Here is a 142961-nt window from a genome sequence, read left to right on the forward strand (position 1 = left end):
ACCCACCTGGAAAAAAAATTTTTAAATCAGCTTTGGATAAGCTTCAATAGGTGCTTAAAGAGAAGTTTTAATATAAAAAATAAATTTAAAAAGCTACTGTGAAATTGAAAACTAAGAATAATAAGTGCAGGCTCTTAATAAAGAAATTATAAAGGTTAAACATAATAAGAAAGGCTTGAAGAAATAGAAATAGGTGAAAATATCAACTTTACTCAAATTAACTCAATAAAATTCTAATGATTGTGGGTAGATGGGGGTGGGGGAGGGATGACAACACTTTTTCTAACACTCAAATGGAGGAATATCTATGACAAAAGCTAAGATCTATATATTGCCAAATCTTAAAACATATTGCAAAGCTATAATTCAAACAGGGGTGTTGACACAAGAATGGATGGATAAGTATCAGTGGAATAATTGCAAGTTTAGAAACATATCCTACATACTTAAAAATTAATTGTGATAAATGTGGCATTTCACTTTTGAAGGGAAAAGGATAAATTCTTCAATAAGTTGGGCAGGGGAAATTAGTTAATTTGGGGGAAAAAAGTAAAACTAGGGATTTATTTAAAGCATCATCAAAATAAATATAAGAACTTGTCAAATGACAAAACTAAAACAATTTAGTAATGAGTTTGGTGTTCTTTATTTAAGGGAAAACAATTCATGAATTGGGAGAGTGCAGTGCCTCACAAGCTGTAGAACATTCTTCCCAAGGGATTTGGGGCAAAAGCGAGTTTTATAGAGCATTAGAAGAGGCAACGAGGAAACAGGGCATGATTGGCTAGGAGGTCCTGTTTTCTAGGGTAAGGTGAGCCAGCTTTAGCTGAGCTGGAGGACTGTGATTGGTGTAGTTCGGTTTCCTAGACAGCGAGGTGTTTCCCATAAATGCAGGCTGATTTAGGTTTAGATTTGTGATGTAGGCCAGGCCACTGGGGCAGCTTCCATTTGGTGGGTCCCAACATACAATTTAACTTTTTCAAACCCAAAGAACTACAAAGAAATATCAACACCCCACCAAAAAAAAAAAAAAAAAAAAAAAAAATCACAAGATAACTAAAAGAAAACACAGGTTATTTCAGAGGAGAAGGCCTAGAGCTTAAGGCATAGGAAGAAACAAAAGGCCAGGATGAGTATATATATTTTAATAAATATGCAAGACTTAGACATCAAATATCACCAAAAAGGGAAATGACAAATTGGAGAAAATGTTTTTAACAAATGTGGTAAAGGTTGATCTTACTATATAGACCTCTTGTAAATCAATACATATTATAAAACGCTATTACCTGAAATTCAGAAAAGTATGAACAGGCATGCATGATAGAAGAAATTCAGGGACTTCCCTGGTGGTCTAGTGGTAAGGAATCCACCTTCCAATGCAGGGGACGCAGGTTCGACCCCTGGTCCGGGAATTAAGATCTCACATGCCATGGGGCAACTAAGCCTATGTGCCACAACTACTGAGCCCGAGCACCTCAACTAGAGAGCCGGTGTGTCACAAATTACAGAGCCCATGCACTCTGGAGCCCCTGCACCACAACTAGAGAGAAGCCCACATGCCACAACTAAGATCCCACGTGCCTCAACTAAGACCCAATGCAGCCAAAAATAATAAATAAATATTTTTTAAAAAGAAAGAAGAGGGCTTCCCTGGTGGCACAGTGGTTGAGAGTCCGCCTGCTGATGCAGGGGACACGGGTTTGTGCCCCAGTCCGGGAGGATCCCACATGCCGCGGAGCGGCTGGGCCCGTGAGCCATGGCCGCTGAGCCTGCGCGTCCAGAGCCTGTACTCCACAACAGGAGAGGCCACAGCAGTGAGAGGCCCGCATACCGCAAAAAAGAAGAAATTCAAATGGACAATTATTTTTTAAATGCTCATAGGAGTAAAGACATTAAACATGTTTTAGAAACAAGGTATATGTTTGTCAAGAATTTTTAAGAACACAGTATCTTCTGAAAGAAGATACATCTTCTGAAAGACAATATCACTCAAAAACCTTAAAAACGTATCATTGTATCCAACTATTCCACTCTGGAAATTTATTCTAAAAAAATAAGCAGATGATTACAAAGATTTCTTTACAAGGTATTTCATCAACAAATGCTTTTTTATCATAGTGAACTATTAGAACTGGGACTGGTTACCACTTTTGTTTGTTTGTTTGTTTTGGTTTTGGTTTTTTTGTGTGTGGTACGTGGTCCTCTCACTGCTGTGGCCTCTCCCGTTGCAGAGCACAGGCTCCGGACACGCAGGCTCAGTGGCCATGGCTCACGGGCCCAGCCACTCCGTGGCATGTGGGATCTTCCCGGACCGGGGCACAAACCCGCGTCCCCTGCATCGGCAGGCGGATTCTCAACCACTGCGCCACCAGGGAAGCCCCTCTTACCACTTTTTAAGAGAGTGAATAATGACTTGAGAAAATGTTCACAAGACATTAAGTGAAAAAGGAGATTAGATTATGATCCCAATTGTATATTACATTCACACACAAACACAAAAGAAACAAAAAAAATCTGTAAAAATATTAACTGTGTAATCAGAGTGGTAGGATTATGGGTAATTCTAATTAACTTTTTATTCTAGTATATCTGAATTTTCTAAATTTTCTATAAGAAACATGCATTACTTTCACAAACAGGAAAAAAGAGTGAATGTTATTTTTAAGTAATCACAAGATATATTTACTAGAGTGGCCTTTCATTGAATAACAATTCACAATGTTGTTTTGTTTTTGGTTTTGTTTTGTTTTTTTCATAGCAGTATTATTTCTTTCTCAGGCTACACCAAAAGAGGACAGACCTTTATTATTCACTGATTTGGAGTCTTCTCTTCATAAACTTCAGCTCTCAGTTATCTGGAGTTCAGATAGGTGAGACGGAGACAGAATTTTGGGGCTTTTCTCCCAGGGTGTTTTAAGAAGATACTAAACATCATTCATATTCTGCGGTTCTTTTTGTATCATTCTCAGGAGTCTCTCGTTTTCCCAGTGTCTCTGAAAGATAAAAACATGTTGCACTGATGGTTTTGGTAGTGAGTCCTGTCCACAGGTAGAAATGATGTTGGTGCCCTTAGCAGAAGAAGCTTCCTCTGGTGCACGGCAGGGGAACAACACAACTGGAGTTACTTCTCCCACCCACTCCATCCCCAACTAAGCTAAGAAGTATCCATTCATTCATTCATTCACTCAAAAACTAAAACTGTATCAAGCGCTTACTATGAGCCGATTACCACCCTCCCACTTGCAATCTCTGAAGCTCACAGGTACGGAACCAAAGATTTAGAGCAAGGCCATCCTACCTCAAATTTTACCAGGTATAAAATGAGAAAATATTTTTTTTTCTCTGAACTTTCCAATCTTCCACAGAGGATAAATCAATCTAATATTATAAACTGCTCACTTTAACTTTCCTTTGTCTTTTTTTTCCCCCATAGGCTATAAGCTCTCACATTAAAAATATACATTTATGGTGAAATGAACGTGTTCTCATCCTGGTCCTAGGCCTTGTTCTCCTCCCCAAGGATAAGCAGCGCCTTGTGTTTCCTTCCAGAAGTGATCCATGCACTTACCAACACGAACACCCATGCCTTTCCCCCCTTTACACAAATGGCAGCATACGGAATGCATCCTTCGGCACCTTCTTTTTCCCTCTCGGTTCTTTCACGGCAGTGCCTGCAGAGCTGCATAGTTATGCCATAGTCCCATAGTATGGATCCATCATGATGTATGTAACCAGTCTTCTTTTGCTGGATACTTAGGTTGTTTCCAGTCTTTTGCTGCCATAACCACACTGCAGTGAATATCCTAGGTGGCAGGATGGTCAGTGACATAAATTCTTCGGGCACTCAGCTTTACAGGTCCTAAGCTGAGGCAAAGACTTTGAATAGTATTTCCTTAGGGTCTTAATGGTTTGCATTGCTCCATTTAGGACCAAAGGCATGAAGCCTGGCTCAGTTTATAGGGACAGGAGGAAGACATCTGGGCTATAAACTTTGAGACATAAGCCTTGTTTACCACTTTGGTCTTTAACCAAAAACCAAGCCAACCCCTTTAAACTCTTTCTAGCTCTGTGCTCTACGTAGTTTAAAGGACATTGGCCAAATCCTTTATGATCCTTGATTCGAAATTCATGAGATATATTTCTACAGATTAGGTCTGAGACCCCAGCAGGAAGAATTTTAAAAAGCAGCATTTTGCAAACAAAACTCAAAACCTAGGATATTTATAAAGCTGGTCCATACTACTTTTTTTCAATTAAAAAAATAGTATAAGGGAATTTCCCTGGTGGCTCAGTGGTTAATTTAAGAATCCACCTGCCAATGCAGAGGACACGGGTTCAAGCCCTGGTTCGGGAAGATCCCACATGCCTTGCAGCAACTAAGCCCATGCGACACAACTACTGAGCCTGCGCTCTAGAGCCTGTGAGCCACAACTACTGAGCCCACATGCCAAAAATACTGAAGCCTGTGCACCCTAGAGCCCAAGCGCCCCAACAAAAGAAGCCACTGCAATGAAAGCCCGCACACCACAACAAAGAGCAGCCTCCACTCGCCGCAACTAGAAAAAGCCTGCATGCAGCAGTGAAGACCCAATGCAGCCAAAAATAAATAAATACATACATTAATTTAAAAAATAGTATGAGATCAAAAAGGCACAAAAGGAATAAGAAAAAAATAAATTTCCCTCTCGTTGGGCCAGTTCCTGGGTTGAGTTGTACAGGCTCAAGCTCAGGAGGGCCTTGTGCTTGATTTTAATGTTCTACTGTCACCACCTTGAAATTCTTAAGAGTTTTGTCTTCGAACCCGTGTTCGTAAACGAAGTCCAGGAGGACAGAGGAGCATACATATGAGCAGATGACAACCATGACATAGGTGTCTGCTGTTCCTTGCTGCCCCATGAGCATGGAATTCTAGTGGACCTCCTAGGCCTGGGAGTTTAGTGAAATCCAAAGAAGTAGAAGGAACTGACAACCCCGAGAGGCTATACTTTCCACTGCACTAAAGTTGCTTTGAATGCAAAAAGAAGGTGTGACCGTTTCCTAAAGGCTGCTGTAAACAAAATACCACAAACTGGGTGGTTTAAAACAACAGAAATTTATTCTCTCACAATTCTGGAGGCTAGAACTCTGAAATCAAGGTGTCGGTGGGGCTATGCTCCCTCTGAGACTCGGGATAGAACCCTTCCTTGCCTCTTTGAGCTTCTGGTGGTGGCCGTCAATCCATGGCTTGTGGCTGCATCACTCCACTCTCTGCCCCTATCTTCACAACATTCTTATAAGGACAGTAGTCAGCCATCTAGGATTAAGGGCTCACCCCACTCCAGTCGGATCTCACCCTAACTAACTATATCTGGAAGGACCCTGTGTCCAAATAAAATATTAGGACTTCAACATATTTCGGGGGGAGGACAGTAACATTCTGAGAAATATGAATGACCCAGGAAGCCTATCATAGCCTTTCTTACTGGTGTTGCTTCCTTGTATTAAGCTACCATGTGTCATGACATAGAAGGAAAGGAAAAGGTGGGGCAACCTGTCATTCCTTTTCCTTTCCTCTCTTCCCAATTCATGAGTGAACCAGAGGTAGAGAGTATTGATAAGATGTGCACATCTCAAGAAGTTTATTGCAACAGTATTCACAATAGCCAAGATATGGTTAAGTGCCCATTGATGGATGAATGAATAAAGAAATTGTAGTATATATACACAATGGAATATTATTCAGCCTTAAAAATGAAGAGAATCCTGTCATGTATAACAACATGGATGAACCTGCAAGGCATTAAGCTAAGTGAAATAAGCCAAACACAAAAAGACAAGTACTGCATGGTATCACTTACACGTGGAAGCTAAAAGATTTGAATTCATAGAAGCAGATAGTAGAACAGTGGTTGTCAGGGGTGGGGAACTGGGGAAAATGGGAAGATGTTGGTCAAAGGGTACACAATTGCAGTCTTGTAAGATGGGTAGGTTCTGGGGATCTAATGCACAGCATAGTGTCTATAGATAGTAAAACTGCATTGTAGGGACTTCCCTGGTGGTCCAGTGGATAAGACTCCATGCTTCCAAGGCAGCGGGCACGGGTTCCATCCCTGGCCAGGGAACTAGGATTCCACAAGTGAGGCAGCCAAAACAACAACAATAACAAAAACAAAAAACAGGTAACTATGTACAATGATGGGGTGATGGATATGTTAATTAGCTCAACTGTAGTAATCATTTCTCTATGTATTTCAAAACACATGTTGTACACCTTAAATGTATACAATTTTTATTAGAAAACAAAAACAAAAAAAACCCAAAACAAAAGCAAAAAGGAGTGAAATAAAAAGTTGCATTAGGGCTTCCCCGGTGGCGCAGTGGTTGAGAGTCCGCCTGCTGATGCCGGGGACACGGGTTCGTGCCCCGGTCCGGGAAGATCCCACATGCCGCAGAGCCGCTGGGCCCGTGAGCCATGGCCACTGGGCCTGCGCGTCCGGAGCCTGTGCTCCGCAACGGGAGAGGCCACAACAGTGAGAGGCCCGCGTAACGCAAAAAAAAAAAAAAAAAAAAAAGTTGCATTAGTTGTGTGCAGCATTTCCACTGCTATTATATAAACTAAATACATATGAACATACAAACTGTGAAATATGAATTGTGTGATTTCAGGGATCCTGCATATGAGTTAAATACTTTTACTTTTGCATTGAAAAGTGGAAATGCACAATATAAAGATGAATGATAAAACTCACAGTAATATTTAATTTTTTTTTTTTTTTTTTTTTTTTTTTTAGTACGCGGGCGTCTCACTGTTGTGGCCTCTCCAGTTGCGGAGCACAGGCTTTGGACGTGCAGGCTCAGAGGCCAGCCGCTCCACGGCATGTGGGATCCTCCCGGACCGGAGCACGAACCTGTGTCCCCTGCATTAGCAGGTGGACTCTCAACCACTGCACCACCAGGGAAGCCCTCTTTTCTTTTTTTAAATGTTTGGTCATGCCATGTGGCTTGTGGGATCTTAGTTCCCCGACCAGGAACTGAACCCATGCCTTGGGCTTTGGCAGTGAAAGCACAGAGTGCTAATCACTGGCCTGCCAGAGAATTCCCAATTTTTCTTTCCTTAGAACATTAAATAGCAAATAAAACAATGACAAGTTGAGAGATGGCAGAAGAAAGGAAAAAAACTTTCTATTTTAATAACTTTAACAGCACTTTTCCCTGCTTTTTGAAAAAGGAGTGCCATGTTTTCATTGAGCACTGGGCCCTGCAAATGGAGCTAGCCCAGCTCCCACCTCTCCCTCTGAACTCTACCCCAGAGGAAGCCCATCGCTATGGCCTGAATGTTTGCGTCCCCACCATCTCCTAAATTCATATGTTGAAATCCTAACACCCCAATGTGATGCTATTAGGAGATGGGGGCCTTGGGAGACAATTAGGTCATGAGGGTGGTGCCTTATAAAAGAGACCCTGGAGGGACCCCTGGCCCCTTCCGCCATGTTGAGGGCACAGCGGGAAGGTGCTGGCTATGAACCAGGAGGAGCGCTTTCACTAGAATGTGACCATGCTGTCACCTTGTTCTTTGTGTTCCCAGCCTCCAGAACTTCTGAGAAATAAATTCCTCTTGTTTATAAGTGACCCAGTCTGTGGTATTTTGTTATAGTAGCCTGAATGGACTAAGACACTCCTTTATGTTTCCTCCCAAAGATATTCTATACATTATCATTCTTAATTTGAACTCACCCATCCCCCTCCATGGGCAATCCTTGGGGCAAAAATTTCCCCTTCTCCCCACCATTACAATTTACCCTCACACCATTTAGGCTCCTTGAAGACAAGGACAGTGCCTTATATAAAGGAGGTGGTCAATACAGTTTTCCTGCATTAATAGATAAATGAGGGACATATGGATAGCAGAGCTAATGGAGTCTGAAGGAATCAGCTGGCTCAGACTTCAGCTTGGTAAGGCATTATCCCCAGTTTTCAAATGAGACTCAGAAAGTTGTAAGACCCTGGACACTTATGCTGTCTGGTAGTAAAAAGGAGGAACTATTGTTTCCTTAAAAGAGTGTTGTGACTATGAAAAGAAGAAAGGTGCATGGAAGTACAAACTGCTCTCTAATATGTGTCACTCAAAACATGCCAGAACCTTCCTGGTACATTGCTTTTTTTAAAAAATATTAATTTATTTATTTGGCTGTTCCAGGTCTTAGTTGCCATGTGCCGGGTCTTCATTGCATCACACAGGATCTAGTTCCCCAACCAGGGATCGAAGCCGGGCCCCCTGCATTGGAAGGGTGGAGTCCTAACCACTGGACCGCCAGGGAAGTCCCAGGACATTGCTCTTTAGAGCCTAAAACAAGTGCTGTGTAAACTCACTGTGGGGAGTTGGCAAGCAGCTCTCCTTCCACAGGGCTCAGTTTCTCCTCTGTCAAAGGAGGGGATGGGATTAGATCCCCAGGGTGGGAAACAAACCCAGGGGGACCAAGGGGTCAGGAAGACAACGTGAGAGAATCTTTCTGGGTGGAAGAAAGCTCTCACAGTCCTCCTGTGTAACTTCCCTACCCCCACTCCCCACTCTGAAGGAGACACAGGGATAGAGAAGTACTCTTCTCTGTGAGGAAGACAACAGCACAAGTTTGATGTTCAAGGGCCATGCAGTCGAGGCACCGGGGGACAACAGGGAGTGGTGAGGATTGCGGTGAACTAGGCAGCTCATGGCGCATCCCAAGTGAGGCGGCGGCTGTTCCGCTATGATTGTTCCAGCTCCAGAGTTTGGGTCCATTATTCCCAGTTTGTTAGATTTCTCGAAGAAAGAGGAAACCAAGACATCTCCTGATTTTTAAGATACTGGCTTTTTTTCCTTTCCTTTCCTTTTTTTTTTTTTTTTTTTTAAATGCGTATGGCCACCCTCAGCATCAGACCCATTTTGTGAAGGCTGGACTAGGTGTGTGATAAGGAGCATTCCAGCCTGATTAGGAATCTGTGGGGAACAATGGAACAAGAGCCTAAGAACTCCCCAGACTCCAGGAGGAAATAAAAGCAGCCATTAACTTAAAAGCCCCTGAGCCTGCCAGACGCCCCTCCCCTGACAGACAATGAACAGGAAGGAAACTGAGACTGGACAGTAAAAAGCAACCAGACAGGCCTGCTGGGGCCTGCCGGTAGGACCCTCAAGCTGAGGAGGTCCTCACCTCCAGCAGCTGGCTGCTGATTTCCTCAGGCCATGGGATGCCAAGAGGTCACCTTCTATGAGGGGCTTCCAAAGCTTGCAGGTGCGCAGAGACCCAGGCTTGAAGAGCCAAGAATTAGGGCAGCAGCTGCTCAGCTTGGGGAGCCTGAGGCTGGGGGTTAGGGGAGGGCGCTGGGCAATCTTCTATTTTGACATTTTTGGATTACACAGGTATCACTCTCCTTGTAACACTATTAAAACTTGATTAAAATATGTTGAAGATCCTGAACAACCCCACTCCCCTACCACCATTAGGCAACCATGTGATATCAATCTGATGGTATCTGGGGCTGGGCACATGGAAGGTGGGGATCAAGAGAGATCAGGTCGGAGGCTTCTCTGGTGGCGCAGTGGTTGAGAACCCGCCTGCCGATGCAGGGGACGCGGGTTCGTGCCCCGGTCCGGGAAGATCCCACGTGCCGCGGAGCGGCTGGACCCGTGAGCCATGGCCGCTGAGCCTGCGCGTCCACAGCCTGTGTTCCGCAATGGGAGAGGCCACAACAGTGAGAGGCCCACGTACCACAAAAAAAAAAAAAAAGAGAGACCAGGTCGGAGGCTCTAGGTGGAAGCGGTGGAGGAGGTGAGAAGGGGCCAGACTCTGAGCATATTTGGAAGTTAGAGCCGACAGGATCTGCTGATGGAACAGATGTGGAGTGTGAAAGAGGGGAATCAAGATGACCCCAGGGTTTTAGGTCTGAGCACCTGAAGGTGGTAGTTCTCATTTCCTGAGACCTTAATCCCATAACCCAGGACATGTGTGATGTCTTGCCCTCCCCCGACCCTGACCTCTCTACCTCCTCCAGCTCAGTGGTTAAATCAGGGCTCTGAGAGAGACTGCCCAGACTGCAATCTTGACCTTGCTTCTTTCTAGTTGATGATCTCAGGCAACTTAACCCCAGATTCTTCATTTGTAAAATGGGGATAATAAGGGGTAGCTCCTTTATAGAGTTATATGAAGATCAAATCATAGGATGCCTGGTATGCAGAGGGCACTGAGTGTGAGTCCTAATTACTATATAATCATGGAGTTATAATCATCTGAATGCAGCTTTGTATCCTGCTGCTTCTAAGCCCCAAATTATCTCATGAGTATTTTTCATGAGATTTCTCAGAAATATCTTTCAAAAATATTTTCAGGGAGTTCTCTGGTGGCCTAATGGTTAGGATTCTGGGCTTTCACTGCAGTGGCCCGGGTTCAATCCCTGGTCAGGGAACTGAGATCCTGCAAGCCGTGCAGTGAGGTTAAAAAAAAAAAAAAAAAAAAAAAGTAGTATTTTCAGTGGCTGCATAATATTCTATCATGTTGCTGAATCATTTATTTAACCAGTCTTTTATTGTTGGATATTTTAAAATACGACTGAGAGTATTGGTAACACATTGTGTTTTTTCTGTGCATTATAAATAAAATCCTAAAAACATACTTTTTTTTTTTTTTCTTGCGGTACGCGGGCCTCTCACCGCTGTGGCCTCTCCCGCTGCGGAGCGCAGGCTCCGGACGCGCAGGCCCAGCGGCCACGGCCAACGGGCCCAGCCGCTCCGCGCCATGCGGGATCCCCCCGAACCGGGGCACGAACCCGCATCCCCCAAATCGGCAGCCAGACTCCCAACCACTGCGCCACCAGGGAAGCCCAAAAAACATACTTTTTAAAAAAATATTTATTGGGGTATAATTGATTTATAATGTTGTGTTAGTTTCAGGTGTACAGCAAATTTTAAGTGCTTTACATGTAATAAGTAATTTTTTCCTCATAACAATCCTATAAAGTACTATCATCAACATCCCCATTTTCAAGATGAGAGCATGGAGGAACAGCAAGGTCAAGATCACAAAATTAAGTGGAAGAATTAGAACAGAACCCAGGCAGTTTGGCTCCAAAATCCACATTCAGACCACTACACCAGCTTCTCAGGTCCACTAACTTCCTACGGCTGCTAATACCCAGCCATGATATCATATTGAAGTAGGCTGGACCTTCTCAGATCAGACCAGGCAGCAGATGCACCTGGAGGGCTTGTTAAGCAGATGGCTGGCCCCACTCCCTGGGTTTCTGAATCCCTGATAAAAAGGGGTGGGCCTGATCGTTTGCATTCCCAACAATGCCCAGATGACGCTGCCGTGCTGGCCTGGGGATCTGACCCGTGAGGACCAGTCCCAAGTCCATTCCCCCCTCTCTTTCATAAGCCACCACTTCATACCTTTTCTCAGCCTCCAACACTTTGTCCCCAGCCTCACTCTTGACTGATGACCTTCCTTCTACCTCACTGAGAAAACAGAAGCTGTCAGAAGGGAACTTCCACAAGCTGCTCCAGCATATTGCCTCACCTTCCTGCTCCCCTCCCTCCTGTTATTACAGATGAAATGTCTCTCTACTGGATCATTCCCATCAGTATACAAACATGCTATAACTTCTCCCAGCTTAAAAAAAAAAAACTACTTTAAATCCCACACTTAGCTACCTCTCTCTGCTTTACAACTGAGCTTCTCAAAACGGTGGTCTCTACTCACTGTCTCCAATTATTCACCTGGTGTCTCTTTTTATTTTCTAAGAAAATTTTGTGATAAAATACATAACGTAAAATGTGCCCTTTCAATCTTTTCAACCATTTTAAAGTGTATAATTCAGTGGCGTTAATTACTTTCACCCTGTTGTGCAACCATCACCACTGTTTTCAAATTTGTTCCTATATATAGGAAATGCCAAAGAATCCAGAAGAAAGCTACTAGAGCTAATAGCCAAGTTCATCAAGGTTGCAGCTGCCTATTTTCTCTCAAATGATCCCCAACCATGTTTTTCCTCTATTTCTCCTCCCAAACTTCTCTTTCCAAAATCTCCTCCGAGCTCCATCTTGCTAAAGCAATGGTCAACACTCGATCCTAATTTAATTTTTCCTACTGCATCATCTGATATGATTGATCGTTTCTTCCTTTCTGTAACAGTATCTTCACTTGGTGCTACAGACTGAAGTTGTGTCTCCCACCCCCAAATTCATATGTTGAAACCTGATCCCTGATAGTATGGTATTTGGAGGTGAGGCTCATGAATGGGATTAGTGTCCTTATAGAAGAGACCCCAGAGAGCATCGTTGCCCCTCTACCATGTGAGGACACAGCAAGAAGACGGCTATCTATGAACCAGGAAGTGGGCTCTTACCAGACACCAAATCTGCCAGCATCCTGATCCTAAAGTTTCCCGCCTCCAGAACTATGAAGTATAAATTTCTGTTGTTTATAAGATACCTGCTCTATGGCACCTTTTTTTTTTTTTTGCCCACGTGACATGAGGGATCTTAGCTCCCAGACTAGGGATGAACTCACGCCCCCTGCAGTGGAAGCGCAGAGTCCTAACTGCTATACCGTGTATGGCACTTGTTATAGCAGCCCAAATGGACAACCCAAATGGACTAAGACACTTGGCTTCCAGCCCCACGGTCCCTTGATTCTCTCCTACCTCTGTAGGAGAGAGGGAATGAGACCAGAGAGGCAGAGGTTGGGGCAATGCAGCCACAGGTCAGGAATTGCCATCAGCCCCCAGAAGCTAAAAGATGCAAAGAATAGATTCTTCCCTAGAGCCTTCAGAGGAAACATGGCCCTGCTGACACTTAGAGCTCAGACTTCTGGCTTCCAAAACTGTGAGAGAATCAATTTCTGTTGTTTTAAGCCACCAAGTATGTGGTAATCTGTTTCAGCAGCCCTAGGAAACTAATAGAGTTGTCTAGTAGACATCTCCAACTCAGCATGTCCAAAAACAAACTCTTCTTTTATTCACCTCCCACTCCCACCCATGAACCTGCCCCTCCCACAGTATTTCCCATCTCAGTAAGGGACAATTTCAGCCTTAAAGTCACTCAGGCAAAAACCTTGGTGTCCCTATTGAGCCTTCACTTTCTATCACATCCAAATCATTGGCAAACCTTGTTGGCTATACCTTCAAAAATAGCCAAAGTCAGCGCTTCCCTGGTGGCGCAGTGGTTGAGAATCCGCCTGCCGATGCAGGGGACACGGGTTCGTGCCCCGGTCCGGGAAGATTCCCACATGCTGTGGGGTGGCTGGGCCCGTGAGCCATGGCCGCTGAGCCTGCGCGTCTGGAGCCTGTGCTCTGCAACGGGAGAGGCCACAGAAGTGAGAGTCTCGCAAAAAAAAAAATAGCCAAAGTCAGATCACTTATAACCTCCTTCCTTGCAACCACCTGGGTCCAAGCCACCAGCATTTCTTGCTTGGATTATGACAATCATCTCCTGTCTCCCTGATTTTGTCCTTGCCCTTTAAACTCTTCTCAAAATACTAGCCAGAGTGATGCTGTTAGAATCTAAGTCAGACTTTGTTACTCCTTTGTTCAAAACCTTCCAATGGTTTCCCATCTCACTCAACACAAAAGCCAAGTCCTTACAATGCCCTACAAAGGCCCTTATGATCTGGGAACCTGCACCTCTGTGATGTCACCTCCTACTACTCTCTTCTCCTCCATCACTTGGCTCCTTGACCAACCATGTTGGTTCCCACCCAGGGAACTTTTCATTGAGAATGCTGGGGGTTTGGGAGGGGAGCTGATAGGATGACCAGGCTATATTTTGTGCCATTTGAGATTGTGGACATGAATTTAAAGTGAGATCAATTGACATAGTTGTTTGTTCTCTTTAACATTCAGTTGGGAATGAGTGAATGGAGAAAGAAGAGGGTTGGGTTTGGCCAGATTAAGGTTTTGCTAGGGAAGAATGTTGGAGAGAGAAGAGGGAGGACATTAAGGCCATTTGTATGAGGAAGTGATTATATCTTTTTTTTTTTTTTTTTTTGCGGTACACGGGCCTCTCACTATTGCGGCCTCTCCTGTTGCGTAGCACAGGCTCCGGACGCACAGGCTCAGCAGCCATGGCTCATGGGCCTAGCCGCTCTGCGGCATGTGGGATCTTTCCAGACCGGGGCATGAACCCATGTCTCCTGCATCAGCAGGCGGACTCTCAACCACTGCGCCACCAGGGAAGCCTGGAAGTGATTATAATATTGGACCATGAAATCTAAGCTGGATAAGAAGGAATTAAGTTAGGCAATGCATACAAAGCACTTACTACAGGGCTTGGCACATTGTTAAGGCTCAAGAAGCATGAGCTGTTACTATCACAAGCATTCATTTTAAGTACACTAAAAGAACTCTTAAACCTAAAAAGACCTGGCAAAATTAATAGCAGTACCACACTCTATCCCAGCACTTGTGATTAAATCTCAATCCCTATAAACAAGAGATGAGTTTTAAGATAGAGCAATAAAATTCAAGATAAAGATGATACTTGACAAATATGTATGTGTCTTGGGTATAAATAAATAAAAAGTATATTTTGGACTTCACTACCACCAGAGTGAAAAGTCATAACTGCTTTCTAACTCTAAGAATTTATAATGGGCAACATCCACACATATCGTTCAATTTAAATACATAAAGATTTGTTCACCCCTCCAAAGATTTCAGCCTGATGAAATGGTGGTTTTCTCTTAGAGGTATGCTTCATCTTACAAATTGTCACTGACTTGCTTTCAGTGATACATTAATGCTGACAGAAAGTACCTTTTCATCTGTTACCCATATCTGCCAAGAGGAAAGCTGTGGTTGACTAATTGGAAGCACACGATCAAATGGATCAACTTTATCAATGTGTTCTGGGTACCCAAGGCCATGGCCCATTTCCCGTCAAACTTAAATATTATTCAAAGATTTGGCTAAGAAAAACATACTGTTTCTGTGTTCACATAAATAGAGATGTTAATGAGTAGAATGTCAAAGTCACATATATTTTAAAGATTAAAACATATCAGCCAAATTCAGGAGCTGGGCCATGGAGCAAAAAATCAGCAGATGGGCCTGTGGTAGGAGGCTCCATCTGCCAAGGTCCTGCTAATTTAGGATTAAGACGAACCCTGTGTGTCGGCACTGTGATAGAGGGAATGTGGTAGAGGACATTTCTGAGCTAAGCACCTAGGTGGATGGGGTTGCCCGCTACTAAATGAGGGAACTGGGGTTGGAACCAAGGGTTGCATGTTCAAGTCTCTGGTTTTACATTTCTAACTGCAGGAGCCTCAATTTCATTATCTGAAATGGATGTGGTAACTCCAAATTGCCTCAATTCTATCATTCACATTTTGACATTTCTAGCATTGAGAATGTGTCTTAAAATTAACCCATTTGAAGGGGTAGTGTTTGTCTTTAAGTGGATAAAGAATAAAGCGGAAGGCAATTCTGGGTGTTGATTTAAAATGTAATGAAGCAGAGAGGTCCCAACTCATAAGGCTGTTGTGAGGATTAAGTCAGCGGAAATGAGATGCTGTAGGTAAAGCATTTAGGGGAGCGTCTGGACCTGGGGTGGAGGGGGGTGCGGAGGAGGGGCAGCTGCAGCCCTCCGATGTCCCCCTTCCCAGCCCAGAATGCTGCTAAGATTTCCATGTCACCTTATCTGCGCAAAGACCTGGCAGAGCAAGACAGAAAAAGAAGAGGGAAAACATCCCTACCCTGCTCGGCAGGGTTACTTCTTATCTATAATTTGTTCTAACTAGGTTCAAGGACTTGGATTTCTCTGATGCTGTTTCCTGCCCCCCTCCCTTTATTTTGTTAATCACTATGAATCCGATTTCAGAACACTGTCAGATTTGGCTCATCCGTTCAACACCTCTGCAGGGGGACCTGGAGCCTGCATTTATTTCCTGTTTACATGCACATCATTTATGTAAAACCATTGTTCAAAACACTCCAGGGGCTCCCCATCTGCATGTTAAGCCCACGTCGGGTCAATGGCCCTTAATGCCATCCCTGATCGCCCCGCCATTGTTTCTCTAGCCACGGGGGCCCCTTGGCTGTACGCACGCACCCTGCGAGCTGCTATCTCAGGCCTTTGCGTTTATTGTTCCCTCCACCTGAAATGCTCCCCCTCCCCCTCGGCACCCTCAGATAGTCGCATCTCACTATCTGAGGGTCTTTACTCAAGTGCCACCTTTGCAGTGACACCTTTTTTGAACACCTCGCTGAAGTCGTAACCCACCCCTAACAAGCCCCCTGTGCTCTCTCCTACTTTATCTTCTCTCCATAGTAAAGACCATGCAACATATTATTATACCTTTTTACCTGTTTTATTGCCTCTCTCTATTAGAGCATAAGTTCCATGAAGGCAGGAATCTTTCTCTATTTTGTTTGCTGCTTTATTGCCACTGTCCAGAGCAGAGCTAGCACATATAGGTACTCAGTAAGAACTAGTCTTTATTTAGCATATCCCTTCTGTAAGTTGGAACTGAAACAGGAGGGAAGGGGGCAGGGCACAACCTCTAAAAGAATGACATAGCCCTTGAGGCTACGATATAACCTGGTTAGAACCAAATAGGATCAAGATGGCGGAAGATTGTACTTCCAGTAGACCTTGAGCCTTATTATACGCTTCTTGTAATACATTAGCATGCTAAATGACATACTCACAGGCACCATGACAGTTCCAAAGCTAACCAAAAAAGGCCCAAAGGGCTTCCCTGGTGGCACAGTGGTTGAGAGTTTGCCTGCTGATGCAGGTGACACGGGTTTGTGCCCTGGTCCGGGAAGATCCCACATGCCGCGGAGCGGCTGGGCCCGTGAGCCATGGCCGCTGAGCCTGCGCATCCGGAGCCTGTGCGCCGCAACGGGAGAGACCACAACAGTGAGAGGCTCACGTACCGCAAAAAAAAAAAAAAAAAAAAAAAAAAAAAAAAGGCCAAAAATTGGGCAATGGCCCAATTTCTGGAAATCTTCGCCCCTTCTCCAAAATAGTTGGAATAATCCTCGCACTTGTCAGCCTATGAAATTACCCAGCCCATATTTCGGGGGCTCCTCACCTTCTGCGGTGGCCCACACTCTGTCTGTGGAGTGTGTTTCTCCCAGGACCTTTCTTACCTTTTGAGACAGACTGCATTCTGTCTACGGAATGTGTATCTCTCTAAATAAATCCTCTTCTTACCTATCGCTTTGTCTCTCACTGAATTCTTTCTGTGACTAGATGTAAAGAACCTGAGCTTCATTAAGTACTGAGACCAGGTGTGTGATCTCAATTAAAAGACAGTGGGTTCAAGCCACAGTCTGGGTTTTAGCTGGGTTCAACTCCCAGTCTGCATTGTGTGGTTTCAGAACTATTGGGCCAAAGGGATGAATATTTTCTATAGTTCTTCACTTTAGTTTTTGCTTGTACCAGTGGTTTGCCTCTTTTAACTGCTGAGTAGTATTTCATAGTGTGAATGTGCTGCACTTTGTTTAACCATTTACCCATTGAAGAACATCTTGGCTATTTCCAGTTTGGGGCTACTATCAATAAAACTGGTATAAACCATTGTGTACAGGTTTTCATGAGATCTTAAGCCTTCATTTCTCTGGGATAAATGCCTAGGAGTGAAATTGCTGAGTTGCACTGAGTGGTAGTTGTATGTTTCCTTTTTCAAAGAAACTGCCAAACCATTTTCCAGAGATGCTATACCATTTTACATCTCCACCAACAATGTAAGAGTGATCCAGTTTCTCCACATCCTTGCCAGCATTTGGTATTGTCACCCTTTTTTATTTTAGCCATTTTGATATGTGTGCAGTGATGTCATGCATTTAATTTGCATTTCTCTGATAGTTAATGATCTTGAACATCTTTTTTCCCTGCTTATTTGCCATCTGTATGTCTTCTTCAGGAAAATGTCTCTTTATGTCTTTTGCCTATGGTCTGATTGGATCGCTTGCTTTTTTAATATTGAGTTTTAAAAAGTTTTAAAAATATATTCTAGATACTAGTCTTTGTCAGATATGTGGTTTGCAAATATTTTCTCCCATTCTGTAGGTTGTCTTCTCATCCTCCTAACAGACTAAAAGTTTTTAGTTTTGATGAAGTCCAACTTAAACATTTTTCCTTTTAAGGTCATGGTTTGCTGTCAAGTCTAAGAACTCTTTCCCTAGTCAGATCCTGAAGATATTCTTCTATGTTTTTTCTAAAAGTTTTATAGTTTGAGTTTAAATCTATGATCAATTTTGAGTTAGTTTTTGTATAAAGTGTGAGATTAGGGACTTCCCTGGTGGCACAGTGGTTAAGACTCTGTGTAGTGCAGGGGGCCTGGGTTCATTCCCTGGGCAGGGAACTAGATCCCACATGCATGCCGCAACTAAAGAAACTGTGTGCCTCAACTAAGGAGCCCTCAAGCTGCAGCTAAGGAGCCCATCTGCCAGAACTAAGACCCAATGCAACCAAATAAGTAAATAAATAAATTTAAAAATAAAAAATAAAGTGTGAGATTAGATAGAGGTTTTTTTTTAAACCTACAGATGTCCAATTTGGAACTTGCATTTTATTTATTTATTTATTTATTTTGTGGTACGTGGGCCTCTCACTCTTGTGGCCTCTCCCGTTGCGGGGCACAGGCTCCGGACGCACAGGCTCAGCGGCCATGGCTCACGGGCCCAGCCGTTCCGCGGCATGTGGGATCTTCCCGGACCGGGGCACGAACCCGTGTCTCCTGAGTCGGCAGGCGGATTCTCAACCACTGCGCCATCAGGGAAGCCCTTGGAACTTGCATTTTAACAAATCTTTAGAAACATCAAGGTCTGAGAACTTCTGGGGTGAGATTTGTGGGATTTAGTTGGTGTTGTGATGGTAAATGTTTCACAACCAGTTCTTGGCGAGGGAGGGATAATTTCCACGGTATAAATACAAACTTTATAGCTGATTGCAAGCAACTGGTATGTTGCCCCTGAGCACAGAGATGGGAAGAGATTCACAGAAGCACACCATTATGTAATATGCCCACACTTACAGGAGATGCATATGACCTCAGAAGTATAGATAATAATAAAATGTGGAAGGAAATGATGAGTTCTGAGTATTTATCAACTTTGTTTTAAATATAACTTATTTAATTTTATATTTATGTCAAGAACTTTGGAGGGTCTAAGAGTTTACCCTACTTGCAAGCTACATTGTCAGTTTCATGGCTGCTGGCAGAAGACATGAGACTCCTGGATTAGAGACAAAGGACTTTATTACTTACAGCAACTGCAGTAACTAGAGTGTCAGCATTACCTTGTACTAGTTCCCTGAGCCCCAGTTCCCAAAGGGTGATGCAAAATGGCACTTATTCATGCAGTGGGTTGTATATAGGAGAGGAATTCTGAGTTTAGGGATCCGAATGCTAAGTTATCATCTTTTATAATGCTCAAAGGCAGACATTATCTTGATTACTCTGGACAATAAGAAAACTGCCCTTTTTATCTTGAGGGAAACACTATACAAACAAGTTTGAAAAGATAGTCCTGAACAAAGATAGTCAGTGCTTCCACTCACAGGACCAGCTGAAAAGAGAGAGACTCATGAAGAATTGACTCCAAACAGCTTATATAATTTATTTTAAAATAATGGCTGTGTTTAACAACCAGCCCACAAAGTTCCTGAAAATGGAACAATAGGCCCTCAGAAGCCAGTACATTGGCTCCAGTACACCAATGTATTTCGAGGAAAAAAAAAAAGGAAAGACTAAGGGAGAGATTCTCTCTGGATTGATTTCACCAGCTGGGAGCCCAGGAAGCCCCATCCATGGAGGAAGCTGTTTTAATGGTTTGTTTTCCAGAATGTTATTATTATAATGGAAATTCTAATAATGGTTATTAAAGTAAAAATAACAACTACTCTTTGTTGCCTGTCAAGTACAGGTCATGCATTTTGGGGGCTTTTTATCTCATTTAATCCTCAAAATTACCTATGAAGTAAGGAGACTATTACTATCCTCATTTAATAAATGAGAAAACCAAGACTCCTAGAGGTCAAAGAAAAAAGCTGGGCTGGGATTGAGCTTGTCTGGCAAACTCTAGCTCTGAGGAGTTGAGAACTCAGTCTTTTTTTTCTTTTTTAATAAATTTATTTATTTTATTATTTTATTTTATTTATTGTTTCTGGCTGCGTTGGCTCTTTGTTGCTGCACGCGGTCTTTCTCTAGTTGTGGTGAGCAGGGGATACTCTTTGCTGCGGTTCACAGGCTTCTCATTGTGGTGGCTTCTCTTGTTGCAGAGCACGGGCTCTAGGCGCATGGGCTTCAGTAGTTGTGGCTCGTGGGCTCTAGAGGGCAGGCTCAGTAGTTGTGGCACGCAGGCTTAGCTGCTCTTTGCCATGTGGGATCTTCCGGGACCAGGGATCGAACCCGTGTCCCCTGCACTGAAAGGTGGATTCTCAACCACTGCACTGCCAGGGAAGCCTGAACTCACAGTCTTAAAAGCAACTTTTCCACTCATGTCGACTGGCATTATTGGGACCCCACCTGCCTTCTCTCTGTCCCTCTCAGGAGCAGGGCTTTGTGGTATCATGCTGGCAAGGGCCAAGGGCATAGATTTCTGGTCTCTGTTAGCCAGTGAGTTCCAGTGTGACCTCGGGCAGATTATTTATCTCTGCACCTCTATTTCCTCATCTGTCCAATGGGCTGATGGTACTGTTCTGCCAGTCTTGCAGAGTTATCTGGAAAATCAAAGGTGCATCAAAATGGTCTGGGGTTGTAGTTTAGGTTGCATGACTTTGTACCAGCTATAAAATCTCTGCAACACCTTCCCCCCTTAAAGTTTTTTATTTGTATTATGGGGGCAGGCATATACGGTCACCGTGAGGCTGTCAGATTCTGAGTCTATAAGTGAGATAATAGCTCCAGAAAGCTCTGGAAAAGGCAGAAAGCAACCCCCAGACATAAGGTATTGTTTTTCACCCTCCGCTGCCCCATCTGTTTCTAATTTGCTGTGGTTGTGCAGCCACCGGACTCAGAGAGGGTCAGGTAAGCATTTGTGACCTGAGTCTTTGGACTGCAGGAGTGATGGTGGTTCAGGTGGGGCTGGTCTCCCTGGGGGCAGATAAAGACTCCCCCCACGTGCCAGGCAGGCGGTTTCTGAGAGGAGCAGGAGCCTTGGGTATAGTCTGCCTCTGAGCCTCTCAACTCAGAGTCTGTTCAGAGCTCCTTCTGTGCCCCACCTGAGTTCCAGGCCTAGAGTCGCCGAGTGACTGGCTGGGGGAAGGCATTCTAAGCCCAGGGACCACCAAGTACAAAGAAAGGCCTAGAAGGGGGAATAAACTTGGCAGGTTTAAGTGGCATCAGATCAGCCTGGCTGGAGAGGGAAAGGGGAGGAGGTCAAACATCCATAACCTGCTCCAAGCAGCCGAACCCCCAAGAAGCCAAGGAGCCCCAAGGGGGCAGGTAAGGGATGTTCCCACTACTTGCAAATGCTCCAGATGCTCTCGAAGGAGTGGATCAGTCCCTGGTAACGGGCCGACAGCCAGCAGCAGCTCTGGCTGTGCCCACCAAGATCAGCTGACCTTTTCTCTTCCTCCTGTCAACTTGTTTGCAGGCTGGGTCTGAGCCAGAGGTGAGGGGGCTGGCAGGGCTCAGAGACGTAGCCTTGAGGGCTTGCCTCTCCCTGCCCAGCCATTAGAGCCAATGCCATGTCACCAAGGTCCCTCAGCTTCCATCTGCCAGTTCCAGAAACCCAGTCCCCCGGGGGCAGGGGTAGGGCGTGGGGAGGCTTCTGGCAATAGGACTGGTGAGTCCTAATATCACAGCCTATCTGAGTGGGACAGGAACTCATAACAGACTCACCTGTTTACAGAAATTCCCAAAGTCCAGGCTGCACTTTGGGCTACTTACATCAGAATCTCTAAGGAGGGGAGGATTTAAATATTTACAGCCCACTCAGGAGAGTCCACTGTGCAACCCAGGCTGAGGACCACGGCTGTGGTTCCTCGCAGCTCTCTGGGGCCTCTGAGTTCAGACAGAATTGGATTTGAACTCCAGCTCTGCAACTTCACCGAGTGACCTCAACCAACATTCTGAGCCTCCCTGAGCCTCTATCCCCTCCTCTGTGAAAAGTGCATCATAGTAATACACCTACCTTATACATTGTCCTCAAGGCCAAAGGTATTAATCCATGATAAACACATGGCACAAAGGGTTCATTCCTAGTAAGGGCCCAATAAGTGTGTTTACTGTTATTACTTTCCCAAGGTCAAGCATTCCATTAGAAAGCTCCTCTTTAGGTTAAGTTGAAATGTTCTTACGGCTGCAAGAATGAGCTTCTCAAAACCCAAATTTCCTTGCATCACCCACTCACTTAAAATCATTCTGTAGTTTTCCTTTATTCTCAGCGTCGGCAGAAGTCTTGAATTTAACCTAGCAGCCTTCGAGGTCTGAGCTCTGCCCCCTCACCTTTTTTTAAAAAAAAATTATTTATCATTTATTTAATTTTTGGCTGCATTGGGTCTTTGCTGCTTCACGTGGGTTTTCTCTAGTTGCGGTGAGCAGGGGCTACTCTTTGTTGTGGTGCGCGGGCTTCTCCTGTGGTGGCTTCTCTTGTTGTGGAGCACGGGCTCTAGGTGCGTGGGCTTCAGTAGTTGTGGCTTGTGGGCTCAAGAACACAGGCTCAGTAGTTGTGGTGCACAGGCCTAGTTGCTCCGCAGCATGTGAGATCTTCCTGGACCAAGGCTCGAACCTGTGTCCCCTGCATTGGCAGGCGGATTCTTAACCACTGTGCCACCAGGGAAGCCCCCCCTCACCTTCTTATTTTGCAGTCTTTGCTCCCTTCACACCATGACCTGGGGGAGGGGATCTATGGAATAAATGGCCCAATTTGTCCTCTTGATAAAGTCCACCAGTTCAAATTTGGCTCCTTGCAGCAGTCAGTGCCCTGGACTAGAGGACTGCCCTGCAGGGGTGGGCAGGCACCTTCGGGACCCCCCACTCTTCTCTCCTCTCCCTCCTTATAAAAGGTGGCTCTTCCAGACTTCCATGTCCTCCTCGGACAGGTTCTGGTTGTACCACGCTTGGAGTGGGATTCAAAGTAGCCGATGGGGTGCTTTACAAGCGTGATTTGCCCATAGAACTCTGCCAAGTGGTGGGGCAGCTGAGAAGTGTTTCAGGATTTAATGCCCTCCTTAGCCTTTCACCTCTGAGGCCCTTGATCTCCATGTAATTAAGCTCATACATTAAATGTGCTTTATGGGATGAGAAAGCCCCACGTGGAACATGAACTTTTCACACCAGGAGGCCATTTGAGGTTATTGTCAGCCTCAGCTTAAAAATCACTTGGGGTGGGGATGAATTGGTGTTGTGAGTTTACAAGGGCATCAGTGAAAATAAATACCAGAGATGAAGCTAAACTCTTCCTTCTTGGTTGTTTTTTTTCCTCGGCCACGCCATGAGGCTTACAGGATCTTAGTTCCTCGACCAGGGAATGAATCCAGGCCCACAGCAGTGAGAGCACTGAGTCTTAACCACTGGACCGCCAAGGGAAGTCCCTTCCTTCTTGTTTTTAATCAGGGTCAATCTGAGGCAAAATGATAAAGTAGATGAAGAGTATCTTTTTAAAAAAAGCGACTTGTGCTCACTTCGGCAGCACATATACTAAAATTGGAACGATACAGAGAAGATTAGCATGGCCCCTGCGCAAGGATGACACACAAATTCGTGAAGCATTCTATATTTTTAGGCAGAGCTCCAAAGCCATTGTCAGGTTTCTAACTGTGATGATGAAGCGTGGTTACATTGGTGAATTTGAAATCATCGATGATCACAGGGCTGGGAAAATTGTTGTGAACCTCACAGGCAGGCTAAATAAATGTGGAGTGATCAGCCCTAGGTTTGATGTGCAACTCAAAGATCTAGAAAAATGGCAGAATAACCTGCTCCCGTCCCATCCGTTTGGTTTCATTGTACTGACAACCTCAGCTGGCATCATGCACCATGAAGAAGCAAGATGAAAACACACAGGAGGGAGAATCCTTGGATTCTTTTTCTAGGGATGTAATACATACGTGCAGATAAAGTGCCTCAGAGGAAAAAAATATATTAAAAAAAAATTAAAAAGCAACTTGCCCAGAGCCATCTTTGGGCTCTTTCTGAGAAATTCTGTTTAGGCTTTTGTCTCCAGAGCAGGGAGAGGCCTGGAATTTTGCAGAGGTTATTAGGAGCAATAAGTAAGCACCTACCCTCCTCCTGCCCTCAACAGCTGCACGAGGAGCTAGGCCTGTGAGGGTAACTTCCATTTCACCTTCAGAGCTCCACAGCCAGTGCCCACCTGGGCCTGAGGACAGCTGTGGAATGGACACCAGGAAAGGGGAAAATGAAGAAAAAGAAACACACATAGGCTCCAGCCCCATCAAAGAGTAGAAGCTGAGTCTTTTCTATTCTAGTTTTCCCCTCAGCCTGGCCCAGGGATTGGCAAAGCTGGCTGTACTTCAGAGTTGGCTGAGGAGCTTGTAAAGGGCCAGACTCCCAGGCCCCATCAAGGAAACTAAAGGGCTGGAGGAGGTGCAGCTGTGTCCACACCCTTCTCTACCCTGCGAGCTTTTTTTTTTTTTTTTTTTTTTTTTTTTTTGTGGTACGCGGGCCTCTCACTGTTGTGGCCTCTCCCGTTGCGGAGCACAGGCTCCGGACGCGCAGGCTAAGTGGCCATGGCTCACGGGCCCAGCCGCTCCGCGGCATGTGGGACCTTCCCGGACCGGGGCATGAACCCGTATCCCCTGCATCGGCAGGCGGATTCTCAACCACTGCGCCACCAGGGAAGCCCCCCCCCCCCTGCGAGCTTCTGACTCCCCACCTGTCCTGGGGACCACAGGCGCCATCCCTGACCACAGTGAGGCCTTCAGAGATGTCTGCTGAGTTGAGATGAAATCTGTAATTGACTAGACAGGATCCTGCTTCGTGGGAGGGAAATACTTGGGACCCAAACCGCATAGGAGTGCTTCCAAGTCAGAGCACTTGCCCTCATTTCTCTGGCTCCCCTCCACAGGGGGCACACAGGGTGGTGGGGAGGGCCTATTGCCCACAGAGGGGCCCGCTCATGGCCAATGTAGCTGAAAGTGCAGCCTCTAGATGCGCCTGCTTGGTTCCAGTCCTACTGCATTGACCTTTGGCATTGACCCAAGCTCTCTAGGACTCAACTTTCCCCATCTGTAAAGTGGGGATGTTGATCGTAGTAGCTGCTCTCAGGGGTGTGGAGAAGTTGAGAAGACACAATACACGTAACACCCAGCATGTGGCTAATGTTCAGTTAGATAATAATGTTATTATCTTCCAGCTCAAGAAAACTAGTAACAGCAACCACTGATCGTCTTCAGTGGAAGCAGAGGGCCAGATGTGAACGTTCAATGCTTCAGAACATGCTGGCCTGATTCATCCAGCTGTTTTAATTTATGTTTCAGGAATTTCAGGCTCTTTTCTTAGCTCTGCTTAGGAGACAGAAGCATAAATGTTTAGTGCCAAAATGGATTCTGAGACCATCTAATTCAATCCTTCGTTTCACAGATAGGGAAACTGAGGTCACCTGACGTGAAGTGGCTTGGCCAAAGCCACACAAGGAATCAGAAGAAGACAGAGCTGGGACTGGAACCCAGATTTCTTGTTTTCCCGGACGACTGCGGTATTCCTGCACTCTACCAGCTGCCTCTGTAATTTAGAATGTATGTGAAATCCCTTTAACTGAAAATGCTAGAAAGATGTGTGGTTCTTGTGTTCTTATTCTTTTTCTTTTCTCCAGCTGAGGGTCATGGTCGAATAATATCATGGATCAGAATCTCTCTCTCTTTCTCTCTCTCTCTTTTTTCCTTTGGCTCAGAATCTAGAAAACAGCCTGGAGAAGAATCCAGGGTAGATCTTCCAGCCTCTAAGCCTTAGGACTGGAGGTTTGTGTGGTAGACGTTCTCCCCCTAGTGGAATAAGTGAAGATGACAGGCAGAGAGTGAAGAAGCTTCTGCCTCCAGGACCTGGCTGCCCAGGGGTCTGATGCAGCTTGCACAGCCGGGCCTCCTTTACCTCACTCTAATGACAGCACTGTCAGATCCCATCTTTACTTAAAATTGTGATATTCTGTTCATCAAAACACTTTTTGGTATTAATTTTGATTTATTAATACATTGAATTAAAATATTATTTATATTGATTATTTGGGGGGCACCTCCTTTAAATTTTGCACGTGAGGTGAGTGCCCCATTTGCCTCCCCTGATCGTAGTCTTTGCAAAATATTTATTTATTTATTTGTTTGTTTGTTTATTTATTTTCCGACCATAGTCTTAATCCAGAAGGTGGCCCTGGAAGAACCCGAAGATGCCTGATGTGCTGACCCCCTCACTTGTCGGAGGTGCCCTGAGGCCCGCAGAGGGCTGGGCTAGGCCAGCCAGTTAGGGCAGTGTGGGTCTGTTGCTTTTGCACTGAAATAATCAGAGCTGCAGATTTCCCAGGCTTTCTCCAGAAGCGAACCGTGACAAAGAACCTCTCCTTGCCCAAACTCTAGCCAGGCTCCTCTGAACCCTCTTCTTCACTAGGCCTGTCAACCTGGGCCTATAAAGACTTGAACAAACACTAACATCGTTTCCAACAGCTCAAGGCTGCCTGCACTCAAGGCAGCCAAAATAATGTACTGTTTGTTCCAGCCAACATCTGAAGATAGCTCCCCTGTTTCCCAGTCTGTGGGAGCGTAGGAACCCCGTTTTGATAGAGGCCAGTTAGCAAGTCCATAAGGGCTTCACCTGGACCAGTCCCCTCCCCCTTTTCCCTGAGTCTACAGAGCCCCCAGTCAGCCCCATCCCCCCCTCCCTCATCCTCCCTTTAAAACACCCAGTCACCGCTGAATAAAGTGAGCCCAATTCACATTGGACTCTTCCAATGCAGTAATATACTACAATAGTATTATTACTGATTAAAATCAGTCCTTACCACTTTAACTAGTGTTCAGCTTTTATCTGAAATTTATTTTATTTATTTATTTTTGGCTGCTTTGGGTCTTCCTTGCTGTGCACGGGCTTTCTCTAGTTGCAGTGAGCGGGGGCTGCTCTTCGTTGCGGTGCGCAGGCTTCGGGCTCTAGTCGCGCGGGTTTCAGTGGTTCTGGCTCATGGGCTCTAGAGCACAGGCTCAGTGGTTGTGGCGCACGGGCTTAGTTGCTCCGCGGCATGTAGGATCTTCCTGGGCCAGGGCTCGAACCCTTGTCCCCTGCACTGGCAGGTGGATTCTTAACCACTGAGCCACCAGGGAAGCCCCGTAGTGTTCAGTTTTGTTTCTCTTTGATAATGACTGCCTTTTGAAGTTTGTCCCTTATGAGAAAAGACCCTGGGGCCAAGAGCAATTTTATTGCACAAAGATGCACTGAATTCTGGGTCTTCCTCAATGCCTAAAGCATGAAGGCCTAGGGAATTCCCTGGCGGTCCAGTGGTTAGGACTCGGTGCTTTCACTGCCAGGGCTCAGGTTCAATCCCTGGTCAGGGAACTAAGATCCTGCAAGCCACATGGTGTAGCCAAAAATAAACACATAAAAATAAATAAATAAGTAAATAAAACTTAACAAAAGACAAAAAAGCATGAAGGCTTAAAGATAGGCCCTATTTGCAGGGGCCCACAGTAAGTAGCTAGACTAGGAGGAGGGTCTGGTGCCCCAGCATGTCTGGGAAGGCCACCTCGTTGGAACACCTTCCTCAACTGGGCCTACATCCTGCATCACCTGCTGGAGGACTCCAAGTACTCAAGGCACCAAGGAGTCAGCCACCCTCAGAAGTGTTAGGGGATACACCAGCCCTCCTCCTTGCCATCAGCTGGCTACCAGAGACCCCCCCTCAACTGAGTCACCTACTTCTGCCCACCTGCCACCAACCCAGCACTCCCACCTCACCACTTCCAGCAGCCCTGGGCCACATCCAAGGAAGATGAGACCCCAGAACTTGGTCCTGCAAGATCTCTGCCTCCACCTGCCCGACCCCCTACAAAGCGTGCTAAGGCTCCCCCCACCCCACTATCCCCACCCCCTTCCCTGGGGATCCCCTGGCAGGCTGCCAGGGGGACATGGGTTTAGGTCAGGCCCGGAAGTGGCAACCACAGAGCTTCGGGGTCCTGCCCATCTTGCTCAGGCTGCATTTATTACCCAGGCTTCACATAGTTGAGTCAACTGCCTTCAAATGCTTGAATCCCTGGGGGTAGGAAGAGGAAGCAGCGAAAGGTGCTCTTTTTTAAAATGTAAAATAAAGAAGAAGAAAGGAAAAGACAAAAGAATTGTTCATAGACAAAAATGCCTCGAGCTGAGAAGCTGGCCCTTTCCTACAGGGGTGCTGGGCAGGACGCCAACCACACACTAATCTGCTTGGGCTCCAAACTCCTTCCTGGGTTTCTCAGACCCATCCCAAACTCCTATGTTTTGTGGCCTAAAGAGAATGGAATTACTTGAAGTAAACTCCATTTCATTTACGGAGGGGTCTACTCCTTCCAGGACCACCTCAGGCAGCGTTTCCTTTCCTTTCCTTTGCCCCCCAGCCCCACTTTTCCAGCTAGAAGATGGTCAACCCAATCTGCCAGGGACCTGCGGCTCCATCAGAAAGTTCTCTCCAGCAGGCAACCTGGGAGGCTTCTCAGCACCAGCCACTCAGTTCCCTGCACACTGGAAACCCCTGGGGCGGGGGAAGAGATTCATCTGTATGCTATTCACATCTGCCCAGTGGTTCTCAGGCATGCTGGGGTAACCCAAGTACCTCACTGATTGAGAAGCGGGCCTGCAGGTGATTTGTAACTAATAATGAAGGGCTTAAGTGTGACACTGACTTGCCTCCTGCGTGGAGCAGATTCAAGGTTATCCCTGTATGACTGTCACGCTCACTCTTGCTTTCTTGAGCTGAATGAACCCTGTGCCACGACCTGTGAGGTTGTGTGTAACCTTCCAGCCTCACACCTCATGTCCCTATCTCCTTTCTCACTCACCCATCCCCTGGTCTTCAGCCAGTTCTGCAGGTATGCCAAGCTCTTTCCTCTGCACCCTGCTGCCCCTTCTGCCAGAACACCCCTCCCCGCTTTTGCCTTGCTATATCTCCTGGTTTTTTTTGTTTTTGTTTTGTGGTACGCAGGCCTCTCACTGTTGTGGCCTCTCCCGTTGCGGAGCACAGGCTCCGGACGCACAGGCTCAGTGGCCATGCTCACAGGCCTAGCCGCTCCGCGGCATGTGGGATCTTCCCAGACCGGGGCCTGAACCTGTGTCCCCCGCATCGGCAGGCGGACTCTCAACCACTGTTCCACCAGGGAAGCCCTATATCTCCTGTTTTAGGGCCCAGCTTAAAAAAATAACTTCTTCTTGGTACTGACTTGGAGGGGACTTCAGAGACCCTTGAGGAGTTGGGGGGCTGGAGATACTCTGTTCTTGATCTACAGGGAGGTGACAAGGTGTGTACATATGTGAAAATTCATTGAGCTGTCCACTTAAGATTTGTAGACGTTATGGAAGTAAACCCAAAAAGATGATATCTAAAAAACCAATTTCACCCTTTTCCCTGTCTCCTGTTCTTCCTATTACTCTCAACCATGGCATGTGCATTTCCATCTTGGCACAATAATTATACTATTTGTTGGTTGGTTTGTAAATTGTTTCTCCCATTAGAATGTAAGCCCCATGAGGAGAGAACCACTGTCTGTCTTGTGCACTGAGGTACCTTCTGGAGTGTAGCACAGTGCCCGCCACATAGTACATATTAAGAAAATTAGCAAATGGATAGAAGGAGAGATGAATAAAAAAGCTTGGATTTAATGATGGAGGAACAGAGGGGCAGAGGAGGTTGCCCAGAGGTTAGAAGCTCCCGACTTCCAGTCCCCAACAGATAGCTTAGGGGTCTTGCTCTGGAAGCCCAAGTTCAGGAGCTGGTGCCCTCCTCGGTGACCCAGCACTGGCCTTGTCTACACCTCATTGGGGTTGTCCTGGTCGGCGTAGATGAGGAAGCCCGTGAAGAGGCTGTCGGTCCAGTATGGGTCATAGAAGAGCCCATTCTGCTCTGAGTAGAAGATCTGCAGCCAGACCTCGTCACCCTGCTTGAGAGCCAGGATGGTGGAGCCCGAGGCCACATCGTGGTTGCCCGTGTTGGCGTCGAAGGTCCGGATGCGGTACTGGCCGTTGTGCACCAGGCCGATGGCCAGGTGCTTGTTGGCCAGAGTGATATCGTAGGTAAAGTAGTAGATCCCTGGCACGCCGCAGACGAACTTGCCGCTGGACGTGTTGTAGTGGCCGCCCTCGTTCATCAGGATCTTGTCGAACTTGATGGGCAGCCGTTCCCTTGGGTAGCTCTTGGTCACTGCCACGGAGAAGGCTGACTTGGCGTGGCCACTGCCGCAGCTGCAGGGGCCCGGGAGGCCGGGCTCCCCCTTCTTTCCCTTGGGCCCCTTCTTGCCCGGTGTGCCATGCTTTCCTGGGGCACCACTGACTCCCTTGGGGCCGCGAGGGCCGGCCCGCCCAATGGCCCCTGCTTTGCCCTTTGGTCCTGGCTTTCCCCGGTTACCTGTCCGGCCAGGTGAACCTGGAAGACAGAGCAGCTGGTGTTATGGAGGGGATCTCAGAGAACTAGGCAGAGGCTGTTGGCCTGGGCTTTCCATCCTTAGAGCACAAGCCTTTGGATAAGGGAAAGAACATGAAGGTTGTGGAGTCGCATAGAAATGGGTGCAAATCCTGATGGTACAACAAGGGGCACTTCTCCCTTCTTATCTGGAAAATGCGAATGTGATACATACCTTCCAGAATCATGTGGATCAGGGCAAAAATAACTTGTAACAATTCACGCCCTCCCCTTGTCCTGCCTTCTAAGGAAGAGTCTGATTTGTCTGCCAGGTCAATCCTTCCCCTGGCTGTGCTGGTAGTGGGTTGAGACAAGAATTGCAAGAAGCCTCTTGACTTCAAACCATTGACCTTAGTGAACTCCCTGCCCAGTGCCCAAGATCCCTGCCCACGTGGACAAGGGTTTTTACAGCAGCATTGCTTACAATAGCAAAACACTAGGAACAACTAAATGCCCAACCAAAGGGAGATAATGAGAAAAATTATGGTCCATCCATTATGTGCGATTCTCTGCAGGAGTTTAAAAAATGAGGCAGATTTACATGCACTGTTTGAAAACTTCTCTAAACTACACTGTGAAGAGGAACAAGCAGGTGGCAGAAACTTCTTTTTGTTCAGAGGAAACCACAATGCTATTTCTACACCCATTTAAGTGCCTGGCACATAGTAAACCCTTGCTAAATACGCTTGGTATAGCCTGCAGAACATTTTCACAGTATTACATTTGCACAGTAATATGTGCCTGTAGAACACCTCTGGGTTTTTAATACCCATACTCTAATAATGTGCATTTCTCTCAATATAACATTTTTTGGCTGATGATTATGTGGGAAACATTTATATTTATGTCCCCCAAACTCAATACAACATTTTAAACAAACTGTATCTGGGTAACGACTAGAGTCACATCCAAACACAATGGTGGTACGGTTGATACAGCTGGCAGACTGGTAGAGCTGTGGGTGGGTGTTTTGGAAAGTATGCCAGATGTCAGGCAGGGAGCCTGCTGCTGGAGGGGCTGCCAGGTGCTAAGCAGTGTCTTAGCATCACAGCACACAAAGCAAGTGTTCATTAACCATCGTTCAACCTGGGTGATCAGCAGGTAATGTTGCAGATATTTTACATCCTAACAAGGTACTTGGCTCCTTATATGTACACATACAGGGATTTTTCTATGTTTTAGAGTTTTGGGTTAACATGTAATGCATTTACATTTTTCCTATTTTAAGTAACCGGGAAATAGATTTCCAAATAGCATTTTCTCACTGAACATCTAGTTTCCAGGAACGGATTGCTTATGCTGAGTGCCTGGAAGTGTTTGGTATTATTATTATACATACATGTAAATATATGAAAGAGGCCAAGGAGGATATACATTTAACCAATTAATAGTGGTTACCTTTGGAGGATGAAAGGAGGATGACGAGGGGTAAGAATCAAGAAGAAATCTTGCTTTATTTATACTGTTTGAATATATTACAATGAAAATGTATTTGTGTATTATATGTGTAATTAAAAATAAATAAAAGGAATGGGGAAAAAATAAAACTAAGAAAGGTCAAAAAGCTGCTCTTTGAAAAAATGAAAATAAATAAAAGGTGGGAGAAAGGACTGTGAGAAGAGGAGGAATAAAGACGGTCATTTTGGATTGGACTTTTTGGGAAGACAAATAGATAAGGAAGCTTATTGGGAAGTTTTATGGGTGTGTTATGGTGTGTGCTTCCTTCTTGATTTCCTTTTTTTGAGAAACTTCTGGAAAAGCTGACTTTTACTTGTCAAGAACTTTCTGGAGGTGGGTTTGTATGTGTATGTCAGGGGGAGGGTGGTTGGAGATTATCCTGTCCTATGACTGGTCCCAGGATGACCCAGCTTTATCTGGGTTATGTGTGTCAGGACTCTGCATCTCTCAACACTGCCTTCCTTGGTGTGTTGGCTTAATTTTCAGCAGAGACTCAATACATGGCAGAAGAGACAGCCAACACGGCCCCAATCCTACATCCTCAGAGTTCTTAATCAAGGTGGGGAAAGTCAAGAGCAGAGATATCCTGTTTCTCTTAGGGTTCGAAAGGATGATGGATCATGTCATAAAATGTCATGCAAACTCTGGCTGCCTCTGCTTGGGGCACACGCTCAGACCCGAATTGACCACTGTGGTCAGGAAATGGGAACTATGTTGTCCAGTGCCTGACATACTCTGACCCCCCCCCCTTAAGTCAAAGCCATTATCATTATTTTTATAGTTATTCTTCTGGAAAGGAGGTGCTTCTAGAGGAATTAATTTGATCTGGTAGGAAAGGGCCTGGATTTGGAGTCTGCTACCAGCCTGTGGTGTGAGCTCAGCAAGTCTATTAAGGGGAAACTACCATTTATTGTATGTCTACTCTGAGACAGGTGCTTCACATGTTATTTTAGTTCATCTTCACTGCACCAGTGTGAGGTAGGTCCTGTTATAATCCCAATTTAGAGAAGAGGAAACTGAGGTTTGGAGACAGGCGAGGTAACTCGTCAAAATTGGTATCCAGGTTTGTTACAAAGTTTAAGTTCTTGTAGCTACAATGTGCTGTTCTCATCTTAATCATTCTGACTTTGTGTCCTCATCTGTAACATGGGGATAATAAGAATACCTCATTCATAGGATGGTATTGCTGTACCAGCAAATGAGCAGCATACTCAAAAGTGCTTTGTCAATGTTAAAATGCCATACAAATAAAAATTATGATTTCACTAATGCTTAAAATGTACACTTTGGGATGCTACTGACACTGAAAAGTGCTTGGTTACTGGGGTAAGCGTTCAGAGATATAAGGAATGTCAAGGATGAGAAGGCCTGTAGACAGTATTCAACTTGACTGCTGCCTGCCTGGCACCCCTTCCTTCGGGAAACTGCCCTTCACTACTTCATGTGGTCCTAGTGAGGCTGTCAGTCACAGCGGCCAACTGCCCTCACCACACACTCACACACACCAAGGGGTGGGCACTTGACCCAGTCCTAGCAAATGGTGGTACCTCACCTCCATAGTCAAAAGGATTGGTCCAGGGTGCACATGTGATCAAGGAGACTCAGTCATCCTGAGAACTGCTCTGTGGATCAAGCCATGAGGAGGTAGGCTTGAGCCCACCAGTGGGCATTTCATAACTTCCAACCTTTGTGAGAACAAAACCAACACACAGAGAGAAGCAAAGCCTTGACAACAATATTTGAGCTCCTAGACCCAGCTATTCCTGAAGCTCAGCTCTTGGACTTTCTATCTGTATGAGCCAATAAATTCCATTTGGGGCTATAAATTGGGTTTCTGTCGCCTGCGACCGTAAGAGTTCTGAATAATATTTCAGGAGGCTTGCTTAAAGTCACTCAGCAAATCAACGGTGCAGCTGGGGGGCAGGAACAGAAGATCTGATGTTCACTGTTCCTTTCCAGAGAATATACTGCTCTGTTTTTTATTTATTTATTTTTTTGTGGTACGCGGGCCTCTCACTGTTGTGGCCTCTCCCGTTGCGCGGAGCACAGGCTCCGGACGCGCAGGCTCAGCGGCCATGGCTCACGGGCCCAGCCACTCCGCGGCATGTGGGATCTTCCCGGACTGGGGCACGAACCAGTGTCCCCTGCATAGGCAGGCGGATTCTCAACCACTGCGCCACCAGGGAAGCCCTGCTCTGTTTTTTAAAAACACATTAATCTGGTTTACAATGAAATGGGATTCACATTAGTTTTCGTAACTTCGCAAACCCCTTTCGTGTCAGATGTTGTCAACCCCAGGTGGGAACAGGAGAGACAGGCACTGGGCTTCTTACCTTCCTCTCCGCTGTCCCCCCGGTCCCCGTCCTGGCCATCCTGGCCATCTTTGCCTGGAAAGCCCATTCTTCCGACCATTCCTGAGGTCCCTGGGGATCCTGGGGGGCCAGGTGGGCCCTGGGGGCCAGGCAGGCTGCAGATGAGTTGAGGAGAGCCCTTCTGGAAGTCCCTGCGGGCGAAGGCCCCAAGCAGCGGGTCGGCCGCACAAGGAAGGGCACAGGCCAAGAGCACCCAGGGGATCATGGTGGTCACCTATGGGAGGCAAGAGAGCTGTGAGCTAACTGGGGATCAATCAGAAAGGCATCAAGAGGAGGAAGAGGAGGAGAGGGCATCTGGGAGAGACACAGTTACATTTCTGATCCTTCCTCTCTCCCACAACACATACAAGTAGCTGGACAGTGTCCTCACATCTTGAGGACATATTTGGATGAGTTGAGTCATGGACTCAGAATACACTTGGGAGGGCTCCTGCGGGGGAGGCACACATCCTTACACTGTCACGCTCCAGAGTGGCAGGACTGACAGCCCAGTGACAGCTGATGGGGAGGAGCTGTGGATGGAGAGAAACGATCCATGGTTTCATTCAAATATGTGGCATGAATGCAAAGTTACAAGGGCAGAAAAATCAATACTTCCAACTGCAGGTGGTGATTTGCAACTAGGCTGCCTCTCCCAGAGGATTTGGGGCAGCACACTGGTGGGTGAGAAGTGAGGTGTCAGCTCTGAGCGAAGGTGCCCCAAGCCTGAGCAGCACTGGTGAGCTGTGGGCACAGCTCCTCTGTCATGGGCTCCCTGTGCATCAGGCCTGGGCTAAGAGCTTTCCACACACTACTTAATCTCACAGCATCCTTACTGAATAGACACGGAGAGGAAATGGGGGCTCAGAGAAGTTCACAACGTGACTAAGTCAGGCAATTAGCAGTTAGCAGGGCTGGGATTTGAACGAGGCTGTGCAAATCCAGAGCTTGTGTGCTTTGCTTCAGGCTACACTGCTTTTTTTTTTTTTCCAGTTAAAAAATAATAAAAATGATACACTCACATTGTTATAAAGTCAAATAATACCATAAAGCTTATAATGAAAAAATTGTGTGTGATCTTCATACCCACCCCTCAATCCTCCCCAGCTCCAAACTCTTTTGGGTATTTCTTCTGGCATTTATTGACATTAAAAGATAATATGCTTACATGGTTTCTTTTTATCAATTTTGGACATTTCCTTTTGAATTCCTATTATGACAGATAAGGATTCAGCCCTCTTCCATCACTCTAGCACCCTGTTTTCTCTCCCTCATGCAGTTCAGATATAATTTTTGACTGAATCAAAATTCACTCTGAATTATTATGTCTTGTTTACTGCTAAGCTAAGCACTGTACTATAATTATACTTCCTTTCTTATACACACTTTTCTTACTGGAGATATTAGTAATTTTATTTGCTTAGTTCTCTACGCCACTATTTTCTACATTATCAAATGTATCAGATAATTTACCTCTCACATTTATTTTCCTAAAGACATAAGCCCTGGAGCCCTCCATTCTCCTTTTCCAACCTTTGTACATGCTAAGCTGTCATCCCAGGATTTTCCTTTATAACCATCATGGCGATTGTCTTTGCCTCTCTCCTGCTTTGTATGTCCTGCTTTACGAATCCCATGTCTTTCTCTTATTTTATTTTATTTTTTCACTCTCATTTTGGTGGCACATTTGGTGTAATAGCTTCCTGGAAAAGACGTGTGGGATGTAATTTTTGGGGACAATTTGCAAGCCTCAATATGTGTTAATTTCACACCGTGTCCTTAAGGCTGGGGCATGATCACACCAGAGACCAGAGTGTTATGTGCCCAGAGATTATCTACCCACAGCCCCTCACCGGGAAGATGCAGAAGCCAAGGTCCAGAGCAGAAATAAGCCACTTGTTCAAGATCTCTCAACAAACTGGCTCAGTCACTTTGTGACCAACAGCCTCTCTCCCTGGAATGAAACCAGGAGAGAGAACATTCCAGGTACGACTTTTTGCCTCTAGGATGAGCTCTGAAGTGGTAACTGGCTTTGTGACTTTAGGCAAGCCCCTTTCCCTCTCTGGGCCTCAGTTCCCCACTCCCCTGAAAAATAAGGGGTTGGTTTCCACACTCGAGCATGCATCAGATCCACCTGGAGGGCTTGTCCAAACCGAGACTGCTAGGTCCCACCCCCAGAGTTTGTGATTCGGTAGTCTGCGTTGCGGCTGGAAGATTTGCATTATTATGTGGTATGTGAGGGACACTGATGCTGTCGGTTTCTGTAATCCTGATGAATTGAAGAAAAAACAGTTTCAGTTTGGTGATAGTACATTTTTCATGCCTCTATACCCCTTTCTAATATCCCTTTTCCACAAAGAACACTGTCTTCTGTGGCAGTGCACACCCATTCTTAAAGAATCTTGAGCAAGCCTCCACAAATAAGCATGGTAACCTTGGAAACCCCCAGACAGGACCACAGCGCCAGGGACCCTGGGACAGAGCATCTGCTAGGATGCAAGGAAGGCCTGTGGCACAACGTAAAGAAAGTGTTTTGACTGGGGCACAGGTTAGCTCTGGGCATCTAGCCCTTGGGAGAGGGTGCAAAGAAAGACTTAGTGGGTCAGGGAAAGAGGGTGTTAAAATCGAAATTCTCACCTGAGCCCCTGGACACACGAGAGGCTGCATGCTCAATCGAGAGGTCAGGCCAAAGTGAAGAAATGACAAAGGAATAGCTTGAGAGCTCATTCCATGACTCTGGGCACTCTTGGATTTCACTGAATAAAATGCAAGCCGTGTGGTGGGGAAGGGGAGGGGGCGTGGAAATGAATCTGAGGTCTGCCTCTGGAAGCTGGTGGGTGGCAAAGTGGCTGCTTGCTGCAAGAAAGGGGGACGAGAGCTCTCTGCTGCACAGAAAGGGGGCTGACTGCCTTCTCGCCTTCTCTGGTAGACAGAAGGTGCCAGACATGCTGCAGCCCCAGCCGGCCTGAGCTGGAGGCACAAGGACAGAAAGTGAGGGGCCCAGCAGTGATAACCATGCAGGGTAGATGCCCGAAAACCAGAAGCTGAGGGGGAGGCCTGGACTTGCCTGCAAAAGAGTGTGGTGGCCCGCTTCACGTCTGTTACAGTCAGAGGGCTCAACCTGGGAACCACCAAGGAGCCCGCAGAAGGCCTCCAACAAAAGAGACATCATCCGTGTCTGCCAGGCCCAGATGGGCCGAGGAGCTTAGCCCTGTTCCTGCCAAGAAACAAGAATCCCCCTGCTGTCTGTCCCTTTACTTCTCCTTCCCCTCGTTCCTTCAGCCTGGAAAGAGGTGAGCTGAGAAGGGGGGCAGGTGGTCCAGCCAGCCTTACACCTGCGCTGGGAGACAGGAGGAATTCTCACCTTTGAACAAAGATTGAAGAGCAGATTACCTGGGAGTGGTAATTACTAGTGGAGCGGGGAGAGCCCTCATTGGCTCGATTTTAAAGGGGCAGAGGTAGGCAAAAATAAAGTTGCAGTCTGCTGTCTCTCTGGTGCCACCTGGGCTCCACATGGGCTGCATAAACGATAGTGGGAGAGGTGGGAGGCAAACTCGGTGGAAGTTACGTGCATGAAGGACTTTGGAAAACTCTCCTAGGCACTCCCCAGGCCCCAGGAATCTCCATCTCCTTCCCTTGTCTCCTTGATGAGAATCTTACAAAACTGGTCTTAGTGTTACTTGTGAGCTGGGACACATCTGGGGCCCCAGAAGAGAAATCGACTTCTCAAAGCAGGTTTGAAATAGTTTGGAAAGTTGCAACCTGCGAATATTTGGGACACGGGAGGGAGGGAGGAAGGAGGAAGTGAGCTGAGAGGGGGGCTCACTGAGGGATCCTGCTCAGTGATGCTGGCCCAGGGTGGGCCCCAGTGGCTGGGCGGAGGCTCTGGAACATGCAGGGAGGAAGGGATTTCTCAGAGCTGGAGCCTGGAGGTTCCCAAAGCAGCTGGAGCCAGGAACTGTTTTGGAAATAAAGGCGAGGAGACTAGGTTCTGGTTCCAAACCTAGAGGGAGGGAGCAGAGAGTCTCCTTACCTCTGGGGCACCTCCGAAAAAAACAGCTCCAAATAGCCCTGCTCCCAGCCTACTCTCCACACCACAGTGGTGAAAAAACCTGGGGATGAGGGCTTGGAGGGGGGCCAAGGCCCCAAGGCATCCAGACAGGTGAACTCTTGCTGGGGCTTAAAAATAAATTTAGAATGACAAACTTGAAGAGAGCCCCAACGGGCCATTTAAGCCAACCTCATTGGTTACAGACAGGGAAACTGAGTCAGAAGCAAACTGACTTAACTGGACACCTACAAAGTTCCAGGCACTGTGCAAAGCTCTTTATTGGAATTATTTTATTTGAAGTTTACAATAAACCCTATGAAGGCAGTAAACATATTGTCCCATTTTTCAGAGGAAGAAACAGAGGCTTGGGGACTTCCCTGGTGGTCCAGTGGTAAAGAATCTGCCTTCCAATGCAGGGGACGCGGGTTCGATCCCTGGTCGGGGAACTGGGTTCCCACATGCCGCGGGGCAGCTAAGCTTGTGCACCACAACTACTAAGCCCACGAGCCTCAACCGCGAGCCCACATGCCCTGGAGGCCGTGCACCACGACTAGAGACATAAAACCCACACGCCACAACTAGAGAGAAGCCTGCATGCTGCAACGAAAGATCTTGCATGCCTCAGCAAAGATCCTATGTCCCACAACTAAGACCCAATGCAGCCAAAATAAATAAATAAATAAAATATTAAAAAAAAAAAAAAAAGAAAAAGAAACAGAGGCTCTGAGAAGTGAAATGATTTTACCCCAAATCACACAATTTGAGTACTGGGGAGAACATTCGAACCTGTGTCTGAGGGGCTCTGAAGACTATATGTAATGTACTATGCCCTGTTCCCTTCCCTGCTATTTTTTTTTTTTTCCTGTTTTATAGAAGAGTAAACTGAAGCTCGGAGAGGTTAATTTGCTCATGTTTATACAACTAGTTCATGGCAGAAGTTATATTTGAACTTGGGTTTGGCAGACCTAAACGCCCAAATGCTTTCCATTATGTCAGTGTTTTTTGGATTTTTCTTCCTAAATATCCCAAATTACAGAAGAGACCTTGAAGCATAGGCCAAAGCCACACACAGCAACAGAGAAATTTCTTTGATGTCTCATCTTTTATTATATCATATAAAATACATGATTAAGAAATGTAAAAGTGATGCTTTTTCTCCTTCGGGTACTTGAGATTGATGCTTGAGGAAACCTCCTGTTCTTTGAGAGGCCCACACGTGGTTTAGCCAAGGTGATGGAGGGCAGCCTCTGAGTCCTGACATCCCACCATTGGGATGCCCCTTTGGAGTATTAACAGGGTGTCCCCAGGGGCTGAATCAAAAGACCAGGGTGCACAAAGCACCTCCCCTTCAGCACCATCACCTCATTCCTTGCTTAGAGCTGGCAAGAGCCTCCAGCCTTGTCTCTTGCTCCCTGCACTGGCACTCTCCAAGCCCAAGCCAGAGAGATCCTTTATAAACATAACTCAGCCACATTACTTCCTGGATGGTCTTACTCCAGTGGCTGCTGGCTGCAAACAGCAAACCCTTGATGTGGCCCTAAAGGAAATGGCCCCCCGCCTCCATCCTAACCCTGGTTCTTCCCCTCTCTTCCTGCACTCCCCCCGCTTTCAGGCCAAGCTCCATTTCACCCTTTTGCCTGCAACCTAGGGGCCCACCCTCTTGGCATGCTGGCTCTTTATCCATTGTGTTTCAGCTTAAATCTCACTTCCTCCAAGGCCTTCCGCTCAGACAGCTCTCCCTTTGGAGCCCAGCTCCTTGTCCTGTCTTTCCAGCCCTTACATCTCACCCGTATTCACTGCATTTGTCTGCTTACCCACTTACTGGACCTCTCCCATTAAAATGGAAGCCCCATGGGAGCAGGGACACCAGCTATATCCCCAGGGCTTCCAACTTCTTTGCTCATAGTGGGTATTCAAGAAATATTTGCTTGGTTAATGCGTGTTTGAGACCCAGACTCCGCCATGAAGAAAATTCACGGTGAAGAGAAAACAAGGCTGTGGCCTAAATCCAAAAGGTTCCTGATACCCCTGGATTCAAAGAAGTTTTCTCCTTTCCCCAGTTTTTCTAACCCAAACCCGATCCAATTCTAATCCCTCCTTCCTTTGACCTCCTAGAGCACAGGGCCCTTACCCCACTCCAGGGAGGGGGCTTGCAGAATATTTTACATACAGCAGGTACTCCATAAATGTCTGTTCAATTGATAAGAAAAAATAAGCATTAGTCCTTCTTCACCTTTAAAAAAACTATCTTAGTTCCTAAATTGTCCTTGCTGGTGTAAGTTGAACAGGGAAGGCTGCATGGTAGTCTTCCTGCTGAAGGGAAAAAAATGTTAGTTGGTTCAACCCCCCAAATGGAATCATGAGGTGCTGAGCTTGGATGAAGTTCTTCAATCTGGTTTTAATTTACCCAGTCCCTGGGCTCCTCATCTCTGACTTAAGTAGCTAATGATTCGTAAAGACAAGTGTTCTAGGAAAACACTAGGAGCTTAAAGGGCCCCAGCCTGAGGTCCCCTGTCAGGGGCGGAGCCTTCCTCCTCCTTGCTCTTGCCCTTAGCTCTCAGGACATGAACCCCTGGTTCCCTCCCAAGGGCCCTCTACTCAGACTGTGATGTGAGAAGGGCCAGCAGTGCGGATATGGGTCTCTCAATGCCTCTACCTGAATGTGGAAACTCCAGGGACACTTGTCTGGGCCTTGAGCAACGTGGCTGAGCCTGAGTTCTGCACACTCTCCCTTGGAAACTGGAAGATATAAATTGTGCTCAAATAAATTTGACCTGTTGGTTATGAGGTTGTGACACACTGACAGGTAGGGATGGTGTTTCACTCAGTGACTAAGAGCTGTGGGAAACACAGCCACTTAGTTTCCTCAACTATCCAATGGGAATAATAGTATACCTACCTCACGGAGTTCATCCAGGAATAATGAGATAATGTATTCAAAGCTTCTAGCCCCGAGTGTGACACAGTAACCCTCTCCCTCAGAAGCCGTCATATAGCTGCCTGCCCCATGTTTCAAGTCTCAGGGCTAATACCTCCTCAGAGAGGCCCACCCCTGCTTGTTTGTTCAGACCACCCTGGTCCTCCTTCCAAAGCAGTTGGCCGGAGCTGTGATTATACATTTTTTGTTCCTTGGCTCATTAACTTTCTGTTGTCTGTCTTCCCCCTGGAGTGGAAGGTCCAGGAATGCAGAAGCCCTGCCTGTCTTGCTCTCTGTTATGACCACAGCTTAGCACGGGGTCTGCCCTGCCCATAATAAGAGCTCAACTCACAGCTGTTCAATGGCCCTGAATGAAATGGTCACTCGCGTAACAAAAGAGCAAAGGGAGCAAAAGGATGACAAAACCACACTTGGCTACTGAGGGAAACCCAAGGAGAACACTGGTCTTGGATTCAGAACACGTGGGTCCCATGCCTGGTTTTATAACTCACTGGCCACGTGGAAAAAGTCATCTCCTCCTAGCCAGGCCTTGTTTAAAATCATAACTGCCACCAACTGCAGCAGAACTAACAGCGTGCAGTCCTGACCTCCCACTAGGAGCCCCTGGAGTGTTTCAGGTGGAGGACACCTGAGCCTGACGCAGCCGGGCAATTCTCCCTGTGTTTGCAGTTAAAAGGAAAGGCCTGTGATGGGATTGGGGTGACGCTTCCTCGCAGATGAAGCTCGCTGAAAATTCGCTTTGATGGGAGTGAAATTTCCATGATGAAAAACACCCCATGCCCTCCCTGAATTCCAGGAAGCAAATTGGAAACAGCTTCTCTGAGAAGCTGACAGAGGCCGATGGGAGGAGAAAGGGTCTGGCTGCCGCTCCTCCCGCAGTGCTCACGGAACCAGCCCGCTTTCCTGGGATCTGGAGACCGATGCCCATTTGGAAACACTCCAGCACTGAGTCTAAATACAGAGGATTAAAGGTCATGGGGCCCACTTGCCAAGAGGCCTCATAAAATATTTGATCTGCTGTTTTCTCCTCCCACCACCCCCGTGCCCCTGTTATTGGCTCAGTGTAGAGAAAGAGGTCCAATGCCAAAGCAAGACCTAATGACGGAGCAGGAGCCAGGATCTCGCGAGGTTTGTCTCAGCGGGAACTCGGATGGCACTCCGGACGGAAGTCAGCGTGGCGGGGACTGCGTTACTGCCACCAAGTTCTAGCTTCTGACAGATACGCCCAAACTTTTACACACCAACACGCGTGGCATGTAATGTGGTGGGCATGGAGCCCACCCTCTGGGTCCCTGGCTGCTTCACGTGGGACTTCAGCTGTCCTCGAAGTGAGGGCCAGAGTCAGGCTCCCGGGTGGCTGAAGCCAAAGCTGTCAAGCTTTGGACCTACCCACAGCTGTTTTCCGCCCTGGAGACCAAGGACCGCAGTGAGAGAAGCAGGCAGCTGATGTGTGGGGTGTGAAGACGGGCGAGGAGGCCCGGGGGTGTTCAGAGCCCTGTATCCAGCTTCTCCTGAGGGCCGGCCTCCAAGTGGCCGACTGGAGCGCTGCCCAATAGGAGGAAGATGTGAGACGCATGTGTCATTTTAAGCGGTCTCACTGCCACGTGAAAAAGGTAAAAAGAAGCAGGTGAAATTAATTTTCATATGTTATTTTGCCCAGTATATCTCAAATATCATCATTTCAACAGGTAATCAATGTAAAAATTGTTGAGGCATTTTACATTCTTTAAGTACCACTAACTCTTCGAAGCCCAGTGTGTATTTCACACTTGCAGCACTGGCCACGTTTCAAGTGCTTGACAGCCACACGGTGGCTATTGTATTAGATGGAAGCAGAGTTGCTGGAGTTGAAATCCCACCAACTAGCTGTGGAACCTTGTACAAGTTACTTATTTTTTCTCCCTCATCCTCATACTCTCCAAAATGGAGACGATAATAATAGTACCTACCTTAGAAGGTTTTTATGAGGATTTAATTTTCCTAGAGTAAGGCCTGCCATATGGAAGAGGTATAAAAGCATTACCTATTATTTATCCTTCTGAAAAGCAAACAAGGTGATGGATGTTGAAAGCAAAACATGATACAAAAATTCAGACCTTGTTTAAAATTGTCACCAACAGCAGTTCAACCAATGGAAAATCACCCTGACCTCCTCCATGAGTCCTGTGGCATTTCAGGTGGAGGCCCCTGTAGGCTCCTAATAAATTCTCCATTTTCAGGTAAGATAGTTTGAGTTGTATTTCTGTCTGTTGCTACCAAAGGAGATTCCTACGGAGGTTTGGCCTTCACTCCTGCCGTTCTGTTCTGAAGGAAGGATGAGGGTGACTGGCTTGGCCCTATACCCCTGATCCACCTGGCATGTTCAGGCTCCACAGTACAAAGATAGGTGAATCGATGGGAGAGTGTTTATCTCATCAAGTGACAGTAGGCCAAATGGGCTATCACATATGCAGGTACTTGGTACCATGGCTTGAAAAGGCTGCCTAATAAATGGTGTGGCTTATTCTTATTGCCTTGGAGGCCAGATACTGGGGATCTGAAGATGAAAAGATGTGGTTGCTGCTTTTATAGGGCCCACCATCTGGTTATACTGAGGGTCCCACCTGGCCTACCTATACCAGGAGAGAAAGCAAGCCTTGCTCCTCCTTTCTCTTTGATACAGGCTCCCTTGAGGAGCACCCAGGACCATACAGAAGGCAGGGGAAGGAAATTTGGGGGTTAGATGATTCCTTGGAATGGTGTAGAAAGGACTGTGCTTGAAGATCCAGAAACTGAGGGAGAGGAACGAAGTCTGAACTCTGAAGGGCTGGGGAGAAAAAGCTAAGTTTTCCTTGACTTCCCTGGGCTTGCTGGTTTCCATGGAGTCACTTCCAGTCAGGCTGTGATGGACATTCAGGGTAATTCTAAAGATCTGACACAACGCTAGCCTTCTAGAGCACAGAGCTGAGCTGGTGGTTAAGTAATGGTTAAGAGTCATTTTCTAGCTGTTTGACCTCTGTTAAGTTATTTAATCTCTCGGTTTTCTTGTCTGTGAAATGGGAAAAGCAATGTGTATCGTCTTGTTTGAATCATTTGAATTTGAAATAGCATGGTATAAAAATATTTGTTTCACTTTATGTGTGAAAGTTTGTCAAGAACCTTGCAAGGCTATTCTAATAGGTAAACAAATTCTCATGGGCAAACAGAAATACCTGCCATCCTTCAGCTGGCGAGTATTGAATTACACCAGTTTGAATTATTTGAGGTCTTTAGGAATGTCTCCATGAGTAATTTGATTGCTCATATTTCCATTATAGAGTAACTGTGAATATTAAATAGGATCATTCAGTAAACAGCCCACAGTAAGCACTCAGTTGCAGTAGTGTTATTCTGATATAATTACACTATATGAAAACAATGAGAGATATAATGGGAGAAGGAATAATGAGCATACGTGGGTCTGCTGTTTCCTCATCTGTAAAATGGTGACAACAGTGAGCTTGTGAGGAGTTGAACAGTTGTGAGCTTTGGGATAAATGGCACTGAAGGCAGTTCTAACAGCTGAGGTGATTTTACAGCATGGCATGAATGCAAAGGTGCAGGATTTCTATGGGTGTGCCCTACTTTAAACAAGGATGTAAAATTGGAATTTTGTCATCCAGTGATCAGATTTTTGTTAAGATTGCAATGTGCAAGGACCTTTGGCTGAGAACTATGGAAGATGGTCCTGCCACTGAGGAAGTTATAATCTAGGCAAGGGGTGACCAGCTGGCTTATCAATGGCCTTAGGCAAACCACAGACTGCACTGTGCTTCTGGTTTTTTTTGTTGTTGTTGTCTTTTTTTTTTTTTTAACGTTTGAAATTGTTGCCAATGTAAAATTTGGGAGACTTTATGTTAAAATCAAGATTTCAAAATAAAATACCTAGAATAAATCTAACCAAGGAGGTAAAAGGCTTGTACTTGGAAAACTGTAAGGCACTGATGAAAGAAAACAGATGGAAAGATATACCATGTTCATGGATGAAAGAATTAATATTGTTAAAATGACCATATGGGCTTCCCTGGTGGCGCAGTGGTTAAGATTCCACCTGCCAATGCAGGGGACACGGGTTCAAGCCCTGGTCCGGGAAGATCCCACATGCCATGGAGCAACTAAGCCCGTGTGCCACAACTACTGAACCTGTGCTCTAGAGCCTGTGAGCCACAACTACTGAGCCCACGCACCACATCTACTGAAGCCTCTGCACTCTAGAGCCCATGATCTGCAACAAGAGAAGCCACCGCAGTGAGAAGCCCGCACACCACAATGAAGAGTAGCCCCTGTCACGGCAGCTAGAGAAAGCCCGCGCACAGCAACGAAGACCCAACACAGCCAAAAAAAAAAAAAAAAAAAAGACCATACTACCCAAGGCAATCTACAGAGTCAGTACAATCTCTATCAAAATACCAATGGCTTTTTTCACAGAACTAGAACAAATAATTCTAAAATTTGTGTGTAAACACAAAAGACCTCAAAACAATAACCAAAACAATCTTGAAAAAGGGGGACAAAGCTGAAGGTATCACGCTCCCTGATTTCAAACAATACTACAAAGCTGCAGTAATCAAAACAGTATGATTCTGGCACAAAAAGAGACACTTAGATCAATAGAACAGAATAGAGAGCCCAGAAATTAACCCACAGTTGTATGGTCAATTAAGCTATGAAAAAGGAGGCAAGAGTATACAATGGGGCAAAGACAGCCTCTTCAATAGATGTTGTTGGGAAACCGGACCACTTTCTCATACCATGTACAAAAATAAACTGAAAATGGATTAAAGACTTGGAATCATAAAACTCCTAGAAGAAAAGATAGGCAGTATGCTCTTTTTTTAATTTTTTTTTTTTTTTTTGCAGTATGTGGGCCTCTCACTGTTGTGGCCTCTCCCGCTGTGGAGCACAGTCTCTGGACGCGCAGGCTCAGTGGCCATAGCTCACGGGCCCAGCCACTCCGTGGCGTGTGGGATCTTCCCGGACTGGGGCACGAACCCATGTGCCCTGCATCGGCAGGTGAACTCTCAACCACTGCGCCACCAGGGAAGCACTGGCAGTATGCTCTTTGATATTGGTCTTAACAATATATTTTTTTAATATGCCTCCTCAGCCAAGGGCAACAAAAGTAAAAATAAACAAATGGGACTACATCAAACTAAAAAGTTTCTGCACAGCAAAAGAAACTATGAACAAAATGAAAAGACAACCAACTGAATGGGAGAAGATATTTGCAAACAATATATCTGATAAACAGTTAAAGTGCACAATATACAAAGAACTCATACAACTCAACAGCAAAAAGACAACCGGATAAAAATTGGATAGAAGACCTGAATAGACATTTTTCTAAAGATGGCCAACAGACACGTGAAAAGATGCTCAACATCACTAATCATCAAAGAAATGCAAATCAAAACCACGATATCATCTCACACTTGTCAGAATGGCAGTTATCAAAAAGACAACAAATAAGTGTTGGCCAAAATGTGGAGAAAAGGGAACCCTTGTTCACTGTTGGTGGGAATGTAAATTGGTGCAGCCACTATGGAAAACAGTAAGGAAGTTCCTAAAAAAATTAAAAATAGAAATTCCATATGGTCCAGAAATTGCACTTCTGGGAAAATGCACATCTGAAGAAAACAAGAACACTAATTTGAAAAGGTACATGCACCCTTATGTTCATTCATTGCAGCACTATTTACAATAGCCAAGATATGGAAGCAACCTAAGTGGCCATCTATAGATGAATGGAGATATATATAATGGAATATTACTCAGCCATTAAAAAAGAATGAAATCTTGACATTTGTGACAACATGGATGGACCTAGAATGGACCTAGAGAGTATTATGCCAAGTGAAATAAGTCAGACAGAGAAAGACAAAGACAATATGATTTCACGTACATGTGGAATCTTAAAAACAAAACAAATGAACAGACATAAAACAGAAACAGACTCATAGACACAGAAGACAAACAGATGGTTGCCAGAGGGGAGGTAGGGGAGAAGATGGGTGAAACAGATGGAGAGTGAGAGGTACAGACTTCTAGTTATATAATAAATAAGTCACAGGAATGTAATGTACAGCATAGGGAATATACTCAGTAATATTATAATAACTTTATATGGTGACAGATGGTAACTAGACTTATTGTGGTGATTATTTTGTAGTGTGTAAAAATACTGAATCTCTATATTGTACCTTCAAAACTAATATAATATCATAACTCAATTATACTTCAAATTAAAAAAAGATTTCCAGCTTTTCTTGAGAATCTGGAGGATCTGGTGGCATTCTGGCAGGGCACCAATTGGCTACCTCTTGGACAAGGTGTTATGGGCTGAATTGTGTTTCCCCAGAATTCATATGTTGAAGTCCTAACCCCTAGAACCCCAGAGTGGGACTATATTTAGATATGGGATCTTTAAAGAGGTAATTAAGGTCAGACAAAGTCATATGGATGGGCCCTAATCCAATATGACTAGTATCTTTATAAGAAGAGGAGATTAGGACATGACACCCAGACCAAGGGATGACCATGTGAGGTCAGAAGGTGGCCATCTGAAAGCCAAGGAAAGAGGACTCAGAAGAAACCAAATCTGCCATCACCTTAATCATGGACTTCTAGCTTCCAGAACTGTGAGAAAATACATTTTTGTTGTTGAAGCCACCCAGTCTTTGTTACTTTGTTATGGCAGCCCTAGCAAACTAATACGCAGGACCTATATTCTTCAGTGTCCAGTCCTCACCACTCCTAAATGTCATGCATCCTGTTCACTTATGTATCATGCATGGCCTTTGTTGGCGTATGATCTAGAGGAAGAGGGTATTCTCCATGTGTTTGTTCTGCATGTATGTTGTGTGTTCTTATTTCAAAGCTCTGATGTTCATTTTCTCCTTTAATTCTCCCCACAGTTCTAAGAGGATGATGCTGTCATCCCCATTTGGCAGGAGAGAATACAGAACACAGAAAAGTGAAGTCATTTTTCCCAGGTCAAAGAGGGGATGCAACCCAAGCCTGTTGATTCAGTGCCCAGGGCTCGTGCCCCTCTATCATGGCCCCTCTGCTTGGGCACAGGACCCATGCACATACAGCCTTAACTAACAGGGCAGCTGCGTGTGTGTGTTATAGAAGTAAGCTAGTTACAGCAATGTACAAATCCAAAGGAAGATTATTTCCTTGAAAAAAGATTTGGCATAGAATTCCCTTCAAAATTAAACCTAGATTAGAATTTGATTAACAGAAATCTGACCTATGCAGGAGTTCACCTCATGGAGGTAAAGCCAGCTTGGCAGGCCTCTGACCTGGAGGAAGGAGTGGGGGAAGCTGTGAGTATATACAGGGTCTGTGTTGCCCCATGATGAACATTCAGGAGTAGAAAGCACCAGACACTGGTACTGTAGGAAAGAAGGTCCAGTCATCTGTGTCCAATCTGCAGGTGGAGATGAGAGGACAAATAGCAAGATAGGGAAGAATGGAGGGATTTGCAGAGAAAGGAGTAACTTCTTGGGGGAATTTGCTGAATATCTGATGGAGGCCGAGTGGGTTTGAAGATGCCCCAGACTTGTGAAAGAAATCTCAATTCATTTGTGTAATGACACACTACACGGGAACAAAGTATACGCAGATATGGAAAGATGGCCAATGTACACTGTTAAGTGGAAAAGCAAGTTGCAGCAGGGAATGTCAAGTATGATTTTTCCTTGAGTTTAAATAAGATAGACACAGATAAATAGAGACATGTACGTATGTTTGTGGGGGAAATTCCTGAAAGGACACGCATCTTGTTAAAGGGGTTACCTCCCAGAATTGGGAAGGAGTGTGTGACCTTTTACTTTTCACTTTCCACCTTTTTGTACTGTGTGAATTTTTTAAGGTAAGCGTTGTCAGTTTTGTATCATTTAAAACAAAAGGTAACCCGAAGGCTTAAGGATTGGAAGACAGTCAAGGCTGTGTCCCTGCTAGGGGATGGGGAGAAATCAGACATCTGGGAAGAAAGGAAGCCTGTGCTGCACCGGATGTATTAGAATGAAGGGCAGTAGTGAGGTTCTGAAAAGTGTGGAAGGTTTGTGGAGCGGCAGTTGAAAGTGAGCATACTGGATATGATTACCAGATAATGGAATGAATCAGAGAACAGCTGTGCAGATGGGGGGGGGCAGAAATGGAGGAACAGAGAGGACTTGGAACAACACTCACTGAGCATCAGCCTTGGATTGGCACATATAGGACACTGTCGTTGCTATTGCTGCTGGTTCAGTGGGGTCTCTGGGAGATGGCCAGTCTAAGGAGGTGACCCTTGAAGGGTTCCACGCAGGAGAGTTTTGCAGTCAAAGGGTAGAGGACAGTTGCACTGAGGTTGTTCAAAGGATTCAGGCTTTAGGGGAGAGACCTGGGCTGGGAGGCTGCAGGGAGCCAATGCAACCGTTTAGTTGAGAGGAGCAGCCCTGGAATGGGGCAGTGGCAGTGGGGATGGAGAAATAAGAACAAAGTAAATAAGACAAGGCTTGGAGACAAGTAGTGGGGAGGGGAGGGAGAGTGAAGAGAGTTGTGAACAATTGGGCGCAAGTCTCAGCTTGCCTGTCTGTATGATATATTTGATTAAAGAAATGTTGTCAAGAGTCAATTAGATAATGCACTTGATAAGTAACTATGATTGTTAGCTCGGGTATTGGGCTCAGACTTACCAGGCTTCAAATCCCTTTACCACCAACTACTAGCTGTGCAACCTGAGCAAGTCATTAACGTCTCTGAGCCCGGTGCCCCTTCTGCAGGTGGTGATAACCTGTTGTCATGGAAACGAAAGAGCTTAAGTGGAGGGCTGACAGGGCCTGGCACAAAATAGGTGCACGACAAATGGTCGAGCTATTACTATCAACGAGAAAACCTCTGAGCACAGAGCCTGGCACACGGTAAGCGCTCAATAAATGTCAATTCATGTTGTAATTCATAAGGCTGCCCGGCCTGCAAAGAGGGGGGTGTTGGCAGTACCCTCCCTCCCACCTCCTCCTGCCCGCGCCATTACCGCGTATCCCCCCTCCCCGCCCGCACTTTCCGTCCCTGCGGGAGGGTGGCGGAGGTGCGGACTGGGCGGACCGCGCAGACACTTACCCTCACCGCCGCTGGCCACGTCCAGACGGGTCTGCAGCTACGAAGCTCTGGGCCGTCCCGCCTTCCGTAGCTGCAGCCCAGCCGGCGCCCGCCCCGGGCATACTTTTCCCATCCCGTCATGGGCGGGAGAGCTCTCCGCCCGGTCACGTGGGCCGGCCCGCAGCGAGGCGCGCTCTCTTGGGCATCCGTTGGGAAAAACCTTTCAGCTCCGGTGACAACTTGAGTGTGTCGACGCATCGCTCTGTGCGTAGAAGTTGTCAGTGCATTTGAAATTTTCTGTGCACGGGAGTGATCGTTGTCCAGGCGTTTGCGGGTGCGTGGGTATGTGTGCATGTGTCTGAAGAGGCATGTGTGTTGCTTGTACATGAGCATTCATCTCGCTGTGGATCTAGGGTTTGTGCTGTGGGCATGACAGCTTATAACAGAGTACCTTTTCCTGTGTACTGAATGTGCGTGTACTCGAGAGTGATTAGGAATCGTGTGTACGTGTTTAGTTTTGTGTGTGTGTGCATGTATAAGCGCATGTGCCCAAACATACATCAGGGCTGTGTCTGCACATATATATGCACATATCCAAGCTTGCAGCTTGGTGTGCAACAGAAGTGTACTTCAGTTTCAGTGTGTACACAATAGTGGCTGGATATATGTGTTGGGTGCACGTTTAAATGTGTGTATGAGTCGGCAGTAACTTCACATCAGTATGTATGTGCATAATGCTGTGTGACACCTGTTTGTGCGGTGGCTCATTCTGTATGTGTTTATATGTATACGTGCCATGGTGTGGATTTGGTCCATAATGTGAGTGTGCACATACATAATAATGGCCAGGCGCCCCTGTGTCCCAGCCCTCATATCCCTCCTCCCCAGAAGATGAGGCTTCGCTGGCCTCACTAACTGTCTGCCCAGCCTCAGGTCATTTAGAGACATGCCCCTACTCGAGGACCTCAGCTCCCAGATGGGCAGAGTACCCATGTTTAGGTAGCAAGCAGACACTAGAGGAAGGAAAAGTCATCAGAGGCCTGGGTTTTGCTTCTCCCTGTTCCTTCCACTGCTCTCTACCACTAGCTACCAGTATTTCACTTGGCTGCCAGAGCATCAGGTGAACAGATGGTGTATGACCCAAGGTTTATAGTCAGAATTTTAATGCAGATATGCATTAGAATTCTCAAGCTGGTTCCACCACCTTAGACAAGTTAGTTATCTCATAGGTGGTATTTCATTTCTGAAAAGGAGGAAGAAGAATAATTATATTACCTGTACTGTCTTTCCCCTTACAGTTGGGACACTCACTCATAGAGATGTTTGGTAAGCAGTCAAACGATGTAGAGAATTATTATTAGTATTACATAAATATTATTTGAGGATGAAAGTTAGTGGGCTCAGCAAACATTTAATAAGCATCTATTACGTGTCAGTCCCTCCCTGGCTAGGTGCTGGAGATCTAGAGGTAAACCAAATAGGCTTGGTGCCTGGCCTCGTGGAACTTAGAGTCTAGTGAGGATGATGCAAGTGGTTTCATGTGAAATAAGTGTTGCAGAAGAGGAAGACACTGAATATGAGACTGGGAGGCCAGGGGAAGGCCTGGGGAGGAGATGTCCAGTTGAGCCTGAGGGAGAGGGTGAGAGCTCTAAACATGACTGAAAGATGACACGTGCAGTGGGGTTTAGTGTATCAATTCACAGGTAGCTGGAAAGGGGACCTCTGTCCACCACCCACTCTGGGTACCTTGGTCTGTTCCCAGATGTGTCAGGAATGGAAAAGGTGAGGGATCCCGGCTTAGGATGCCGGGAGGCCATTCAGAATCTAAAGCGCTCAGGAAAGCCCCTCTCCTAGGGTAGAGCAAGAATCTCCATGTGTTACCCATGGAACTCCGCTGCGACACAAGTTGAAATCACTGGCATGCCCTTGTTGGCAAGAAGATGGTTAATGAACAGTATAGGGAAAGGCAGTGGTGCCACACTCAGCACCCAGTAAATAAATGTTTACTGGCTGGCTGAATGGGAACAGATGTTTTTCCAGCTTTTGGAGGAGTCCTGGAACCCAGGTCCCCTAAAGCTCCCCTCCCCGCTGGGGCCTTGTCCTGCGGATCCTTACAGTGGTGATGGCATCACAGAGCAGGAAATCCAAAACACTCATGAAATGGCTATTTCAGGAGCTGCTTCAAGCTGGAACAGGGCTCAGGACTTCTTCCCAGTAGCCTGTTTATGTCTTTTATTCAGTCCACAAACATGTATTACCTATTGTGAGTGTGGAGACAAGGAGATGAACTTCTGGTCTACAGGGAAAATGAATGTGAGCACGAATTACTGCGAGATGCAAAATACAATACGTGTCATAGGAAAGGTACAATGTGTTATAAAAAATGAGAAGTCTTTCCCCCTTTGATTCATTTCAGTTCATTCCACAGTTTCATTCATTCTAGAGAACATGGATACATTATGACATTGATGGCCACAGAGAGTTTACAGTCTGGCAGGGGCAGCCATGTGCCAGATGGGGTAGATTTGCTCGTTCCATGCCTCTCATTGAGTGTGCCTTCCTATGCTGCAGAGGCCAGAAAGCTAAAAACCTGTTTTCTAGGCTCCTTGCTGCTGGGTTCCTGTTTGAGATTTAGGTTTAGCTAGTCCTGTGTGCTGTGCAAGACCTGAACTCAAAACTGAGTTAGAAAGAAAAACCAGTTGAGTTAGGTGGAGAGGAGACAGCGGCCTGGGAGGACTCCATTTTGCTGGGGCTGACGCAAAAGGTACAGCATGGCTCTGGAGTTCTGGCAGTAGCTCCCGGTCCTACGATTACACCTAAGGTGGTGTGTTCCGGTAGCCAGAGACTGGGCCAGTGGCTCCCTGAGCTCTTGCGTCCAGGTTGTGGGTGGGATGGGGAGGGGAGGTGGTCAGTAGTGGGGTGATGTTCTAGGAATCATTCCTGGAGGCCCAGGCACAACTTGCTCTGCCCTGATTCTGAACTCACTTGATTCTCTTTATTAAATCCGTGTCTGCTTAAAAGAGCTAGAAGGGTTTTGTCTTTTCACTTGAACCCTAATTGGTATGTCATGCTATGCACTATAGGTGCGGGAAAAGTCAGAGAAGGGGGATGAGTGCTCAGCAGGACAAGCAGGGAAGAAATCCAGAGGACTGCTGTTCTTTCCTCTTTTCCTCTTTCAACTCCACCTCCTATGCTCAGCCCCTCTTCGATCCTATAATCAACCTTCAAATAAATTAATTAATTGATTAAGTATCAAACAACTACAGTGTACAAGGCACTGTGATGTTGGGGGTCACAGTCATGAACAGATACCCAAGGTCTCTGTCTCCATGATGCTTATGCAGACAGATGTTCTACTAGCACTCAGACACAGAGTTCAAAATTGTGGTAAGAGTTATGAAGGAAAAGGAGAGGGAACTGTGGGAGAGAATGATGGTGTGGAGTCTGCGAGAGAACTTATTTTGATTGGGAGATGTGGGATGATCGCTCAAATAGGTACTTTTAAGGTGAGCCGCAAAGGGTAAAGAACCAGCTGTGCCAAGGTGGCCGAGGAGGAGGGGGAGAGGGGCCAGCAGAAAGAGCAGAGCGTATAAGAGCTACGTTAGCCCGTCTCCACGTCTTCCTCCTGCTCCCTGTGTAACAGTCATAGGGTGACGCCTCAGCTCTGTAGCCTCACTAACTGAAAGCCCTCTCGGATTTCACGTCTTCCCAGGTGACGGCGTTCCTCAGCCTCGGCACTGTTGACATCCGGTGCTGGATGAGTCTTCCTTGTAGGGACTGTCCTGTGCCTTGTCGGATGTTTAGTCTCTACCTCTGGCCTCTACCCTCTAGATCGGGGTCCCCAACACCCGGGCCACGGACCACTACCAGTCTGCGGCCTGTTAGGAGCCGAGCCGCACAGCAGGAGGGGAGAGGAGGGCGAGTGAACGAAGCTTCATCTGCCGTTCCCCATGGCTCACTTTGCCGCCTGAACCATCGCTCGCATTACCTCCTGAACCATCCCCCTCTGCGCACCGCCCCGGTCCATGGAAAAATTGCCTTCCACGAAACTGGCCCCTGGTGCCACAAAGGTTGGGGATCGCTGCTCTAGATGACAATACTAGGCCTCTGCCCCTAGTTGCCACAACCCAAAATATCTTCAACGTTGCCAAATGTCCCGAGAGGGGCAACATCGCCCTCCTTTGAGAACTGCTGCCCCGTGGGTAGCCCTCCTTTGGTCAGGTGGTCTTCTTGCCGGCTCCTGAATGCACCTTATGTTTCTGTACCTCCCCTTAGGCAGTTCCCTCTAACTATTACCTGCTCTTCCACAAAGCCTTACCCATATGTCTACTAGAAATGCATGGCTTTTCTCTGCCCAGCATCCCTCTGTCGTGTGGGGAAGTTGTACTGGGTGACTCATGTGTTTTGAGTGGTAGAGGAAGAGTGCTCTGCCTGCCCAGGCGTGTGGACCAGGTACCCTTTCCTGTGCCCAGCTAAGAGCCCAGATGGTGGACGTGAGACCCAAGCAGAGCCAACCAGTCTTTCCATGGGCTTTCCATGACAGGGCACTCTTTACTTCTGAATTGTTAACTGTAAGTACAGAGCCCTGGGCTGCCACCGGCAGGGAGCCTTCCATTTGGAGAGAGCCTGCTTATGGCAGGAGACGATGACATCAATACACAAGTAGGAGCAGATTCAAGAAGAACTGAGAGGTGGAGGGAGAGTTCTGTGAGCACATGATTAGAGCCCTTAGTTCAGAGACTTGTGCTACTTAAGCATTCACATTCTCATATTCTCTCTCTCTCTTTAAGCTAGTTTGGATTGTTTCCGTCAGTTACTATGGAAAGGGTCCTAATATAATTTCCTTCAATGCTTGGTTCAGATCTCTCCTCTTTCATGAAATCCTCTCAACACAGGAGACAGTCTGAAGAAAATGCTTGCTTTGAATCCGTAATTGTTGGTTTTCTGGAGCCAGCAGCCAATTCTGTGCCTCTCTTCCCAACTTTGACTTTAGTGACATCATGCTGCCATTTGAAATCATCATAGTGAGAATAATTACACCACGGAAATCCACAAATGATACAAATCAAGGCTCTCTTTTTCCCAGCTCAGTCTGTTTACCAGCACGCCACTGTCTAAATCTTCTCAGTTGTACCACCCATTTCGATGTTAATCAGTACTAATTCATGACATCTTTTGCTTTTTGAATATGGTGAGGTTGGGAAGACAAGTGCCCCCAACATACGCTGCATGTGAGTCTTCAGAATCTCAAAGGAGGAAGGGTCCTGAGAAATAATTTGGTCCATGGTCTTCATTTCACACACAAGGACAAAGAGGTCCAGAGACCTTCAGTGACTTAGTAGTCAGTTGTGGAGTCAAGACAAAGTCCAAGATCTTTTGACTTACGTGCATTATTCAAATGCGGGCCTTCCTAGTCTTCCTGTATGTCTTTTTCAACCTTTCCTTTCTCTGGTTTTGGTACAAAAGAACATTTAAAAACGATGTTGAATCATTCCAAACTGCTAATGGCCAAGATCCAAGTTGTCAATGCTTACTTTGAACAAGGGACTTTGGGGCTGTGAAGTCCCCAGAATGAGATAATTCCAGATGGGGTCTTACTAATGTGGCAGCACTGGGAGACAGCTGTTAGTAGAGGGGACTTGCTGCCTTTGCATGGAAAGAGCATGATGTTGGAGTGAAGGCTGGCTGCTCTGTGTATTTTATCACTTAGAATGAAACAAGATGATAGTTGAACTGTAAGGAAAGTTTTGCGGATTTATAAAAATTTAAAATACACAATTTTGGTTTTTTTGGCTGCGTTGGGTCTTCATTGCTGTGCGCAGGCTTTCTCTAGTGGCAAGCGGGGGCTACTCTTCGTTGCTGTGCGTGGGCTTCTCATTGCAGTGGCTTCTTTTGTTGCAGAGCATGGGCTCTAGGTGCGCGGGCTTCAGTATTTGCAGCACGCGGGCTTGGTAATTGCAGCATACGGGCTCAGTAGTTGTGGCGCTTTGGCTCTAGAGCACAGGCTCAGTAGTTGTGGCACACGGGCTTAGTTGCTCTGTGGCATGTGGGATCTTCCTGGACCAGGGAGCAAACCCGTGTCCCCTGCCTTGGCAGGCGGATTCTTAACCACTGCACCACCAGGGAAGTCCCACAACTTATTTTTTAATATAGCTGTTCTATTTTCAGTAATTTGTCTTGGAAGTGTGCATAAGGATATCCATTGCAACCTTGTTTGAACTAATAAAAGAATGGAAACAATCTAAATGCCAACTAATAGGGGACTAATTAAATAAATCATTATACATACATACATAGAGGCAGAACTCTTTGTACTATTATGGAATTATCTTCAAGACATATTGTTTAGTGAGAAAAATAATCAGAACAGTGTGTATAGTTTGCTACCATTCAAGTTAAAAAACGAAGAGGTGAGGAAAACACAGACCCACATGGATGTATGAACATAATTTATCTCTAGGAGGATATACAAAAAACTGCAACAGCAGAAGTTGTCTCTGGAGAGAGGAGCTGGAAAACAGCAGTAAGAGAGAGGCGTATTTTTTGCTTAGGTCTTTTGGAACAATTTGATTTTTTTTTAAAAGAAAACTGGTACCATGATTTTAAAAAAATAATTAATTAATTTTTGACTGTGTTGGGTCTTCGTTGCTGTGTGGCATTTCTCTAGTTGCAGCAAGTGGGGGCTACTCTTCGTCGTGGTGCGTGGGCTTCTCATTGCGGTGGCTTCTCTTGTTGCGGAGCATGGGCTCTAGGCGCGGGCTTCAGTAGTTGTGGCTCACAGGCTGTAGAGCGCAGACTCAGTAGTTGTGGCACCCGGGCTCAGTTGCTCCATGGCATGTGGGATCTTCCCAGATCAGGGCTCAAACCCGTGTCCCCTGCATTGGCAGGCGGATTCTTAACCGCTGCGCCACCAGGGAAGCCTGAACAATTTGATTTTTAAAACAATGGAAATCTTTTACTTACTCAACACTCCTCCCCTCAATAAAATAAAAAATAAGGAAATGCTGTACTGCACTTTTTAGAAATTCTTCCTTTGCTCTGATGGATGAGCCAGATCTGGGGATGTGGCAGAGAGTTTAGGGAGTTAATAATAATAAACCCCCAACAATTATAGACTTTCTTTTTAAAAAAAAACATTTTCAAAGAGCAGTCTCTTGCAGTCTTCCAAGTTTGGGACAAGTATTTTCCCCATTGTATAGTCGAAGGAGCTGAGGTCCGGAAACAAGGCCATCTGCCCAAGGTTACACAGTGGGCGAGGGGCAGAGTTGGAATGAGATCTCAGATCTTGCCCAGGCATAAGTTCCTTCTTCTAGACAATGTTTAGCTGGGCAGAGGGCTTCAACAAGCAGAGTAGTTTTCACGGGAAGGAAAAGAAGAACCAGAGAGTTATAAGAAGCTCTTCTGGCCTGAGGTTTCGGAAGAGTTAAAGGCCTTGAGACAGCTACAATCCCAGAGCAAATGAAGTCAGACCAAAATAGATACCACTTATATTCTACAGGAAATGACCCAGAAAAGATCCAACCAGTTTCCAGATGTAGCTTGAAAGGCTTCAGTTGGAGAGAGTTCATTTTGGAATCTCACGCAAAAACCTCTCTTGATGAGGTTTCATAACTCAGTATGTGGGTCAGAAATGAACAGACATTTGATTTGAGGGAGATGCTCTGCTAAGAAAGTCTAGAGGCTTGTGCTCTGTAGAATCAAGCTTAGAGAAAGTAGCCTATGAATGAGTATAGAAATGAAGGCTTTGCCATGCTTTGCCAGCATAATTTTGGGAGGGAATATGAGAAATGTAGGGTCTATCCCTGCCTTTTGGCTGAGATGAAAAGCAGAAATCCCAGACTGAGGAAATGAGTTTTGATGAAACTGCATAAATGAGATTTAGCTAGTGGCTAAAAGAAATGTTTTATCTGTTAGTTGTTGTGAAGTAGAAGGAGACTAATTTCTCTAAATCTTGAATTTTAAAAGACTTCTACATATTTCTTTTAAATAATACTCAGAAGACACTTAACTCTACATGTCTCATCCACTTAATTTATTATGGGTATGATAAAAAATTAAAAACATCAAAGCGTACAAGAGTGTGTCTACCGTGCTACTGCTTATGAAGAAAAAAGGTTACACACACACACACACACACACACACACACACACACACACACACACAACAGACGTTTATGTGTAACCACACTTTGAAGACATGTAACTTGGTAGCCTTGGCTGCCTCTTGGAGGAGAACTGTGGAGCTGAGATGGGGTGGGCGGTACAGCCTTCACTGTACTGTCTCAATTTACCAGATGCCTGTTCTACATATTAAAAATAAAACACACTTAAAAAACCTAAAAGGGAAGAACGTGGCTTTATAATGGAGAGATGTGGCGGCCACTCTGTTAACCAAGTAGGGAAAGTTAGCGTTACCAAGGGCATAAAACCTGACATTATATGATACATCCAGGGTTTTAACCTGAATATAATTAAGCCTTCACACCTAACCTTGGATTAGCAGAAAGTATAGGGAATAGAGAAACTAGTTAAACAAGACAGGAGAAAACAGTCAATTCAGAGAGTGGGACATTCTTTAAAATGTTAAATGTCATGGAAATATTAAAAGGTGGTTCAAAAAATTAGGAATAAAAGATATTTGGGGGGCAATTGGAAGAACTTTGATCTGATTATTAGACGTATTAGGGAATTATTGTTAATTTTCTTATGTGTGAATAATGGTTTTGTGGTTATATAGGATAATGTCCTTATTCTTAGGAGATGCATGCTGAAGTATGGAGGGGAGAAGACACATGGTGTTGGGAACTTACTTTAAAATGGTTCAGAGAACACACACGAATGCACACTCACACACATGAACACCCCCCCCCCCCAAAAAAAAACCAAAAAAACAAAACAGAGTTGGTTATTAAGCTATAGTCTTACCTTCAAACTCAGCTATGTGATGTCAGGGCTGGGACTTTGCAAATCACATTTCTCCTTTGCCAGCGGGCCTTCTGTTAGTCTGCAATAGGGGGCATTAGAAGGGGACTGGAAGTCTGGAGGAGCCACAAAGAGCTTGCTTCTTTCTGTTTTGCTTCCTGTTACTCTCAGCCTCACCGGAGCAACAGTTCCTCACCCTGGGAATGAAAGTTATTTCCTGTAGGAGCAGCTGGTTTAGGTTTACATTTTTTCCACAGTCTGTCTTCAGACATACCTGTATCAGCTGGCAAATGCCTTCTCTAACCCAGCTCCATGGTACCCTTCATCCAAGCTTCTAAATTCTATTAATCCCGAGCTCTTCTCCCAGCCCTAGGGATGATAACTGCTTTCTGTGTTTATACAGTATTCCTTTTACCTTTCCAGTTCTCCGATACCTGGTTCACAGTTCTTTATGTTAAATTTTCTCTGCAGAAGTAACTGGTGGAGTTTGTGTCTCCTGACTGAACCTTGACTGATACAGAAATTGGAACTAGGAGTCTCAGGAAACAGACCCTTCTTTTAGGTGTTTGGGTTTGTCTTTAGACTTGAACGCAATGTTGAGCTCCTTGTCATGGAAATGGGATGCTAGTAACTCATGGCATGGAGTGGCCCTGATTCATCTAATTATTGGCTGTAGATTATTGTGATAAAGAACCTCCTGAAGCAGGTACCTTGGGGGACCAAGTGGCTGCTGGGAATAATGATGACTAGAGGGACTGTGGGGCAGGATGCCTCCTTCTGAGTGCTCTGGAGTGTGTACAAAAAGAAGACAACACACTCAGCCCTTTAAAGTCTCGGCCCAAGTCCTGGTCAGAGAGCTGGAGAGGTTCTACAGCAGCTGTAAAAGGATCGCAGATCTGTTAGAGCTGCACATTCAGACACAAGATTTAATTGTGAAGGTTGTAGAATTTAGTGTAAATTGAGTTCACAGCCTATGTCTCTCAGTGAAAGTTAGGATGAGGATTGGGAGTGTCCCCAGGACTTGGAATGAGGACATCTGCATAGACACAGATGAAACTGAGAATCTGAACCCCTAAGTCACTCTGAGCCTCCCATGCCTTCGCCTTCCGTGTCTGAGATTACGTTTCCTTTGTGTGAAGTCCTTGTAATACCCTCACCTGAGGCAGGTGACTTTCAAGGAGATGCCTGTACTCTTCAAGACCTACCCCACCACTCCTTGCTGCCACTAGACCCATAACTAGGGTCAGGTCCAGCATATTCCAAGGGAACAAGTACAAAGTCTGAACCTGGAGGGAAGAATTTATAATCCAAAAGAACTGCAAGATTTTTCTAATTTATATAGGCAGAAACCAGGTGAGTATATGTGGGAATGGGATTCTAAGAGCATTAGATGGAAAAAGGCAGAATGTAACAGGCCAAATTTACTGATATGGGTGTATGTATCAGGGATTCTGGATTTAATATGTTAGCTCGTATAAGAGTTTACCTACTTGGATAACTTGAACTCAACAGTGACCTACATATAATGAGTTTGAGATCCCAGAACTTCCCTGGCACAATGTAGAGAAAGGAATTAAAAGACTTGGGGAGATAGAAATGTTGCTAAACTTATCACGTGTGACCTTTGAACTTCCCTCACCCACTACCCCACCCCCCCAGCTATATGGTTGAAGAGGGCCCAGAGGACACTCCTTCCCTGAGATATTGAGCAATACATAAGTGAGGACATCACTGATATCCTTGGAAACCTCTGTGGTGGCTTTTCTCTGTGGGCTTGTATGATGGTAGAAGATGCTGCCACTGAGATGAGTTCATTGATTTCAGTGGGGTTGACAGGATCCTGGAGTAGTGAGGCCAAGTGGCAGTGTTCAGTCATGAGAGAGAAGGTGGATGCACTTAGTGCCCAGCAGAGACAAAATGGAAATCAGAATGTTTTGATCCACAAGGATTGTTGATAGTAGCTGTGAAGGTTAATTTTATGTGTCAATTTGACTGGGTCATCAGGTGCCCAGATATTTGGTCCAACATTATTCTGGGTGTTTCTGTGAGGATGTTTTTGGATGAGATGAACATTTAAAGTGGTGGACTTTGAGTAAAGCAGATTGCCCTCCAAAATGTGGGTGGGCCTCATCCAATCAGTTGGAAACCTGAATAGAACAAAATGACTACCGCCAAGCAAGAGAGAATTCTGTAGATGGCTGTCTTTGGACTGGAACTGCAGCATTGGCTCTCCTGGCTCTCTGGCCTACTGGCCCACCCTGTAGATTTTGGACTTACCAGCCTCTATAATTATGTGAGACAATTCCTTCTAATCAATCAGTCAATCCTACTGATTGTTTTCTCTGGAGAACCCTAATACAGTAGCTAAATGGTACAGTAGATCTGGGAATGGAATAGATAGGCAGTCTACTAAAACATTGCTTGATCTATGTAATGAAAAACCCTAGGGCTGGTGCCCAGAAATCTGATCAAAGTCACTACAGAGAGAGTCATAACCTCTCCTCCAGTTTCCAGACCTAAGCCAGTTGTCAGATCAAGAGCCCCTTGATTGAAGGACATGCTGAGTTCCCTTAAGAACTCCACAACACTGCCACAAGTATATACTAGAGACTTCCTCCAAGACTTCCTCCAAGACTTTCCCCTATTGAAACCTGCAGTCTTCAATAGGTGACTTAGTATTATGGAAAAAGGAAAGCCTCAGATCTTTTAGGGATTAAATAATAGGCACTGGCTCTGAATTGATGCTAACTCCTGGGACCAAATTACTACGATGGTCCATCAGTCAAAGTGAGAACTGGTGGTGGTCAGATAATGAATGGAGTATTGGCCCAAGCTAAAATTACAGAGAGCCTAGTAGGTCTGTGAACCCAGTGGTTATATCTCTAGTTCTTAAATGTGTAATTGGAATAGATATATTCAGTTCCTGGCAGAACCCCCAGATTTGCCCTCTGATCCTTGGAGTGAGGCCTATTATGGTAAAAAGGGACAAGTAGAAGTCCCTAGAAGTTCCCCTCCCTACCAGGGTAGTAAACCAAAATCAGTACCACATTCCTGGAGGAAATTGCAGGGATTAGTGCCACCATCATAGGCTTAATATCTGTCACATCCCCATTTAAATTCACCTGCTTTTCCTGTGCAGAAGGTTGTGGAACTGGAGACTGACTATGGATTACTGTAAACTTAACAGATAATGACTCCAGTTGCAGCTACTGTTCCAGATGTGTATCTCTACAAAAGAGAGTCAGCATAACCCCTGGCAACTCGTATACCATTAGTGATCTGGCAAATACTTTTTTCCCCTCTATATCAATTTCAATAAATACCGCAAGCAGGTTGTTTGCACCTTGCAGAACCAAGAGATCACCTTCACAGTTCTGCCCTAGGGCTACATCGACTTAATGTCTGTGATAATCTGATCTGCAGAGATTTTGATCATCTTGACATTTCACAGATCATATTTGTCCACTTCACTGATGACATACAGATGGCATCTGATAAGAAGGTAGAAGCAAGTAATTTAGATGCCTTGGTAAAATGCATGTGAGTCAGAGAGTGGGAAATAAACCTCATAAAAAATTCAGGGACTCATCCACCTTGGTGAAGTTTTTGATGTGCAAAGGAGTGTATGTTAGTCTGCTTGGGCTGCCATAAGAAAATACCATAGACTGGGTGGCTTAAACAGCAGAAACTTCTCAGTTATGGAGGTTGATAAATCCAAGATCAAGGTGTGGCAAGGTAGGTTTCATTCTGAGGCCTTTTCCTGGCTTGTAGGAGGCCGCCACCTTTCTGTGTGCTCACATGACCTCTTCTTTATGCTCCAGAGAGACAGCAAGCCTTTCATAAAGGCATTAATCCCACTGGGCCAGGCTCCCACCCTCATGACTCCATCTAAGCCTAACTACCTCCTCCCAAAGGCACATCTTCAGATGTCACACATTGGGGCTTAGGATTTCACCATATGAATTTGGGGGTGAACACAGACATTCAGTTCATAACAGAGTGTGGCAACAGACTGACACCTATGGCATTTTTTGGTCTTGTCATGTACTTCATCGCTCAGAGGCACCTGGTCTGTTAGAATGATAGAATGAGCTACTTAATACTCAGTTACTTGCAACTGGGAGAAAAGAATCTAAAAAGATAAAGTTCTATCTTGTAGGATGCAAATGTGCTTTGAATTGGTAACCTATGAATATGCTTTTCTTTTTTTTAATCCCCCAAGCCAGAATACATTGGTCTGGGAATCAAGGGATGGGCACCTAATAATTCACAGAATTTTTGCTTCCCATTGCTGTGACTGTGACTCTTGATATTTTGGAAGTCTCGGTTCCCAAGGGAGGAATGCTTTCACCAAGGGACATAACAGTGTTTCCACTGAACTGGGAGTTGATACTGCTGCTGACTGTATTTGGCTTGTGCTGTGGGGTTAATGCCAGTGGGCCTGAAATTGGTCTGGTCAAGGCATGGCATGTCCTGATGAATAGTGTCGCTTTCTAACCATGTATCTGAGGAGTTTCAGGGTGGTTTGTATCAATTTGTTATCATTGTTTACTGTAACAGTGAGATAGATGAGACTTACACCTGCAGACTTCTTCTATACCCCCTCAATCCCACACACACACACAAAACCTTGGTGGTTGGGGCTAGTCATTAGGCAACAGAATAAGTAATGGTACTGTACTAAATCTGAGGAGCTGAGACTGTGTTTTCCTCATTCTGGAGAGAAGGTAAGAACATCTTTATTTGTACAGACAATAGTTACCTCTTAAGAGAACCACAGGGCTTCCCTGGTGGCGCAGTGGTTGAGAGTCCGCCTGCCGATGCAGGGGACGCGGGTTCGTGCCCCGGTCCGGGAGGATCCCACGTGCCGCGGAGCGGCTGGGCCCGTGAGCCGTAGCCGTTGAGCCTGTGCGTCCGGAGCCTGTGCTCCGCAACGGGAGAGGCCACAACAGTGAGAGGCCCGCGTACCGCAAAAAAAAAAAAAAAAAGAGAACCACAAACCTATGTTTATTGTATAGAAATTCAATTATGGATAGAAGGATGACTGGCCAAAGAGATGGGCTGTGCTGGTTACTAAGCTCTTGTCTTTCAGCTTCAAACCCACCCTCTGTATGTCCTGTAATCTGCTTTGTCATGCTGGGGCTGGGACCTCACAAAGTACATTTCTTTTTTTTCTTTTTTTTTTTTTTGCGGTACGCGGGCCTCTCACTCTTGTGGCCTCTCCCGTTGCGGAGCACAGGCTCCGGACGCCCAGGCTCAGCGGCCGTGGCTCACGGGCCCAGCCGCTCCGCGGCATGTGGGATCTTCCCAGACCGGGACACGAACCCATGTCCCCTGCATTGGCAGCTGGATTCTCAACCACTGCACCACCAGGGAAGCCCCAAGTACATTTCTTTATCACCTAGCTTTCTGTTAGGCTCTGCAAATAAGGGGTGCAAGAGACATGGTGGAAACCTAGATGAAGGACCAGGGAATTACTCCCTCCTCATTTGCTTCCTACTGCTGACAGTATCCTCTCTGCAGTGGTTCCTCACCCTGGCAGTGAGAGTTAGTTTAGGCGCAGCAGTTGGTTTAAGTTTTCAGTGTTTTCACACTTCCAGAGCTGCCTCATCCTACATGCTCAGAGATGGCAGCATCAGCAGGCTGGCACCCATTCTTCAGACTTTTGAGCTCCTAAGACAGTAATACCAGTCAGGCAGGGCCTCTTCCTCAGACTCTGGAGTCTCACTTCCAAGGGACCCCTCATCCAAGCTTTCATATTTTAATAATGCCAGCCTCTTTTCTTGTTCATCTAGCCCTAGTGATGCTGTTTCCTGCATTTACTATCTCTGTGACACCTCAGTATCCCCCTTTGCCTATTAAGTTCTCCAATACCTGGCCAATGATTCTTCACTATAGATTCCTTTTATTTTAAAATTGATACAGTTTCTGATCTTACTGGACCCTGTTTGATACATGGATATCTATACATTTATATAAACAGATAGCTATAGCAAAATGTTAACACTTTTTGAATCTAGAAAACAGCCATATGGGTGTTCATTGTATTACTCTTCCAACTTTTTGGTATATTTGAGACCTTTCATAATAAAGCATTAGGGATAAGGTCTCCTGAAAATTTGGATAAATATCAGCACCAGAATAAAAAAACCTGATAAAGGGCAAAAGTCTCCAAAATTATAGTAGAAGGAAATGATACATAGAACTGTGATTGCTCCAGAAACCAAGCTGATGCCATTACAAAAAAAAAAAAAAAAAAAAAAAAATCAAAACAAAACAAAAAAATAAACAAAAAGTTTATTTTTCTGTTTATATCTAGGAAAGGTTCTATCTACTATGTCACACCACCAAAATTAAGTGAATGAAATATGACCTCTGTAGAAAAAAATGAAAAGGTTCTCTAGAGAAAACTTGTCTGTTTCATCTCATAGGGGAGAAAAACTGAGGCCCAGGACAGGTAAGAGTTGTCCAAAATCACACAGTAAAATTAATGGAGTCAAAACTTTCCCATTAGCCATTCATAATAAGTAAGATTGGAAACCAAGTATATGAAATGGCTCTTGGTTGCATGTGACAGGAAACTGCAAGAGGGAATTAGCCCATATAACTGAAAAGTAAAAAAGTATGACTGCATTTATGTGTGGAAGCAATGTCATAAGGAATCTCTTTCCCTTTCTTGGCTTTGTCTTTGTTGGCTTCACCCTCTGGCAGCAAGGTTCATCACTGGAAGCTCCAGACTCACATCCTGCTAGTTTAGCAAGTCTTTCCCATTAATTCCAGCGAAAGTACTGGAGCTGACTCTAATTAGCCAGGATGGGGCCGTACAGACTGACAGGGGGGTAAGGAAAGTTCCTTAAAGAAAAATAAGGGTGCTAAAGAAGCAAGTGAATGATTGAATCAATGCTGAGCAGGGCAAAATAAGAGATGACGGGTCTGCCAGACCTCTTGACTCCTATATGCTGAGGGCTATTGAGTTTAACCTGCTAGTAAGTAGCTGAGACAGGACTGGAATCCATTTCTGTGTTAGAGTAAGACTTAGAGCAAAACTGTGAAACGAAAGGGAAATAACCTTAGGTTCTCAGAAGGTACTCTCAGAAGATAAAGTCCAAAATACAATGAATTTGGGCTTCCCTGGTGGCGTAGTGGTTGAGAGTCCGTCTGCCGATGCAGGGAACGCGGGTTTGTGCCCTGGTCCGGGAAGATCCCACATGCTGCGGAACGGCTAGGCCCGTGAGCCATGGCCGCTGACCCTGCGCGTCCAGAGCCTGTGCTCTGCAACGGAGAGGCCACAACAGTGAGAGGCCCACGTACCGCAAAAAAAAAAAAAAAAAAAAAATACAATGAATTCGACAATTACCTTATATAGTCCTTCAAATTAAAGTAGCCTTTGAAAGCTTCAAATTTTTCTAAATGCTTGGTAGATATTAAAGCCAAGCTTACAATATTTTGGTATAATTTAATGCTAAAGACTATAATATAGGGACTTCCCTGGTGGTGCAGTGGCTAAGACTTCACGTTCCCAATGCAGGGGGCCCAGGTTCGATCCCTGGTCGGGGAACTAGATTCCCACATGCATGCTGCAACTGAGTGTTCGCATGCCACAACTCAGGAGCCCGTGAGCCACAACTAAGACCTGGCACAATCAAAAAACATAAAATAAAGACTATAATATAAATAAACTATAAATGAACTATAGTTTAGTTAAACTATAAATATCCAGACGCTATTAAAAAAAAAACTGAGATGTAATTTACATATCATAAAGTTCACCCTTTAAAAGTATATGTCTATTTGGTTTTGATTCCCATTGGATTGTCTGAAAACACTGACCTATCCATTCACTTTAAGTGGCTTTTGGTGGCTTAGGAAAGCAGCCAAGATGTCAAAAGTCCACGTGGTCAAGTCAGTTTTAGGCAAAAAGCCCTTTTTATCTTCTCTTTCCCACTGTTTCTCAATGATTTCTTGCAGTCTGGTAGTTATTGGCTCCATGAGAGTTGTCACCAATTTTGTCACCACCAAGAGATTCAGGTGGGGCTTTTTTTTTTTTTTTTTTTTCTTGTGGTATGCGGGCCTCTCACTGTTGTGGCCTCTCCCGTTGCGGAGCACAGGCTCCAGACGCGCAGGCTCAGCGACCATGGCTCACGGGCCCAGCCGCTTCGCAGCATGTGGGATCTTCCCGGACCGGGGCACGAACCCGTGTCCTCTGCATCGGCAGATGAACTCTCAACCACTGCGCCTCCAGGGAAGCCCCTTGGGCATTTTTAATTTGAGCTCTTTTCTAGAGATGTTTAAAATCAGGTATTTGGGAAAATCTGTAATGAGAGTAAGTTTGCTTTTAACCAGTCATGCACTGAGAGTGACATCTGCTGGTCAAAAAGATTATTATTTATACTGTCTTGACTCCTTTTTGCAATTTATCAACGACCTCATATTATGAGAATATAAGAAAAACAATTATGTCTTCCTTGGAAGAAAAAGAAACGAACACATAGGACTTATATATGCCAATATATGTACCACTGTGCGAGATTTTTTAAATTAAAAAAAAATCTAAGTTTCCTCTTCATTTTATCAGACACAGTAGTCTCATTCATTTGATCAGGGGAAAATGAACTGTTGTAGAATTTGAAAAAGAATTAAAAACTCGGTTAGCCACTTCCTTTAAAGTGTCCTTTGGGTTTTTGTTTCAGAGCAGAAACTAATGAATTCAGTCTAAGAGAAAACTGTAGTGGACCTAACAAAAGACTGGCTATCTCGGGTCGTTTGCTTTTGGCATTTCATACTAATCTTGCTATTGTATTGTTAGGTCCCAGGCTTCATTCATACCCTTGCTCCCATTCCTACTTCCTTCCTATCTTTAGATATGCATACATATTAAACTTTATACATACTCTTCCAGATTTATTCCTGTATTAGCTTTGGAAATTTCCTCCACTGCTCTTGATGTCAGATTATACTGGGAAAAATTAGGACTTACATTTTCTAACTATATTTTTATAGAAAAGAAGGCATGTATTTATATTTACTGATAAAGCATTTTGATGGACAGTGATAAAGTTTAGTTTTGTGTAGGAAATATAAACTTCAATTTGTGTACTCAGGTGGCATCTAAATTTGATAGTTGGACTTCATTCCCCTTCAAGTTTAAAAAAAAAATTTCAAAAGTGCTATGATTACCCACCTTATAAACTTTGTGGATACCCCTGATTCTTTCCATGTGATAAATTTCTAGAGGGAAAAATCCTCAATCAAAGGGCTATGAAGAATCAAGAGGAATGAAAATCAGTACTATCATAACAAAAAAATTGGAAGTAGTAGGAGAGGAGATGGATGTTTTATAAATTCAGTCCTTACCTATTATCTAGAGAAGTCGACACATAACTTCTAAATCTGATAAATAAAAACTGGCCTATGTATTTGGTATAACATATTACTTAGATATATGGGTGGGACCATAAAATGTTAAAGCAGAAATGGTTAAGGTAACTGGGTAGGAAGGGGACTGTACCTTTTCATTATAGGACTCATTTCTTCTCCAGCCTTGAGCATATTGTACTTCGATAAAACATTAAATTTTGAAACAAAAAATGTTAGTTTATTTACATTTAAAAATAAATCTAGCCAAATTATCATCCAGGAAAGTATATTAACCTAGATTCCCAAGGGGAACTTTTTGGTGGCCCTGAATTACTACAGTGAGTGACTTCATGTCAATTTCTTTATTATTTATATTCTGATCCATTCAAAAGTTTTGAACTATCTTAGAAAAATGCATACAGCATAAGGTGTAAAATAAGTGAGGAAACTGGGATAAAGGAAAAATAAGTGTAGGAAAAATAAGATGAGGTGAGAGGACCAAAGAATCCATCGGAACCATATGGAAAGCTGGTTAAGAATGAAGATCCTTGATCTTGTCCAGACCAGTTAAATTAGAATCTCTCAACTAGGGCTCTGGGATCTCCTCTTTAGCAGCCCTGATGACTTGGAGTCTGGATGTAATTTAAAAGAAGACAAAGAGTGACTAACAGGATATTAGGATGTTTATTAATGTCATGGAATTTAGAGCATAGGAACTAAGAGGAATGGACATTATGAGACTAACTCCAAAGAATACATTTAAAAATAAATCTTACATTAACTAGGATCATCCCTTCTCTCACTATAACATTTCATAATCCTCTTCTGATTTCGTTAAGCTCCCCAAAACAACTCTCAAGGACATGGGAGGACTCAGTCTGTCATTTCATCCTTTGACTTTTAACATGAGATGCATGTTCTGGGAGGTCTTTTTCTCTTGGCTCTATTTGTAGCCTATTGTACCATTTAGCTTGGATATTCTAGTGCTCGAGTGTCTTTTTTTATGTATCACATCAAAAGGTTAAACAGATACTTAGAAGAATCCTATGTATCAGCAGCACTTAATCTTTTCTGCTGCTTGTGCTTTTATTCTCAAAACATATTTTCACATCTCATGTGAAAATTAAAAGTTAAAAATACTAAACTTTTAAAGGATTTGGTATATCATAAATATAAAAGAGACAGAATTATAACTTAATTTTACAATGGAATTAAGAATATATTAAAAATTATACATTAAAAAAGTCTATCAGCTTACAGTGACTTTTGTAGCTGTAGTTTTTGTTCAATGATGTCTGAGAAACGAGGAACTTTTTTTGAAATAGCCACACGGATGTCATCACTCATATTCAAGTAGCTTCTGGACTTTGTTTTAAAATGCAAAAGTGATGAAAATCCCAACTCACAAAGATATGTAGTTGCAAACGGTATAAGGATTTTTAGAGCTGTCTTTGCTAGGCTTGGAAACGCTGTGAATTGAGCACACCAGAAATCCTCAAGCTTCATTGTCTCAAATTCCATTAGGATTTGGCCACTAGCTCGTAATTCAGCAAGATCATTTTTCATTAAATAGCCATCATCGACAAAGTCCAAATTAAAAAGAAATGGATCCAGTATCCATTTACTTGCCTCATCAAGATCTCCAACAGAGAAATATCCGTGGAAGAAGTTGCTCAACTGTTGCAGGTGCACTGTTATTTCAGCTGCAATGCATAATGCTTCATTATCTGAAACAACAATTTCTTCAAGAAAAGGAAAGTTGGTAAAATTTCTTTTCTCAATTCGCTTTAGCCAAAATGGAAACTTCCTAACAAAAGCAGACAATTTCTCTCTAGCTGATACTGTGTTCATTCCAGTCCTTTGCATAGATGCACTAAGTTCATTTAGGTGTTTGAATAAATCTGCAAGGTATGCTAGGTGAATTTTAAACTCTTTGTTTTCAAAGCCATCAACTAAATTGCTGCTTTGGTGGTGAAGAAACTGATTTATTTCTTCATACATTTCAAAAATATGAGTTAGTATTTGGCCTCGGGAAAGCCACCTCATTTCAGTATGGAAAAGGAGAACACTATACTCTATTCCAATTTCTTCAAAAAAAGCCTGAAACAGGCGATGATTTGGAGCTCGCCCTTTGATAAAATTTATTACCCTCACCACAGTAAAAAGAGCATCCCTCAGTTTTTTAGGCAATGTCTTTGTGACAAGTTCATGAGGGTTCAACAAACAATGTGTGATCACGATATGAGGTACCTCTTTTTTCATACAGGAAACAAATTCTGAATTTTCTCCTAGGATAGAAGAGGCACCGTCAGTACAAACAGAGCCACATACATCGAGTGCTATCTTATGCTTCAAAAAGAAGTCTCTGAACAGATTGAACACATCTTTTCCCTTCAGTGTTAACTGCAGTGGTTCACAGAACAGGAATTCTTCTACGATCTCTCTTTCCTTTATGTATCGCACAAATGCCATTAGCTGACTGCAGTCATCCATATCTGTTGTCTCAGCAAGCTGAATACCCACTTTAAGAGGACTGGCTTTGATATCTTCTAGAACTTGCTGTAAGATATCCTGGCTCATTTCATCAATTCTAGAATGGATCACATCATCTGATAAGGATACCTGCTGAAGCTTCTTTTGTGCATCTGGTCCCAAAACTATTTGTGCTATTTCCAGTGCACAAGGTTTCACTAATTTTTCAGCTATTGTATGAGGATTCTTCTCCTTGGCACATAAATACGCAAACTGATATGATGCCTGTAGTAAGGTGTCCTCCTGAGATGCAACTCCAAATGCTTTCAGGGTTTCACTCTGATCAGATGGTGTTGGCACATGTTTCAGGCTATTGAGATCGTGCCCACCTATACCACCATGCTGTCTGTTAAAATGGTCAGACAGCTTTGATGGTCGGAGGTCAGCGTTTGAAAACACAGAGTTACACAATACACACTGTGGGCGCTGAGTTCCATCAACCTCCGTTGTACAGGTGAACCAGTAACGAACATAGTCATCGTCCCATTTGCGTTTCTTCGACATGGCACCCCAAAATTCTCACGTAGTATTCCAGAGGTGTCGCAGATTTTTTGCTTTGGAAGTAAAATATAACCCAGACATTAAAAACCAGTGGCTAACTGAATTAAAACAAAGCCACATCACATGCCATCCTGTCATCTGTGTACATGTCAAGAAATATCCTGCAACGTGTCAATTCAAAGTAAGCCATGACAGCATGACAGTCCAACTTAAACCTAGCAAACTCACAGCTAAAGCCCTGGAATAAATACCTTGCCAGCAAGTTATATATGAGAGATTAGGGCTTATGCAAATTGTGACTACCCATAAATTCTCTATTGATGAATTGCAGTTATGGCTTAATTTGTTTTCAGTGATGTATGTTCCAAACAAATCTGGTACATTTTGTATCCCCAGAAAAGGCATCTCACTACCACCCCCTTCTTTGCATCTTATGCCAAGGATGTATGCACACCCCCAGTTATGAACTAGTGTATAGAGAAGGAAGTAATTCACTAAATACTGTAAGGAAGGGCAGATTTTGACATGGTGGCCAGTTCTTTCTAATAGTTAAGGATTAAACAGGTCTATAAAACTATTTGATCCTTGAGTGGCTTTGACTCCAACTTAAGCAGAGAATTTCAAACAGGTCTCACCAAGCCACCCTTGACACAGAAGCAGGATACACACTATCAGTCCATGATTCACACTGTCCATATAAAAAAGCAAAACAAGTTGCTCAGGAGAAACACAACTATTCTTGTTACTGAAACTTCAGAAAAAGCTCTCTCATAGAAGAAAAGCCTTAGTTACAGTACAACAGGATGTAGAAAGCAGTGGTTCTCTAGTTTAGTAAATGGAGGAATCATATAAGTCTCTTGCTAAAATGCAGATTCTTAGACCCCACCCTGAGATATGATTCCCTAGCTCTGGAGTAGGGGCCCCAAATCTGTATTCTAAATAAGCATTTTAGATAATTCTTATGAATAGTACCTAGAACAGTAATCTCTAACAAGAGATGCCTATCACAATCATTGGGAGCCCCTTTGAAAGTATACATGTCCCTATACCACCTCAGAATTAATAAATCATCATCTCCAAAAGTAGGACAAAAGAATCTAAAAGTTGTCCAGGTGATTCTGATACACATCCTAGTACATAGACAGATTTAGAGAAATGAAACATAACCTCGAGCCAATTCCTAGCTTACAGATATGCTAGGTTGCTAAGTAAACACTAAATGCTTTAACAGGCAGTTAATGTTTTCTGAGTTGATGACAACTTCTTACGAAAGTTGAGGGACCTAACATTTCTCTAAAGAAGACATATGGGTGGCCAAAAAATACATGAAAATATGCTCCACATCACTAATTATTAGAGACATGCAAATCAAATCTATACCTCACCTCACACTGGTCAGAATGGCTGTCATCAAAAAATCTACAAATCTGCTAGAGAGGGTGTAGAGAAAAGGGAACCCTCTACACTGTTGGTGGGAATGTAAATTGGTACAGCCACTATGGAGAACAGTATGGAGTTTCCTTAAAAAAACTAAAAATAGAGCTACCATATGACCCAGCAATCCCACTCCTAGGCATATATATGGAGTAAACCATAATTCGAAAGGATGCATGCACCCCAGTGTTCACTGCAGCACTATTTACAATAGCCAGGATGTGGAAGCAACCTAAATATCCATTGACAGAGGAATGGGTAAAGAAGATGTGTGGTACATATATACAATGGAATATTACTCAGCCATCAAAAGGAACAAACTAGTGCCGTTTGCAGAGACATGGATGGACCTAGAGACTGTCATACAGAGTGAAGTCAGAAAGAGAAAGACAAATATCGTATAATATTGCTTATATGTGGAATCTAGAAAAACGGTACAGATGAACTTATCTACAAAGCAGAAACAGAGTCACAGATGTGGAAAACAAACTTATGGTTACCAAGTGGGGTAGGGAGGGTGGGATGAATTGGGAGATTGGCATTGACATATATCCAGTACTATGTATAAAACAGATAACTAATGAGAACCTACTGTATAGCACAGGGAACTCTACTCAGTGTTCTGTGGTGACCTAAACGGGAAGGAAATCTAAAAAAAGAGTGGATATATGTATAACTGATTCACTTTGTTGTACAGCAGAAACACAACTTTGTAAAGCAACTATACTCCAATAAAAACTAAAAAAAAGTCATAAATGAAACATTAACAAAATTTTAATTTAAATGAAAAAAAAAAGTTGAGGGACCTAAAAAGAAAGAAATGCCTTTTTTTCTTTCTCCCACCTGAGCAATGAGTAAAGGTGTAATCCACAGGTAGACTCAAATATACCTTAGAAAACATTTCTATCTCCCACGTAAATAAGTGATCCCCTAAATTTCCAGAGTTCTGTGCCACAGAATGTGGCTAAAATAATGTAACAGGAGTACATTTAAATCCAAATGCCCACTTTGGCCATTAAAAAAAAAAATTACAGTAAGTAAGCCAAGAATATTAAGGCATTAGCTTTCTAGAGGCTCTGCCAAGAATGACTAGTTGTAAAATGCACTTCTATGTAACTAGTAAGTTGATCTGCCATATCAGTCCGTTTAAAATTGGAAGATGTCTGCCAGTCAGTGAAGACAGTTTAAAGTTTAGAGTTGATCTTAAGCGTTCCTTTATCAAAGTGATGAGACTATGGGCCAACTGTGTTTAGAACCTCTCCTAACTGATAACAAAATGATGACATAAGCATAAAAAATGCTTATGTTTCTGTATTCTGTTATGTATATTTTTGCGAACAGAGGGAGTGAAGGAAAAAGCTTTACTTCAAATAATTTCTCACTAGGAATCATTATAGGATGAGTTTAGAGTCCATTGTTCCCCCCTCTGACTATGCTACTCTTACTACTCAAGTACATTCTGATTGAAGATTAACCTGTTTGGAAAAGAATTTTTAGAAAAATTCATTTATAGTATTCTTCTCCATCCCCCTCAAAAAGGGAGATAGGTAGCAAGAATTTTCAAGACCCTCAAAGGTGAACTTACTGCCCAAGAGGCTTTCTTGTGTTTTAGAAACTCACAATTTTCACTTGCTCCTTTGTGGTATTTAGCAATCACAATATCCTAAAATATGTAAACATTAAAAAAGCATCATCTTATTAAGGAATTATTGTTAACTGAAACTGATAATGGTATGGTTGTGTTTAAAAAAGTTCATTTGTTAGAGATACAGACTTAGTTATTTACAAGTGAAATGATGTCTGGGATTTCCTTTGAAATACAGTACTTCAGCACACACACACACACACACACACACACACACACACACACAATAGGGTGGAAACAACAGGACTGGCCTTGAGTTGGTAACTGCTAACGCTGGATGATGGGTACACATCATTACACCATTCTCACTCTATGTATGCTGGAAAATTTCCATAATTAACAGTAAAATAAACAAAAAGGTTTACTTATTAAGATAGACATAATTAGTTTTTAGAATGATTCTTTTGAGAGTTTGTTGAAAGCTATCTGAAGATGCAGAATGAAAGACCAGATGTAACAGAGTAAAATGTTTTGCAAATTTATGAAGGGTAGATACGAAAAAGCATCACAATTTAGAGAAAAAACAGTTACAAGTGAACATTAACATAACAGAAATACCTGAGGAAGGCTAAAACATCTATTTCAGCAGTGACAACACTAAAGTGCAGTTGTAAACCTAAAACCCCAAACCAAACACAATCCAACTTGTACCTGGCCACCGCCTATGCCCGTCCATAGTAGGTGCCGGAGTCCAGGGAGGCAGAGGATTCAATCATTACATTTTACATCGTTAAGAGCAAAAGCCAGGAGAGAAGGGACGGGAATGCAATAGCTGAGCAAATGCGCCAGAGGCCAACGCCTGGGATCCTGGCTTTGTCACTTAGGCTGCGACCTGTCCAAGCTTCAGTCCCACAATCGGGGAGGACAATGGTACCTACCTTATAGGGCTGTTGGGAAGTTTAATTATGAGAATGCATGTAAACAACACCAGCTCGTAACTGGTAGGACCTGTTGGTGTATTATAAGGACGGAGCGTTTAGGATGCGGCCCGGGCGAGCTAAGGACGCCGGCGGCGCGGGAAGAATACTATGCTCGGTATCCACCCGACGTCTCCGAGGCAGAGGAGCAGGCCCAAGCGATGCTCGGGCTTCTTTTAGGCGCCCGTTTCAGGCTCCAGTTCGCTCACCGCTAAGGCTGGGTCCCAGCCTCCGGGCGCTGGAACCAGTCTAGGCGGCGGTTCCTCGTATCCGACTCCCGAGCAGGACCCTGCGGGGCGCGGTAAAACAGCAGCGCCCACGACGTCCCCCGCTCCAGCCGCTCCAGGTTCCATCCGGGTTCTCCTGGGGGGCGGGGGGGCTTCCCGCCCGCAGACCGGGCGAGGTGGATCCCGGCACGCAGGCGCACTGGCAAGCGGCTGAGGGCCCCGCCGCCCTGAGTAAGGAGCGCGCGCGCTGGTTTTCTTTTCAGATGGGGGACTTGGAGCTGGGGTTTTTTAGCTTATTGTGTCTGCCAGAGAGGATGAATCTTAGGCTCTTGGGAATGGAAGGCCCTGTAAAGCCCACATAGTTCTACTTGCTAAAGCACTGCAGATAAAATTTTATATTGTGTCAGGCTTTGAGCTTGGCGATTGTAAAGCTTCAATAATTAACCATTTTCTATGTGGAATCAATGAGGAAAAAGAGAAGGGAGCACATTCTACTTACAAATTAAACATTCAGGCAAATGGGACAAGCTGTACATTCTACTAACATACTAATCGTGGAGGCTGAGCTTGTGTCCTCTCGCCCATGCACTTTGCCCTCCCCCCACTTCCCATTAATTAGAGCATGTGGATGAATTTGCTAAGAATCATCATTCATCTTAGAGAAACGATTTTAAATTTTATTTAAAATTCTTTTTAACAACAGATTACTAGAAAAATAAACCCATATTAGAGAGATTGCAGAGAAAAACCCTAAAGTAGAAATGAGAAAAAGTTGAAAGAAACCTAAATATAGCCCTCTTTCCTGTTTTGAGGGTATTTAATGAAATCACATTTTACTCATTTTTGGAGCTTTTTTTTTTTTTTTTTTTTTTTGCGGTACGCGGGCCTCTCACTGTTGTGGCCTCTCCCGTTGCAGAGCACAGGCTCCGGACGGCGCAGGCTCAGCGGCCATGACTCATGGGCCCAACCGCTCCGCGGTGTGTGGGATCTTCCCGGACCGGGACACGAACTCGTGTCCCCTGCATCAGCAGGCGGACTCTCAACCACTGCGCCACTGGGGAAGCCCCTCTCATTTTTGTATAATCTGTCTTGGGAGAAGCATCCCACAAGGCTGGGGGAGGGGGAAGTGTCAAAGAATGTGGGACAGATACTTTATTTTCAGGTATTGAGGGTGAACCTGATAAAAAGATTGAGAGTCTGCTTAAAGTTTATGTCAATGAGAGAAATTGCAAAAGACCAGCTTGGCCCTGAAACCTGGGGCTTAAATGCTAGAGAAAGGAGTAGGCTTTAGAGTCAGAGACTTGGGTTTATGTTCTGGCCCCAACACTTTTTACTGTTAGGACTTGAGCAAACCACCTGGACTAATTTAAGCCCTTATGCTTACTGTGAAATATGGATATCATCCATTACTCACCCCATGAAATTCTTTTGAGGAGATAACATGTGAAAATTACATAGTTCCAGCACTCAAAAGGCAGCTGTAACTGAGATAATAAAATCAAAGTTCTTATCTTTTTTTTGGTGGTATGCCGGCCTCTCACTGTTGTGGCCTCTCCCATTGTGGGAGCGCAGGCTCAGCGGCCATGGCTCACGGGCCTAGCTGCTCCGCGGTATGTGGGATCTTCCCAGACCGGGGCACGAACCCGTGTGCCCTGCATCGGCAGGTGAACTCTCAACCACTGCGCCACCAGGGAAGGGAAGGGAAGCCCCCAAAGTTCTTATCTTGAGTAATGTCCTAGATGTTACCTTTTATCCAAAATGAAACAGAAATAAGACATGATTTCATATATTATAGAATTCTTCCTAAAATCAGAGTAAATTAGGTTTCACAGAATAGGGAACAGAAGCCCTAACAGAAATGTTAGGTGACACATTTTTTTAGAGTTAAAGAGTCCTGCAACTGTTTAAAAAATATATTTTATTTATTTATTTATTTTGGCTGTGCTGGGTCTTAGTTGCAGCACGCAGGATCTTTAGTTGTGGCACGCAGGATCTTTTTTTTAGTTGCAGCATGTGGACTCTTAGTTGCAACATGCATGTGGGATCTAGTTCCCCGACCAGGGATCAAACCCAGACCACCTGCATTGGGAGCGTGGAGTCTTACCCACTGGACCACCAGGGAGGTCCCTCCTGAAATTTTATAATTCAAACACACAGAAGCTAACCCAGGCTTCCTGCCAGTCCTATACATCACTTTTCTGAGAGGTGTTTGTTTCTGAGAGGTATTTTAAAATATTATTTATTTATTTAGGCTGTGCCAGGTCTTGATTGCGGCACACAGGAACTTTAGTTGTAGCATGTGGACTCTTAGTTGCGGCATGCACGCGGGATCTGGTTCCCGGACCAGAGATTGAACCTGGGCCCCCTGCGTTGGGAGCGTGGAGTCTTACCCACTGGACCACCAGCAAAGTCCCCAAATATTTGAAATAATGCTACAAACCACTCACAGTTAAGTATTCTCAATTATACATCTTTATCAACAAAAGATAAATAAAATACAAAACAGACACTGATATCAGACTATGTTGAACCATCCTATGTTAAGGTAGGAGTATGAAAATGTAAATTTTTGACATTCTTAAAGTAGGTAAGAATTCAATGTATTTGTATTGCTGGTTTAATTTCATACTGGTCTGAATCTAGATACCATGTATATCCACAGAACTTGACAATTTGATTCAGTTACTCTCCCACCAGCACTATTTCTGAGATGCTAACTTAATGCAATATTCTAGTGGATTCTGGTAGTTTAGAAAAGCCAGTGAGCTGTTAAAAGGCAATGTCCCTGTGTCAGGGGTTTTAAACAGGCTGTTTTCACTGATCCCACTCTCACTGTCAGTACTATCTTCACAGTATTCTTAGAAGAGGCTAAAAATCGTGGCAATCTCAGTTACTAATAGCCCTACAAGCTATACTTGTAATTCTTTGAAGAAACTTTCAACTTCAGGTGTTGCTTTTTGTAAATTTTACAAAGAGACACCTGCTGGTATGAAGATTGGGTACAATAGTTATTCTATAATCTTTAAAAAATCTAATCTTCATGATTGTTATATAAAGGCAATCACAATTAAAACAGCAATTAGTATCACAGACCATATCCTCTATGCTAAAGAAAAGGATTTCTGTGTCTAAACACTCATGTCTAGAATGGTAAAAGACCTACGACTAACACTGACTCAAGGGTGACAAAATAGTTTTTTTTCCATGCAAAGGCTAACGCATTTAGTTCTGAGTATAAGAATACAAGGAAATGTTCTGAAAATCAAAATTTTATAACCAAGTGGAAAACAGAATTATTACTACACAGACTGACATCAGGGATAAAGTTTTCACATGTTCTACAGTCCTTTCAATAACCTGGAGCTCAAGATAGGATGTTAGCTTCAGATCAGAAAAATCTGAGAAGGCAAAAAGAAATGATTATCAAATAACTACAGTTATAGTTACTACTAATTAAAAAAAAAATGAAGCCCTTGTTTTGAGAAAGAGTAACTGCCTTCAAAATGAGTGCTAACACTAGATAAAGGGCCATAAAAATTGAGGAAATAAAGTTTGAAACTTAATAAATAAATGTTAAGATATTTGTGATAGGTGGAGAGCCAACTTTTTTCCACATCACTAGTATAAAATTGGAAATAAAATTTTAATCTGTACTTAATATACCGCTTTTTGTTTCTTCTCTGTTTCTTCAGTGTGGAAAGGAATGAATTTACTATAAGTCTTCTGGATGCTTTAAAGTCAGGCAGCAAGGAGAGTAGATACAGATTTTTCCATTGATAATCATCAGCAAGAATCTAAAAGAATGTTATCAGCAGAGTCTATCTTCGGTGAACATCTGTGACCAGTGACTACTGTCCGAGGAAGGAGGCCATGGGGTCATCTGGCCTCTGACGCTTCATTCTGTAGGCCTCCATTTCCTCTTCAGTGGGTTCCCGAGTTTCATATATGCTACTGTAAGGCCGCTTCCTCTCATCAATCTGCATGATCTCCTTGACATGAAGAAGACGGGCCTCCTCTGCATTCAGTGCCTATAGTGAGAAGAAAGAAATGAGTACCGTGGCTCTAAATCAGATCTCTTTTGTTCAAAAGTGGTAGAGGGCTTCCCTGGTGGCGCAGTGGTTGAGAGTCCGCCTGCTGATGCAGGGGACACGGGTTTGTGCCCCGATCCGGGAAGATCCCACATGCCTCAGAGCGGCTGGGCCCGTGAGCCATAGCCGCTGAGCCTGCGCGTCCGGAGCCTGTGCTCCACAACGGGAGAGGCCACAGCAGTGACAGGCCCGCGTACCGCGAAAAAAAAAAAAAAAAAAAGTGGTAGAGTACCAGAAGACCCCACTGAGTATGAACTACTACATCAAAAACCTAGATTGCCTGGAAGAGCTTGGGAGTCAGCCCTTTTGCTGTCAAGCTACAACTAATCACTCTTTGGCTCATATATTTTCATAGAGCACAAAATATTCTATGACATTTTCAATGAAATTTCAAAGAAATTTTATTTAACAACAAAAATTGAATGAGGTTTATTTTACTGACAGAAGCCGGCAACTGATGCTTTTTGGTGGAGTCTGCAATTCTGACTTTTCCCAAGACTTGCTGAAACTTACAAACTATAGAGCCAGATGGCAAGTCTCTATGGCGAACATGTCACAACTCTAAAATAACAACTATACCAAGCATTTTTCTTCTGTGCATTAGTGATATTCAACAAATAGTTCAAGAAGCAGGCAATACCGAGACACACAAAATCTCTATTCGTATTCTACACCTGATAGGTGACCTGAGCAAATCACCCAGACTAGGGGCTCATTTGCTCATTTTTAAAATGAGCTTGTAAATAGGACTAGATAAATTCCTAAGGCCCCTACAAATAAAGAATGCTGTGGTCACTTTTACTATTTATTTAGCCTTCACAAGGTACCTTTTTCAATTTTTCATGTTTCTTTTCTTCGTCATCACTCTCTGAACTGCTCTTTCGATGCTTCCTCTTCTTCTTTTTCTTCTTTTTCTCCTCTTTTAGTTTTTCCTGATGCATCTGATTGCGAGGATGCAAATATAGTGTTGTTAATGCAAAAACAAAGTTCTAGCACAAGTTTTAAAGCCCTCCCTCCAAGACTTAAAAATTCAGGACAACAGATCATGGACTTACCTCCATGAGGGTCTGAGGTTTTTTGACAGATTCTTCTCCAGTTGTATCATTTATAATACACTCCTCTGAATTCTGTGGAAAAATATATGTAATCTAACTTGAGAGTCATAGTTACCAGTCATCTAAGAAAAAGTTAAAATTTGAAACATAAAAATATCTTTCATATAAATTTTGACTTAAGAGCTTTGGCTGTTGTTCACTTTTAAGCACTAGAGGACAATTACTTACAGCAGTCTCCTTCCCAGCTTCTCCAGTACAATAGGAATACTTGAAAAAAGAGTGACAGCATTTGTATCCCCATCGGCCTTCTTTCCAGTAAGAGCCCCAGATATGCTGCAGAGAGACAGAGAGAGGTTATTTAAAAATGAACCTGAAACTAGGGTCTCTCATATACTGTTTTTCTTTCTTTTTTAAAAAAATTCTATCAATTAATTTGATTGTTTTAAAAATTTGAAGTACAGTTGATTTACCATGTCGTGTTAGTTTTAGGTGTACAGCACAGTGATTCAGTTATAAATCTACATATTCATTTTCAGATTCTTTCCTCTTACAGGTTATTACAAAATATTGAGTATAGTACCCTGTGCTATACAGTAGGTCCTTGTTGGTTATTCTCATACACTGGTGATAAAAGGAGGAAAATTATGGGGATGCTAGGGCTAGCTAACAGGGAGAAGGTGTGGTTACAATGGTCTTACATTCTATGTGCCACCCCCCAAGATTAAAAAATTTAGGCTATCTGACTTCTCTTGAAAAATTGAGGACTGGAAAATTCTGGGCCCACATTCCCACTTGTCAATAATTGGCTGTTGCTGACCAGTGGATGCCCCTATTAGACAGGGCTTGTGTTCTCTAGTTTATAAAATTTGCCTGGCTCATTTCACTCATCTATGATTACTGGCCTAGCTACTATTAGGTAGCTAGGTTTTTGACTCTTGTTTAGAGAGACAAGTGTAGTTTGGGTACTTAAAGTACAGCAGATTATATGCTTTATCATGCGATGCAATATGACATATACTGTATCACCTATGAAGTGTTCCTGTCAAAATATTTAACTTATATCTAATCAAGCCTTTAGATCTGAATTCCTGTTTACATGAAATACAGGGAATACAGGAATAAGTTATATGATATCACTAGGAACCAGTCAAATACAGGATATGAGACAGTTTACAAGATAACTGGCATGATCTATTAGAGTCACTGTCATGAAAAAGGGGAGATACATGCTAGAAAAAAGAGAGATAACCAAATAACAAAATAAATGTAAGCTGTGACTGGATTCTGTGTCTCACACATACAAAACAACTATCCCCACTCCAAACAAAAAGACTGAAACAGTTATTTAAAGGCATTTTGGGGTATATTTTAGAAAATGTGATTAAGGACTAGAGATTAGGTGATATTGAGGCATTAATGTCAATTTTCTGAAGTGTGATAATGGTAATATCACACTATATAATAGTGTAATATCACACTATATAATATAGGAGAACATCCTTAATTTTAGGATACATGATACAGTGTTATGGGTGAAATGTCATGATATCTGTAATTTCCAAATGTTTCAGTCAAAAAAAATACAGTTATACACACACACACTCTTCTAGACAAAGCGTATATGGCGATCTGTAAAAAAAAAATTTGAATCTAGATGGTGGGTATATGAGTGAAAATAATAGTATTCTTTCACATTTTGGGAAAATTGCATAAAACAGCAATTGGTGCAGCCACTGTGGCAAACAGTATGGAGGTTTCTCAAAAAAAACTAAAAATAGAACTACCATATGACCCAGCAATTCCACTCCTGGGTATATGTCTGATAAAAACAAAAACAGTAATTCGAAAAGATACATGCACCCCAATGTTCACAGTAGCATTATTTACAATTGCCAAGACATGGAAGCAACCTAAATGTCCATCAACAGATGAATGAATAAAGATGTGGTGTACATATATACACATGGCAAACTACTCAGCCATAAAAAAGAACAAAATTTTACCATCTGCAGCAACATGGACGGACTCGAAGGGCATTACGCTAAGTGCAATAAGTCAGACAGAGAAAGACAAATACTGTATGATATCACTGACATGTGGAATCTAAAAAATACAATTAGTGAATATAACAAAAAAAGAAGCAGACTCACAGATATAGAGAACAAACTAGTGGTTACCAGTGGGGGCGAGGGGAGAAGCAGTATATAGGGGTTGGGGAGTGGAAGGTATAAACTAATGGGTGTAAGACAGGCTACAAGGATGTATTGTACAATGTGGGGAATATAGCCAATATTTTGTAATAACTGTAAATGCTGTACAACCTTTAAAAATTGTATTAAAAAATAAGACAAAGATAAAATGCAAAAAACAAAATGAAACACAACGACTTACTAATGAAAAATACAATCCAGAGCAAAATGCTAACAAGGACACAAAAATAATTCTGGTTCAACACATACAGTATGATTGTGGATCTTCACATCCTCCTCATACTTGGAGGAGGCAACAGCCCGCTCCTGTCCTTTGATGACTGTCCCATGTCTTGAGTACTCCACATAGTCTTCGGTCTGAGCTAAAAGCAGTTCAGCTGGAGGGGCATCCAAGTGTTCTTGGCCACCGTACTAAAAGGACATTGAACATTATTAAATAATTTTACAAAGATTTGCATTCAAATCTCTACTGAAGGGTTTATTTCCACTCAGAAAGATTAGAGGACTATTCTTCACGGGCTTTGTTATACAAAACACAGTGAAAAAAATATCACCAAATTTTCATTGGCAAATAAAAGATGTCTCAATTGCTATTCATCTGTTGAGTGTGGTAGATTACAAAATGCTCATAGAATTCCCCTTATCCTGAGTGCATGCCCATTTGCCACGTGACTTTGCTGCTCCTTCCTTTGAATCTGGGCCTGGCCAGGCTACTTGTTCTGGCCTGTGGAACATAGGCAAATATGATGTAAGCAAAGTCCTGAAAAACACTTGTGCACTGGGGCACACTTTGTTGCTAGTTTCTGGTATCCTGAGAATGCCATGTAAAGAAGCTGGGCTAGCCTATCAGAGGATAAGAACCCATGTGGGGCAGAGATGAGCTGTTCCAGGTGAGGCCTTCTCAGGACAGATGAGGGCTGCTAACTGCTAGAAACCAAAGTGAGGCCATTCTAGATCATCCAACTTCAAATAGGCAGACTCAGACCAGAAGACACAGCTGACATACAAAATGGTGAGAAATAAGAAATGTTTATTTAAACTATTACATTTTGAGGTGATTTGTTTTGCTGCAAAAGCTCACTGATATAGCTACACTATGATATTGTATACCAATTGATTGCATCAGTGGAAGGACAGGACTAATCCTGATGGATTAAAATGGACTGTATATTGTATTCCAAATGTAAATCAAATGTTTATTAACTGATAATTTCTATTTAAGAAATGTTTTCCTTTAGCAGTTTGGTCAAAATTACCTTTTCCAGGATGCTTTCTTTCTGCTGTTCTTTGAAGTCTTCTTTCTTGACTTTGAAGGACTTATACAACAGCTCTAGTTTTGTAGGATCAGCTTGCAGATGCACTTCAGACCCCTTGTCATAGGCTTCCCAAGCAAACACTAGGGTAATTAAAAACATCGTAATGAGCTGTCACCTACATTGTTTTCATGCTTCTTGGAAACAAGCTTTAAAAAATGCCCCCAAATTTCTTATGAGCTGATATAAAATACCTTGACATAGAGAAAACACTTACATTGTGTCTGAGCCATTGAAATGGTATCACCTGTGTATCTAACAAAGTTATCCCCCGCGTAGCTCACTCTATAAACATAAATTAAAAAAAAAACTGTTTCAGAGATTGATTTGTTTAAGGAAATTCTTTTCTGACCTGACCACAGGTGATGCTCATTTTAATTCAGATTGTGGTTTATGAATAAAAGCTCCCCTCCCCTACCCTGAAATCTTTACATTGAACTTGGTACTTACTCATCTGGATTCTTTCCTGCATTGGCATAGGGATTCTCTCTCATCGCTCTAGTTTTGGGATCATAGTAAGCAGAATTTGGATCTAAATTCCGCAAATACTACAAGGAAAAAAATATTTTAAGACTGTGTTAATGTTTACTTTCATCAAAGAAGGTTTCAGCAGACTAGTAGGAGGAGTCAGTTAAATGTGTGTGTGCATGTCGGGTACAGGTGAAGAGAAGGAAAACCGGAATGACACCTAACCTTGGAATGACTGACTGTATTACCCATATACTACCGAGATACCGTATTAGTAGAGAAAATATAGGCTGGGAAGACAAATATTTTTTGAATATGTATGTTGAGTTGGCAAGGCTTACTTTTGCAATATCTTCTCGAATCCTGAGATTCCGGACAGTAATTCGTCTCTTAGAGTCAAAATTCTGTCCAGGCATGTCAATATCATCTGCATATTTATCTTCATCCTCATCTTCACTGTTATGATCTTTTTCCTGAAAGAGGAAGAGAGAGGGAAAAAAATTTTTAAGAAAAAAAAGAGCAGCATCTAGTTCTTGTTTTCCCTTTAACCAAACCCTTACTCACTGTGTTCTTTAAACCTATTATTATTATGAATTATATATTACTATTAATATTAGCCATCAGAAATTTTAAAATTTAATGTATATCCAGATAGGGTATATATTTACTACCGTCTGAGAATTTGGTTCCTCTTCTCCCCACTGGTGTTTTGGAGAATTCTGTGTCACAAAAGAAGGAAACGAATTTGTAATTGTATTCCACTGAAGCAACTGATTATTTAACACTTTAAAAACATAGTTAAAATAACATAACAAATTTACCTGAACAAATTCTCATATTTCTCACTTGTAGCGAGCACATAAGTTTTGAATACAAGTATGTCATTGTGAATAATTTTATTAGGCTGTCTACAAATCCAAAATTTTCATTGATGATAGGACTATAATCACACAAACGTAATAGAAAGATTAAGTTGATCAGTATACCTAATAAATATTCATTTCATATGTGTTCATCTTCAGACATAACATTTTCATTAAACTTCAGTTTTTCTATTAAGGCTAAAAAGAAAAGTTACCAGGATCATGTAATAAGTATCTTTAGAGCCAAAACAGCCTTTGTAAAATTTAGGCAATGAAGAAATCTACTCAGGTGACAGCACGCTGTGATTTAAGAAGCGTGTGAAATCCTTGCTTCAAAGACACTCTTTCTTCATTAGCAGTTGGTCATGATATTCTCTTTGCCGAGAGCAAAGTGCTCAGTACTTCATCATGTCCTTTTAAAAAGGCTTCACACGTTCAAAAGAATACTTTATACCATTAGTGGGGGGATGTGGAACCGTGTGTATAAAAATATATATATATGGTATATTGGTGGAAGCAAAAATTTGTACAGGCTTTCTGAATGCTAGCTAAGTGATAAAACATCAAATTTTACATATACATATTCAGTGCATCAACAATTACACTTTTAGGAATTCATCATAAAGAAAAAACGTCTATTATATAAAGACTTACAAGAATCTAGTGTTGGGTATTGTATGATCAACTGAGGCTCAGAGAGGCAAATTAATTTTTCTAGGACCACCTAGCTAGCCAGGGGCAGAGCTGGGTTTTAACATTATCTGTCTGTTAACTTGTGCTTTGAACCTGCCTGATAGGTAGCCTCTGTGACTGCTCCCTTGGTGATTAACTTACCTAGTTGTGTTTTCTTTGTAATTATACTTGCTAAGGGTCCCTTTTAGAAGTTTAAACTTGACAACTAGAAAATGTTTATTATTTACTTATGCCATTAATTTGTTAAAAGAAATTTTCACAACTCTAATAAGTATAATATACTCTAACTATTAAGTTGACTGACTAGAAGAAAAAAAAAGGAAAAAACCTGCTACACATCTTTTTTGTTAGTTTGAAAATTTTTTGCCTAGCTATAAAATTATTACATGTTCATTATGGAGAATGTGGGAAATACTAAAATAAATAAATAAAAAGAAAAATTCACTAATTCTATATTAAATGAGAACTGGTGTTCTGGTAGTCTTCCTTGTGTGGTAACATTGTAATATTTCACATGTGTCATTAAAATGTAAGTGTTAGCCAGTGTTGTTACAAAGTTTTGATAAAAGTCATTTTACATTCTATCATGCAGAGGAAGGATAGCTCACTTCACTAATTCCCTATTTAACTATTTCAATTTCTTGCTGTTGTAAAAAGTGCTGCAATGAACATCTTTGTGCATAATGACTTTTCTGAATACTAGAAAAAATTTAGGATGGATGGATTTACTAATTTAATTCCAGAAAAGGTATATAAATGTTTTATGGCAATATTCTCTCCAAAATGATTGCATCAATTTATATTCGCATGAACCCTGTAAGTCAGTTTTACTCTTTCCCCTTGATAGCACTTCTCTCTCCCTAAAATCTTTTCTAACTGGAGAGATATAAAATGAATTTTTTGTTTCAATCTTCATTTTTTGTTTACTAAGAGTTTGAATTTTTTTTTAATGATCATTTTTATTACTTACAGCCTGTTCCACTAATTTTCCTGAGGCTAATTCTTCTTGGAGTTTTTGGGCTTTCAGCGTTCGTTTTGCCTAAGAAAAAATAAACATTTGAAATTTACTTAGTCAAATGAACATTTAATTTTCATATGTGTAAAATGTGTTAAGTTTATTGTTTTCAGAAAAGGTCACTGGACAAGGTCATGTTTTGTAGCTCTAGACCTCTGGCTCCTAAAAAGCAGGAGTTACAAGGAATTCCTGTCCAGTGGTTATGATTTCGTACTCTCACTGCCGAGGGGCTGGGTTCGATCCCTGGTCTGGGAACTAAGATCCCCAAAACCATGCAGTGCAGCCAAAAACTAAACAAACAAAAGCCCCCCAACTCTACTGAATGCTCTGTGGTGACTTAAAAGGGAAGGAAATCTAAAAAGGAGTGGATACATGTATATGTATAACTGATTCACTCTGCTGTACCTCAGAAACTAATACAGCATTGTAAAGCAACTATACTCCAAAAAAATTAATTTAAAAAAACCATGAATGGATAAAGAAGATGTGTGGAATATATATACAATGGAATATTTACCCATAAAAAAAAGAATGAAATTTTGTCATTTGCAGCAACATGGATGGACTTGGAGGGAATTATGTTAAGTGAAATAGGTCAGAAAGAGAAAAACAAATACTGTTTATTACTTATATGTGGAATCTAAAAAAATACAACAAACTACTGAATAAAACAAGAAAGAAGCACACTCATAGAGAACCAACTAGTGGTTACCAATGGATAGAGGAAAGGGGGGAGGGGTAATAGAAGGGTAGGAAATTTTGAAAAAGGGGGTGTTATTATAGGATTATATGAAATCATGTGTGTGAAACTTCTGAAAATTGTAAGGCACTGCAGAATTTAATGACTCTTTCATTCAATAAAAAAAACTAAATTAAAAAACAAAAAAACCAGGATGAATTGGGAGACTGGGATTGACATATATACACTAATATGTATAAAATAGATAACTAATAAGAACCTGCTGTATAAAAAAATTAAGTTTACCCCCCCCCCCAAAAAAAAAACAAAAAATGAAAATGAGTTGCATTCAATTAGCCATATTTAAACAGGAGTTACAAACTCCTGTTTGAACCAAGCATTAATGTAAACCAAGTTAGACACCACCAGGGGTAAACTGCAGAGAACAATCCCTGCTGACGAGGTGCCACCTGACTCCAGATGACTGACCCCTCCAGGCTGGCCCGGGATTACTGCATATTTCACTGTGCATTTATCAAGAAAAGATAAAATTCAGATTTTTATGTGAAATCCCATGATTTTTAAATGTTAACTCTACTTAAAAACAAAACCAAAAAAAGCAATGTGACTATGGTGTTTAAAAAATGGGAATAGGTGAAATCATAACAGAAAAAATTTAGGTTAAATTAAAATAAAATTCAATTTTCTGAAATGACTTATCCTCCTCCCCTTCCCCCACCGTGAAATGCTTTGTGAGACAACTATAAAACAGGCACATAGGCAAGATATAGTCTGGGGGCCAAGAGTTTATAAAAGGAAGGAAAAAGCTCTGGACACTAATCTGTTCTAACACTTCCAGTATTTTTTGCAACCTAAGTCATGGAGTCAAGGACAACATAAGAATGAAACAAAAAGAAATTGCTGCCAAATAGGGCTAGCACACTGTTTATTTCACTATTCAATCAGGCTTACTACTACTACAATAATAAAAATGCCATCCTTTTTATACTGCTTGAAGACTCAAAAAACAGAGGGGCTAAATCAAGAGATGCAGCAAAATGTACATTCTTTAAGGGCGGCAGGAAAGCAGTGAACTGTGCTCACCAGATCAACTTTGGCATACTCTTCTACAATTTTCATGTGTTCTTCTGGGTTGTAGCCGTTCCACCGATCCCTCTTCCCGTCATAGTCAAACGTCAGCTGAGGCTGGACGTGTTCATCTGGAGCTATATTAGTACCTGTAAATTTTGCTCCAACTCGCCTAGGTCTCTGGAAAACAGAATAAGATTAAATCTTTTCCTAAGTATCTATAGCCCAGAGGAAAATTTCATATCATCTTTACAGAGTGGGTGTGAACATACCATGGGGACTGTATGGTTTATTCAATTATCATTTAGTCTTCCAGCAAACGTTTTGATGATGCTAAACTAATTTCATTCAAATTAATTTTTATTTAACTTGTACCTAAATTTAGGTAATTAAAAAAACATAATGAAGCTCTCTGACAGGAATAAAGAAAGAGACTCTCTGACACAGTTTCCAAAATTCTCAAAGGTGAACTTACCTCAAAGCAGTCTTTCTTTTTGTGTGTCATGGCTCCACAGTTTTCACATGCTCCTTTGCGGTACTTAGTAGTTATGGAATTCTATAAATGGATGTAAAGAAAAACAAGGAAAATTTTTATTTATCTGAATAAGTTAAAAATAACTTTGGCCCTCATTCCTATATTGTCTAGTGAAATGATTTATTCATTAAGAGGAAAACCCGTTAGAATCTCCACTTTTATAAATGAGAAAGTTTAAGACTTCAGCAATATCAAATTTATAAAATATAGACACTAAAGTATTATGTATTGTGAATTTTAATACCACATAAAAGGTCATATAATCTGTTTCTACTTTACATAGTATTGCTTTAGAGGTTCTTATATTAAGTTCTTAAAATAAAATCTCCATTTTCACATGCATATATACAAGTTGCATACATACCTCTTTTACACCCCTCTTGTACCAGTCTCCAGATGAGCTATACTGCTTTTGTTTCTCTGGCTGTGGTCTCTGGTGCTTTAAAGTAGGCCTTTTTGATGGATCAATATACCATGGCACTGAAGAAATATACTGAGGAATATGAGGATTGATGTCTCTGTAATAAATTAATTTTTTTTTTGACAGAATGAAGTTGAAAAATAATCGATATTACAATTACAAAGGTAGCCTATACAGAATCTAAGAATACAAATACTGTACTGGGAGGAAAGAGGCAGAATATACTTGTTATCTCTATAATAAAAAAACAAAAATAAAGAAAACAATTTATATTAGAGTGAAAAAATTTCCAACAAAGAAACTAAGAATAGTGATATAACTAAAGCGGGAGGAGAGATGAAGGAAGATAGGGACCTATGTTACTGAGATTAATCTTGTCAGAGCAAGAAGTTAACTAGTAATTTCTAGAGTTGATTATAATAATGGTATTGGTATGTTATTTAGAGATGTGGAGGTATCAACCAGAAAAACTCAAAACAGACTGACAAGTACAGTCATCCCTCGGTATCTGAGAGGGACTGGTTCAGGACCTGCCTCAGATACCAAAACCTGCGGATGCTCAAGCTGCACAGTCGGGCCTCTGTATCCATGGTTTGGAATCTGAGGATTCAACCCATGGCAGATTGTGTCGTACTGCACGTAGTTATTGAAAAAAATTTGAGTATAAGTGGACCCACACAGTTCAAATCTGTGTTGTTCAAGAGTCAACTATAGTCACTTGTATAGAGTAGGACAGGGAGTGGGAAAACTGAAAAGGACTATAGCTATTCATTACAAGTTCTTCATTATTATCTGATTACTAAACCTTATACATATGAGTTTGATAAAATAAAAACAAAAATGATATAAATGATAAAGATGGCTTCCTGTCAAGGCAAAGGATAAGAAATTGGTAAACCAAGTAGACATGAATTTGAATTCTGAACAGATCTTGCAAAAAAATTAAAGTACTTACTTTCCTTCTTCATCAACTTCTGCAGGGGCATTACCCAATTTTCGCTGTTCTTCTAGCTCCTTCTTCTTTCTCCAGTCCTCTCTGGTCATCTTCTTTGGTTCCTCCAAACTCATTTCTTTGGACCCCGAAAGGGTGGCCACACTACCTGCATCCATGGCTGCAGCTGACATGGTCATCTGGCCTTCTCTATGAAAAGGAAGAAATATCTATTAGTATAAACTAGCCCTTGGTGAATTCACCAGTGAAACTATCAAAAGTACACTTTAATGACACATACTGTGTGTTATACAGAATGTTTCATATTCTAGACATTATTAGTTAACTTCTTGCTCTGATACAAGATTAATCGCTAACATAGGTCCCTATCTTCCTTCATCTCTCCTCCCCCTTTAGTTATATCACTATTTTTAGTTTCTTGGTTGGAAATTTTTTCACTCTAATATAAATTATTTTATTTTTAATTGTTTTTTATTATAGAGATAACAAGCATATTCTGTCTCTCCCTTCCCACTACAATATCTCTATTCTTAGATTCTGTATAGGCTACCTTTGTAATTGTAATATCAATTATTTTTCAACTTATGTCTTATTCTTCATAGTATCTGTAAGGGAAAGGTCTCTTTCCCCTCCACAAAAGTCTTTATATACTGTTGCAGTTTTTCTCTCAACTCTGTTATAAGTGGAGAGAGACATACACATGTATTTAAAATTTCATGAGACTCTCATATATATTCCTGAATTCTTCGCTACGTAAGCATCTCATACTTTTCTACCACACTAACCCTTAATGAATACGTAGGGTCCTATCTCTGTTCCTCTTAAAGACTGGATGCTTTAAGATTTACCTATATTCATCATCTCTATTTCCTCATCTTCTGCTTCCCTTCTCAATCACTTTGATTTAGCTCCCACACCCCTCCCCCCACTCCAAAGATACCACTAAGTTATCAATGTGCCTAGTCCTCTGGACATTTTTCAGTTCTGTTTCTTCCCCTTTTGATATATTCTTATCCTTTGGCTTATGTGACACTATACTCTCCTGGTTTTTCCTGTACCCCTCTCGCTGCTTCTTCTGAATCCTTTGTAAGTTCATCCATTTCTGCCCAGTTATTTTACTTTGGATTCCACAAGGGTCAATCCTGGGGCCTCCTTCATCACTCTAAACTCCACCAGAGGACAAGCTCGTCTATTTCCAAGGTTTCGATAGTCACGATATACAACTGCGCTGGCTCTCCAATTTATTTCTCTACCCCAGACCTTTTGTCTGAGTTTCCAATAAATACATTCCAATTGCTTACTTCAAAGTACCTCCACTTAAATGTCTCTGAGAAACCTGAACTCAACAAATCTTAATTCAAATTCATAATCTTCAACTAAAAAAACCCCTCATAATCTTCTCTATGAAATCTTTTTCCACTGTTCCCTCACTTGATGAAAGACACCACCATCCATCCCTTTTCATAAGTGTTCCAGCTAATTCCCACACCTATTTCATCACTAAGTAATGTTATTTTCACCTTCTGAATATCACTCAAATGCATCCACTCCTACTATCAATAACCTTAGTGTTAATACTTTTCCCTACCAGTCTCTCCCAATTCCAATCAGTTTTCCACACTGCAGTGTTATTTTTTCAAAACACAAATTTGATCATATCACGTCCACTACTCAAGCTTAAAACCCTCTAATGCAGCGCTGTCCAAGAGAAATACAACGCCAGCCCTATACGTCCTTTTAAATATTCCACAGCCATACTAGAAAAGTAAAAAGAAACAGGTAAAATTATTTTTGCAATATTTAACCCAATATACCCAACATATTATCATTTTCAACATAGGAAAAAAATCTGTTTAGACTTAGAAAGACTAAGTCTTTAAAATCTGATATGGATTTTACACGTATTCAGACTAGCCAACATTTCAAGTGCTTAAGAACCACAACAGTTAACAGCTACTGTACTGGACAGTTCAGCCCCAATGGCACCTTATAATTCTTTAAAAACCACTGAAGACACAGTCCTAGTCTGACTGGGCACAGGTAATACGACTGAGGCCTAGGACGGCGGCTTGCTTCTAGGTCCCCGTTCCCTCCTCAACCTGGCGTTCATCAATCTCGTGAGGATATTTGTAACAATTAGGAGCCTTTGGTCCACTTCTCGGGGTTCTTCACCCTCACCCACCTCCCTCTTCAAGTTCTCACAATATTTCCGTACCCGGTCCCGCCGCCGCTGACCCCAGGACAGCCTGACATGAAGGAAGCCGACCACCTATGTTTACTTCCGACCTCCTCCCTCTCCCAGCAGCCCATGCGGCACCTTCCGGACGACCGACACATGCGCGTTAAGAATTCTTTGAGTCTCAGGTTCCCAAGCGGAGCTGGTCTCGCGAGATGTTGAGCTGTGTCCGTTTCTCTACTGTGGGTCTGTAGAATGGGTTAGGTTTGAGCAGCTTCTTTTCCGCTATGTTCTTTGAAACTCTGTTTTTTTAAAGGGTCGCCGCATCATACGACGTGAAACAAAACAAACAAACAAAAACAGTAGAGAGCAGACAACAGCTTAAGCCTCACTAGAGCGCTGTGAAATGAAAGGGGAAGTGCGTGAAGTTAAAAAAAAAGTTAAAATTAGCATTAATTAGTAGCCAGGTAATGTAACACGCTGGGGACAAGGTAAACACAAAGTGTCTTCCTTTCCTCGAATTTATATCATACGGAGTGAGAAAGACACTGAATTATTCAAAAAAGTATAGTTCTAGAAAGCCGCTATGAGAGGTATACCAGGTGCTATGGGAACATGAGGCACTATTGCGTAGTTATGACGTCTCGCCCCGATGTGATATTGCATTTTACCATTAGGAAAAAAATACTATAAAACGATTTCCATTTGGGGAAAACAGTAATATTTATGACATCTCAACCTTCCTTTAAAGTATAATATGAAATAAAATACTGGAAAATATTAATTTTGGAATAGAATTCCCCACCTCCCCTGTTTTTTTTTTTTGGTCCTATCCTCTCTGTTCCGGTCACGTTTTATTTTTCAAAACAGTATGTGTTCCTTTCAAATGTCAGAGTGACATCCTTGCTTCAATAAGAGATCTCATCATAATATAATCTATTTTTTCTTATTAAGAATGTTCAGTGCCTAGTATAGGAATATTAATTTTGATTTTACAGGGCAATAGTTGAAGGGACAGAAGTTGTCAGAAAATAGTCTGAAAGCGAGTAGTCTGTAAATCACTCACACTTAGCTTTTTAAAAATATATTTTTAATTTATTTATTTTTGGCTGCATTGGGTCTTTGTTGCTGCGCACGGGCTTTCTCTAGTTGCAGCGAGCAGGGGCTACTCTTAGTTGCGGGGTGCACGGGCTTCCCATTGCAGTGGCTTCTCTTGTTGCGGAGCACGGGTTCTAGGCACGTGGGCTCAGTAGTTGTGGTATGCGGGCTCAGTAGTTGTGGCTTGCAGGCTCTAGAGTGCAGGCTCAGTAGTTGTGGTGCACAGGCTTCGTTGCTCCACGGCATGTGGGATCTTCCCAGACCAGGGCTTGAACACGTGTCCCCTGCATTGCATTGGCAGGCGGATTCTTAACAACTGCACCACCAGGGAAGTCCCACACTTTGCTTTCATCTTCTTAAAACAATTCAAAAATTTGCTTGGAAGTGTTAAGGTGTATTTAGTTAAAACTATCAGGCACAAGCCAGGGAGCACATCTCTCAGAGGAATTACAGAATGTGCTGGACAAGAGAGAAGAACATTTTGTAAGCTTCAGATTCCCCCTGGAGGATTCTGAGGAGGGTCTAGGGAAGCAGGGATCAATTCTGGATTGGTTGCTGTTTGATAAACTGAGATTGATTAGGATCTAGATGCAGATATAAGCTGAGGATGGTTTAACAATTGGGTATCTCCAGTAATGGTCCGGCATATAGCAGAGTGGGTTTGGGGCATCATTAGTAAGGAAACAGTGATTATTCAAAGAGGGAGTGGTTGTGCATTTTACAGTTACTGCATGACCTTAGGAGACACAGTGCTTTCTGTTGTAGGGGGAAGCCTTACCCTAGGGAGATACAAACCTTGCACCCCAAAACTTCAGGAGATAAAGAATCCGCACTTGGAAGCTGTAGGTGTTGTTAAAGATAAAAGCCACAGGCCCAAAATGGTGTTACTTGTGCTAAAGCCCATGATACCAACCTAGATTTAACACCTAACGTAATCACAACTTCAAAATGTAATCCCCAGAAATGTAATCCAATCAACCAGTTTGGAATTTCTTGGTCAGTACTGACAAGGTAATATGTCACGTGGACCCTTTCTATCATCCGCTCACCTCCACCCTGCCTCTCAGAGGAAGAAGAGGCAATCAGCTGTAAAAACCTTACTGTTCCTTGGCCCCTTCCCCTCCCTGCAAAGATGTCCCAGCCTAAAAATAATCCTTTCTATTATTTTGCTAATAGCTTCGTGCCCCACCCTTCTTCCTACAAAAACTTTTCAGTTTGTACAACCCCTTGGAGCACGCTTCTGGTTGCTAGGTGGGATGCTGTCTAATTCCTGAGTTGTTGAATAAAGCCAATTAGATCTTAAAGTTTACTTGATTGAATTTTGTTTTTTGACAGTGTCATGCAGATTTGGTTTCAAAATGAACACTTTTGTGTGTTGATGCAATATGGAGCGGAGACATTTAGAAGGAGATACAAGGAGGAAATAAGGGGAGGGGTAGGGATAAAGGAGAAAGGACAGAGAAGGGGCAAAGAAGGTATGCATTTTTTTTGTCCTTCCTCTTTTCTTCTTGATGTCCAGCATTTAATAAGCATTCAATAAATATTTGTTGAATGAATGAGTCATTCAATCAATTTTGGTCCTGAAATGCCAGGGAAGAAGGGACAATGAACTGGTATATATTTCGAACCATATCTATGCCAGGTATAGTGCTAAGCCTTTTGTGAAAGAGTAATGTAGGCTCAACTCCTCTCTCCCAACTTACCTGCAAGTTAAAAAGTATCTGGTGACCTGTTGGGAGTACAGTTTGGATGACACAGGTCACCCTTGGCCTTTCTTTTGAATTGATTCCTTTATCTTGTTCAATATATTTCTATTTACTGTAGAAAGGAAAAGGTCATCAACTTTTTCAAGCACAATTTCTCCCCATATCTTGGAAATTGGAATTCCTTTTGTATATCTTTATTATTCCTCTGATCTTTTTCTCTTGTTCACCCTCTGTCCTTCCCCCACCAGCTTTGATGAATATATTGTTGAGATGTTAAAAGTTTAAAATAAGTCCCTATTGGGACTTGGCTGGCGGTCCAGTGGTTAAGACTCTGTGCTTCCACTGCAGGGCGCACAGCTCCATCCCTGGTCTAGGAACTAAGATCCTGCGTGCAATGCGGCATGGCCAAAAACAAACAAAAAAAGTCCCTATTAAATGATAGACGTTTAAAGGAAGCCTGAATTATGTACTCATTAGGGCATTATTTGTTCCTAAGTCAGATTCTGTATAACAGAGACAGTATCCTAACCTGAAATATTGATGATAGTCTTGCAGTTAGGAAATAATCAGTACATTAAAAAAAATGGAAGTGTAATGGATTTATTATATTATATTAGTTTCAGAATCAGTCCATCTTAATCACAAGCACCACAGAATGACACAAACACTGCCGTTTTATCTACCTGTACTTTCATTTCTTAATTTTTAATTCTGCCCTGCTAGTATTCACTAGACCTAATATGGGTTTTTTTCCCCCACCTGACTATATATTGACTGTATATGTATTTTTTATGTATCTAATTGAAATACAACTATTATGTATTCTTCTCCCTTCGTCATTTTCCCGATGACTACAATGCCTTTCCTCCAGTGCTGCCCCTTCTTTTTGATTTGATCTGCTCTATTTACAATCTGGAAAAATAGTTGATTAGTTGAATACTTTAGGAAAATAGTTCTGTCACCACCTCACCTTGACTTTTTGAACTTCACAATCTTCTCATTTGAAAACGTCTTGGACACCAAAGTGTCTCAGGAAAAAACCAAAAAACTCCAAAAACCAACTCTGTATCTTGGTATTACAAAAATCATCATAATTATTTATTTCTTGGAATTGGAGACCATATTTACTCCCCTTCTACTTCTGCGGGGAGCAGGTTAAAAAACAACTAGAAATCCGTAATCAAGGTGTCAGCGGGTTTGATATTTCTCCTCCCGGGAAACAAGCGACAAAGTTGCCGGGGGAATCTTTCGGGGCGGAGCCCAGGGAGCTTATGTTCCTACCATTGGTTCTTCCCGGGAGCCTTCTCCCCACTCCTGCCCCGCCTCCTGGACGGATGAACCAATAGCGGCGTAAGTTGTGGTTTAAACGCCGAGTTCCGCGCGACTGCTGGAGACCGTGTCTCGGAAGAGTTTGGCCGTTGTTCCTAACGTAGGTGAATGGAGCGGTCGCGAGTGCTTGGGCGGGAGGGGTCCGGCGGGGTAGGAAGCGGGGCTGGGGTGAGGGTCTGGGAAGGGGGTCCGTATGTCTGGGAGCCGGGGCTGGGGATTGGGGACTGGGACTAACCCCGGGACGTCTGTAGCGCCCAGCCGGTTGAGCCACGGCATTTGGACTGCGTCCACAACCCACGGCGGTTCGGTTCCGTTGGGTAGCAGGGCCTGTGCCGGTCCCAAAGCGCCAACTCTTCTGGAATTTAGGGTCGCTTACTCAGGCTTCAAGAGTTAAGAACTGGATTAAGTGCCTGTCGGCTCAAGATCGGGTTTCTTCCTCTGCTTAGCTCTTGGTTTTGCATAGACGTGCCCAGGGTAGAAAGTTGGGTCTGTGCTGCACCTTAGCTTCTTTCATCTTCCCTAACTCCCAGGGTTTAATGTGTATTTCACACTCCTAGGTAATCCAGAATGGCTACTCTGATCTATGTTGACAAGGAAAATGGAGAACCAGGCACCTGTGTGGCTCCTAAGGACGGACTGAAGCTGGGGTCTAGGCCTTGTAAGTATACAGGCGGCAATCAGGTACACAGGTATTGTGAATCAGTGGTGGGTGTGGCCTGGAGCTGGGGGAGGCATTTAGTATACTTCGCTGGCAATTGGAGTCAGGTTTACCCAATATTGCTACTGCCAGATTCTTGTTATGGGTCTCTTCTTCATGTTCAGTATCTTAATGAGGTTATTTAAGAGGGTACTGAACTGAAGTACTGTTAGGCATAGGACCATGCCACTGTCAAAAAGGGGTTAAATTTGGATGTGAGAATTAGGCCACGTTTATAGGCAAGGTCAGCCTTCAAGTTGCACAGGTGTTTACTGCTGGAATAATCTCACGGTAAGACTTTTTCTTTAGCAGTCAAAGCTTTAGATGGGAGATCTCAGGTTTCAACACCACATGTTGGCAAAATGTTTGATGCTCCACCAGCTTTACCTAAAGCTGCCAGAAAGGCTTTGGGAACTGTTAACAGAGCTACAGAAAAGTCAATAAAGACTAATGGACCCCTCAAACAGAAACAGACAGCCTTCTCTACCAAAAAGGTAAGTGTTGGCTATAAATAAAGATGCTGTTTAAACACTTCAGCACTTGTGACTCTTAAAATGACTATTGGCATCCTACCTGACTTTCTCCTGTGTGAATAGAAAGAAATAGAGGCTAGCAAACATAGATTAGCAGAAGAGAAGCATCATACTGTCTTTGTGGACTTCCCCTGTAACTCTAGATCACATGTATCAGTAGCAGCTGGTGAATTTTTTTTGCCTCACCTGCCCTTAATGAGTGTCTTGAAGCAGATTGATTGGTAGAATGTACTTACAGATTAAAAAGTACTGAGAGGGAGGGTATTTTGCAAGAGGTCACATTGCTAATATAACAGCTCAGGTGCTGCCATCCTTCTCCCCTCCTTCCAGAGCAAGCACCAGTTTTTTAGGTTATAATGTGGTAGCATGTTGACCTTGGTATGTGTGTTTACAAACTGTAGGTTAGTGCATCCTAGACTGAGAGGACTTGGCTATGAAAGATAACTTTAGCATGTGGATTAACACTTCATTTCACTAATTGTTTTGTTTAATGTGTATTAGGAAAAAACAACTAGTACTTTATCTTAAACTGAAACTTACATGTGTGGTTTTAGGACAAGGATGTCTTTTAAAAAAAACTGAGTTGAGTAAGAGAAATGTTAAAGGCAAGTATTGCAAGGATATAGCAAAAGTGATGAGAATCTGACAGAACTGAAATGTGGGAAACCCTGCCTTAGGGATTTCCTCTAGCCATGCACATGTGACGTGAGCATAAATCAAGACTATGCAGGCTTCCATTTTGGCCCACCATTGTGCACTGCCTGCCAATTCCAGACTAGGGAATTATCCACTGTGGTCTTCTAAAGTCCTTGGCTGTCTTTGGCTGCCTCTTACTCTGTGTATTTGAGGAACACAAATTGGTTTTTAAAATTAACCAAACAAATAATTTAGGTAACACTGATGGACACACCAACGGAAAATTATATTTCCAACAGCCAAAAATGGCTTCCAGGATTTGCTTCTATTCTGGGTGATTCATGCCCATTTTCTCCTTTGTTAGGTTGGGTGATTGAATCAATTAGTTCTGAAATAACTCCACCCTGCATTTTGATAACTTATGCTAACAGGTGCTGATACTTATATTTTAGAATTAACTTTTGAGCCATGATATTAGAATTGCTGCTGAATTGTATTTGTGTGTAATTTTGAGAATGAAGGATTATGGTTTCTTAGAAGTCAACATGAAATTGAAAACAATTTAAAATGTGGTGAAGCAGTCACATGTCTTAAAGAAGCCCTATGATCTCTTGTACTAATCAGTTGACAAGGCTTCCACTCTCACTAATGTATGTTTTCTTGGGTTGTTTTAGATGACTGAGAAGACCGTTAAAGCAAAAAGCTCTGTTCCTGCCTCAGATGACACCTATCCAGAAATAGAAAAATTCTTTCCCTTCAACCCATCAGGTAATATCTTTCGGTATCGCACAAATGTTTTAGCCTTGAGTTTCTCTTTGGATCCAATTCAACTGTAACTTGATATAGCTATGAATAAGACATGTGATCCAAGACTAGAACAAGGCTGTCTGAATCTGGGTTGCTTTGAACAAATACACTTGTTGTGAATTTATTTGTTAGGTATAATCTTAGGTCAGAAGAGGAATCCAAGCTAAGATGTGGAAAACATTGTTCTTGTCCTCAAAAGCTAACCACCTAGGGGGAGATTAGACCTGTTGAACATTAGGGGATAGTCTTCTTAGCAAACCATTTAGAAAGAGGGCTCTATGTCAAGTTGAACAATGCCTGAGGGCTTCCCTGGTGGCTCAGTGGTTAAAAATCCGCCTGCCATTGCAGGGTATGCAGGTTCGAGCCCTGGTCCGGGAAGATCCCCCATATTGCAGAGCAACTAAGCCCATGTGCCACAACTACTGAGCCTGCGCTCTAGAGCCCTCAAGCCACAACTACTGAGTGTGCGTGCCTAGAGCCCGTGCTCTGCAATAAGAGAAGCCACTGCAATGAGAAGCCTGCACACTGCAATGAAGAGTAGCCCCCACTTGCCACAAGTAGAGAAAACCTGTGTGCAGCAACGAAGACCCAACACAGCCAAAAATAAATCAAATAAAAAATTAATTAATTAAAAAAACAACAACTTAGTTTCTTTCTAAGCTAAAGCATTTAGTCAGCAATACTAACTATAGACAAGTTGTGAATCCAACCCTTGCTTGTCCTGTTTCTCCACAAGCACATTAAATATTTCTTTAAAAAACACCCCCCCCAAAAAAACCCCCCCAAAACAATGCCTGAAAAATCCACATAGCCAGTGAAAACGTGCTTTTTTTTACTCCTTCAACCTTCTACATGTATATGAAATATTTTCTATTATAGAACCAGCTTTTCAAGCTTTAATTTACTCACATTTGAGGAGAGGCTACCATATGCCAGGCAGGAATAAGCTTGGGTTGCAGTGGTTAACAAGACAGACCCCACCCTGAGAAGCCCATGATTTGGAGGGAAAGTCAGGCACTGAACAAATCATCTCACTTTGAGTGTGAGCAAGGAGAAACACAGGGCCTGTTAGGGGGACTGAACCTAGCCTGTGAGGGCAGGGAAGAGTTATCTCAGGAAGTGACACCCAGTGGAGTCTTGAAGGATATAAGGAGATAGTTGGGTGAAGAAGGGATAGGGCAGGGCAAGAGCACTGTAGCAGATAAAAGTGTGTGCCGAGATCCTGAGGCAGAAAAAAGGAATGGAGTAGTTCTGGGAAACTGAAAGGCAGAGGTGAAGGATGGTACTGGTGAGGGGGTGGGGACAAATCACACAGGTCCTTTGAGATTTCTGAGCTGGATTTTTTGCCCTTTGATCCAAAGAGCATTTAATCATTCCACTAGTATACATCTAGGTTGTTTCTGGCTTTTATATATTACAAAACAATTATGCAGTTATTGTTGAGAGTTTGTGAGTCTTTCTGGAGAGTAAACTACAAGAAGGATTGCTGGGTCTCAAAGCTGTGTGATTGTTTTGATAAAATGTGGTACATCCATTCTAATAATTACCATTCAGGAAAATGAGGTAGATTTATGCATATTGACCAGGAAAGAGGACTATGATATGCTGTGTTGGAGGAAAGAGATATTGCTAAATTGTCTTCCAAAATAGGAGCATAAATTATTGAAACCACCTTCAGTGGATGAGGATGCCTGCTTCCCCTGTAATCTCTAACTGCAAATGTTTTGAAACTCTAATCTTTATCAGAAAGGTAATTGGTATTTTATTGTTTTAAATTAGGGTATATGAGTGTGTCTGAGCATACTTGACTATTGGTCATTTATAGTTTTTTAATTTTCTGTTTGTATCTTTGTTTTCTCTTGATTTTTTTGACTTTCTTACACTGTGTGTGTGTAAGTGTGTAAAGAACTCTGTGGATAAAGATAATTAGCCCTGTATGTTGCAGACTTATTTCCTCTGGGGTCTTTTGTCTGTTTATGCTTTCCTTTACAATTCAGTGTTTAAATTTAAAAAGTAGTCACATGTTACTCAATTCCTTTTTTAAATTCTGGGCTTTATCAGGCTTGAAAAAGAATAGACTAATTCTTAGTATTTAGGCTTTAGAGAACTTTCGCACTTCAGAATATGATGGTTCTCCCTCCATCTTTGTTCTTAGCTTTTGAGAAAATGCTTAAATTAACCTCTTGGAGTTTTGTTAAATTACAAGTTAAGTTTTATGACTGTGATAGGTCTGTTCAATTGTCTGTTTCTTCTTGATTCAGTCTTGGCAGGTTGAATGTTTCTAGAAATTTATCCATTTCTTCTAGGTTGTCCATTGAATTACCTCTTTGAAAAGAGGCAAGACTCTATATTTAAATCCTACTTTTGTTACTGTCAAGAAAAATAAGTTGTTTTAAATAATTCCTAATCTGAAAGGCACTTGGATTTTAAGAAGAAATGTTACCTAAAACAGCGTTTCTTAAATTTGTTTTAGGACTTTCACACTCTTACAAATTAGTGAAGACCCCAAAGAACTTTTGTGTGTTGTTTATATATTCTATATTAGAAATTATAATTGAGAAATTTAAAAAGCATTAATTTGTTTAAAAAGCAATAAACACACTACATTAATGTACATAGCTTGAAACAATTTTTTTTTACATGTAAAAATTGTGAAAAGGATGGCATGGTTTTATATTTTTGAAAATTTGCTTAATTTGGCTTAACATAAAACAGCTGGGTTCACATGGATTCTGCAATCTGTTGCATCTGTTGTTTTGGTTGAAGTGTATGAAGAAAATCTGGCCTTATGCAGACATGTAGTTAGGAAAGAGAAGCATTTTAAGTCTTTTAGATAAGTATAGATAGTTTTCTTTGCCATTACACTAAAATTCAACAAGTGGCTGTTTCTGTAGGCATAGTTGCAATGTGGAATCCAAAACCATTTCAGTAAACATTGTGTACTCTGACAGTAAAATCTATTGGTCTGTTTTGCATTTTGAAAGTATCTTTTTTTTTTCTTTTTGCGATACGCAGGCTTCTCACTGTTGTGGCCTCTCCCGTTGGGGAGCGCAGGCTCCGGATGCGCTGGCTCAGCGGCCCTGGCTCACAAGCCCAGCCGCTCCCCGGCATGTGGGATCTTCCCCGGCCAGGGCACGAACCCGTGTCCCCTGCATCGGCAGGCGGGTTCTCAACCACTGCGCCACCAGGGAAGCCCTTGAAAGTATCTTTTATCCTGCATTTATCACCATTGACCATTTAGAAATACTGGTACAATGGGAAATGTAGGTCATATTGAAATGTTTCATTATGAAGTATCAAAAGCACACTTATTAATATCACCGCTGATCTCATCAGAAAAGTCTTCAGTATTAGGAAGCTGTTAAGCTAATGATTACACATAAGTTTACTGATATTCCAGTTTTTTTTTCCCCCTTGAAATTGTGAATTTTATCATTGGCAATAAATACCATTTCCCTTTAAGTGGTAGACTTCTTTCATTCCTCGGAGAAAAATGTGCAACACATATCCAAGGCTGAGTTACCACAGTTTGTCTTTCAGTTTTTTCAAGTAAATGGTGTCCAGGAATAAGGCCTCTAGTTTAGCTTGCAAATCAAATAATTGCACGAATCTTTTTTTCTTGGAAAACACCATGGTCCTTCAGTATGCAGTAGATGTGTTTTATGGCATACTCACATTATATACAGAATACTAAAAAGACATGTTCTCAAGGGTTGAGAGCTAATAAAATTAATACTGTTTACTGCATGTGGTAAAGTAACATTATGTGAAACGCATTTTTTACTGCAAGTGAATGGCAACAAGGAATATAGTGACAACTAAGCATAGTTTATTGCCACCACCTTGATTCGTGCACAGTAGTTTTATCCACCATTGCTTTTGGACCGTCACTGTAAATGTCAACACAGTGGGAAAAGGTATTAATATTATTATAAGAAATAGTTTGAGCTCATGGGTCCCATGAAAGCTGACCACCCTGAGGAATGCTGCCCTGACAAAGTACTTTTCTGTGGCAGATTTCGAGAGTTTCGACCTGCCTGAAGAGCACCAGATTGCACACATGCCCTTGAACGGAGTGCCTCTCATGATCCTCGATGAGGAGCGGGAGCTTGAACAGCTGTTACACCTGGGCCCCCCTTCCCCTCTGAAGATGCCTTCTCTACCGTGGGAGTCTAGTAAGTGAACGAGTGCCCTTCTAGAAGGTCTGTAAACAATCTGTGTCATAACACTTCCATTACCGTGGGGACAGGTTGTGCAGAAGGTTAGCCTGTAAGTAATGTCTATCCTTCAGACTGCAGGGATAAGGTTTCAGGATTATGAAAACTATTCTCAACTGGTACTACTTTTTAGTCCCAAATGCCCAGTAAAATTGTCATTCTGGAATCTGGACAATCTTCGATACAAGCAAAACCAGAGGAAATTTAGTGTGTAACTTCTTAGGTTATAAGCTGAAGTATAATAAACTTGCTTGGAATGAGAATTTCAAGCTACACCCAAAGCTCGTGTAGGATCAAGACCCACGTAATAGCGTCGATTGGCAAACCTTTACTGCAGAAGGTTTGAGGTCTTGGTTCAAACTGGTGGTCAAAAGCCATCATCAGTATGTTTTCTATTTGTTCTGATGGAATACCTCACACTATTTGCTAAATTGCATTAATGATAATTGTTGGCCCTTCCTTGGGTCTCTAAGGATGATGGAATTTCGGGTACTTCTATGATTTATCTCATAATGAAGGTTAATTCTGTGGCCACAGCCACATTCCAAGAAATAAGTGAGAGTGGGTATATGTGAATGTAGGTGGGGCGGGGGTAAAGATTCATTAGAAAAAGGGAAAAACAAGAATTCATGATTAAGAGTGACAACTAGTATGTGTGTTGATGGACACGAGGATTTGCAGATATTGAACAAGAAATTCCTGTTTTCTAGATCTGTTGCAGTCTCCCTCAAGCATTCTGTCGACCCTGGATGTTGAATTGCCACCTGTTTGCTATGACTTAGATATTTAAATTTCTTAGCACTTTATAGTCTGTGGGTATGTATTAATAGTTTGTATTAATAAAGCAATTCTTTGTTTAACAAACTCTTCCTAATATTGTGGTTGGTATTGTTTGGAATTTGCTTAAAACAGTATGAAAACTAGTAGATGTGTTTAACAGACAAGAGTATATAATCTGACAAGAGAAGTTTGTCCGAGTTAAAAAAAAAAAAAACTTTCCCTGAAACCCTGTGCTTTGTTTTAACAGCTTATTTTAGAAGCTGCCACTGTTTTCCCTGAAACATATACCCCTCCATATGTACTTTACTACCTTTTTGTGGCCATTAACTAGTGACAGTTATTAGATCTCTTAATAGGAAGAGCTACTTCCAGCTCATTGTGTCTGTTGCTAGGCATTCTTTTTTTTTTTTTTTTGCAGTACGTGGGCCTCTCACTGTTGTGGCCTCTCCCGTTGCGGAGCACAGGCTCCAGACGCACAGGGCTCAGTGGCCATGGTCACGAGTCTAGCTGCTACGTGGCATGTGGGATCTTCCCGGACCGGGGCATGAACCCGTGTCCCCTGCATCGGCAGGGGGACTCTCAACCACTGCGCCACCAGGGAAGCCCTCTAGGCATTCTTTATTGCTGGTTCTGTTTAGTTTCTAATGCCTTCAATACTCTGTATTCAGTGATCAGAATTTGAAAGCCTCTAAATCTCCTGAGAATTCTGCCTCCTTGAGCTCTTCAGTTGGGTTCTTTGAAGACCACAGCAGATTACTGATAGTAAGATCCACTTTCTACCTATAGGAAACTCTATTTATTTGCTAACTCTGTGTTGGGAATTGTTTTTAAGTCTTTAATAAGCATTACTGTGTTTCATGTTCATGACCCTGTTTTTCAGATGAGGAGAGTGAAGCTCAGAAGTTCACTGATATACCAAAGACATGAAGAGCTAGAAAATGATAGAACTGGTATTTTGATTCCATAACTGAGATTGGAATCAAAATATCAGATTGCTCATGGATTTTCTTTTTTTTTTTTTTTCTTTTTTCTTTTGGGCAGAGGGGCTGGATGATGTTTTTTAAAAATTAATTGTTGCCACCATTTTAAATTAAGAGTTTCACATATCTTTGGTTTTAGAGCTTCTCTTGAAAAAGCAGACCTGTTTATAGTAGGCCCTTGTTTCCAACACTTGGTAGAGTGGCTGCCTTTTAGGTGGAGTGTGGGTTTTCTGTCCTCTGAACCGGTTGTGAGATGGTTTGAGGGGAGAACTGAAGTATTCCTCTTTCTCTCTTCTGTGACTCAGACTATTTAACTCACTTAACTTGCCTGGGCCAGGCAGCCAATTGAATTTGATCCTTGCTAAATACTAACTTATATAGGAAGGCTTTCTCCTGAAACATCTGTAGCATCTATAGTCAACTTAGAATGTGAGCCTTTTCTTTTCCATTGTTATTAGAGGAATCTGCAAGATATTAGGCATGAAACACTAGGAACACATATAGACTCTGATCCTGAGTTTAAAACTTCTTTTTTTAGTTTTATTTACTTAAGAAAAATGAAAAAGAATTTTTTTGGCTGCGCTGCTCGGCATGCAGGGTCTTAGTTCCCTGACCCTGGATTGAACCCATGCCCCTGCAGTGGAAGTGCAGAGTCTTAACTATTGGACTGCCAGGGAAGTCCCCTGACTTTCAAACTTTGACCCTGTAAACATAGCTGAACCAGTCTGGATTTCTGAAATTAGTAGAAAGACTTATAAAAGAGAATAAAGTAAGAAAACTCGGCCCTTGACTTTAAGGGAGAGGATTAGACCTCATATCCTCAGGTATAATAGGGCCACTTTGAAAAGCAAAGCCTAGTTTTGAGCGACTTTCATATGCTACAATATATTTAGAAACTTTGGAAAGTGGTTTGTTATGGTGGAGGGAACAAAGGGCTGGGAGCAAGGCAACTGGTCAGTCCTTTACCAGTTAGTTACTGTCCTTGGTCAGACCTGGCACGAGTGATCTTCTCTTCACTGCTGTTAGTCAGACGCAAAGTGCTTAATGTTTGTTGACTTTGAGAATTTTAAACAGATGCTTTTCCATTAATATAGATAATTCTTTCTGTGGGTATTGTTGCTGTTTGTAAACAGTTTATTAAGTAGCATGTGTTTGGCTTCATTACTTGAGAAAGCTTATGAGAAACCCTGTTTGGAAATCTAATCTGTCTAAGCGGTGATACTGTAGAATTAAAATTTCTTTCAATCACAGTTCCCCTGCACTGGACTGAAACATGCTCTTACCTACGTAAGGTTCATCCACACCTAACTTCTTCTTTTTTAAAAAAAGTTTATTTTATTTATTTATTTTTGTCTGTGTTGGATCTTTGTTGCTGCACGCAGGCTTTCTCTAGTTGCAGCGAGCGGGGGCTACTCTTTGTTGCAGTGCACAGGCTTCTCATTGTGGTGGCTTCTTTTGTTGTGGAGCACGGGCTCTAAGCATGTGGGCTTCAGTAGTTGTGGCTTGCGGGCTCAGTAGTTGTGGCTCACGGGCTTAGTTGCTCCATGGCATGTGGGATCTTCCCGGACCATGGGTCAAACCTGTGTCCCCTGCGTTGGCAGGCGGATTCTTAACCACTGCACCACCAGGGAAGTCCCACACCTAACTTATTCTTGCATTGGCATTTTTCAGGTTTCAAATTCCAATTAACCTTCAACAGGGACATAAAGCCTTTTAAATGTATTAATGCTAATATTCTCTATTAGACTGATTCTGAACTAACCTATATAGGAAGGTTAATCCATATACCAAGTTCCAAAAGGGTCAGTACTATGGCAGAAATGTCCCAAGTTGACTTTGTTCTTTCCAGTAGTTTAATCATTTACCATTTATTGAGGTCCCATGTGCTAGGGACCAAGCCTACGCCTGCCATGGTTAAGTAACAACATTGCCTCTGCCCTCAGGTGCCTGGCATCCAGTGGGGAGAGAGGTATCAAATGCCATTGTGATACAGGAAGATGCATGTGGGGGTGAGGAGGACCAGGAGTTGGGGAGCACTCCCCAGCCCAGTCTAGGAAAGGACAGGGAAGGCTTCCTGGTGAGGGACATGTGGATGGAGACTTGATGGAAGTGAAGCATTCTGGGCAGAGAGAACAGCTTTTGCAGATGGCAGGAAGCAGGGTAACACAGCTTGTTAAGTGAAAACTGCCTTTCTGTTTTTCTCCTGCTTTAGGTTTGAGCAAGGAGTGTGTTTGGCAACAAGGGAGTCTGGACAGTGAAGCAGGGGCCATATGGCTTTTTGAACTATGCAAGGGGTTTAGAGTTTGTCCTGGGGGTGTTTGGTGCCATGGAAAGGTTTCATTTCGTTTTTCATTTATCATTTATTTAATAGTATTTTCCTGCATAATAAAGCAAACTAAAATGTACACACTTATTTTCAGCAATAGTTATACATATATCTTAAACTGTATACAAACTTAGAAATATTAAATATCATTACAGAAAAATTTGAAATTATGACAAGATATATAGCAAAAACCACTTATTGAAAAGAGCATACATGTGGTAGTTAGTTGGTAAATGCTGCCTCTGTATCAGTATACACACTTTGAATATCATCCTTCTGTGCTATTGATGTGTTTAATTTTTTTCTTATATCTGCAAATACAAATTTCACTAATATTTTCCCCTTGAAATAGAGAAACAATTCTGCACTGTTCCAAAGACCCATATTGAGAAATTCTCTTTTGTATATACCATCTCATGTCCTTACAAGCTCTTTATGCTCTTATAGAAATCATATATACTCTTTCCAAGGTGCACTATAAATTTAAAAAAAATGTTTGTTTTATATTGGAGTATAGTTGATTAGTGATGTTGTGCTACTTTCAGGTACACAGCAAAGGGATTCAGTTATACATGTATCTATTCTTTTTCAAATTCTTTTCCCATGTAGGTTATTACAGAGTATTGAGCAGAGTTCCCTGTGCTATAGAGTAGGTCCTTCTTGGTTATCTATTTTAAGTATAGCAGTGTGTGCATGTCAATCCCAAACTCCCAATCTATCCCCCCTCCACCTGTAACCATAAGTTTGTTCTCTAAGACTGTGAGTCTGTTTCTGTTTTGTAAATATGTTCATTTGTATCATTTTTTTAGATTTTGCATATAAGTGAAATCATGTGATATTTGTCTTTCTCTGTGTGACTTACTTCACTTAGTATGGATCTCCAGGTCTATCCATGTTGCTGCAAATGGCATTTTGTTCTTTAAAAAAAAATTAATTAATTAATTTGGTTGCACTGGCTCCTTGGTTGCAGCAGGTGGTCTCCTTGGTTGCGGCAGGTGGGCTCCTTAGTTGCGGCAGGAGAGGGTTCTTACTTGTGGCATGCAAGTGGGATCTAGTTCCCTGACCAGGGATTGAACCCTGCCCCCCTGCATTGGGAGCACAGAGTCTTAACCACTGTGCCACCAGGGAAGCCCCTATTTCATTCTTTTTAATGACTGAGTAATACTCCATTGTATATGTGGACCACATCTTCTTTATTCATTCATCTATAGACGGACATTTAGGTTGCTACCATGTTTTGGCTATTGTAAACAGTGCTGCAATGAACATTGAGGTGCATGTATCCTTTTGAACCATGTTCTTCTCCAGATACGTGCCCAGGAATGAGATTTCTGGATCATATGGTAGCTCTATATTTAGTTTCTTAAGGAATCTCCATAGTATTCTTCATAGTGGCTGTACTAATTTACATTCCTACCAACAGTGTAGGAGGGTACCCTTTTCTCCACACCCTCTCCAGCATTTATTGTTTATAGATTTTTTTTTTGATGATGGCCATTCTGACTGGTGTGAGGCAATACCTCATTGTAGTTTTGATTTGCATTTCTCTAATAATTGGTGATGTTTAGCTTTTCATATGCTTTTTGGCCATCTGTGTGTCTTTTTTGGAGAAATGTCTATTTAGATCTTAGACCCATTTTTTGATTGGATTATTATTTTGTTTTTGATAGCAAGCTACACAAGCTCTTAGTAAATTTCAGAGATTAATCCCTTGTTCGTTGCATTGTTTGCAAATATTTTCTCCCATTCTGTGGATCGTCTTTTTGTTTCGTTTATGGTTTCCTTTGCTGTGCAAAAGCTTTTGAGTCCCATTTGTTTATTTTTGTTTTTATTTCCATTACTCTAGGAGATGGATTGAAAAAGATATTGCTGCGATTTATGTCAAAGAGTGTTCTGCCTATGTTTTCCTCTAAGAGTTTTATACTATCTGGTCTTACATTTAGGTCTTTAATCCATTCTGAGTTTATTTTTATGTACGGTGTTAAAGAATGTTCTAATTTCGTTTTTTTAAAGGTAGCTGTCCAGTTTTCCCAGCACCATTTATTGAAGAAATTGTCTTTTCTCCATTGTGTAGTCTTGCCTACTTTGTCTTAGATTAATTGACCATAGATGTGTGGGTTTATTTCTGGGCTTTCTATCCTGTTCCATTGATCTATATTTCTATTTTTGAGCCAGTACCATGCTGTCTTGATTACTGTAGCTTTGTAGTATAGTCTGAAATCAGGGAATCTGATCCTCCAGCTCTTTTTTTTTTTTTCCTTCAAGACTGCTTTGGCTATTCGGGGTCTTTTGTGTCTCCATACAAATTTTACGATTTTTTGTTCTAGTTCTGTAAAAAATGCCATTGGTAATTTGATAGGGATTGCATTCAATCTGTAGATTGCTTTGGGTAGTGTGGTCATTTTCACAGTACTGATTCTTCCAATCCAAGAACATGGTATATTTCTCCATCTGTTGGTATCATCTTTAATTTCTTTCATCAGTGTCTTAGTTTTCTGCATACAGGTCTTTTGTCTCTCTAGGTAGGTGTATTCCTAGGTATTTTATCCTTTTTGTTGCAATGGTGAATGGGAATGTTTCCTAAATTTCTCTTCCAGATTTTTCATCATTAGTGTATAGGAATGCAAGAGATTACTGTGTATTAATTTTGTATCCTGCCACTTTACCAAATTCATTGATTAGCTCTAGTAGTTTTTTGGTGGCATCTTTAGGATTCTGTATGTATAGTATCATGTCATCTGCAAACAGTGACAGTTTTACTTCTTCTTTTCCAATTTGTATTCCTTTTGTTTCTTTTTCTTCTCTGATTGCCGTGGCTAGGACTTCCAAAACTATGTTGAGTAAAAGTGGCGAGAGTGGACATCCTTGTCTTGTTCCTGATCTTAGAGGAAATTCTTTCAGCTTTTTACTGTTGAGTATGATGTTAGCTGTAGGTTTGTCATATATGGCCTTTATTATGTTGACATAGGTTCCCTCTCTGCCCACTCTCTGCAGAGTTTTTTTTATCATAAATGGATGTTGAATTTTGTCAAAAGCTTTTTCTGCATCTATTGAGATGATCATTTGGTTTTTATCCTTCAGTTTGTTGATGTGGTGCATCACACTGATTGATTTGCAGATATTGAAAAATCCTTGCATCCCTGGCATAAATCTCACTTGATCATGGTATGTGGTACTTTTAATATATTGTTGGATTCTGTTTTTAGTATTTTGTTGAGGATTTTTGTGTCTATGTTCATCAGTGATATTGGCCTGTAATTTTATTTTTTTGTGGTATCTTTGTTTGGTTTTCCTATCAGGGTGATGATGGCCTCATAGAGCGAGTTTGGTAATGTTTCTTCCTCTGCCATTTTTTGGAAGAGTTTCAGAAGGATAGGTTTTAACTCTAAATGTTTGATAGAATTTGCCTGTGAAACCATCTGGTCCTGGATTTTTGTTTGTTGGGAGTTTTAAAATCACAGTTTCAATTTCATTACTTGTGATTGGTCTGTTCATATTTTCTATTTCCTCCTGGTTCAGTCTGGGGAGATTGTACCTTTCAAGGAATTTGTTCATTTCCTCTAGGTTGTCCATTTTATTGGCATATAGTTGCTTTGTATTTCTGTGATGTCTGTTGTAACTTCTCCTTTTTCATTTCTAATTTTATTGCTTTGAGCCGTCTCCCACTTTTTCTAGATGAGTCTGGCGAAAAGTTTATCAATTTCATTTATCTTTTCGAAAAACCATCTTTTAGTTTCATTGATCTTTTCTATTGTTTTCTTCATCTCTATTTCATTTATTTCTGCTCTGATTTTTATGATTTCTTTACTTCTACTAACTTCGGGTTTTGTTTGTTCTTCCTTCTCTAGTTGCTTTAGGTGTAAGGTTAGGTTGTTTATTTGAGATTTTTCTTATTTCTTAAGGCAAGCTTGTATTGCTGTAAACTTCCCTCTTAGAAATGCTCTTGCTGTGTCCCATAAGTTTTGGATTGTTGTGCTTTCATTTTCATTTGTCTCTAGGCATTTTTTGATTTCCTCTTTGATTTCTTCAGTGATCCATTGGTTGTTTAGTAGCATATTGTTTAGCCTCCACGTGTTTATGTTTTTTATAGTTTTTTTTTTTTCTTGTAGTTGTTTCTAATCTTGTAGCATTGTGGTCAGAAAAGATGCTTGATGTTATTTAAATTTTATTAAATTTACCAAGGCTCACTGTGTGGTCCAGCATGTGATCAGTCCTGGAGAATGTTCCATGTGTACTTGAGAAGAAAGTGTATTCTGCTGCTTTTGAATGGAATGTTCTGTAAATATCAATTAAATCCATTTGGTCTAATATGTCATTTAAGGCCTGTGTTTCCTTATTGATTTTCTTTCTGGGTGATCTGTCCATTGGTGTAAGTGGGGTGTTAAAAGTCCTACACTATTATTGTGTTACTGTTGATTTCTCCTTTTATGACTGTTAGTATTTGCCTTATATATTGAGGTGCTCCTATGTTGGGTGCATATATATTTACAATTGTTATATCTTCTTCTTGGACTGATCCCTTGATCATTATGAAGTGTCCTTCTTTGTCTCATAACAGTCTTTATTTTAAAGTCTATTTCGTCTGATATGAGTATTGCTACTCCAGCTTTCTTTTGAGTTCCATTTGCATGGAATAACTTTTTCCATCCCCTCACTTTCAGTCTGTATGTGTCCCCAGATCTGAAGTGGGTCTCTTGTAGACAGCATATATACGGGTCTTGTTTTTGTATTCGTTCAACCAGTCTGTGTCTTTTGGTTGGAGCATTTAATCTGTTTATGTATATAAAGATAGTTATCTGTATGTACTTAATTGCCATTTCATTATTGTTTTGGATTTGTTTTTGTAGGTCTTTTTTCATCCCTCTTTTGTCCTCTTCTCTTGTGATTTGATGACTAACTTTAGTGTTGTGCTTGGATTCCTTTTTCTTTTTTGTGTTTGTATCTACTGTAGATTTTTGGTTTGCAGTTACCATGAGGTTTTGTTATAGCAGTCTGTATATAAACAAGGTTGTTTTAAGTTGCTGGTCTTTTAATTTCAAGTGCATTCCCAATATCCTGCATGTGTGCTCTGCTCTTCTCACAATTGCTCATTTTGATATATTTGTGTGCAGATGATTTCCTACCTTTACTGTATATTTGCCTTTACCAGTGGTCTTTTCCATTTGTAATTTTCTTGTTTTTAGTTGTGACCTTTTCTTTACCACCTAGAGAAGTTCCTTTAGCATTTGTTGCAAAGGTGGTCTGGTGGTGCTGAATTCTCTTAGCTTCTGCTTGTCTGTAAAGCTTTTGATTTCTCTGTCAAATCTGAATGAGAGCCTTGCTGGGTAGAGTATTCTTGGCTGTAGATTCTTCTCTTTCTTCACTTTTGCCACTCCCTCCTGGCCTGCAGGGTTTCTGCTGAGAAATCAGCTGATAACCTTATGGGAATTCCCTTATATGTTATTTGTTGGTTTTAATATTTTTTCTTTGTCTTTATTTATTGTCAATTTGATTACTCTGTGTCTCGGCATGTTCCTCCTTGTGTTTATCCTGCCTGGGACTCTCTGCTTCCTGGACTTGGGTGACTGTTCCCTTTCCCATGTTGGGGAATTTTTCAACTATTAGCTTTTCAAATATTTTCTCAGGTTCTTTCTCTCTCTCTCCTCCTTCCCAGACCCCTATAATGCGAATGTTGGTGTATTTAATGTTCTCCCAGAGGTCTCCGAGGCCATCCTCATTTCTCTTCATTCTTTTTTCTTTATTCTGTTCTGTGGCAGTGATGTCTACCGTTCAGTCTTCCAGCTCAATTATCCATTCTTCTTCCTCAGTTATTCTACTATTGACTCCTTCTAGTGTATTTTTCACTTCAGTTATTGTGTTGTTCATCTCTGTTTGTTTTTTAGTTCTTCTAGGTCTTTGTTAAACATTTCTTGTATCTTCTTGATCTGTACCTCCATTCTTTTTCCAAGATCTTGTTTCTTTTTTACTGTCATTACTCTGAATTCTTTTTCAGGTAGATTGCCTATCTCCTCTTCACTTAGTTCTTCTGGGGTTTTATCTTGTTCCTTCATCTGGGACATAGTCCTCTGCCAGAAAGGTTTTAAGGAGGGAAGTAACAAGGTCAGGTTTGTGCTTTAGAACCTCGCTCTGGAAGCAGGGACACCAATTTGGAGTCTCTTGCAGATTAAGATGATGATGATGAAATGACCTTGAGGAGGTGACAGTGGAGAAAACACTAAGGCTTCAGGAGGGATCCAGGCATTGGAATTGGCAGGATGACAAATGATGGGGAGAAGGCACAGGAAAGATCAACAGTACGTGGGGAAACCCCTCATACAAGTGTCCCCAGGTGTGTTTACAAAGCTGTTTGTTGCTGCATAGTTTATAATGGGAAAATATGATACAGTTAAACACTGGAGTAAAATGTGCTCATTAAAAAGGACAAAGTAGATATACATATGTAGACTTGGAAAGATAACCATGGAACATTTTTGGTGTACAATTTGGGTTGTAGAACAGTCTTTAGGATCACTTTTATTTAAATACATATCTGCTTACATGAAACAGGAAAGCATAGTGGTGAGGAGTATAACCTCAAAAATCAGATCTTGGCTCAGCAACTTATTCTGTGACCTTGGGCAGGTTGTCAGGAGGATTATATGAGCTAATGAATGAACACCCAAAATAGGCTCGTCAAGGTGTAAGCCTCTGTGAGTTTTAGTTGCTATTACAGTTAGGTTTATTTGGGGGTATAAAAATTATCTGTAGAGCTACGTGTTCATCTCATATTAGGATTATCCTGTGTGTATGAATACAGGAGATTAGCATAGTTTAAATTTATGAAAATTTGTATATTAATAGGATTATACCATTTAAAGAAAGAGAAAACGCCCTTCCCTCTGGAACCTTGAGAGCCTGGAGTCTGGAGAGATTGCCTTCCTCTTGCTGATTCTGCACAGACCTCATTATGGAGTTGTGGGCATCAGGTTTTAGCCTTACCTTGATACCTGCTACTAAGGTATCTGGATACTTAAGGATGGCTGAATACCTGGTTTGTGACTTGGGTTGGGGATCGTGCAGCTGATTCTGAAACAGCCTCAAAGGAGGCTAGAGGTGGAATGTGGTACTTTTTTTTAAAAAAAAATATTTATTTATTTATGGCTGCATTGGGTCTTCGTTGCTGCACGTGCGGGCTTTTCTCTGGTTGTGGCGAGTGGGGGCTACTCTTTGTTGCGGTGCGTGGGCTTTCTCTAGTTGCGGTGAGTGAGGTCTACTCTTCGTTGCGGTGCACAGGCTTCTCATTGCAGTGGCCTCTCTTGTGGAGCATGGGCTCTTGGCATGCAGGCTTCAGTAGTTGTGGCACACGGTTCATCTGTGGCTCTCAGGCTCTAGAGTGGAGGCTCAGTAGTTGTGGTGCACGGGCTTAGTTGCTCCGTGGCATGTGGGATCTTCCCAGAACAGGGCTCAAACCCATGTCCCCTGCATTGGCAGGTGGATTGTTAACCACTGCACCACCAGGGAAGTCTGGGTACTTTGGTATTAGTGCCTTTTGAGAAATGAAGTTCATTCCTGGAGAAAACCACCCTCGGGGCCAGTTAGCATCCCTCAGGATTCAGGATCAACCAACTTTAGGAGCTGACCTGGGCACACAACACTGCCTGACAGTTTGACACTCATATTCATTCTCCCACTTTGAGTCAACTGTTTTCATACGTTCTCTACTCTTAAGTTGTACCTTTCTCCCCAGCACCCCTGCCTCTTGGGTTACTGTACCTCCTCCTCACAGAAAGTGGCTCCTGCCAACAGTCAGGAGTGCTCTCATCTTGCTATCATTTATTCTGTAAGCTTCCTGCATCTTGCAAAAGAATTGTCCCTTCACTTGTGCTCTGGGTCAGTTATCACTGTCTTCTCCTTTTTATTTTATTTTTTGCAGCTTCTCTAGTCTCAACTCCATCTCTAAAAATCCTTATCTCCACATCTTTCTTAAATGTCAGATTGTAAGGGCTCAATGTTGGCCTCTTTTCTCACTCTACAAACCCTCCCCTGTGATCTTATCTATTGCTGTGGTTTAGAATCCCACCTCTGTACTGCATTTGTAATTCTAACCCACGTTTGTGTCTCTAACCCAGGTCTCTCCCTTGAACTCCGAGACCCCTATCTATAGTTGCTTACTTGAGATCTCAAATCTAACACATTTAAATTAGAACTCTTGGTTCTCCCCTCCCAAATCTGCCTTTTGCTAGCCTTCTCTATCTCAATAAATGGCATTTACTCATCCCAAACCAAACCTGATGGTTCTGCTTCTAGTATATGTTTCTAGTTTGCTCACCTCTTTCCCATCCCTCCAATGCAAGCTGTTATCTCTTACTCTGACCAAAGCCCTCTACCTGGTCATTCAGCTTTTGCTCATGCCCCTTCCAGTCCATTCAGATCATTGACCAGAGTGACATTTGAAAAGGCAAATCTAATTGTGAATCCCCTGCTTAGATTGTAATCTAAGTAGATTCCCATCATGCCTCAGGTAACATCAGAACTTGTCTCCCTGGTCCTGGAGGCTCTGCTTGATCTGGGCCCTGCCTGACCCTCCAGTGTCCCCTGTTCCATGCTCCTTCTCCCCTGAAGGCAGCTGCACCCGTCCTTCAGTTCTTGAGTGCACCATTCCTGCCCCTGGTGTGGCCCCTGCAGGAGGTGTTGCCTGGTTTCATGGCAGTTGCCTCCTGAACTGCATTTCCTTTGCCCATTGCTGATTCCATCTAAGGAATGGTTGATGCCCTCTGACCTCACCTCAAGTGGAAGAGCTGCTCGCTTCCCTTCATCTTACGTCTCACCTTGTCACCTTCAGCTCCCTCACCTCACACGCCTGAGCAGTCACCTTTATCCTGCCAATTCCACCTCCTAAATGTTTCACAAACTCCTGATTCTTCCCGTGCTTGTCATCCCTATTCAGACGGTCATCATTTCTCACCTGGGATGTTCTAATAGCTTCATATTTCTACTTTAATATTATTTCCCCAAAGCCATTCTCTAGGTGGCAGCCAGGATGAGGTTTCATATTCAGCAAATGCGATGGTATCATTTAACTTCAGACACTATAGTTTTCACGTCCAGGAGTTTGATTACAATCTTTTCTTTTTATATCTTCCATGTCTCTTATTAATATTTTGAACATATGGAATACAGTTATAATCTGTTTTAATGTTTTTTTGTCTGTTCATTCTGACATCTGTGTCAACTCTGTGTTGGTTTCAATATGTTTGTTTTTTCCCCTCATTACGGTTCATGTTTTCCTACTGCTTTGACAATTTTTAATTAGGTGTCAGATGTGAATTTTACCTTTTTTTTATGCTGGTTATTTTTACAATTCTAGAAATGTTCTTAAACTTTGTTCTGGGATATAGTTAAGTTATTGGGAAACAGTTTGATTCACTTGAGTCTTGCTTTTAAGGTTTGTTAGGCAGGGCTAGGGTTAATTTCCCCTTAGTACTGAGGTAAAACTCTTATTTTTTATTTAAAAAAAATTTTTTTAAAAAATTTTTGGCTGTGTTGGGTCTTTGTTGCTGTGCACAGGCCTTCTCTAACTGTGGCGAGCGGCGGCTACTCTGTTGCGGTGCGTGGGCTTCTCATTGCAGTGGCTTCTCTTGTTGCAGAGCATGGGCTCTAGGCGCCCAGGCTTCAGTACTTGTGGCCCATGGGCTCTAGAGCACAGGCTCAGTAGTTGTGGCTCATGGGCTTAGTTGCTCCGCAGCATGTGGGATCTTCCTGGACCAGGGCTCGAACCCACGTCCCCTGCATTGGCAGGCAGATTCTTAACCACTGCGCCACCGGGGGAGCCCCAGTAAGACTCTTTTAACATGTGTTCTTCCATTTATCTTTACAACAATCAAATCAATCCTTATATTACAGATGAGGAAATGAGGCTTCCAAAGTTTGTGACACAGCTGGCAGGTTGTTGGAGCCTGGTATCAAACTCATATCTGTCTGGCCCCAGTCTCCCTCCCTCTCTCTCTCTCTCTCTCTTTTTTTTTCTTCAGCTTTATTGAGATTACCACTATAGTGTTAGCTAACACCTCCATCACATCACATGATTACCCTTTTTTTTTCTTGTGGTGAGAACATTTAAGATCTACTCTTAACATATAGTACAATGTTATTAACCATAATGCCATGCTGTACATTAGATCCCTGGAACTTATTTGTCTTAAAATGAAGTTCATACCTTTTGACCAACATTTCACTCTACTCTGTTTCTATAAATTTGGCTTGTATAGAATTCACATATAAGTGATACCTTACGGTGTTTGTCTTTCTCTGGCTTATTTCACTTAGTGTAATGCCCTCACGGTCCATTCATGTTGTCGTAAATGACAGGATTTCCTTCTTTCTCACAGATGGATAATATTTCATTGTGTGTGTATGTATGTATGTATATATGTATATCACATCTTTTTTATCCATTCATCTGTTGATGGACACTTATGTTGTTTTTGTATCTGTGAATAATGTGCTGTGAATAATGCTGCAGTGATCATGAGAGTGCAGACATCTCTTTGAGATCCTGTTTTCATATCCTTTGGATATGTACTAGGAGTAGGAGTGCTGGATCATATGGTGGTTCTATTTTTAATTTTTGAGGAATGAGGTAAGACTCTTAGTAGTCTATTCACTGTTCCCTGAATTCCGAGGTTTTGCAGTCTGTCTGTTGGGAGCAGACGCTATTCCCAGCCCTGTGTGAGCTCTGGGCATTCTTCCCTCTAATCCTTTCAGGTAGTTTTCTTTTTTATTTTTTGTGGTACGCGAGCCTCTCACTGCTGTGGCCCCTCCCGCTGCGGAGCACAAGCTCCGGACGCACAGGCTCAGCGGCCATGGCTCACGGACCTAGCCACTCCGTGGCATGTGGGATCTTCCCGGACCAGGGCACGAACCCGCGTCCCCTGCATCGGCAGGCGGACTCTCAACCACTGCGCCACCAGGGAAACCCTCAGGTAGTTTTCTTGCATGCATGCAGTGGACACTGGAGGGAGACCCTCTGCAGATTTCCAGGGTTCTCTCTCCTCTCCAGTGCTCTGCCCTGCAAACTCTAGCTGCCATGGTGTTCCCTGACCACTGCTCTGTCTCTTAAGCTCAGAGAGCTGGCTTGGCTGTCCTTTCTTCCCCACTTTGTGGCCTCGAAACTCTCAAAGCAATACACTGGGGCAATCCTAGGGCTCACCTCATTTGTTTCCCATTCCTTAGGGATCACTGTCCTTTGTTGCCTGATGTCTATTCTCCTGGAAACCATGTTTCATAGATTTGTCTTGGTTTTAGTTGTTTCAGGCTGGAGGGTAAATTGGTCCTTGTTACTCCATCTTGGTTGGAATTGAAAGTTCCCTCCAGGTGTCTTTTTTTTTTCCCCCCTCAGTAAAAATTAAATGGTGAATTAACCATTTTAAAGTGTACAATTCAGTGGCTTTTAGTACATTCAGTGTTAGGCAACCATGACCACTACCTAATTTCAGAAAATTTCATCACTCCAAAAAAAGAAACCTCTGCAGTCATTCCTCATTTCATTTACTTTTTAATGATGCCCCACTGCCCTCTGGATAAAGTCTACATGTCTCCCAGGGCTACTCGGTGGCTCCCAGGGAGATGATGGTGCAACTCCTCTCCTGGAAAGCGCTTCCTCTTTGCCTGGCTCACGCCTATCCATCCTTTAGCTCTCCACCGAGATACTTCTCTTACCAGATGCCTTTCCTGATACCCTAAGGCTAGGTTCCTTCCTTTTTGCTCAGTTGGCCCCAGACTCTTAAACTTATGGCGCTTACCACGCTAAGCTGGGTCTGTCTGTTTGGCTGTCTGTTCTGCCACCCTGGGAGCTGGCTGATGTCTGTCGGCTGTTGTGTCTTGCCTGGCACGTGGTAGGGACTCAGGTATTTGCTGAAATGAATATGTCCTCAGTCCCCGATTCTTAAGAGTTCCGGTGACTGCAGTGTGTCCAGTGTTAGCGTCATGCAGAGTCAGGGCTGAGGAGTGTAACCCCATCAAAGGTTTCTGCAGAGAGGTGGTGGTGGAACACAGGTGTGGGGGCTGCCCCCCCACTCCCACACCGCCAGCGTAGGTAATGATTTGTGTTCCGAGAAATTCCCAGCCATCAGGGTGGAAATGTGAACCCATTTGCCTTCTTCAGTAATGACTCTCAGTGGTGTTTTGTTGGCCTCTTCTGGCTGGGTGTGATGGGTGATGCTTAACAGAATCTCAACAGATTCCTTAGCTCTCTGGTTACTTTTGGTTAAAATGAATTTGGGGCTAGGAATATAAGCCTCAGTCTTGTTCGTTTCAAAACTTTAGTCTCCAACTAATTTTGAGCTCTTCTCCCTGTCCCCCAGCACAGGCTAGAGCTGGGACGCAAGCATGTGCACGCTCAGCTCTCCTGCCACCTCCCTTCCCCTGAAGCTTCCAGGCCCCTCGGGGGCCCTTCTGCAGCCCAGTGCCAGGGTGGGCCGCGAGACGGAGAAGGGACTCTGCTCGTGGGACTGGATGCATGTTGGTTATGAACAGTGTCCTGGCTTTGCTCTGGGTGTGGGGCTGTATGTGATCACACAGTCCTCTGTGGCTGTGTACCCCTGTCCCCCCCTGAGAAAGGCAGCCGTGCCTCTTCCCACAGTCCTAGGTGGGCCTCCTATTGCTTGGCCCAGGTGCTACCCATGGCCTCTGCCCTTCTGTTAATAACCACCTGGGTCATTTCCACAGGAAAGGGGTCACAGTAACAACCATGGGGCCCTTCGAGGGCTACAGAGAAGAGGGTGGGGTGAAGGTTTCCCAGGCACATCACATCAGAGGCTCTTCAGACCCTGTAGTCCTCGGCTACTCTGGCAGGTGAGAAATCTCTGGGCCAGGAGCAGGCACCAGTGTTTGAGTTCAAGTCCCCACCCGCCAGTGATCCCCCCTCCCTCCGCACAGTGCAGTGAGAAGACAGAAAAAGACACCCACCATATTCTCAGACACCCAGAATGCTCCCCACCATGCTTGGCTCTGCTGGTGGCACCAGGGGGGGCCTATAATTTCTGCAGCTCAGCAGGTGCACCTGGGGGACAAGATGCCACTTTCTCTTTCTTGCAGGTCCCCCAATCTTCACATGTGATTTGTTTAGAGCTACTCTTAGCTATGGGGGCGGGGGGAGGAACCACACCCTCCCACCATGGACATGGGTTTTCCCTGCAGACACCCAAAAGCTAACTCTTATCAGGCTTTCCTTTCCTAATGGTTGACGCTCACCCGGGCTGGTTCTGGCATCTCTCAGCAAGCCCAGAATGAACTTTAGAACATGTTGCATTTCGTGGCTTTTGGGGACCTTAGCCCCATGTGCTCAAGCAACAGGAGCAATGAAATAGCAGATCTTCCATCCCTCTCTAGCTCGAGTGAATGCCTGCCGAGGGGTGGTTTATCTTTGCAGTCTCCAAGTCCACAGCCATGCCTGGGGTAGACAGACAGTCAGTTTATGGGACTGAGTTACAGCAGGAAGCATGACAGCCAAGTGGCTGCCTGTGTCCCTGTGTGCACAGGCTCCCAGGAGGATGTGTGCTTATATTCCCTACGAAGGGGCCTCTTTCCCGTAAGAGGAGCCCGGATGGATGAGCCACTTCTCTTCCTGGAGCACGAAGTGGAACACACTGCAGGCCCTGCCTTCCTCTGGTGCCCGAGGAGTGGGAGGGGGTTGCCACGGCGATGGCATGCACCATACTTCCTGCCCATCTTGCAGCACTGCTGCAGAGGTATGAGCTGCTTGCAGTTGGTACGCTGCTCAGACCCTAGGCCCCGGCTGGCTTCTGGTGTCCTGCACACTAGCACTGACACACCAGAGGGGACAGCCCACCGGGGGCACTGTGGGGAGACTAACCCAGGGATGTAGTCCAGGGGCGGGACACGTAGTTAAGAAGCATCTTTGTCTTCCTGGAGAGATCAAAAGCTAGTTGAGCACGGTGTTGTGCGTTCCTTAGTTGAAACCTGGGCGTGTAACTAGAGCAGTCAAACATTATTTCAGTCCTGCAGAAAGACTGAAAGAGGCAGAGGGGTGAGGCTGGTGTGGAGAGATGCTGAAGGGGGTGGTCAGATGGAGAGAGACAGGGAAGTCCCCAGACTCATACCCTGAAAAGGAAACAGAACTGGGAACTCAGAAGGTAGCAGACATAACACCACACAGGGCTTGGCACCCAGCCAGCACTCACACTCAGGCCTGTTGAATTTTATAGGAGGGATGTGTTCCTAAGACCTTGCATAATAAAAAATTTATGTAATTGAAGACTAATCCTCACATGGATGCTATATTAGTGTTCTTGGGCTTCCATAAAAGAATACCATAGACTGGGGGCTTCAACAAAACTTTATTTTCTGACAATTCTGGAGGGTAGAAGTCCAAGGTCAAGATGTTGGTAGGTTGATTCTTCCTGAGACTTCCCTCCTCTGGCTTGCAGATGGCTGCCTTCTCTCTGTGTCCTAACATGGTTTTCTCTCTGTTGTCTGTGTCCTAATAGCCTTAAAGGGCACCAGTCAGATTAAGATCTACCCTAAGGACCTTGTTTTAATTTAATTACCTCTTTAAAGGCCCTATCTCCAAATGTAGTCACATCCTGAGGTACTGGGGGTTAAGAATTCACCATATGAATTTCAGGTGTGGGGAGGAGCAACCCAATTCAGCCCATAATAGATATTGTGTGTTGCTCTTAAAGAGGCAAAGCTAAATGGTAGTGACATAAACATAACTTACACTTCATTTTTAAACCTGTTAAAACTTTGAAAAATGATTCTTGATAAATTCTGAAAAATTGGTAGGTGTTTGCAGTTTAAAATTTTATGTAGAAGATGACTTAATAACCTTTTATTTTTAGTGTTGGAAATCTGCATAATCCAGTTTCCTTTTTCATGCAGAAAATATCTATTGAGTGGTCACTGTGCACCAGGCACTGTTCTAGGTATTAAGGATATAGCATTGAACAAAACAGATACAAATCTCTGCCTTCATCCTAGCTGGAAGAAACAGACTATCTGCAAAATAATAGTAAGTTACACCATATGCTATAAAGTGGTAGGTACAATAGAAAAAATAAAGTAGGGAAGAGGGTATGTCCTTTGCGTGGGTGGGTTGAAATTTTACATATTATAGATGGCCACATTGAGAAGGTACTTTTGAAAAAAGATTTGAAGGAAGTGAGGGAAGAGCACTGAGGACATCCAGGGTTAGGACTGTCTAGGCAGAGGAGAGAGCGAGTGCAAAGGCCATGAGGTTGGAATGGACTTGGCATGTTTGAGAACATGCAAAAAGGTCAGAAGGGCTGGGGGGAGTTTGAGTAATAGGGAGAGGATTGGGAGACAGTGCCAGAGAGGTTGGCCGGGACTAAATCATGTAGAATCTTGAAAGCCATGGAAATTAGTTTGGATCTTAAGTGTAGGTCCCTGGGGGACCAAAAGATTGTTGGGGACAGGGTATACTGAGCTGGGAAGATGGGGAGTGGGGTGCCTGAGGATCAGGTTACAGAGAGTTTGAAGTTATTGGTAGTGATGGTGTCCAGGAGATGACCGCAGGAGTGAGTGACTCAGGTAGGTGGAAGCCAAGCTCATTGTAGGAGAACTGTAAGGGAATTTTGAGAGCAGGGTCTTGGAAGGAATAAACAGAATGAAGGAGTGGTTTTAGAGAGAATGACTGAGCCAAGAGCCAAATTCTTCAAGGAGGGAAGGGTATGACCCAGGTATTTGCAACAAGACAGGCAATGGATGGTGTAGTCTGTTCACGTGAGGTTGCGAGCTGGGGTTTTAGGACAGATGGAGGGCATGTGGTCTGGAAGCAGCAGTGGAGCAGAGGCCTCCTCTTCACTGATGCTCATGGGATGCCTGGGAGGGATGGCAGCTGGGGGCCACAGTTCCCTCTAGGTGTGAAATGTGATCGACTTCTAGGATATTGCTATTGATGACTTTATTTATTTAATAAAACCTAAATGGGATTATTACTTCTTAACATTAGGCTTCTTAGTCTAGATGAAATTGAGTGAGGATTTTTCAGAAGTTCTTTTCCTTAAAAATGGAATAACAGTTAGGAATTAATCGTTTATGCTCCTTGGTCTTCAGATGGAGGTCTTCTGAGCTTCTCTTTACTGCTTGTAGGATTCTGTCCCGAGGTTCATCATTGCCTTGACAGGCTGCATCCAGAGAACAGTGGGAGAAAAAGTTGACTTAGAAGACGTGCAGTTGCCAGGAAAAGAGCAAGAATGGAGGGAAAAAGGAAGGAAAGGCATTTGAAAAGTCAGTAGGAGTATTTTGGGTGGAATGATCTTCAGGGAGAAGTGACTCATTCGCCCTACAGATAGGAAGTCACAAAGCAGTGTTCTCCAAGGGTGCCCAGGACTCAGGGGCCCCGAGACCCTTTTAGGGGTGCATGAGGTCAAGACTCTTTCAGGAATAGCACCAAGATGTTTTTTGCCCTTTTCATTCTTCTTCACAAGCATATAGTGGAGTTTTGTAGAAATTATGTGAAGTGTGATATCACAGCTGATTGAATGTAGCAGCAGATGGAAGAATCCAGCAGCTGTCTTCATGTAAGCCAGATATTAAGGAATTCTGCAAAAATGGGGACTTCCCTGGTGGTCCAGTGGTTAAGACACTGCACTTCCAATGTGCGGGACGCAGGTTCAATCCCTGGTCGGGGCATTAAGATCCCACATGCCATGCGCCCGCCCCCCCACCAAAAAAAAATCCTTAAGACATATTTTTTAAAAAAAGAAATCTGCAAAAATGTATAACAATGTCAGTCTCACTAATTTTTTTTTTAATTTGAGAAAATACTTTTCATAAAAACATGTTAATTATGTTAACATTAAAAGGATTATTACAATATTTAAATCAACTAGTAAATATTTTTAAATTCCCGTTTTAATTTCTTTTTTTTTTTTTTTTTTTTTTTAGCGGTACGCAGGCCTCTCACTGTTGTGGGCTCTCCCGTTGCGGAGCACAGGCTCCGGATGCACAGGCTCAGCGGCCATGGCTCATGGGCCCAGCCGCTCCGTGGCATGTGGGATTTTCCCGGACCAGGGCACGAACCCGTGTCCCCTGCATCGGCAGGCAGACTCTCAATCACTGCGCCACCAGGGAAGCCCCCATTTTAATTTCTAATGCTGTATATATAGATAGATATAATCCTTATAAACAAAACGAAGGCTCTCTGTGGTCCTTAATTTTTAAGAGTGTAAAGGAATCTTGAGACCAAACAGTTTGAGAACTAGTGGATAAGAGCCCAGTCTCAGGAGTTAGTGTGCTTGGGTGGGAATCCAGGCTTTGTGATCTCAAGCAAGTTAATTTAACCTCTTGGAGACTTTAGTTTCCTTTCTATCAGCTAGGCCATCTTATACAGGTATTGTGAAAAAGTGAAATAATGCATTAATACCACTTTGCACAGTTTTGGGTATAAGAACGTTCATTTCAAAAATGTTGATTATTACTTCATCAAACAATTGACTGAATGCATAATTCTTTGCTAAGTGCTGGGAGGATATAAAATGGCATAAGTCACAGCTCCTACTCTGAAAGGGGTTTGCTGCCCAGGTAGAGATTTCTGGATTTGTAGTCTGCACCTTTGAGTTCAGTTCCCAGCTCTTGACTAGCAACCTCACCTTGAGGGAGCCAGTTCCTGTGGGTAAAGTCAGATAATAAAGGCACTGTGGGACTTCCCTGGTGGCACAGTGGATAAGACTCTGTGCTCCCAATGCAGGGGTCCGGGTTTGATCCCTGGTCAGGGAACTAGATCCCACATGCATGCCGCAACTAAGAGTTCACATGCCACAACTAAGGAGCCCACCTGCTGCAACTAAGACCTGGTGCCACCACATAAATAAATATTTTTTTAAAAAAGGTATCCGTGAGGGTCCACTGAGGAGATGGTAAATTCCTGCTGTATCTTCCAGGCACTGCTGTCCCCTGACGTAGTTTAACAGGTGGATTTGTCCTCCTTGAAAATTACTCTGTCCTTCCTGCTTTCCATTTCCAGAACCTGCTTTTCTTCCCGAGATATGTAAGTATGCCACTAGAGGGCACCTCCTGCCTTCTTATTCATTCATCGTCTGCTGTTTCTTATTTGGAAATGTTCTTTTAGCTGAGGTGGGTGGCGAGTCCCGATTTTGTCTTCAGGACACTGTCAGCTTGGTGAGTGTGCTACATTTTGTCTGAAAATCCCGACTCTGTGTTTATCAGTCGATACAGGTTTACTGCGACTTCTTTAAATAAATCTGGAGGGAAGGCATTGGTGGAAAGGAGATTGTGGGTGTCACCGCCACCACCTGACATTACAGATCATGGACTCCATGCTAGGCGGTGCTCAGTGCTTCACGCGCATCGTCTCATGGACTCTCAGAGCAACACCAGAGGGCGTAGGTATGGGCACTCGTTTTTAATAGTTGGAAGCCCGGGCTCTGATTGGTTAAGTAACTTGTGTGAAGTCCAGTGTGTTGCAGCTGGTTCATATCCCGGTGAAGTGTGCTGATAGCAGAGGAGGGTGGCCTGCAGGGAGGCAGGATTTGGACAGAAGAGGACCAGCGAGAGTTTGGTCAGGCAGGGGAAGTGGTCTCCAGAGGGGCTTGCGCTGCCTGTGAGCCCTGAAACAGGGACCAGGTCTTACTGCTCTAGGGTGGTGATTCTCAGCCTTGTCAGACACAAACACCCCTTTCTGTAGAAAGTACTTTATAACAACCATTTTACTATTCTGAAGTGAAATTCAAAGGCAGTATATATCTATGTTTACATATATGCTTACATCTAATACGAAGGACAGTACTACCTATCAGCTGAGTATCAGGCGGGCCGGTGTACACAGACCAGACGATGGAAAGTGCCAGCATAAATCCCCAAATGGTCCACTAGGGGGCGGCGTACTTCTTCCACGGCTGTGAGCCGCTCCTCCAGTCGACTCCCCTCAAGTTGCCTTTGGGCCACTCCCGTCTCCCGTCGCAGTGGCCCCATGTCACACTCCTCCTGGGTTGGCGTGATTGTCTCCCTGAGGGCCCCTTAGTGGTCAGGGGGCACGCGGGGAGTGAAGAGAGGAAGTCACAGAGCATGGAGCTGACCCCCAAGTGGGTGTGCTAGATTTCTAATCACATGAACGTGCCATGATTACAGTCATGTGCTTTAAAGTTTTACTTTTGTTGTTGAGTCATTTGCTTAAAAAGTGATTATGAAGTTACACGTTTGTCTTATTTTCAGTAAATTATTTTTGAGGTTACTTTGTATTGTGGCATTTTGTATTGTATTGTATCCATTTAATTTTCTTCTTCAGTGGATTTAATTTTTCTTTAACCTAAATACATTTATTTATTAAATACATATATTTAAATAGAAACCTTAAATGAATATATAAATGTAAAACTTATATCACTTGGCATAATTAGAGGGTAACCTAAAAATTAAAAAAACCCCAATAAATAGAACAATGTTATTACATTCTTGCTGTACTTATACTTTGGTTTTCCACCAAAGGTCCAGTCTCTCTATATAAAAAAAAGGAGATTAACAAGTGTTAAAGACAAGAGTCACACCAAACCAAGACTAGCCTTAAAGTAATCACAGAACTAAGAGAGAAGTGAAAGGGAATATTTTTCTCACTATTTAAGAGAATCCATGTTATTTAAAGCTTTATCTGTACTCCTAAAATCATCTCCCATACAACAGTGGATAAAATGTCTCCCACTCTGGAGACATTGGTACAGCAGATGGCTTCCTGGACTTGGGAGTCAAGGGACTACTTACTAGCTGTGTGTCCTGCACATGTTGCCTGCCCTCTCTGGGCCTCTCTGTCATCACCTGCAAAGTGAGGAGGTTAGAAGAGTTGATCTCTGAAGTTCTTCTGGATCTAACAGTCAAAGACTCTGAAGCCCTGATTCTCATCAGAAGGAGATCTAGGATTTAAGGTGAGCATCCTCTTGTTTTGTGCTTAGAACCTTTGAAGGGGGCTGGGGAAAACCATGCATTCTCAGAAATTCCAACTAGCACCCTCTCTCCCTCTGGGCAATTTAGCCTGACATAGCAGAGCCACTGAAAGTTTAGAACCTGGAGTCCAAGAGACCTGGATTTAAATCACTGCTCGGCCTCCTACAAGTTTTGTGACTTTGAGCAAGTTACCTTTTTTGTCCCCAGTTTCTCTAGCTATAAAATAAGGGTGATAGTATTTATCCTTATTGCGAAGATGAAATTATAATGTCAAGTGCTTACTACAGTGCCTGGCCCATGTCTTAGCAGTGATTCCTGTTTATTATGATAATTCCCAAGATTTATTTGCTCATTTTTAATGAAACTTGGTGGTATTCTGGAAGTAAGCCATTGGGGGAAACTGTTTGGTGGCCCTGTTCCCAAAATCTTTAAAACTGATGAAATGAATATTATAGACGCCCAAGAAGGGGAGGCCTTGTCTGAGAAAGGTGAGTGTGAATGTATAAGGCCATCCCACCTACACATGGCCTTGGTGGTAATGGGAGGGCCAAGCATATTTGTGTGGGTTTTAGGACTTTGAAAAAAATAATTTTTTTTTTTTTTTAAAAGCATTAGCTGAGCAGCTTGTGGCTTTCCAGCCCACAGGTTTCCTGCGTCTCGGCCTGGCCCCTTGGTGCAGGTGCCTGTGAGTGTGTGCGTGGGACAGGGGGAAGTGGGGGGGATGGCAGAGGGAGAGAGTTTCCCCCTGGTGGCCCCTGATCCACTCTACCCCCAAGACAGGCCTGTCCTGGCCCACGTGGGGCTGGGCCAAGCGGCTGGGGCAGTGTGGGATCCTGTCGTTTGCAAGAGCGGCATTGCTCGTCCTGGGGACATCTGTCTCTGAGGTCTTGCTGCCACTTCTAGGACATTCCTGCCCAGGTGGAATTCTCCTGATGACACTTTTTGGGGATGATCATGTGACGACTACTCCCTAAAAAATAGAGATCTGTTATTTGAGCTGTGGACCTGGATTTTCATTCTGACCTGACCACTAATGGGCTCTGTGACCTTTCCGAACACTTCTCTTTCTTCCTCTCCTTATTTGTAAAATGAAATATTAGATCATACCAGTGGTTTTTAAGTGATAAGTTATTTGTGTACGTGTGGGGTAGGTATCACAGAGCCTTTGGACAAGCTGATGAGAGTTATAGACCCTCTCTCCAGAAAGATGTAGGTCCCCACACATTTTATATAAAATTTCAGCCTGTTCCAAGACACCCCTGGGAAACCTCTCCGTGGACTCCAGGTGGCAAACCACTGATTCTGTGCTTCATTCAGCTTACAAGCTTCTGTGAAGCCCATGCCTTCCAAGTTGGCTTTCCTGCTGAACCCAAACCAGATGAAGAACTTGTCCATTTGTAAACATGTGTTTAGTACACTCTCCCTCACAGTCCAGCAAAGTCAGTCTCAGCTCAGCAGGGCCATGCAAGAGCTGTGCTACCAGGGCCTTTACATGTGGCCGTGCAGGTTATTCCCTGCACAAGCCATCCCCAGTTGATGGCCAAGCCTTTTCCTAATTCACACAAAGGTGGGTCATGGGCCAGTAATAGCCTTTGCAACATACACCTGGACACCGAAATATAAGGTCCAGCAGGAGATTCTCCACCCAAGGGCTTGGCCTGAGGCTGGCTCTCCCTGTTTGGGCTCCGTAGACAGTATTAATTAGTGGCTGAAGAGAGGGGTTTTCAAGAGGCTAGAAAAATGCACTTAAAGAAGGCTCAGGCTAGAAATATGCACTTAAAGAAGGCTCAGGTAAGACTGAGATCCTTGAATGAGTTAGGACTCTTGTGGAAAGTAACTGCATTCATTGGAGTTCTTAGTTGCAGACAATAGAAACCAATTCAGCTGACATAAGCAGAAAAGGAATTTATTGAAAGCACGTCAAGTGGTCCACAGAAATGTCAGGAAAGCTACAAAATAGGCACGAGATACAGAGCAGTGACAATGGAGGTGAGGCCTCAGTCAGAATAGTGGTCTGAGTTGATGATGAAGCCCCAGCCTGGCCATGGATGCCACTGCCGTCAAACAAACCCAGCTTATGTTGCTGCCACTGGTGATGCTGGATGGAAGATGCAGCTGTCGCCAGCAACTGTTAAAATGAATCCTCTTGGGCCCCGTTTCATTGCAACATCTGATTGGTTGCACCTGGGCCATGTGCAAGGGATACTGGGAGAGGGAGTGACTGACATTTTCAACTTCTTTGTTTCCCACCAAGACTCTTAATTGGGGGATTTCCCCAAACCATCGGAAGGCAGCCCTCCCAAATCAACAAACATTCTGCAGACACAGCAACCAGCTAGAGTTAGCTTCAGTAAAGAAAACTCTTGAAGGCTGTAGGATGTTTCATGAAAGCAAAGACAGGAGGGAAGCCAGACTGTGAATGGCATGGAACCAGGAACTTGAACATCAGCAGAACGCTGCCTCCAGCTCTTATCTCTGCGGCTCTGGGCTCCTTCTTCATTTTCTCTTTCTGCTTTCTGACATTTTATTTCCTCAGTCCAGGAGGTAGGATCATGTGGTAAAAATGGGGGGTTTGGAGCCTCCTCCTGTGGCTCTAAGGGTCCCTCTCCGGAAGGAGAGCTTGGCATTCACTATGACGGGTGGCTTCCACCCCCTTCGTGCCTTCATTCTGGCCACGCAGGGTGGGTCTCCGCTGTTCTACATGGTTCTCCCTCTGTAGATAACCTGAGCACACTTCCTCATGTTTCTCTGAGGCTTTGGTTAGCTGCTCAGATATTCCCAGAATGTCAAGTCTTCCTCATTTTACTAATGGAGGGCCTAGGTTCTCAGAAATTAAATGACTTACCCAAGACTGTGACCACCCCATGAGTGAGTTGGTGCATACACACAGTGCTTAGAAGAATACTTAGCGTGTGGAGAACTCAGCAGGTGTTAGTGACGTCACTAGGATTTCTTTTCTTCTAAAGTACATTTCTTTCCTCTTCTCTCTCTCTCTCTCTCTCTCTCTCTCTCTCTCTCTCTCTCTCTCTCGGTTCCCTCTGTCCCTTCTTTCTTTCCAAAACTATGTACTGAAGGCCTGTGTGCCCAGTACTATTCTAAGTGCTGAGAACTCATCTGTGAACAAGACAGACAAGATTCCTGCCCTTATGAGGCTTTTAGTTCAGTAGAAAGCAAGTAAACAAGGTGATTTGTGCTAGTGGTAAGTGCTCTGAAGGAAACAGACAGAAGTGACTGGGGCTGGCTCTCGGGGAGGGCTACTTTGACGTGGTGTTGAGGAGGGAAGAGGCCTCTGAGATGGTGGCTGTGAACCAAGATAGGAGGATGAGGGCTGATGGAAGAGGGAAGCCCCGAGGCCAGAACAGATTGAGAAGACAGCCAGCCCGTCCTGGTGGCGGGAATATGATCCAGGCGAGAGTGATGGGAGATGAAGGTGGAGAGGAGGGCAGAGGTCAGATTGGGAAAGGCCTTGTAATGACGTGGTCATGGGAGCCATGTAGGTAGGACAGTGTTGTGGTATGATTTAGAGTAAAAAAAAAAAAAAAAAAATTAATTTTTATCAGAGAACCACAACCGAACCAAACTAAACAAGAACAATAATAATAAAGGTACCCAACCGGCCTGTACTCTTCAAAAATGTCGAGGTCCGCAGACCTACAGAATGGACTTGAGGACATGGGTGGGGGGAGGGGGAAGTTGGGGCAAAGTGAGAGAAGCATCGAGGCATATACACTACCAAATGTAAAATAGCTAGCTAGTGGGAAGCAGCTGCATAGCACAGGGAGATCAGCTCCGTGCTTTGTGACCACCTAGATGGGTGGGATAGGGAGGGAGGGAGGGAGATGCAAGAGGGAGGGGATATAGGGTATATGTATACCTGTGGCTGATTGGCTTTGTTGTACAACAGAAGCTAACACAGCATTGTGAAGCAGTTATACTCCAATAAAGATGTGTAAAAGAAATGTCAAGGTCAAGCAAGACAAAGAAGGGCTGCACATTGAATTTGCGCATTGAAGCAATATGGCCATTAAATGCAGTGTGTCCTTGGGACCAGATCCTGGATTGGGAAAAAGTTGTTCTAAAGAATACTGTTGGGACAATGATGAAATTTTGAAATGTACCGTTGTTTTAGATAAGAGTATTGCATCATTGTTAAATTTCCTGGATTTGTTAACTTGGCTGTGGTTAGGAGACTGTCCTTGCTTTTAGGAAATAAATACATGTGAAAGTGTATAGGCGTAAAAGGGCATGATGTCTACAATATACTCTCAAAATGTTCAGGATAAAACATATGTAGAGAGAGTGATAGAGCAAATACAAAATGACATTAAAAATTGGTGAATTTGTGTGAAGAGTATCCTTGAGTTCTCTAACTATTATTGCAATTTTTCTGTAGGGTTGATTATTGATATGGTTAAGTTTAAGTTGATCATCTTATTTTTTTTCTATTTCATCTGTTCTTTGTTCCTCTTTTTCTGTTTTCTTTTGGATTTTTTTTTTAATGGACTTCTTTGTTGACTTTTTAGCTATAACTCTGTTTTTTTAGTGGTGGCTTTAGAGTTTATAGTATACATCTTTAACTTATCACTGTTTACTTGCAAGTGATATTATATCACTTCGCTTATAGTATAAGAGCCTTGAACAATATACCTCCATCTCTCCCCTCCCACCCTTTGTGCTATTGTTGTCATAACTTTATACTTTCTAACATGTTATAAACCCTATATTACATTGTCATTATTTTTGTTTAAACAGTCAATTATCTTTTAAAGAGATTTAAATAATAAGAAAATATTATTTTTCTTGGTGCTCTTCATTCCTTTGTGTAGATCCGTATTGCCACCTGGTATCTTTTCCTTTCTGCCTGGAGAACTTTAACATTTCTTATAGTCTGGGTCAGCTGATGATGAATCCTTCCAGCTTTTGTATTTCTGAAAAAGTCTTTATTCCAGATTCGAGGTTGGCAGGTCTTTTTCTTTCACTGCTTTAAAGATGCTGCTCCACTGTCTTCTCTTCTTGCATTTTTTTTCAACTCGGAGAAATCTGCTCTTATTCTTATCCTTGTTGCTGTGTGGGTAAAGTCTTTTTTTGCCAGATGCTTCCACCACTCCTCCCTTATCACTGATTTTGAGTAATTAGGTTATATAATGTGCCTTCCTGTAGTTTTCTTCATGTTTCTTGTGTTTGGGGTTTGCTGAGCTTCTTTGATCTCTGGGTTTATAGTTTTTGTCAAATTAAGAAAATTTTCATCCATTATTTCTTTAAATAGTTTTTCTTCCTTCATCCCACCCCCAACCCGCCCTTGGGACTCACAGCTCACTGATGCTCTTTTCATTCTTTCCAGATGCTTATTTGACAGGCCATTTCCAGTCCTCAGCCCCAGAGATGCAGATTCCATTACTTTGGGTTGGGGTTTGGGAACTAGAACAGTATTTTCAAACCAGTCCCTGGGAGATTCGGATGCATCTGGTCCAGGACCACATTTTTGGGCTTTTTAAGAATTAATTTTGTTTCCTAACTTAAAATGTATTTTCAGACTTAAAGAAAAGTTGCAAGAATGGTTGTAAAAACTTCTGAACGCTCTTTAACCAGATTTACCAACTGTAAACATTTTGCCATATTTCCCCCCCCATTCTGCCAACAACAAACACACTTTTTTTCCCCCCCCAGGACTATTAGAGAGTAATTTACACCAAGCCCCTTTACTCCTAAGTCCTTCAGTGTACATTTCCTAAAACAAAGGCTATTCTATTACACAACCACAGTAGAATGATCAAATTCAGGAAACTTAACATTGATAAAATAACTGTTATCTTCAGTCCATATTCTGATCTCACCAGTTATCCTTATAGTGGCTTTATCCAACCCCAGGACCCTACCTGAGGTCATGAATTCCACTTAATTGTCACGTCTCTTTAATGTCCCAAGGACCAAAATGTGAGAAACATTGTTTTAAAGCTGGTTGATAGTGGAGGAGAGAGAATAACAATCCCTGAAAGCAGCTGAATCCCAGGAATGGCAGGGCAGAGACCTGAGGGCAAGGACCTCTTGCTGCAGTGTCTGTGGGGCCTCTGTGGACCCAGGGCCAGCGTGTGGAATGCTCCAGCTCTTCCTGCTGCCCCACTGTGGGTCTTAGCTTCCCCTGTATGAACGACCTTATTAATTCCCTTGCTCTTTCTGCCCTATGTCCATTGCTTAAGGCAAACAAGTACATCTCTATTATGTGCAACTGAGAGTGGGAAAGGAAAGAAAAAGTGAATGGTGAGGAGGAGAATGGGAATGATAAGTAGAAAAATGGAATAAACCAAACTGCCCTGCCCTTAGATCCACAAATTGCTGGATGACTTTGGGCAAGTTAGAAAATATTTCCCGGCATCAGAACCAACATCAAAATAAAATGGGCTCTTCCTTTCTGTGTCCTGAGAGTGAGATAATGTTGTAAGGCCCTTGGAAATTGTTATTATTGTCAGATAAAGGATGGGAGAAATCTGCAGACAAGGTTATATACTTATGAATGTCCCACCTCGTCATACCAGGGTATCTACTTTCACGTGGATTTTGCACACGTTTTTGTTTTGTTTTGTTTTGTTTTTATTTTTTTTTAACATCTTTTATTTGAGTATAACTGTTTTACAATAGTGTGTTAGTTTCTCCTTTACAACAAAGTGAATCAGTTATACATATACATATGTTCCCATAACTCTTCCCTCTTTTGTCACCCTCCCTCCCACCCTCCCTATCCCACCCCTCTAGGTGGTCACAAAGCACAGAGGTGAACTCCCTGTGCTATGCTGCAGCTTCCCACTAGCTATCTAATTTACATTTGGTAGTGTGTATATGTCCCTGCCACTCTCTCACATCGTCACAGCTTACCCTTCCCCCTCCCCATATCCTCAAGTCCATGCTCTAGTAGGTCTGTGTTTTATTCCCATCCTACCACTAATCTCTTCATGACATTTTTTTTTTAGATTCCATATATATGTGTTAGCATACGGTATTTGTTTTTATCCTTCTGACTTACTTCACTCTGTATGACAGACTCCAGCTCGATCCACCTCATTACAAATAACTCAGTTTCGTTTCTTTTTATGGCTGAGTAATATTCCATTGTATATATGTGCCACATCTTCCTTATCCATTCATCTGTTGATGGACACTTAGGTTGCTTCCATGTCCTGGCTATCGTAAATAGAGCTGCAATAAACATTTTGGTACATGACTCTTTTTGAATTATGGTTTTCTCAGGGTCTATGCCCAGTAGTGGGATTGCTGGGTCATATGGTAGTTCTATTTGTAGTTTTTTAAGGAACCTCCATACTGTTCTCCATAGTGGCTGTATCATTTGCACACGTTTTTTGTTTTGTTTTATTAAAGGGAGTGAAAGGGGGAACTCAGTGCATATGACATTGATGGGGCTGGAAAAAAAAACAAACCCTATTTAGAAATCTGATACAAAAGCAAAGTCATCATTTTCAAATCCAAACTTGGTTCTGACTCATTGGCCGGACTCATGCTTCAGCACAGGCTTTGGGGAGACGCTCCCAGGCCCACGTACCTGGATGCAATTCTCCAAAGTGTGCAAACTGGAGCTGCAGGGGCAGGGTTTGCGCTACGTCAAGCTGGCACTGAGAAATGCCCAGGGGGTGATACCTTTGCATGCAAGCCTAATACCTTACATCGTGATCTGGTCCTACTGTGGCTTCCTTTCTGTCCACTCCCCACCTCTCCTTCTCCATCCAGCCATGCTCCACCTCTTCAGCGCCTCCAGACCTGGCGACCATCATGTTTGCTGTCTACTCTGCCTGGAATATTCTTTTCTGGATCTTTTTCTTCTTAAATCCTGCCTCGCTCTCTGTTCTCAGCTTTGAAGTCACTTCCTAAGCCTTCACTGCAACCCAAGCTTGGAGTAGGTGCCCCTACCTGAAATCCCAACATGCCGTGAACTGACCTAGCACAGTTGAGATTGCATGTTACCATGCCTGGATTGCACGGTAGATTTTAAGGCCTGTGTGATCAAGCACTGTGCTTTCTTTACTGTTAGATTCCTGGCTCATAGCATAGTCCTTGATGTGCAATAAATGCTCGATAAATATTTATTGGATGAATGAAAGAGATGCTGGCTCAGATCTGATAGTTTGGAAATTAAAACAAAAAGGGTGAATTATGTTTGGCAACATCATACAAACTCACCTGCACCCCCATTTCTCCCTCTGTTATGGAGAGCTCAGATTTATTGCGTTACCTGGGAATCTAGAGTTTGCCTTTAGCTGCTTCCTCATCTTCCCCAGCTAGACATCCAAGTGGTCACCAAACCCTAGATAGTCCACATCCTGGGGTCTGTCAGGGTCCATCTTCTCCTTTCCATTCTCACTGCCAATCATTGCTCCTCACCTTTCAGTATATACTTTGTTCTGGAAGCTCCTCATCACAGCGTTTGAAACCTTGCCCTGACGGGTCCACTGGTCTCCAGGGATAGAGTTACTCACACTGGGCTCTTGGCCATTCCTCAGGCATTTTTATTTCTTTATTCTTTCACCCATGATGCTTCCTCAGCAAGGAATCTATCCCTACCCCCCCCCTACCTGTTGAATCTGCCTACTTAACCTGCAAGGCTTAGCTTAGATTATTCTTCTAAGCTTCTTAAGAATAAGGATAGGGCTTCCCTGGTGGCGCAGTGGTTGAGAGTTCGCCTGCCAATGCAGGGGACATGGGTTTGTGCCCCGGTCCAGGAAGATCCCACGTGCCGCGGAGCGGCTAGGACCGTGAGCCACGGCCACTGAGCCTGCGTGTCCGGAGCCTGTGCCCTGCAACGGGAGAGGCCACAACAGTGAGAGACCCGTGTACCACAAAGTTAAAAAAAAGAATAAGGATATCCCTTACTCTCTATTTCGCTTCTGAGTTCATATAGAATATTTGGGTAGGGAGGGATAGTGGGTTATCAAGAACTAAGAGCTTCCTGAATTTGAGATAACAAGTGGCTGGAGTTCAGATAGAGAAAGACAGCTGTCATAACCATGACCTGTGCGCATCACCATTAACAAGGACCAGGGCTGAACATCTCACCTGCCTTATCTCCTTTAGTCTTCATCACAGCTCTTGGGGGGTGAGGGGCAGGGAGTCGGTTCTTTAAATATCCTGATTTTACAGATAAAGAGACAGAGGTTCAAGGAGGTGACCTGATTTTCCCACAGCCGCCCAGCAAGGACGTGGTGGATCCTTGGTGCACCTGGAGTCTATTCCGCCTCTCACCAGAGCTTGAGCTGGTGTGCCTGTTGCCCACCCTAAAGAGAACAGCCACTCCCAGGCACTTCTGCATGGCCAGATACATCACTTTGCACATCGTAAATGCTCCATCAGTCTTTCAAATGAATGGATGCTTTCTAATTGGTATTGACAGATTGTAATCTTTCATTATCTTCTATCTTAACATTGATAACAGTATGGCACCTAAATGCAACCCTTTTGTCTATTTAAATAGAAGCTCTGCATGTGAGTGATAAAAAAATTAAATAGTACAAGAGCATATAGAATGAAAAAGAAGTTTCATTCCCTCTCAGGCTGCCTAGTCTAATCCCCAGAAGCAACCACTGGTAATAGTTTCTTGTTTATCCTTCTGGAGATATTCCACTTATAAATCATCATATGTGAATATAGACTTCTTTAAAAGAAACACAAATAGAAGCCTACCGTGCATTGCTCTGCATCTTGTTTTCATTTAGAAGTGGGTCCTGGAGGATGTTCCATTCCTCACATGCAGATCTACTGCAGTCACTTTAAGGGCACCTAGTGTTCTGTAGAATGGATGTGTCTGAGATTGGCTTAACGAGAGCTATGTTGATGGATATTTAGTTTATTAACCCTATTTTGCTATTGCAAACAATGCTGTGAAGAATACCCTTGCAGGGCTTCCCTGGTGGCACAGTGGTTAAGAATCCACCCGCCAATGCAGGGGAGACGGGTTTGAGCCTTGGCCCGGGAAGATCCCACATGCCCCTGAGCAACTAAGCCTGTGCACCACAACTTCTGATCCTGCGCTCTAGAGCCCGCAAGCCGCAACTACTGAGCCCACACGCCACAACTACTGAAGCCCGCGTGCCTAGAGCCCGTGCTCTGCAACAAGAGAAGCCACCGCAACGAGAAGCCTGCGCGCAGCAACGAAGACCCAGTGCAGCCAAAAATTAAAAAAAAAAAAAAAAAAAAAAGAATACCCTTGCACACACTTCTTTGCCCTCGATCTGTATCCCCTTACATGTAAATGTGTAAGAGGTACACATTAAGAGGTAACTCTGGGCAGTTTCTCCCCTTTTAAAAATATGAGAGCAAGGTACAGAAGTATTTAGGAATCTTCTCGAAGGGAGGGAGGGAGGGAGGGAGGGAGAAAGGAAGTCAGACTATTCTACATTTTTAGAACAGGGTCAGATTGGAAGGTTAACCTGGAAAGATGTCCCCCACCATACACCATTAGTAAAAATCATAACATAAAAAAGTTCAAATGTTTTTCCACAGGGACCACCTCGTGGTTTTTGTTGAAGGATCTTTTGCTTCTAAGACATTCCTTTTTTGGTGTCCCTGTTTTTTTCTGAGACCCAAAGCCTGGGCTTAGCCTGCCTGTGACAGTGGCCAGAGTGAGGAATGGGGCAGCACAAAGAACAGGGGCCCCCGGCCCTGGGATTGACCAGAGTCAGAACTCAGAGGGCAACAGAGCCCAAATTCACAGCCTTTATGCCATCCACCCACTTGACAGATGAAAAAACAGACCCAGAGAGGTGTCATCTGACTGTCAGAAACTAATTGATATCATCTTGACAAAGGTCTCCCAACTCTCAGACTAGTGGCATTTTAAAGTAAGTGAAACCCTAGGCAGATACCCATTAACAAATATAGCCCCAGTGCTTCATTTTTATTTCACAAATGCAAACAGGCAGCATCAAGACACTCATGAGCCTGCTCTGGGTCGCTGGCTTGTTAAATGTCGGCTACCCCTGCCGTGAAAGGATGCATCGCCCAGATGGAACGATGGTTTACAAGGTCCTGGTAGATGTGGAGAGCAGCAGTCAGTGGGTCTCAGGGGCCTAATGTGTGTTGATACTGCCCATCATTCAGACCCTTGGATGTCCTGGAGGATGATGGTCAGCTGCCTCTTAGATGATATTTCAAGGCTGGCCCTTGTATTATCTGTCTTGTGTCCTGTTGATGTGGCTTAGAGAACTCCCAGACACCACACCGATCTAGGTAAGATCTGAGCTGGCAACACTTCCTGTCGAAAGAACCTTGTAAGTAAGAACTTTCCAGAGAGCACACAGTGTGGCTCTGGTGGCTGATGTGAGTCCTTGGGGACAAGGAACCTCCTGGGTGCTCCTTGGTGTTTACAGGCACGCAGCTCTCCAATTTATTTTTCCTTCATTCTGGCCCAAGTGCAGGCAGTGTGGTGTGGTGCTGGAGGGTAAGCTCAGGAGTGAGGAATGTCTGGATTCAAATCCACTGCACAGAGCAGTGTGACCTTGAACGAGTTACTTAAATCTCATTGTGTCTTCAGCCTGGACAGGTGCACGATTCTCTTGATGCTGTGTCCACCTGTGAAAGTAAAGGAGTGTGGACTAGAGTGATTTATTAGTGGCTTTATAGGATTTCACTTGCATTAAAAGGCCACTGGCCTGAGTGGAAATTGGAGTTGAAGCTGGGGAAGCAGGCCGCTGCATTTGGATCCCTGCTGTGAATTCTTTCCCCCTTCCCACTGTGTGACCTTAGACAAATCACTGCATGGGTCTGTGCCCAAGTTCCCTCAACCCTAAAAGGGGGTCACAACAGTACTTAACTCACAGGTCATTGTGAGGATTGCCTGAGATGTGTGTGTAAAGTGACACAAACGCATCTCATGAAATAGGTGGTAGGTTATATGCATAGATCGTCTTTTGAAAGACAATGTGCGTGCCTATAACTCCCCTGCTCCCTCCTCCAAATACAGTCTGCCTTTCCTTTTTCCTACACTTTAATCCACTCTATTTGTTAAAAGTATGTGTGTAATAAAAGATGCTCACGCACATGGGCAACTCATTCATATTTATTCATTCAACAAACTTTTTTAACATCTTTATTGGAGTATAATTACTTTACAATGGTGTGTTAGTTTCTGCTTTATAACAAAGTGAATCAGCTATACGTATACATATATCCCCATATCTCCTCCCTCTTGCGTCTCCCTCCCACCCTCCCTGTCCCACCCCTCTAGGTGGTCACAAAGCATCAAGCTGATCTCTCTGTGCTATGCGGCTGCTTCCCACTAGCTAGCTATTTTACGTTTGGTAGTGTATATATGTCCATGCCACTCTCTCACTTTGTCCCAGCTTATCCTTCCCCTTCCCCATATCCTCAAATCCCTTCTCTACGTCTGCGTCTCTATTCCTGTCCTGCCCCTAGGTTCTTCAGAACCTTTTTTTTTAGATTCCATATATACGTGTTAGCATACGGTATTTGTTTTTCTCCTTCTGACTTACTTCACTCTGTATGACAGACTCTAGGTCCATCCACCTCACTACAAATACCTCAGTTTCGTTCCTTTTTATGGCTGAGTAATATTCCATTGTATATATGTGCCACATCTTCTTTATCAACAAACATTCTTTAACTTTGTCCTGTGTGCCAGTGATTATGTTTGAGGCACTGGGGACACATCAGTGAACAAGACAGACACAAATTCCTGCCCTCGAGGAGCTTACACTTTAGTTGGGGAAGACGGATGACAGCTAATATACTAAATAAGAAAGTTATATAGTATGTTAGAAGGTGATGAATGCTATGGAAAAAAATGTTGGGGAGTGGATAAGACAGGAAGTACTGAAGTGTGTGGGCTGTTTAAAATGTGGGGCAACTCCTTGAGAACGCAAGAGCTGATCAAAGCCTTGAGGGGGGTGAAGGAGTGAGCCATGGAGACGGTAGGGAGGAGAGCTCTGAGGAACAGCAAGGAGGGCTTTGTCACCCACTGGAGAGGGCAGAGCTGATGGCAGAACATGAGGTCCCAGAGCTGAGAGGTGGTGGGTTGGGTGCAGATTTTCCTGGGCCGTGTAGGCCATTGGGTGGATTTTCATTTTTGCTCTGAATGAGGACAGGTCCCACTGGAGATTTTTGAGTAGGGGAGTGCCACGATCTGATGTAATTTTATTTTATTTTATTTATTTATATATTTTTTGCGGTACGCGGGCCTCTCACTGCCGTGGCCTCTCCCGTTGCTCACGGGCCCAGCCGCGCCATGGCACGTGGGATCTTCCCGGACCGGGGCACGAACCCGTGTCCCCTGCATCGGCAGGCGGACTCTCAACCTCTGTGCCACCAGGGAAGCCCTGATGTAATTTTAAAATAATAATTTAAAATAGGCTTTGCAGCATTCGTCATTTGAGCAAAGACAGGCAACAACCTAGATGCCCATTAGCGAGGAGCAGGTTAAATAAACGCACTGTAGAAAAGAAAGCTCGTTCTGTATGGGTATGATATGTGCTATGGACTGAATGTTTGTGTCCTTCCAAATTTGTGTTGAAGCCTAATCCCCAATGTCCTGGTATTTAGAAGTGGGCCTCAGGGAGGTAATTAGATCACAAAAGTGGAGCCCTCATGAGATTAGTGCCCTTGTCAGTGGAGACAGAGAGAGCTTACTTTTCCTCTCTCTGATCTCCATCACCTGAGGATATGGCAATAAGATGTCCATCTGCAAACTAGGAGGAGGGTCCTCATCAAGTACCTGACCTTGCTGGTGCCCCGATCTTGGATTTCCAGTCTCCAGCGCTGTGAGAACTAAGTGTTTGCTGCTTAACCCAGCCAACCTCTGGTATTGTTACAGAAGCCTGAGTTGACTGAGAAAATAGAATATACAAGGTATATTGTCAAGTGAAAAAATGCAAGATGCAGTGTTTGTACCGTGCATTCACACAGAGATCTCCGTTTTTGCATTAACTATGTCTGAAAGCTATGGAGGAAACTGATAGCCCATGGGAACCTGGAGCCTCTGGGAGGATGGAATGAGGAGGACCCCTTTTACTCTCTACGCTTTTGTCTCTTTTGAATCTTGAGCCATAGGAATATATTACCTATTCAAAGAAGAATGATCAAAAATAAAAGGTATACACGCTTGTACCAAGTGAGATGATATAATTTGAATATAAAGAAAATTAATAATGGTCCCTCCTGCCTTCCTTTCCTAGCCCTTGAGAAAACCCAGTGATGTATATCTTTTGACATCTTTCTCTATCTTTAAACATGAATATATAAAACTTATAAATACATCTACATTTTCTCTTTGAAAGCAAGAAACCAACAAGAAATGGGATTATGTTATATTCATTAGTTTGTAACTTGCTTCCCCCCAAGCTTCATAAAGCACCGTGGCCATTCTCCAGACCAAGG

At 43.1% G+C, this 142961-nt stretch overlaps 4 protein-coding genes and 1 non-coding gene across 11 annotated transcripts; 2 read left to right on the plus strand and 3 right to left on the minus strand.

Moving 5' to 3' along the window:
- Positions 1 to 23579: 23579 nt before the first annotated feature.
- Positions 23580 to 23686, plus strand: LOC131756537 (U6 spliceosomal RNA). The gene has a single exon (XR_009335696.1). It is a non-coding gene; the product is annotated as a U6 spliceosomal RNA (small nuclear RNA).
- A 6044-nt stretch (positions 23687 to 29730) lies between these two features.
- C1QTNF2 (C1q and TNF related 2) lies at positions 29731 to 51142 on the minus strand. 3 transcript variants are annotated; one of them, XM_059062693.2, is made up of 4 exons: positions 50474 to 50531; positions 50050 to 50147; positions 34341 to 34593; positions 29731 to 30513 (listed from the first exon to the last, which is right to left on the minus strand). In XM_059062693.2, the coding sequence occupies exons 3-4, from the start codon at positions 34582 to 34584 to the stop codon at positions 29900 to 29902; spliced, it is 858 nt and encodes a 285-aa protein (XP_058918676.1). In that variant the 5' UTR covers positions 34585 to 34593; positions 50050 to 50147; positions 50474 to 50531; the 3' UTR covers positions 29731 to 29899. The 3 variants fall into 3 exon arrangements, with proteins under 3 accessions (XP_058918676.1, XP_066888361.1, XP_058918677.2); XM_067032260.1 differs by having other exon boundaries at positions 34341 to 36627; XM_059062694.2 differs by lacking the exon at positions 50050 to 50147 and having other exon boundaries at positions 50474 to 51142.
- On the plus strand, positions 42474 to 105434 carry PTTG1 (PTTG1 regulator of sister chromatid separation, securin). 2 transcript variants are annotated; one of them, XM_067032261.1, is made up of 7 exons: positions 42474 to 42960; positions 43468 to 43566; positions 98235 to 98335; positions 98684 to 98868; positions 100218 to 100311; positions 104367 to 104525; positions 105278 to 105434. In XM_067032261.1, exons 3-7 carry the CDS (start codon positions 98245 to 98247, stop codon positions 105355 to 105357), a joined length of 609 nt encoding a protein of 202 aa, XP_066888362.1. In that variant the 5' UTR covers positions 42474 to 42960; positions 43468 to 43566; positions 98235 to 98244; the 3' UTR covers positions 105358 to 105434. The 2 variants fall into 2 exon arrangements, with proteins under 2 accessions (XP_066888362.1, XP_058918681.1); XM_059062698.2 differs by lacking the exons at positions 42474 to 42960; positions 43468 to 43566 and adding an exon at positions 97752 to 97777.
- FAM200C (family with sequence similarity 200 member C) lies at positions 59422 to 76177 on the minus strand. Of its 3 annotated transcripts, XM_067033427.1 has the most exons (3): positions 75722 to 76110; positions 69990 to 71817; positions 59422 to 59571 (listed from the first exon to the last, which is right to left on the minus strand). In XM_067033427.1, exons 2-3 carry the CDS (start codon positions 71765 to 71767, stop codon positions 59472 to 59474), a joined length of 1878 nt encoding a protein of 625 aa, XP_066889528.1. In that variant the 5' UTR covers positions 71768 to 71817; positions 75722 to 76110; the 3' UTR covers positions 59422 to 59471. The 3 variants fall into 3 exon arrangements, with proteins under 3 accessions (XP_066889528.1, XP_058918663.1, XP_066889529.1); XM_059062680.2 differs by lacking the exon at positions 59422 to 59571 and having other exon boundaries at positions 69083 to 71817; positions 75722 to 76177; XM_067033428.1 differs by lacking the exon at positions 59422 to 59571 and having other exon boundaries at positions 69398 to 71817; positions 75970 to 76125.
- On the minus strand, positions 78437 to 93706 carry SLU7 (SLU7 homolog, splicing factor). Of its 2 annotated transcripts, none has more exons than XM_059062678.2 (16): positions 93584 to 93706; positions 91372 to 91557; positions 90360 to 90513; positions 89936 to 90016; positions 89476 to 89640; positions 87648 to 87716; positions 85793 to 85840; positions 85463 to 85594; positions 85104 to 85201; positions 84871 to 84938; positions 84597 to 84736; positions 83590 to 83751; positions 81359 to 81463; positions 81131 to 81202; positions 80903 to 81016; positions 78437 to 80015 (listed from the first exon to the last, which is right to left on the minus strand). In XM_059062678.2, the coding sequence occupies exons 1-16, from the start codon at positions 93703 to 93705 to the stop codon at positions 79836 to 79838; spliced, it is 1896 nt and encodes a 631-aa protein (XP_058918661.2). In that variant the 5' UTR covers position 93706; the 3' UTR covers positions 78437 to 79835. The 2 variants fall into 2 exon arrangements, with proteins under 2 accessions (XP_058918661.2, XP_066888360.1); XM_067032259.1 differs by having other exon boundaries at positions 93551 to 93664.
- Positions 105435 to 142961: the final 37527 nt, after the last annotated feature.

Source organism: Kogia breviceps, chromosome 4 (assembly GCF_026419965.1).
Source record: "Kogia breviceps isolate mKogBre1 chromosome 4, mKogBre1 haplotype 1, whole genome shotgun sequence".
Lineage (NCBI taxonomy): Eukaryota > Metazoa > Chordata > Mammalia > Artiodactyla > Physeteridae > Kogia > Kogia breviceps.

Bases quoted from the DNA above. Each gene is read 5' to 3' on its own strand.
- C1QTNF2 (XM_059062694.2), bottom strand. From the start codon at position 50,845: ATGCTCATGTACAAGCAACACACATGCCTCTTCAGACACATGCACACA. The intron at 34,594-50,473 runs GTAAGTGTCTGC...TGCCTCCCATAG, and splicing joins CGTGGCCAGCGGCGGTGAGG to GTGACCACCATGATCCCCTG. The intron at 30,514-34,340 runs GTAAGAAGCCCA...TCTGTCTTCCAG, and splicing joins GGGGGACAGCGGAGAGGAAG to GTTCACCTGGCCGGACAGGT.
- FAM200C (XM_067033427.1), bottom strand. From the start codon at position 71,767: ATGTCGAAGAAACGCAAATGGGACGATGACTATGTTCGTTACTGGTTC. The intron at 59,572-69,989 runs GTAAGCTGATAG...TTTCATTCCCAG, and splicing joins CTACAGCTACAAAAGTCACT to GGTGAGGAACTGTTGCTCCG.
- SLU7 (XM_059062678.2), bottom strand. From the start codon at position 93,705: ATGTGTCGGTCGTCCGGAAGGTGCCGCATGGGCTGCTGGGAGAGGGAG. The intron at 84,939-85,103 runs GTAAGTACCAAG...TTATGTTTATAG, and splicing joins GCAGGAAAGAATCCAGATGA to AGTGAGCTACGCGGGGGATA. The intron at 83,752-84,596 runs GTAATTTTGACC...ATGTCCTTTTAG, and splicing joins AAGAAAGCATCCTGGAAAAG to TACGGTGGCCAAGAACACTT.
- PTTG1 (XM_067032261.1), top strand. From the start codon at position 98,245: ATGGCTACTCTGATCTATGTTGACAAGGAAAATGGAGAACCAGGCACC. The intron at 98,869-100,217 runs GTAAGTGTTGGC...GGGTTGTTTTAG, and splicing joins CAGCCTTCTCTACCAAAAAG to ATGACTGAGAAGACCGTTAA. The intron at 100,312-104,366 runs GTAATATCTTTC...TTTCTGTGGCAG, and splicing joins CTTTCCCTTCAACCCATCAG to ATTTCGAGAGTTTCGACCTG.